Below are 131,886 nucleotides of genomic sequence, written 5' to 3'. Positions count from 1 at the left end.
TACATGGCTAATAAAAGATTTTCCTTTTTTAGTTTTTATGTAGCTGTGCAAAATAGGATTTTTTCAAAGTTTTCCACCGGTGGCAGACTTTGACCCATGCAAACATAGCCTCCCTATTTCATTCCTTCAACCCCCTTCTTGAAAAGGTTGGTGTACGATGTTTGCACATATCCCAAAACCTGTTGATATCCAAGTCTTTCATAATGTTTAAAAGTAGGTGTATGTTTCTCCTTCCTACCAGAGATGTGGGCTTTTCTTTTGGCCGTGCATCTCTCCGGAACCACCATAGCAACACACAGAGCTGACTGCACGCCATTAACAGGCACGAGGCAATAAACAAACTCAAACAAACTGCGCTAAAAACCCTGATTGAGACGCCTAGTGCCAAATGCACTGTATACATGTCCAAAGAATGCCTCTAAAACCCGAATAATACCGGCATATCATACATGCTAAAATACTAAATTCGGAAAGAGGCTTTATTAGGTAAATCCAAACGGAACATGACCCGTAGCAAATTCACAACATTGTATATATTCGGATTAATACCAAGGCAACGGTGTGAACCACCCCACTGCTGTTACAGCATCCAGCAGGAAAATAGATTCTGATGTAATAGTGATGGGCCCACAATGACAGTACCATAACATTGTTTTAAACAGGAATCTGCCATAAATGTATCATCGGTGTGTGGAACATTAGTGTGCATGTAAACATACTCATTGACAGGTGAAAAGAAGTAGCTGGAGACTAGTTTATCTTAACATAGTTGTGTGGCTTTGATTCACACATATATATTTAGCATGTTTGGACTAAAAGCAGCTCATTACATTTGTTATGCCTAATAAAATTCCAAAAAGGAAAAAAAAGTGTTTATTTCTTACATATTTTCACACGGGGCTTTTGGGAAAAGGAGGAGAATACATCTTGCGAGGGAGATATATTTTAGACTTCTAATATGCTTCTAAAGAGCGATATATTTGATGAGAGAGCATGAATCCATATGGTGCCCTTATGGATGTGATGGTTAACTGATGATGCAGTGCAAGGGAAGTGGGTCAGTTCTCTCTTATACTCTACGCTATCCAGAACCATTTCAAATTTGAAACAGCTGTGCAAAGCAGCGCCTCTGAACTTGTCAGCACATCCAAGTGATGAGCACTTTGGTTTAACCCTCCTGTTGTTCTCGGGTCAAAATTGACCCGTTTTCAAACTTTCTACATCTGAAATTTGGGTTTCTTTCAACGAAATTGCCCAAACATAACATGGATGGTTCCATACAACGTTCTCCGCAGGTGAAATTAATGATTACTTTCATGGAATTTTGGTTGTTTTATTAAATTTTATAGCATTGAAAAAAATTTTTTTTAAATGGTTTCAAAACAGTATCCTGACTAAACTCTGACATGTACTAGTGATTATCCACTCGACATCCTCTGAGCTTTTTTTAAACTCAAAATTTAGATATAATTTAATATAAATGTGGTTTATTGACCATGAATTTCAAAAATAAGTGTAAAACTAGTGGTAATAAGTTGGTGTTAGCGGTGTATATACTGGGGGAATTGGGGGAAAAAAACTTGCCAAAAACGTTGAAAAAAGTGACTAAAACGTGAAAAAAGCAACACAAACGTGAAAAAAAAAAATCAAAAACGTGGAAAAAAAATTCACAATAGTGTTCATTTTCAACTTTCACAAGTAAAGACAACAAAAGGGTTAATTCACAAAAAAAAATTATTTTAGCTTACCGCATTTGAGGATTTGTTTTTAGCTAAAAGTGGCCCTCTGGCTGGAATCATTCTTACCATTTTCACAGTTTTGAGTGAATTCAGTTGATATAAGGACATGCGTTGGCACATTTAAGCAACAAATTATGATATGATTCAATTACCACCCTTCATTTGTCTCTGTCGATAAACATTCTCCACATGACATCCCATTCTTGCATCACTGCAGTATTATATTCCCACATTGTTTTATATGTAGAAAATACAATGATGTGCTAACAGAGCAGCTTGCTACTGTTTAGGCCACCTATTATGTATTTATGGCAGATTCCTGTTTAAAACAATGCAATGGTACTGTCATTGTAGGCCCATCACTATTACATCAGAATCTATTTTCCTGCTGGGTGCTGTAACTGCAGCAGGGTGGTTCCCACCGTTGCCTTGGTAATGAAGTAATCTGGCTGGTGGAAAATGGAGTCATCCATTTTACAGGCACCAGAGGGTGACAGAGCTCTGCAGCCACTTCAGTTTAGAAACACATGTGGAGACAGTACAAGCTGAAGTGGCAGCAGCGTGACATTGCTGACTTTTTAAGACGGGAAGAAAAATAAACTGGTGTGAAACATGTACTTTCTGTTCATTTAAAATGTACTGTTATAGATAGATAGATAGATAGATAGATAGATAGATAGATAGATAGATAGATAGATAGATAGATAGATAGATAGCCAGAAGACACATTTTGTTTCAAGAATTAACCATGGTTATAGTTTATATATATATATATATATATATATATATATATATATATATTTTTTTTATATTTTATATTTTTATGTTATGTTGGCCATGCATTGACAAAGAAAAAAATAAACTTAATGTTGACTCTATTTTTTTTTATTTTTGATGGTTCCCTAAGAAAATAGATTAATTTGCGTGAAATACTGAAAAAAGTACAACCACACTGCACAGTACATTTATTTTATTACTTTGAATTGTGATAATAACACAGCACTGACCACAGTGATGAGATACGATGGATGAGGCAAGAGAAAAAGTGCTCAAATCAAATGTGATTGATGTCTTGCTAATGCACTCCCTCATTTCACTCTAATAAGACATTCGGGAGGAGCCGCTCTTCGAAGACAATTTATTCCTTTTTTGCATGCATGTCTCTCCCTCTCTCCACTAATGCAGACACATGCATTAGTCATCCTGCAGGAGAGTGACAGACAGTTACACCTTTATTCTCTGAGCACCATTAAATCATCTGGCTCTTCTTCCTCTCCACGTGACGATCGTGACCGCAGGTGAAGGTAAATGTTTGTTATGTTACATGAAAAGCCGCGTAGTGAACACTGTCTTACTGTCTTTTCTTTAGTGGAGACACGCCAAGTACATGAGTGAGAGTGACAGACGGGCAAGTTGTTCACAGAGAACCATTAAATCGACATTGTCTTTGAAGAAATGGCTGACCCTCGCTGACCCGTACATCGCGTCCATCACACGGGAGAGTCATAACTGTCATACCGTGCCATCGCTGGAAAGCTGGCGTTTTTACACCTCTGACCCCCTGCTGCACGGGGACTGGTGTCTTGAAAAAAGAAAAAGATACTTGGAACAGCTCACTGTTGACCTCAGGGACCCCCTGCACCTTGGGGATTCCGGGGGGGGGGGGGCTGTGGTGTGTAAAATGCGTGTTTGCAAGTGGAGACACAGTGGAAACTAAAGAAAGCAACAAGTCCTCCAAACAGTACGACTGTATAGGCCCTTTATTGCTAACCTCCAATGCAATCCCGTTGGAGCGTTTCTTATGAATTAGCGCCCCCCCGAGCGGTGGCAGGAAATACGATCCACGGGAGCGTTTTCCATCCTCTTATATAATCATTAACGTTGTGAAATTGTTGCAGTTTGGCCATGTTTTTAGGCCCCAAAACTACTTTTTTAGAAAAGTTTAGAAAAGGAGGATCTTGGGTTGGGTTAAAATCAGGCGTTACTTCAGAATCGGAATCAGAGTCAGCAAAGGTTTGATTGCCACAATAAGTAACACTTATGTGGAATTTGCCTTGGTGAAAGGTGCATACATAAACAAATAAACATGAAAGTGCTCATATTATGCTTTTTGGCTTTTCCCCTTTCCTTTATTGTGTTATATATCTTTTTTGTGCACGTTATAGGTTTACAAAGTGAAAAAGCCCAAAGTCCACCCCAAAGGGACTTACCATCTCCAACAGAAAACCCTGTTCACAAACTGCTCCAAACAGCTCTATTGTAGTCCAGCCTTTACTTCAGAGACAAAGGTGGGTCACTTTCTAACACATGTTATCAGGGCCTGAAGTTAACTTTTTTGACCACCAGTCACTGTGGTAGGTGGATTTAAAAATCCAAAAAGTCACACACACACACAGTGCTAATTCAACAGCTATAGACCTACCGCAGCTCGTATGTAAACAAATCCCACGCGTCTGTGTTCATGGCTGATTTAGTCACGTAGACAGGTCCTGGCAGCTTTTAGTTACAGCGTTCAGGAACAGTTAAGCAGAACTAAATTAATATTATTATTACTGGTAAAGTTACCGGGTACACGCCAGTGTTGTATAAAGTACTAGAAAGCAATACTTGAGTAAAAGTACAAGTATCATACTAGAAAAAGACTTTGGTAGAAGTGAAAGTTACCTAGAATATTACTTAAGTAAAAGTCTTAAAGTATCTGATATATACTGTACTTAAGTATCAAAAGTAATTTTCTGATATTTAATGTACTTAAGTATTTGAAGTAAAAGTAAAAGTTTTTTTTTTTTTTTTAAAGCAAGTGGTTAGAACTTTTATTGTGGCTTTCTTATAGTAAAGCATATTCAGGGTTCCCATATCTTCTTAATCTCACTCATCAAATCAAAATCACATTCTTTTCTAGGACTTTTCAGGCACAATTCTCTTAAGTTCAAAGAACAAACAGCATATTTTTAGAGCTGACATCAATGTACAGAAACATTTCTTGCAACACGGGTGTATGACGTTATCTTCACCACTACCCTGTTCACCAAGTTCACCACTATCGTCGGGGTGGTCGCAGGGCTCAACATAAAAAATTTTTTTTTAAGCAGACACTCCAGGGGCCGGACTTTCAAATAAAGAAAAAAAAATTATACCTAATACAATCATCTTGTTTGATATTTTCACTTTCTTACTAAATTAATGCTATATTTTTTAGATTAGTATGCAAACCCCTAAAAACATGGAAAATCCATAATGATAACGAGATAGGCTACTTAACTAGAAAATGATCTCAGATTAGTCCTGTATGCCTAATTTGAAATAAATAAGACAATTCTGTTGCTAAATAATACCACCGGTAACATCGTCAAGAATGAAGAACGTGTCATTCACGTGCATATTAAGTAGCCACATGTATTTGTTTTGGTCTTAAAATACATCCATAGGTTTACCACTCCAGCTGAGAGGATAGCTCGTTTAGACAGCAGCTACGTTTACAAGAGTTTGTCCAAAGTTCAAGATTGGTTGCAAATTAAGACAAACAGTTTATTATATTTCATTTTAGCTCGTTTGTAAAGTCGCTATTTGCAGAGTAGAGAGCTGTGTTGCGTGGATGTTAGGCGTGGACAGCGCAGACTGAGATATGGGTTTCTACGTGTTTCTGCCTGTAGAACAGGTAGGTGGGTTATTGATAAGTATTGACTCTTTAATCATGGAGGTTTTATTGTAGGCTACCTACTTACAGTAACGAGTGTAGCGTTAGTTCATCTGCGCCATCGGCGGTAAATAATCCTCTGTAACGTTTCCAGTCAGTACATGTGCTGCGTGAAGTAACGCACACACCAGTGACTGTGGCTGCAACCAGCCCGACATATGTTTTTACTGGCCCCGGGCCATCGGGCCATTGCTTATGTCGAGCCTGGTGGTCTACGATAACGGGAGGTCCTCCAGTAGGTGCTCGTGCTTCCATGGCGGTTTCTGTTGTGCGTCCTCCTCCTCCTTTAGCAACAAACAAGCGCTGAAATAGGGCGTGCGGAGCGTGCGTAATGCAATCTAGGAGCAGTGATTCGCCAAACCTCCCTTATTGCAGTCGCACACATTTCTTCTAATTTTATTTTTTAGTAACGAGTAACGAAGATGCTTAGTGGAAATATAACGGAGTAAAAGTTTACATTTTATCTAGGAAATGTAGTGGAGTAAAAGTGAAAGTTGACATAAACTTAAATAGCGAAGTAAAGTACAGATACGTGAAATTTCTACTTAAGTACAGCAACGAAGTATTTGTACTCCGTTACATTACAATACTGGTACACGCGCACCCATCTGTGCAACTGTCATTGCACTGTAGCCGACGTCAGCGTTGCATTATCTCATCCCATTTCACTAAACTAACAGTTTAATAGCCTACTTACTCGCACATCCAACGTAGTCAGAGAAGGGCCTCATATTCTTTCCGATTGCGTGAACGTTCCAAAACAGCAGTCGCATCCTCTGAAACTGCGCTGCTTTCATGGACGTCAGTGCCTTGACCGTAGCAGTCTCCTCCGGAAGTGCAGTCTTTGATAGTTTACAACTTATCGTGTGTACGTGGCTTTTTGATGACTCGTGGTCCTTAATTGCTTCTAATTTTAAGTTTTTAGTCCCGATTACAAAAGGATTTGACTTCGCTTATAAAAAATCAGCCACTCGCGAACCTTGCCGTTGTCGCCAATTGTCCACTTTGTATTAAAACGTCTTCTTTTACGTTTCTTTGACTCATCCTCATCTTTTTGTTGGTCGTTCGTTTCAGCTGGCCTCTTTACCCAGTAATGTGCCGCCACATTTTTAGCTAAAATCCAACGAAATGGCAGACTTCGTTGAAATGTTAAAGAACAACAGTTGCAAAAAACACCAATGAATCACTCAATTATCATTGGCTACCTGCCAATGTGGTAGGTAGATTGACAGTGTTAGCCGCCAATTGCAAAATTCACCCGCATTCAGCGCGTGGTCGGGTGTTAATTTCAGGCCCTGCGCGTTATAATGCTCGCCTAGCTGCTAGCCTGGCATGCCCTCATACTCTGCTTCTTAATGGCTAGTAGTCCTTACCTAGCTACTGAGCATGTGCGACTCCCAACAAAGATTGAACAGAAGTGAGATGCCTCACTCTCTAGCTAAAACAGAGAGCTCCACACACAGGGTGAAAAGAGGAGCTGCAGCAATGTGCAGTGCAACAAAAATATATAAACTTAGCACAAAAAGTAAGGAAATCTGTGTTTGGTAGATTATGTCTCTGTGGTAACAATGCTTTTTGGCAATAATCAGGCACCTGATTGGCAGCACCTTGGGGTACCAGACGCTCAAAACAAGTGTCAATAGCGACAGCAAAATAACCTGTTTGGCATTGGCAGAGAAGATTTGGCATATTTTTCATGGGCGCAACCCACATACTCAGCGCTGCTGCTCATCCCACAAATGCATGTTCCTTACAAATGGGGCACCATTTGTAAGGGAACTAAACAGGCTTTCCAACGGTATAAGATTTATTACCACAGAAAAGCATTGTTACCACAGAGAAATAATCTACCAAACACAAATTTCCTTACTTTTTGTGCTGAGTTTATTTATATCTAACTAACATTATATAGGGAATAGTGAGTGAGTGAATGAGGGAACGGTTTCGAACACAGCTTTTGTCTGCCTTCCCGCCATGTGTAATTACCTGTTCCTCTCTAATGTGTTCCACCTGTGTCCAATTGTCTCCCCTGCCCAAGCGTATAAATACTACCTCTTTTTCAGTTTTGTCAGTTGCCAGATCATCTTGTCCTCCGTGCCAGTGTTCCAGCCTTGTTTTCTAGTGAGTGTTTCCCAGTGTTAGTTTAGACATTTTGCTATACCCCTGACATAGAGCTCTGCCTAGTGATTTTGACATCTTCACCCGCATTTGAACTATGTTCAAACAAACTACTGAACTGTTACTCTGCCCGTGAGTCGTGCATTTGGAGTCCACCTTCCAAGTATGAAGTCTTGCTGGAATGCACGCTTGAATCAAACAATTAAATGGTATTGCTTGCCCAGAACACAATTGCAGTGTTAGACACTGGTGGGGAATTGAACCCAACAACGTTCTATCATTTACAGATACTTGGCTGCCTTTGTAAAACCTCATGTAACACATAAGCCATGTCAAAACAATTTTAAATTGCTGAATTACAAAATATTTTCAGACCACCACTCTCATACACACAAATGGACGCTTTCCCTGGCATGCAATGACTTCTTTCTTACACTGCGCTTGTCATTTCCTTGTTCCCATGGTAACAGACTGTTCCAGACAGGCTGTCCTTTGACAAGCATGCAGTAGCTGAAGTCTGCAGATTAAATGAGGTCAAAGACAACTTAACATTATTGTTGCAATGGCAAAAAAAAAAAGTCTGTCGTGAGACCAGTTATTCTTTTAAAAAAATATGTTTCTGGTGGACATTGGGTTGCATCTACATGAACTAAACATGGTGATTATGCCCTATATTTAAAACTTGCCATTGTTTCTCATTATTCTGTCGATGTAGCATTAATGCAGACCGAATTTTGCAGTTGCTAAATGGACCTACTGTACATGCGTTATCCCAGTTTTAGCTCAGCTAAGCACTATCGGAGCCAAACTCTTATAGATCAGGGGGAATGGGATCACTCTGGACTTTCTGAAGAAGTGGGTGTACTTGCTTTGTGTCCCCTTGATAGCAGACCCTGGCTGTCAAAATCAATGCTAGTAAAAGCCCTTCAACTTCAATCAAGATCACACTGCAGAGCATTTTACCAGTAATCTAATTGTCTTACAGCGGACACCTGCACGAGCACAGACATGTACACACTGGCACCTTCCGCTCGCATATTCACAAAACTTATTCACAATCCGTTTTGCGCACACACACGCACGCACGCACACACAAACACACATACACACACACACTTAGGGTAGAGTGAGTAAGGCTAGTAGTTAGATGGAATGATCTCATCCTGGGACACTTAGAGATGATGTCAGACTTTAGATCAGGACTCTCATGCTGCAGCTACGCTACTGTAACTGTTTATGTTTTACAGGCCACGAGAGCTTGCAGTGTAGAGTGGAGAGGGCATGTGCAAGTGTGTGGGTTTGTATGTGCGTGTGTGTGTGTGTGCGCGTGTGTGTGTGTGCGTGTGCGTGTGTGCGTGTGCACTTTATTCGGATCCCCATTAGCTGCTAAGAACATAGCAGCTCCTCTTGCTGGGTGTCCACATACAGCAACAACAACATATACATAAAAACACCAAACATACAATTTTACATACATTTAAAACAAGACATATAGTGCAAGTAAAAGAATACCACTGTGTGCACGTTTCGTAAATTAGTGTCAAATAGAATAACATCACATTCCGACAACTATAGTCCATCAAATAGGTAAATTAAATATTGTTTAGTTATTGTTTAAGTGTTTTCTAAGTAGTCTTTTGAAACTGTATAGTCCTTTAAAACTGGCCTTACTGAGAGCCTCCGTGGTAGTTGGCAAGCTATTCCACACTGTGATGGCTCTGAACAATACAGATCTGCACTTGAGTGCTTTAAGCACATGCCTTCTGATTGAGCATGCTAAAAGAGTTTTATTTGCATCTTGTGATTTCCAACAATCCCAGAATACTAAAAATGTATCTGGGCATTTAACATATTTTCTGAATGTGATAATGCAGTGGCCTGGGTTCGATTCTGACCCGCGGCCCTTTGCTGCATGTCAAATCTTTCAATTTGATTATAAGGAAGACAATCTAACCAGTGCTGCAGCTAATCTGCATCTGTTTCCTTTTTATTCACATCTGTGTATCTAAATCTATTCTTTCCTCGGTTGTTTGGGTCAGCGGAGATTTCTCATGTATTCCTTCTAGGCAGAGGGGAGCAGATTTGTTCATTTCTCTTCCTCATCTCACCATTCAGCTGCATTCATGTTCTGTAAAATGTGTGATTCTTCATTCTCCATCCCAAGAGCATTTTCTTTTACCAACCGTCTCCTCCCAACTTCTCCCATGGGTGCTCCCGGTATGCCCCGCCCTGTTTCCCTTGGTCTTCCCTTATTATTTCTCTGCACTGGTCCTCCCTCTTATCTTTGTTCTCCCAGAATCCCTGAAATAATCTGTTTGATCTTATTTCCTCCTCCTTCTCTTCCTCACCCCCTTTTCTCACTCGCTTGCCCTTCTTTTTTATCCTCTCTCTCTCTCTCTCTCTCTCTCTCTCTCTCTCTCTCTCTCTACCTTTTTCGCTCTCCCTGGTGATCTCATTTCCAGGATGTGTGTGATGCCTAATGTCACAAGCATGGTCACAAGGGGCGTTTACCATCAGTGATGGCTGGTGAGAGGAAAGGGGAGGGGAGTGGGGGAGGAGAGGAGCAGGGAGAGGAGAGGTGAGAAGCGGGGGTAGGAGAGAAGAGAAGAGAAGAGAAGAGAAGAGAAGAGAAGAGAAGAGGAGAGAAGAGGAGAGGAGAGGAGAGGTTTGGTTTTCAAAGTCCCTTTATTGGACCATTTTCAGAGAAGATTCACAATCACAGAAATAAAAATAAAAAATCAAGACAAAGAAAAAACTAAACAAAATAAAAAAAACACACAAAACCTATCAAACAACTATGTGCTTTTCTTAATCAAAAACTAACCACCAACTCCCCCATCCTCCCCCACAGAGCATAACACCCCCCCTACAGCCCACAAACGACTGGAATCCAGCAAATTGTCCATCATCTGGTACTAGGAATGTTCCACCCTCAATCGGGCCTTGACTAGACTACTGGCTCTACACTACCAGCTCCCTGACCCCGGTTCCTGCGTGTTAGCCAGATTTAACACCTACACACGCAGAATTACTCTCTCCTGGCGCAGAAAGCTGCTGCTGTCTCTCCACGTTACCTTTTTCACATTGCGAAACCGCTGCGCCGTATCTGCAACGCCAAAATCTGCCGTCGCACCCCCAGCAACAGTTGCTCCAGCTAAATTGGACCCGTCTCGGCTGATGTCGCGCCCCGGGCCGCCAAGCCCCACAGCCCGGGCCCGGGCAGCGGCTGGTGTGTTCCAGGCCCCGGCATCAGTCGGCACCTGCTGTCTGTGGGGACATGCAAAGCACTTGTGTCCCACATCTCCACGCTCAAAACATTTCATCTGTCCAGAGCTTGCATACACCACATAAGAACCGTCACCATGCTTCACTCTGAATGACCCCTCCAAGCGTCTGTGTAGGCGACTCCAGGAACGTGAACACCTGCTGCCTCAGAGGCTGGACATGTCGCAGTTTGGGATCTTTACATCCCAAAGTCACAGTTTTAAACCCACTGGCAAAACTTACCAAACCTTCGAAGCTCATTCTCCAACAACTCGCCGGGGACACCAGATACGGCGATTTGCGTGGAGGGAACAGATAAGGGGGAAACCTGCACAAAGCTGTCTCTGATAAACACGCCGCCCTCAATCAGCTGATCAACAAGCGGCTCGTCCTTCATAAACACGACCGCTGCTCGGTTCGTTCTGGACGCAAAAGATAGTTTGCCATAGCCTATACCTGTTCACCGACCGCCAACAGAACCTCCTCGAAGAGTCGGAGGTGGCGTCTCAAAGGACGCCATTCGTCCGGAAAAAAAAAAACCTGGTCATGCACAAAAGACAGATTGAAGATACCGTTGGAAAATCCAAAAAACAGGGACAGAACAGGGTTTGAAACTCCGCGCCACTCGCACCACCACTCACGCTCACACTCACCAGAAACGGAGAGGAGAGGAGAGGAGAGGAGAGGAGAGGAGAGAGAGGAGGAGAGAGAGAGAGGAGAGGAGAAGAGAGGAGAGTGGGGAGAGGGGAAAGAGCGAGAGGAGAGGAGGGGAGAGCAGAAGAGAGAAAAAAAAAAAAAAGAAAAAAAGAGTGGAGGGAGCAACAACGGCCACACCCCAATGTGACCTCATGCGTCTCCCTCTCTCTCGGGGGTGTTGTGAGCTTGTTGGTCTCGCGTGGCCGGATAGGTGACATCATGTCGGTCGTGTGAGCTGAATACCAGATCAAAGGGCGGCAACAACACACACATCCCGTCACCTTTCCTCAGTGTGTGTCCTCTGTCCTTCAGCCAATTTCTCTTTTAGTCAAATCAAAATCTCAACAGATTTAGGAAAGTTTCATCAGTAGCGGTATATTAATGGCAGTGTCACTATCACCAGCAGCAGTCATGGCCCAACGCACGCCGGTTGGATTTGTGTCCGAACTTGATCCCGACCAGCTCTGACGTCACGCACACGTGGGCAACGGTAACCTCACGGGATCAAGGCAGCTGCAGGTTTTGAGAGGCAGGCGGCGCAGTGGCTTTCCACCGACTGCAAAACCCAAGCAGACCCAGGGCATGATGGGAAATGCCTGGCTCTCAGCTGAACAAATAGCTGATTGGTTCCGAATCGACTGAATTGGAGGGATTTGTCTGACGTGAAGGCTTATTCTGGGTTTATCAGTGTTTTAAGCCCCCAACGCACTTGGATTAGGCAATGGTTATGGTTAGGGTTAGGTTTGGGTTAAAACACAGCGCCCAGGATGGGTGCTGCGAGGGGCACGGGCACAAGGGGACCACTGGTGTGAATAAAACACTTAAAGAACTCCTTAAAAAGCCGAGTTCGGTCATATAAAAGCTGTTTAAAAGACGGCCAGATATTAAAAGCAGGTTAAAAGAACCACTGGACAGGACAGACAGCGGGAGATTAAAACATTTATTTAAATAAAAGGTTACCTCCACAACTACCGTGGTGTCTCTCCTAGAGACATTACAAAATAAATACATAAAATAAATCTAATATATATATATATATATATATATATATATATATATATATTAGAGTTATGTAAATAAATAGCCCGGCGTCACAATACAAAATAAATTCTATCCCAATATTAAAAACATCTTATTTAAACTCAAAAATTGTAATAAAAACATTTAAAAGGTCATGAATACTGTCTGAATTACTTGCCCTTGAGGTTATACCATTAAAAATTAGTAATAAGTTCTGTGTTTAAAAGTGCTTTAAACTAACCCTTAGGGTTAGGGTTAGGGTTAGGTGCCTTGAAGTCAATGGTCGCAGCGCTGCCTGGAAGGCACTAGGATTAGGCAATGGTTATGGTTAAGGTTAAGGTTAGGGTTAGGGTTAAGGTTAGGTGCCTTGAAGTCAATGGTCGCAGTGCTGCCTGGAAGGAGACGTTGGGGGCTTAAAACACCATCAAGCTCATTCTGGATTGTGTGGTTTATGGTGATGTTTAGAAGTCAGAGATCCTAAATCTTCTAAAATGTACTTCTTTAAAGTAGATTTTCTTCGGGGCTAAATTACTTGGTATCGGATCGATAAACTTGAGTACTTGCCGATACTGATAACAGCATTTTAGGCAGTATCGGAGGCTTTTTTAATACTGGTATCGGTATCAGAACATCTCTAGTTTCGATTAAAACACCACTGGGACACGAACACGCGTTTCCTGAGTGAAAGTCATATTTTTCCCAACAGGGACGCAAACTCCGCTCCCTGGCTTGAAAGCCCCTGTTCTGGTCCCCACCCATCCATCCTCTCCCTAATTGGTCCACAGCGTTCCTATACAGCAGCAGTCACTGTGGTGCATACGACAAAAAATATGTAGAATACATACGAAAACTAGTGCTTTACTATGTTCATGAGAACAGCGAGTAATATTAGTAGTTGGAGTTGTAAAGTAGCTGTAAAAGTTCCACATTAGTACAAGTACCAGTATTTGTAGTCCTAACATTAGTAACAAATATTGATAATGATGAACTGCGTGCTTCACACTACAGAAAGGTTTTACTTATTCTTGTATATACACTTAGAATCTAAATAATTTAGTGTCCTGCGTGCCTTCTAGCTGGGCCCCCTGCTGAGCTGCCTGCGCGCACGCGCATACACACACACACACACACACACACACACACACACACACACACACACACACACACACACACACACACACACACACACACACACACACACAAAACACACACACACACACACACACACACTCCTGCGCCACAATAAAACAGTGATTCCACCGCCCACCCTGCAGTACAACACAAAGAGCCGACGGCCCTCCCCCCCAATCCTTCCTCTCCGCTCCCATTGGCTCAGAGGCTTGGATGCTGGCAGTGTCTCAGACCAATAAGACATCTCCAAGGTGATGTCATGGAGGCAGCAATGATGCTGTTGCCCGGCGCCTGTATCCTTGTAGCCAGACGGGGGTAATCGTAGTCACCGGTCCATCAGCAGCAGCAGCAGCAGCAGAGAAGACGGAGACAGAGGGGGGTAAGTCTGCATCACAACACACACACACACACACACACACACACACACATTTGCACACAACTGCATTTCATTTTGGGTTCCCCCACGTTATGTTTTATGGGATAACTGAAGGTTGCCTCTGTTTCTGTGTGTGTGTGTGTGTGTGTGTGTGTGTGTGTGTGTGTGTGTGTGTGTGTGTGTGTGTGTGTGTGGTTGGGCGTAATGGGGCGAGGGTGAGGATAGTGATGGTGCAGTGGTTGCAGGAGAGGGAGGACAAGTGAGGAAAAGGGAGCGAGAGGTGCGAGAGAGAACTCGGTGTACCCGAAAACTGTATGGCGTGTAACCCATGTGTGTCATTTATTATTGATCCTCCATATGTGCAGACACAGCTTTGTGTCTGCTGGAGTGGGAGAGAAAAACACGTACGGGGGATATTCTCGGGATGCATCGGGAGAATTTATGGGAAGTGTGGCGTGAAGTTGGAGTCTGTTATAACTGCTCCTTTTATGAGAAATCAAAGCATTCGCTCAGAATATTATAAATAATCAGAGTTAATCCGAGTGTGTTAACAGCATTAGATGGTGTTCAGGATTCCTAGGAGAATATCAAAACGGATATCAAATAACGTGCCCATGCAAATTTTTTTTTTCATTTTGACTTGTTGGACACTCCATATACAGTACATTGCAGAACTGTAATGTATATGAAAATTGTAATGGAGACAACCACTTTCAGAAACCTAGCTATCTGTTCAAGTAAAATGACTGTATGGAAGTAAACAATGTTGAAGTTTGACTTATTCAGACTTTTTTTTTTTTTTACTGCCAACTCAGATGAGTCACCTGAAGTGTAATTACCTTTACAAAATTGTATAGTTTTCCCGGAAATTATGCCCTTAGACCAAAAAAAGAGGCTGTCACAACGCCGCACGATAACTTGCCGCTTCGGTGAGGGTATGGTGGCAGACGGGAAGCCGTTTTGAGCATGGCGGTAGGTGTATGAAGCGGTTGACTGAGTACCCAGGGCCCTCATGTGAGGAGGGGCCCAAAAAGATGCTAGAATGAATAGCTGTGGATGCAGGGAGGGGCCCATAGAAAATGCCTTTCTACAGGGCCCAGAATTTGTTTTGCTACGCGCCTGCTTCTGCCATTAACCGCTCACCGGTAGGAAACGCTTTTAAAAATGCTTTGCTTTTTGGGAAACGTTCTTGCAGGTAGGCAGGTTGTCAGTTTTATTTTTATTTTATTTTTTTTATTTTTTGCCACATGGAGGTGTGAAACTAGGGGCAGGTTCAGCCCGGACAAAAAAAGTTTGTCTGCTTGACAATCTCATTTTGCAGCAATACAATTGAAGTGAGATGAACAAACAGAGAAATGTATCTTTTTAGATAAAACAGATGTTGACAAAGTTTCCTTTTGGGGACGTCATTTGAAATTGGGAAAAATTTGAAGTTGGAAAAAAGGTATCTTTAAAATCGCAATAATATTGTATCGTGACATAAGTATTGTGATGATATCGTATCGTGAGGCCTGTGGTGATTCCCACCCCTACCAAAAATGTGTCCAAATGTGTTACCTTTGGACAGAGGCAGGCTAGCTGTTTCCTCTTGTTTCCAGACTTTATGCTATGCTATGCTAACCGACTGCCGGATATGGCCTAAAGACACCAGAGAGTGGTCTTCTCATCTGACTCTTGGCAAGAAAGCGAATAGGCATATTTCCTTAAATGTTGAACTTTAGCTTCACTCATTCAAAGGCAACATTCAAGGATTAACAAAATAGACACGAGTATGCAAGAAGGACAAATCATTCACTAGGCTTTTTAGTATTTTAATATGCAATTGTTTCCTGTTCTGAAAACCATTATTAATCACAATGTATTAACCCAATGTTTAGATCTTAAATGATAAATATTACCTTCAGTAGACATAAAAACTTCACTATGATCTGTCAGCAAATGTCATCAACATGACCTACATGGAGCTGTCTAGCTCCTGCAGGAAGCAGTGCATTGATCTGCACCCTGGGTGGTTTCGTGGGAGGAGAAGCAGCTGTGTGCATGCGTGTGTGCATTCCAACCGTAGACTTTAAAAAAGGATTCCAGAAGTGTAGCAAAGCAGTACATGTACTGCCTGATTTGTATGTGGGCGCACAACTGTGTATTTCAAGGTATCTGTCCATGTATGGTACATGTGTCTATATATATATATATATATATATATGCAAACGTGGTGTCCTTGAGTGTCCCACTGGGAGCTGGGTCAGGGGGGTTAGGTGAGCCTGTGCTCTGCATTGTAATGACTCGTCTCTCCTTCTCTGTCAGGTTGTCTCATTAGTCCCACTCTCTGGAGCTCCCTGCTCTTCAGGGACAGACAGACAGACAGACAGACAGACAGACAGACAGATGGACAAACAGAGAGACAGACGGACAGGTGGACAAACAGACAGACTGATGGGCAGACGGACAAACAGACAGACAGACAGATGGACGGACGGACGGACGGACGGACGGACAGACAGACAGACAGACAGATGGACAGACGGACAGACAGACAGACAGACAGATGGACAGACAGACGGACGGACAGACAGACAGACAGACAGACAGATGGACAGACAGATGGACAGACAGACGGACGGACAGACAGACAGACAGACAGACAGACGGAGATGAACAGACAGACAGACAGACAGATGGATAGACAGACAGACAGAGAGAAAACAAAATGTTAACAGCAAAGACAAATTGGCTTATTTTAAAAAAAAAAAAAAAGATTATTTACACATTAAAGATAAGTTTACTATAGGTAACTATGGTAGCCATACAGTTAAGCTTTAGGAGTCACCGCCTTCCAGATGTGTGATTAACAATAAAACATGATGCATAAATAATATCCATTTCTTTTCATCCATTCTGCACCGTTTAATATGCAACTCAATTTTATACAATATATGCAGTAGGGGGTCCCTACTCAGTCTCTATTTCAGCTAAGCGGTCCCTGGCCTAAATGACTTTGAAGACCCCAGCTTTAAACCAATCACAATCGTCTTGGGCGGCGCTAAGTGCCGGACGGAGCAACGGTGCCACTGCAAAATTGCCTCTGGAAGGAACTTGTTTTGGTGGTGCTTTCAAATAGCGTAGCTACTTAAAAAACATGCAACATTTCCAGGAGTGAGTTATTTTTTTTCGGGAAGTAGTGGGGTAGCGCAATGGAGCTGGAACCAGGGGGTGTTTAACTTAGCTTAGCATAAGGACTGGAAGCAAGGGGAAACAGTTGGCAGCTGGCTCTCTAAAAACACACCTACAACCAACCAAGCTGCAACCTCCGGGGCTGAAAAATTAAGCCAATGCGGAGGTGCCAGAAACTTGCAGATCATCGAGTGGCCACTTAAGGTTGGCTCCAAAACAGACTCAATCCCCATAGGCCCCTATGTTAAAATGCCCAACTTTAAAGCAGTATTAAACATGTTTACAGCCTGGTACAAAAAACTATTTGGGTCGCTATTGCTAATTTCCTCATTCATGACAACCATTTTTAAGGTTTAAAGTTGGGCTAGGGACGTGTCACTTTGAGTAACGGGACAAGCTTAGACTGGTGACGGCCGGAGCTACCGGGGGCCGCACACTTCACTTCAGAAACCTATGGGGTATGTCACAGAGACTACGTCCATATGTTACACAGTCCATGCTACCAACACATCATCTAAAGCTCAGTAATTAACATGTTGTATCTTGTTTATTTAATCGATGTGAAAACTGTAGAACATGTTCATTTGTGGATTTATTAGGAATTAAATGCTGTTACTTTTTCTTGGTGAACAGCCAGGAGAGAGAGAGAGACATAGAGAGAGAGAGATAGAGTTTTTTCTTTTTCTTTTTGTTTTTTTTCAAAATTTTTATATTTTAGTTTACTCAATGAATTGTATGTATGTATTTTTCCTCATCTTATTAATATTGAATTATGTTATCCTTGATGCTTTGGCAATATTGTTTTTCTGACATCCATGCCAAAAACGCAATTTGAATTTGAGAGAGAGAGAGAGAGAGAGAGAGAGAGAGAGAGACAGAGAGAGAGAGAGAGAGAGAGAGGGAAAGAGAGAGAGAGAGAGAGAGAGAGATACAGATACAGATACATTACAAGATACATTAAATGCACACATTTTTCTTTTTCTTTGACCAGTTTTTGCCATTACGTTATATACATATACAGTATATATTTCTATATGTTGGACAACAATGCAATCAAACAATACATAAAAAAAGTGATTTTATTTTTTGCACAGAGTGCATTCAGTGTACAGTATATTCCTGTATGACTGTCACTGTTTGGATGATCATCTATGTAGAACCCTGTCTTAGAAGATGAAGGGGAAGTAGCTGAGAGGAGGTAGAACATTTCTGGCAGACACGTCCCATCCCAGATGTTTAATCAAATTAGGCCCAAATCAGGAACCAATGGGATGTCCTCATCCTGTGGTGGCAATCTGTTTTACGAAGCGCAATCCTTCATTTGCCCTCCATTATTACTCCTCAGCCTGTTTTGCTTAAACACCAGATTCTCTTGGGTGTCCACATGATGGGTGTCCCTATGATACCAAATACCGCAATACCTGCGAAACGTAATTGGCATGTGCACTCGGCTGTGAAAAGGCAGACGAACTGTGCAGGGCACTCACATGATAAAATTCTCCAATTGGCAGACGAAAGATATTCAAGTTAGACCTTCAAATGTTTGTTGATATCAATCATCCCGAAAAACGCTCCCAGATGTACAAGCAGCAATTACAATCAATATTCACCTTTTTTAGTGGCGGCGTCCTCTTGTGGCTGTAGTAATTATGACGGGAGGAGAGTAGGGAGTAATGTAGTCTATATCCACGACGATTGCGCCGTTGCCGCAGGAAATTCCGCCGGATGCATGTCTTTTCGCCAATGTCCGTCACCTTCCGCTTCCTTTGTGTTGGCATTTTAAACTCCGGTGGATTTCTGAGGACTCTGGTTAACTGCTCCTCAGATCTCTGCAGGGTAAATCCAGACAGCTAGCTAGACTATCTCTCCAATCTGAGTTTTTTCTCAAACGACTAAAACAACTTTTGAACGTACACACGTTCCACCGAAACAAGTTCCTATTTTGCAGCAGCTCCGTGTGGAGCCTAGCCAAGACGATTGTGATTGGTTTAAAGAAATGCCAATAAACCACAGCACGTTTTTCACCCATCCCGGAATGCTGTGTGGACTAGCCAGACCCTCCTCCGCAGCGTGTGGACGGTCTGGCAGAGCGAGACTAGGAATAATGCGACAACATATAAGAGCGCCAAATTTCCACGATTGGGTCAAACAAACACAGAATTTTCACCCAGGAGAGCGGCATTCAAGTCCCGTTTGAAAATAAAAGTAAACAGCGAGTTTTTTTTTTTTTTTATTAACTGACTTCGCGTTCAGCATCACGTGCGTAACCTTCAGGAAGTGAAGTAATGTGTGATTTTAACCAAACCACGATCTTTTTCTCAACTTAAAGAAGTAGCTTTTCTGCCTAACATAACCAAAACTGCCACTGTAGAGATTTTTTTATTTTTACTTAAAACGTCACGTTCAGGGTCACGTGTGACTGAAAGTGAAGTAACGTCAGATTTGAACCCAAACCACAACCTTTTTTCTAAACTTAACTTAGTCGTTTTGGTACCCTAAACATAACCAAAGTGCAACCATTTCACAACGTTTAAAATCGCGACTTTTACGTTCAAAACCATGACCGATGTTTAGATATGAGGTTGTTATTTCTGCTATTTTATAATACGCTGCAGTGGGTCATATGAGAGGGTAGGGAACAAACGACTCATATCGTGGTATAGATTGGAGGACTTGTTGGAATAACCCTGAACAGCAATAATGCAGGAATTTCTGTCCATCTTTTAATAACTTGATCTAGCTAAATATTTACAAAGTATTTGCTATAATGGTAGAAGTCCTATTCATTGAACTAAATAGAAATAGGGAATCAAGGGTGGGGGGAATTACCTTTGCTCTGTCTCACAAAATATCCATCTCTTTCACTAGTTTGTTTGCTCGACCGACATATACAGCATCCCTCAGATGTCCATCAATTCAGTGTTTATGAGACCATCTGACAGACAGAGTGATAGTGGGTGGTGGCTGAGCTAGTTAGACAGTTTGCTACTTTGCATCGTCTATCTCTCTCTCAGTGCAATTTACTTCACTGCTCAAATCTGAATTGAATTAATCTTGAATTTCGTTCCCTACCCATTCAAATATTATGAGTATACATAGTTTGATACGCTTAACAGGCCACAGTCCGTATCACAGAGACATATTTTCAATCACAACACACAGGTTTGAAGTACATTTTCAGCAGATGGTGAGACAGGCTGTTGCCGTGGTTGATGCCTCGCTTTGTTATTTATACACCGTTCCTCTTGCTTTCTTGCATCTGCTCAGCAATTTACTGCTTCTTCTCCCACTTGTGTCACATCTGTGATTCACTGCAACGCAGAAGGCTGGCAAGAAGGTGTGTGCATATGAGAGTTTTTAATGCATTTTCAATGTGTGCATTAAAAAAACCTAAGTGCAAACCATAGACTGTAAAAACTAATGGACAGAGCTTCCGTGTCTGAAAAGTAAAGTCATTGCGGAAATTCCTTAATCTTGCATCCTATCCAATTTACAGCAGGGGGCGACTCCACTGGCTCCAAAAACAAAGGTCTGTTTCTACAGAAGTCTATGAGAAAATAACTCTACTCACTTGATTTATTACCTTAATAAAGGTAATAATAAAGGTTATTAATGAGTTTATGGTCTCAATTGCTAGTTTCAAGTCTTATTCAATGCAGCAGGATGTTCATTTTGTAAATCATGGTCCCATTTTATTTTAAAATAGACAATAAAGCAGGGGATGTTTTAAGAGCAACCTGTCAATCATGGTAGAGGCTTAGCGATGCTAACCATGGCACTGTGTACATTAAAATAGCCGTCAACTTGTTCTGTTGTGTTGTCCGTGTTTTCATCTTAAACTTTGACCCTCTCACTGTGTGTTTTCACTTCATCAAAGTTAATTGGAACATTTTGGTCACCAAAAAAATGTCTTGTTCAGCATTTGGGAGTACCTTGCCAACCAAGGCTAGCTAGCTAGCTCTAGCGCTCGCATTATCAGTTAACTTAAGGGAAAGTCTGCAGATTTTCAACCAGCTCAGTGTGCTGCTATGCAGATGAATGGCAACAATACCCAGAGATCTGCGTTTGCCCGCTAGAAAATCTCTGCCGGATGACTCGCTTCAGCAGGTTTCCCTCTTTGTTGTTTAGTTTAGCGCAGCGTTGTTAGCAGGCTTCAAAATTAACTTTTTCGTCTACCAGCCAAATGGCTAGTGAATGTTCAGATATTACCAGCCACTCAATAGATTACCATTGGGGTTTTTTGGCTGGTGAGTGATGCAAATCTACCAGCCACTTGCATATTTCCTCAGCATTTGGCTGGTAAACAGTGCTAATTTTGAACCCTGGTTGTTAGCCGCAGCATCCTCCGCAGCTCCACCCTCTCATCCAAAAATCGTCAGTTTCTAAAAACCAAGATGTCGCCAGCAAAATTCCAAAACTATGTATGACAAAATTATGTTTCCACTATATTTTCTGCATGGTTTTCATTTGTTTGAGGTTTAGGCTAATGCTCTTTTAACTTTGTCATCTTGTGTGCACTCTTGTTTTCTGCAGTAGTTCTATGGCACCCGACTGGAGAATTAATGCCACCTACTGTTTAGCTTGAATAATCAACTCCTAATATTCACATATTAACATTAGTGGATAGAAAATGCACATTCATTCCGAAATTTGCACAAAATTTAGGTGGAAACTTGGCCATTGGAGAAATCTTTTGTGTGTAGGAGTTAGACTTTGGAAATGAACAATATTTGCATTTATATTCTAGATTTTTTAATAAGGGACAAGGAAAAGATTCATTTTTGGGGGGTTTTGTGTAAAAACTACAGTACATCAGACACAAAATTTATGTTTTTATAAGTCTTTAAACATGCCTGATGGGGGTCTTTGAGCCTGTTCTCTAAGAGTTGTCCAGTGGCATTTTGGGAAACACAGGAAATCACTGATATGGACATGGACATGGCATCACAGATCACTGATATATAACAGTATGGACATTTTTCACAGCAGACATGTTGACTTGTCATAGTAGGAAAAGCACAGCTGAAATTGATAACCTTAATGATGGCTCAATTCCAGTAAGCTATTTCAGTGAGTCAGCATGCACAATACCAGGACCTCTCCTAAGTGGAATGCAGCCATCATTAATGGTTTTGAATACACCTGTGCTTTTCTTACTATGACATGCCAACATGTCTGCCATGAAAAAGGTCAATTAACAAGAATGCAATGTTCTTCTGAAGAAGCTTCAAGCACTTGTGTGTCAACTTTGTTTGAACTCGCCTATCAAAGGATTCACGGGCTACTTTTTGTTCACATGTTAACAAGACTATGGTGTCTGATGAAATATTGATGAAATGTTACATGATATTAAGTTTTTGATGATGTCTTTTTATTCATTAGTTCTTGTTTACTTCTCTGGTTTGGTTTTCCCAGCATGTGGACGTATTGCGACTGACAAACTGTCCTTGCCATGATTTACCCTCTGTTTTAGCCCACATTTATTTTTGTGGCGCAGCACTGTTCTCTCATTGGTTGAATTGAACCTTAATGGGAGGTGCTTACACAAGTGCTCTGCAGCCTGCGGCCATAAATTCTCTGCTTAACACCCCCCCACCCCCCCACCCCTGTCTCTGCATGTGTCTCACAGACAGACTGAGAAGGATCTTCAGCATCCCTGGGGAGTAACATACGCAGTGAGAAGATGACTCTGGCAGGTAAATACACAGCCACAGCAGAAAGTCATGCACACCTCAGCTCCCTATTCCTTTACTCTGTATACTGCTTATGATGCCATTGTTGGGAATGATAACAAGATAAAAGTGCACTTTTGTTACCTGAGCCATGTATGTTGTCATTTTTTATGACTCCATTAATAACAATGAAATTGACATAGTCACTGTCACTGAAAAGGAGAATTACACCATCATTTCGTTAGTCAACACTGTCAGCATGACAAAACGTGTGTGTGTGTGTGTGTGTGTGTGTGTGTGTGTGTGTGTGTGTGTGTGTGTGTGTGTGTGTGTGTGTGCGTGCGTGTGTCCTCAGCCTACAAAGAGAAGGTGAAAGAGCTCCCCCTGGTGTCTCTGTTCTGTGCCTGCCTGAACCCGCAGACTGCAGACAAACCTACATACAAGGCAGAAGGTAAAAAATATATGACTGGGGGGATATGCAGTATTATAACCAATATAGACACTAGTCATTTTGGGTAAATGTAGGAATTAGTTTTTCTAAAGCAGAGACATGTAGAAGGGCAGACTGTTCTCATGAACCATTCGTACAGTTACTGTAATTTGTAATTTCGTAGGATATCATACAAATTGGAAGTTTTCATACAATATCATACGAACCTGTTCATGAGAATGCATTAAAGAAGGGATCTCGGATTAACCACTAACCAAACGATACCTCACAAATCCCATATGGAGTCCCTGTATTAAAGATTTACTGTATGGTGAATGAATAATCTAAATATGGCCACAATCCAACACCACAGATGCGGTGGACCTGGGCTGGTGCGTTATCAAAGACGTGGAAGTCATTGAGCTGAACAAGCGGACATCTGGCCAGGCCTTCGAGGTCATCCTCAAGCCCCCGTCCTTCGACGGAGTGCCAGAGCTCAACACCTCCATGCCGCAGCGCCGCGACCCGTCCCTGGAGGAGATCCAGAAGAAGCTGGAGGCTGCCGAGGAGAGGCGAAAGGTGAGAGGAGGGAAGAGAAGGGGCGGGGCGGGTTTCTGTGTCTTCATAAAGTGGGATCTGGCAGAAAATTCCAGCCTCAAATGTATCGTTTTAAATGTCCTTACTACTTTGAAGTCTCTAGCCACTCCAGCACTTCAAGAAAACTCATTTTAAAAGCTGGTTTGCCTGTTACTCTCAGTATTTTATTTAAAACAGTGGTGAAGAACACACGAAAAAAATGTGCTCTGGTTTATTGGCATTTCTTTAAACCAATCACAATCGTCTTTCGACAGAAAACCCAAGAAATATACTAGAAATAAGAAATAAGAAATAAAATAAGATAACATGAAATAAAATAGCAAAATAATAAAATAAATAAAATGCCAGAACTGATGAAAAAAATATACTTAGAGGAATGAAAAGAATGTATATACAAGTGTAGAATAAAACGTACAACCGACATACATATGTAAAATAAAATAAAATATGTATGATATCGAATATTGTATAAGGGACCAGTGTGCAAGTAGCATAACAGTGCAGTATTGTAATGTGAGAGGTAATGAGAGAGTTATCTCACACACAGCTGTGAATTGTTGTACAGATTTATAGGATGTGCCAGAAATGATTTTTCTGGTAGCGTTACGTCGAAGCTGTCGGCAGCTAACCCTAACCTTAACCCTAAACATAACCATTGCCGCGCTGCCTGGAAGGCGCCGTTGGGGGGCAAAAAACACCAAACACAGAGCCTCTTAGAGAAAGTGCTCCGCTGGCGATGATGCATGAAACTGAATGAAATTGAAGGCCCGCTATAACCCCTGATCGTACCCACGAGAATCCAACTGGACAGGCCCTAACCCTTGAAACTGTAACCCTAAACCTCTCTGTTTAGTAGCTCGTTCAGGCGTTGTTATACATCTGACAACGCTCTTTGTGGCTAGCGTGATTTATCAACCCAGGAGTGTGTGGGGGTGAAGGGTGGAAACGGATGAAGGGAAAGAGGGAGGGAATGTTGGAGTTGATGGAAAGGAAAGGGAGGAAACACAAGCAGAGGGAGGGTGGGAAGATGAAACGGGGGACATGAAAGTACAAGGGCAATCATGAAATCATGAAAGGACACACTCACAATGGCTCATATTCATCAAGCAGTGGGGATGGCGGAGAGAGAGAGAGAGAGAGAGAGAGAGAGGCAGGAAGGGAGAGGGGGGAGGTGAGGACAGAGGAATTATCGCTGGCACAGAGAAATGTGTCCTGCAGCAGAGCGGTCACACCACACCTGCAACATCAGATGTTTCAATTCATTTGTTCATTAAGGCCCTGAAAAGGTGTTTTCCCCAACCAGCTTCTTACTAGAAGTAATGGGATTGAGATGAGATGTCTGTCACGAGTGACAGAAATTTGTCTTTGACAGGGCAGGCTCAAATGACATAAAATACATATAAAAACATAAAGATATGTATAGAAACAGTGTAAAAAAACAGTAACCATACAAACGTGTGCAAATTGCTAAAACAGTGCAAGAAGAAGCCTGAATGGAGCTGTTTGATGCTGTCTAAGGATGGCTGTTGGTTCAGTGTGGTGATGGCAGAGGGGATGACGGATGTTTTGTAAATGTTTTTCCCTGCAAATGGGACTCTGTAGCGTCGACCTGATGGAGGTAACTAAAGGACAGAGGTGGAAAAAGTACTAAAAATATTGTACTGAAGTAAAAGTACCAATACTTTGATGAAAAATTACTCCAGTAAAAGTAATAAGTAGTTCATTTAAAATGTACTTTAAATAAAAGTTACTTAGTTACTTTAAAAAAAAATTTTTTAAAACAGGGCGGGGGGATCTCTCCCATGTAGTGAAAATAGGACAATTCAGTTCAATTTTATTTATAGTATCAAATCATAACAAGAGTTATCTCAAGACACTTTACAGATAGAGTAGGTCTAGACCACACTCTATAATTTATAAAGACCCAACAATTCCAGTAATTCCCCCACAAGGGGTCATAACCATCCAAAACTATTACACACCTAAGTAGCCCGTATGAGCTAATTAGATGTATGTGAATTAATTTAGCCAGTGTCCTACATACCATGTCCTATGGGATGCTAGTGCTAAAAAAAAATTAGCAAAGCCACGAAACATGTTGTTTTGCTAATTGGCAATTTGCTATTAGTCATGATAACTTCGCTTGAAGTACCAATGCACAAATACTTACCAAAACATGCTTCCGCAGATTAAATGTGGAGTTATTGAATGCTGCCAGTTCAGTCACCTTTGGCAGGCACATCTGGCATTGCATGATGATGATAATATTGGCCCTCTTGAATTTAAATGTAATTTCTTCTTCAAATGTCGGCCAAGGATTTTCGTCGTTTTGAGCAGCATGCCCGATGTTTCAGCTAGCATTTCTACTGAAACCGTCTCTGATCCCTGATCCACCTCCTTCTCATTCTCAATCTCCCACAGAAAGACTTGGCGCCTGATAGGCAGCCTAGAGATGCTGGTCATTCGTCACTGTAGTGGTTCTGGGCGAGATTTTATTTATTTTTTCTTTGTTTTGGTTTTCGTTAGTCAAAGTTTTAGTTTTTTTTACTCAGTAACGGATGGGATTTGTAATGTAATGTAGCGAAATACAATACTTCACTCAAAACGTAATCAAGTACATTTTAAAGGACAGAGTTTAAAAACTACTTGAAAAATACAAAATATACAACAAAACTACTCAATACAGTAATGTGAGTAAATGTATTTCTTTACTTTCCACCTCGGCTAAAGGATGGGTGAAGGGGATGGTGGGTGGGATCCTGTGTGATTATATGCATAGCTACCGTCACGGTAGCGATGCGCTACCTAGTTAATCTCTCAAAGACTGAGTGTAAAGGTTGCCTGTGTATGTTTTGTTAGCGTGTCAATATGCTCTGTTACTTATCATACTGGTTTCAAATCATCTGTTAAACTAGCCATGCTGCACATTATCTGAGTTAGTCAGTAATTAATACCTAAAGACGTTTCATATTCTGTTCTTTGATTCTGCCTACTTTTACATTACATTTCATTTAGCTGATGCTTTTATCCAAAGCGACTTCCAATAAGTGCATTCAACCATGAAGTTACAAACTCAGAACAGCAAGTACATTAGCTTTAAAGAAGCCAAACTACAAGGTGCCACATGTAAGTGTAATTTGATTATTTTTTTGTATTGTTTATAACAGGGATCTTCAACAGGGGGGGTCTTTAGATTCAATGCAGCAGGACAACCAAATTATTATTTTAAGTCTTAACATTAATCCAACATATTATTAGCAAATATAAATCCCCTCTAAGGATATACTGCTGCGCAAAGGCAAAAGGCCGTAACTTCATCTTTGGTCAAAAATGAATTATTGTCATTTTTGGGATATTCAAGACCTTCTTTATCATGTGGAGAAATATCTTGAGTCAATTTGGTTGGTTTTATTTTTTTCCGAAAAACCTGGTGAACATTGATTAATGAAATAGGCTAGCATATTGGTCAAATAAAAAGTTTTTGGACCTTATATTATTTCCGATGGATATTGAATATCGATAAAATATCATTATTTTTATTATCATTATAATGATTTTCTCTATTCATTTCAGTTCCTACAGTAACTACAGTATATTGATTATTATGGAAGAGCCTTGGGCATGGATCTTTATTTGTTGGCAGATAATGCAGAGGGTATACATAAGGCAGAGTACAGTCACTTCCAAATAAGGGTCAAAGGTCAAGTTTGAAAGTCATTTTTCTCAGTTTCATACTCTGGCGAGTTAAGGTCTTTTGGAGGGCAGTATAGATGTAGCCATCCACAGATACAGTTCATCCCAAAGGATCCCCAGTGCCACATGTATGTTTTAAAATGAAAACAGGATTTATAAAACCATGGCAACAATTATAAGGCTATTTTAAAAGCTTAGTATTCTATGCAAAAAAGGTATGTATAAATTTATGACTTGATAAAAATAATATGTCCCCATATTTACATGAAGTTAACTGTACCACCTGAACACTACACAAAAAACTAGTCAGCGAGCAAGGGCAGAAGTTTAAACAGGGAGCAAAAAGTAATGAACGGTAGAAATAAATAGCTAAAAGTAATGGCTAAACAGTTCAAAGGATTAGGTATAAGTGCTGGATAAGTGGTTGCTAAAAGTAACGTTAATAAATAAATGATCAAATATTCAGCTTCATTCCAAGTAGTAGTAGCCTAGGAGGCTAATATTAGTACGATTGCTGACCAAACAAACCTTAATATTGACAGTTTAATTGCATAAATAATATCCACTTTTATATAATAAATATTGTTATACATGAGTGAGTTCTTCCAACAGAGCTGTGGGGTGGGGGGCTCAGACTAAAAATGTTGGCAGCCACTGCTTTAAAGGACCATACAGTCATGGCTGCTTTTTGCATTTGTTGTAATTCAAACAGTCAGCAGTCATGTAAATGACTTATTTCCTGAGGCAGTGGTTACAGCTACTGCAAATCAGACAAATGGCCCACGCCCTAGTAAACACTAACATAACTTACATAACATAAAAACAAACACGAACACAGAGAGGCACCGACACGCTATCTGTGCCTCTCAGAGAAGGAACACTGGATTTCCTTTACATGCTAACAGACAGTACATTTGGCATGTATTTTAAATCTTTGCAACACACTTTCTGAGGTGACATGTGTTTGCATATCTTATATAGAGAGGGTTTTGTCTGCAGGTCACAGACTCAATCACAGACAGTAAACTAAAGCCAGAGCTCTTCAACGGGGGTTCTGGGACCCCTAGGGGGTCCTCAGAGTTACTGCAGGGGGGCCAACAAATAATACATACACACATACATACAGTATATGCACACATACATACCATAAGAACTTTTTTTTTTTTTTAGGATTATTTTTTGGGCATTTTTAGGCCTTTATTGACAGGACAGCTGAAGGAATGAAAGGGGTGAAAGAGGGGGAAATGACATGCAGCAAAGGGCCACAGGTCGGAGTCGAACCCCGGTCCGCTGCGTCGAGGAGTAAACCTCCATATATGGGCACCTGCTCTACCAACTGAACTATCCAGGCGCATGAATTGTAGTGCAGAATGTACAAAAATGTAGAGGGAAATGCAAAAGTTCAGGATATATAGAATGTGCAGGGGACAGGATGTAGGAATGATGATAGGCTTACTGGCATATAGGTAAGCTAGCCTATTTGTAAAGGCATTTAGCTGCACTACACATTATTGTAGGCCCAGTTTAATATGCAACTCAATTTTATACAATATTAGTAGAGGGTCCCTGTTCCATCTTTTTTTCAGCTAATGGGTACTTAGCCTTAAAAAACGTTGAAGGCCTATACACAACCTTCTGTTAATTGTGCATGTGGTTGAGTGGGAGGGTTTTGTGGGAACTCTTGAGCATCATTCAAGTTCAGTTGTCTTTCTCCCTAATGCCTATTCAGCATCTTGTTAAGCAAAATTGTAGGCTTGCATTGCCATACCGTCCTCCACAGCGCTGCGGAGGAAGGTCTGGCTAGTCCACACAACATTCCTGTATGGGAGAAAAACGTGCTCTGGTTTAATGGCATTTCTTTAAACCAATCACAACGTCTTGGGCGGCGCTTAGCGCCTGACGGAGCAACGGTGCCGCTGCAAAATAGCCTCGGGAAGGAACTTGTTTTGGTGGAACGTGTACGTTTAAAAGTTGTTTTAGGCGTGCAACAGAAAACTCAGATTGGACAGATAGTCTAGCTAGCTGTCTGGATTTGCCCTGCACAGATCTGAGGTTCAGTTAACCATACTCCTCAGAAATCCACCGGAGTTTAGAATGCCAACACAAAGAAAGCGGAAGGTGACGAGCCTCCGCCTGAAAATTAGGGACATCCAGCTGAATTTCCGGGGAGCACCTGAACAATCCCGGAAATGAAACGTCATTGATATAGGCTAGCAAACTTGCCTGTTGATTTACCTTCATTGCTCTCTATCCCCCTGTAGTGCCAGGAGGCGGAGCTGCTGAAGCACCTGGCGGAGAAGAGAGAGCACGAGCGTGAAGTGATCCAGAAGGCCTTTGAGGAGAACAACAACTTCATCAAGAATGCCAAGGAGAAGCTTGAGCAAAAGATGGAGGCCAACAAGGAGAACAGGGAGGCCCTGCTGGCTGCCATGCTGGAGCGGCTCCAGGAGAAGGTACTGTCCAGTTGATAGGATTATTTCTAACCTTTTCTAGAAAGCTTGTAAGGGGGCTTTTGTTCTCAAACTTAAGGTCTAGCACTTAACCCTTTCATGCATGTATTATGATACAGTCACGATTTGATCTGTTTTTATTCTTTATCGGGCATAAAAAGAATTTGAACTTCATTTTCTTTAAACATGCATTTTTCACATGTCCACTCAGGTGGACTGCATGTGTTTTGAGTTATTGAAATGACAGTGTATGGAATGACAGACTAGTGTCCCCTGTGGTGGCTGGTGTGTAATTATACCATCAAAACCAATTCATGTGCATTAAATAGCTGTCCACTGTAGTGACGACTATGCGTGAAAGGGTTAGGAAAAAATCCATCCTAACACACTAAAAAACAATATTGCAATGTACCATTTTGTTGTTTCGTATTTCTTATTCTCATGCATAACTATACAAATGGTGATGGATTTTAAAATTCATCATGTATTCTTAATAATTTATCATTTATTGTCTAAAATTTTAAATTGTCATGTTTTGAAAACACTCCCTCAGAAGAGCAGAGATACCAGAGCTACTGAAGAAATTGACCATGGAGACAAATCTGATCGGTTGAGCACTAGCAGTGTAATCGATGTACTATTAAAGGAATAGCTCAACATTTTTGATAAATATGCTTATTAGTGGTATCTGAAGACAGATGAGATGATAAATACCACTTTTATGTCTGTGCGATAAATATGGAGCTAGGCTAGGAGACTATTACCTCAGCTAAGCATAATTTTTACATTTCAGTTTTCATGCGGATTAAACAAACACAACTCAAAGTGTTAATTAGTCAGTTTTAGAGGTGTAGGTGTGCATATTTTTTTTACTTTGAGAGCCAGCCTGGCTACCTGTTTCCCCTGTTTCCAGTCTTTATGCTAAGCTTATTGCCTCACATCTCCAGCTACATAGTTAGCACACAGACATGAGAGTGAAAGAAAACTCTTGGAAAGAATGCGCATAAGAGAATTTATTTAGAAAACCTTCCATTCTTTTTTTACAGTCTATGGTCAAAAGGTTAAGGAAATCCGCCCACCAGCACCTCTGAAGCTCATATATTAGGAAATGATGTCTTGCGTAAATGATGTCTTGCGTATAAGTGTGTTTTCCAAAAAATCCAGTTTTCTTGAGAGCAAATGAGGCAAGCCTTCAGTATCATCAACTGGGCTTGCATTTCTATTTTCTATTACAAGCTGGATCAGCAGGCATGAATATTATATGAGATGAAAAAGAGTTTTTAGTTCTCCCCGCTCTGTTTCATTCCCCTGTTCAAATCTTTATGAACAGTTGCTGAGCTGTTGCCTTGTTCTGCTGGCACCTCTCTCATTAATGCTAATATATGCATGAATGCAAACGACTTTGACGTTGCCATGTCTCTGTGTTTGTCTGGCAGGACAAACACGCTGAAGAAGTGAGGAAGAACAAGGAGATGAAGGAGGAAGCCTGTCGGTAGATGAGTGGAGAAGAAGAAGAAAGAGAATGAGCAGGACTGGGAGATTTTAGAGTCGGTTAAAAAAACAAAACAGTGCAAGAAAGAAAAAGAACTCAAAAGCAACTCGAACAAAAGGAAAAGCCAAGTTTTCATAATTGATGTATGCTGTAACGATTATGAACAAGCTGTACAAAGTTTAGCCAACTCTTGATGTTGAAATTCAAAAAGAAATCTGTCTCTTTTTTCTAAAAGAAAGTGGGTGGGGGGATCGGGTGGCATCAAAACAAACATTTCACATTTTTAATAGGGGGGCGGCATTGGTTGTTTGGTGAGAATGAAAGCTGCATCAAAGCAGGAGGAGGTAACAATTTAAATCATAGCTCCCATTCCTGCAGTTTTTTAAGTCAGAAAGCAGGAAAAGAATAGGACCAAGGATTGAACCCTGGGGTACACCACACGTCAGCTGAGCAGATTAACTTCAGCATCATTAACTAAGATATGTTTTTCTTAATGATGCCTTATATTAGAAATTGTAACTGAATGCTGCCTATTTGGCAGCAACACTACTAATTACAGGGTTTTTATCCAATTAGACTGTAACTATGAAGTAGGGAGTTGTAATCTAAATTGTTACCAAGTAAAAGATGAAAAATGTGTTATGTGCTTAAACAAAACTGGACACAGATGTAGTTTAGGAGCCCTAGTCAGTCACAACCAGTACAAGTCAGTCCCAGGCTTCTTCAGTCTTTGATTTACAGCATACTTACCAGTCAATATAAACAGAACATACTGTAACACTAACTTTTGCGGTTTCCAAATTAAAAATAAAAATTGATTTCCCAAGGTCAACCGCTCTCGTGCGTATTCTTAGCATGCACCATTTTTGGAATTGTTGGGTCTGTCTGGGGACATCTGCGTGAGCTGAACTCAGTGAATCTCACAATATTGTTTATGAATATAAAAATGAAGAATCAGGCTCTTGTTTCTTTCTACAGTGCTCCAGGGGAGTAAAAAAAAAAAGAAGAAAAAAAAGCTTGAAAAAGGAGGAAGCTCTGCTGTATTTTGCCATTTTCAGGCTCTTTGTCTTTAAATGTAGTGTACGTAGTTGTAGATTAGTGACATGCATTTGAGTCTTAGATTTAGAGCACTGATTGCACTCTTTGTTTATTAAGCACAACTCAAAAGCACATATGCACACATGAAGGACAGTTGATATATACAGTATACACAACAATAACATCACAAGGAGGCAAAGTATTGAGTGACAGTAGTTCTAAACTTGGACAAATTTGTTTTTGAAAGGAAGAGTTTTGGGGGTTTCTGGCTAACCTTGCTTTGGCATGTGTCACTGTGCTCTGATGTCAGTCTATGATTTTCAAGGGAATGTAAACCTAAAAGAGTAAATGAAAAAGATGAAATTTGTTTGAGTTGTTGAGTCATACTGACTTGATTGAAATGTCTAAAATGTTTGCACTGTAAGCGGGGAGTCGTTACATGGGGTTTGTACTTGCTGTAACTGTGTGTCGCTGTCTATCTTCAAGGCTGGAGTGATTGTATCTATTTGGCATGGTCAGTAAAAACAGCTGAAAACTCACACTTTGCTCTTGTTATCATTCGTATATTGATAATGCAATGTGTTGCGTGCACTTGTATACACACACACACGCACACACACACACAGGTATGGAAGAGAATTAGGGCCAATGTGAAAATGTGTTCTGAGTTTAAAGTCAGAAATTCAGAATTCTGACTTTGAACTCAGAATTTTGAGAATAAAGTCAGAACGCAGAATTTTGACTTTAATCTTACAATTCTGACTAAAATCAGTAGCTGCGTTTGAAACCGTTCCCTTAATCACTCACTCACTATTCCCTATACAGTGCTTGTTAAATAGTGAACTATACAAGTAATGAACAAACAATAAATACTTCTAATACATCCCTGAAACAAACCGGAACTCAGGAGAATAGTAAAAGGTTGTAAATATATTGCATGTTACATTTCCACCGTTTAGAAACGAATGCCTGCTCCATCTTTCCTTTTCAGTTTCACGGGCCCTTCTGCTTCTTCTTCTCCTCCAGGTAAACACGACAGTGTTGCATTGTGGGATATGTGAATAAAATGTAGGGTACTTCGTATGCACACTCAAATTAGCTGTGCATTGTGGGTATTTTATATTGGACTTTAAAGTGAATGAAATTTATCGCAGAAAATTCGAACACCACTACAAAAAGGCAAACACACTTTATAGTGCACTATTTCCGTGATAGGGAACGATTTCGAACACACGTAGTGACTGTATTCTCAGAATTCTGACTTTAAATTCCGCATTAAAATAAATGTTTCACATGTGGCCCTAGTCCTCTTCCGTACTAAGGCCTAGTTTCCCCTGTTTTATTTTTTACCCTGGGTCTTGGCTCCCAGGCTGCCCTACTTTATTGCTTGAAATTGTTGGGACAGTATATACCCTGCAAATAATACCTGCACAAACTACTCAGGGCTGTAAAAAAAAAAAAAAAAAAGATCTGAAAACTATGTTTTTCAGATTAAAAAGATAATTTTATTTACATCTAATATTTTCCTAAAATATTCTAGAATTGAACATCAGTCAATAGCTATCAGAGAGTATCAGAGGTAAGAAAACTAAAAATGAAGAAGTTCCTTATATGAGATTACTACTCTTTGCTAAATCACTCACATCCATGGAGAATTATAATAGGAAAATAATACATTCCATAAATATGTATTAGCATGGTATGAAGTTGGACACATGTGAATTCCTAGTGTGAACATTTACAGGAAGAAAATGATTTATTATAGGGTATATCATCAATCACTGTCCAATGTCCAAGTTGTCCAACATAAATAATCTTTAAAAAAAGAATTGACATGTTACACGTGTCCTATACAACAAAATATACAAAAGATATAAAAGTTGGGGAAAAACCTTTAATAAAGCATTTTGATATTGTTTACATTAAAATAAGAACATACTTATTATAAAATGTGAGTTTTAAAACAACCATGCAACATAAGAGAAATACAAAAACATTACCCACCACAAATATGTATAGAAATAAATATTTCCAACAACACCCCTTTCATGACACATAAGAAAATGACATACATTAAATGTGTTTGCCAGACATTGTACACTCAGGTTAAAGCTGCATTGAGCATTTTTTTCACCACTAGGGGGCAGAAAGAAACACAGCTCTTTGCAGTTCATTGTATGAAGTTCGATTGGCTAACACAAAGACCCGGTCTCAGACATACATAGAGAGTGGCACAGAGATATTCATGTATGCGTCTTTGTGAAATACATTGCACAGTCACATGATTCCGTGATAACTTAAAAAATATTGCTTAATACAAGTTTAAGTTAGAAAGTGATATAAAATGTACAATATGCTGAAGGAGTTGCCAACATGAGAAGTCTCTAGTGCTGTGGTACGACGCTGGGCCTCACACAGGTACAGCCCACCGAGATCACCTCCGTCCCCAGTCTGAAGTCGTATTGGTTCATCCTCATCCTCCCTGCTTTCTTACTGTACCTTTTCCTTGGGACTCTGGAGTGGGATGGGGGAATTAGAGAGGGCTGAATATACAGTACCAGTCGAAGACGCTCTTGCAAATGCAAAATCTGTTAAAGCTGTAGTGCGTAGTTTCTGCCGCCCTCACGAGGAATTCTAAGTAATGACAATGAAAATTTACAAAGTGCATGACCGCTAGTAGCCCAGGAGGACACGGAGGATGAAAAAAACATGATGGACTCTTCAGAATAGGTAATTATCTTCACTGCGCGGGAAAATTGCTGGATGATACAATCTTCTGAACCGCCAGACGACACAATCTTCTGAACATAGCCATACTGAGAAATCCAGAGAGAGTGGTGTGGAGCTGATGGTCTTAATTAGCTTTGTAGCAACTCATTTGGCAACGGCTTAAATGTAACGATGTTCGTTAATATCAAAAAGTTACGCACCAAAGCTTTAAAATGCCAAACCCTATGTATTCAGTGATAGGAAGGAAGAAAACTGCCAGCACTTGTCTTTGAAATAAATATTTTTTTTAGTTTCAATTTTCAGTTTGAAGTATGAGGCAGTGCAGAGGCTAACCTCAGTGTTTGGCATTGGATGATAAACACCAGATTACTTTTGGTTTTCAAATTCCTACCACTTCAAAACACAATGAAATGGACGTTTTACAACTGATTTATCATTTATTTGCATCTCATTATGTACACTTACTCATTAATATATGCCAGAAAAATAATAGTTTACATATTTTCTCTGTTCTACACTGTATGTGTATATAAAATCCCATTTGGAGTGCCTTGGCAGCTGAGCGGTTACAGCGTATGCAATATAACCGAAAGTACAAATCCCCCATTTCTAAACTGGAAAAATGCCAAAAATAAAAAATCCCACTTACCTCCAGGAAAACAGTGTACAAATACCTACTTTTGTACGTGTAATACACACCCAGAATAAAAACAGATTTCTTTTTTTTTTTTTGTGCCTAACTTCAATTTAGAATAGCTTCTGCCCAGCAGCTTGTTTCAACAGGAAATGCATCAGATTAAGAGAGAAAATGCTCTCCAAATTACATTTCACTTTAATTGCCCACACGTGAACTTACTGCGCTTACAAGAACGATTGTAGCATGTATAACTTGCACTAGAAACAAAAGGCCAAAACTGCATCATTAGGTGCTTTTACAAAGACTGCCGTGTTTTACCTGTGGAGGACCAGGACCTGGTAGTAGATAGGTTTGGCCTCCAGGCCTGCATCCTCTCCCCCCCCCTGCAGGCTCAGACAGCCAGAGGTCAGACACTTAGCATGAGAGATCCGCCGAGGCAACCGAGATTCCTCACAGGAGTCTCTAGAGACAGACCAAAGACACATTTATAATTAGGATTCCAGGCTTTAAAAGTTCTAAAACTGATAACTTAATCACCAAACACGTCAAAATTGTGGTTTTTGGGCACCAACTGGTATAAAGCGATGAAGGAAAACATTAAAGGGCCCTCAGACTTAGAACTCTTAGAGCCTCGGCTCAGGATTTTTTAACCCTCTGAGAACAAAAACGAGGTTTGACAAAACTCAAAAAGCGATATTACCAAATTTCATTGCAGACATTTCTCTATTTTTTATCATATATTACAGTACTTTGTGAACCTAAAGACTTTGGTAAACTCATTTCAAGCACCGAAACAATTTGTACAACACGTCATAAGTTCAAGTTTGTTTTCAAAAGAGATTTAAGGAATTTCAAAAAGCGAACATCAACGTTTCAGCTTTAGCGCCAAATGATCTCTTTACACATTGCTCTAGAATTTTTTTTGGCATCACTACAGGGAAAGCTGAGTTTGTTCTGAACATGTTGATATGAAACACATGGGGATATGCAAATACCCTCAAAAGGTCAATTTAAGAAGATATGTCAAAATGCCCTCAGACCTCAGAGGGTTAATAAGTTGGTGTTAGAGGTGTGTATACTGGTAGTAGTGGACAAAAAAGCGCCTAAAACGTCCCAAAAAGCGACAAAACTTGGGAAAAAGTGGCAAAGCGTTGAAAAAAAAAAAGAAAACATAAAACAAAAGGCATTGATAAAAGAGACAAAGAAGCATTTAAAAAAGTGACAAAAGCAGGTGAAAAAAAATCATTAATTTGGGACAACAGGACAACACAAGGGTTAAAAAGCAGCTAAAACCCCCATTGTTCGGACAGGCATTCAGGTAGCATGTGTGTTAAACTTGTGTCGTATATCTGTTCTCTTTGTATATTTGTATCTGGCGTTTTAAAGAGCCCCTATTATACTCCTTTTCAGCATCATATATGTACTCTTGGGGTCTACTATAACAGGTTTACATGCTTTGATGTTAAAAAAAATCACATTATGTTTCTCATACTGCCCATTGCTGCAGCGCCTCTGTCTGAAACGCTCTGTCCGAGCTCTTGGTCCCGCCTTCCTGAAAAGCCCAGTCTGCTCTGATTGGTCAGCTGGCCCACTCTTTTGCGATTGGTCAACCAAATTCAAACAATTTACCTGACTGTATTAGATTTGAGTTCTTTGACTGCGAAGGCCTTTGTAACTGATGTCTGTGGAAGGTGCTATGTTATGAGAGGCCGTATAGGCGATAATTCATACTTGGTCTCACATACAACACCATAACCTCACATATACACCATTACACTCTTGCACATAAACTGGCATACTCTTTTACATGCATAGTCATTATCTAACACACATTATTGTCTGGGCCATAACTCATAATCAAACACACACACAGCTGTACTTTCTTATAAACACTATCATTCTCACTTACAGACACTGAGACCAAGTATGAATTATCGCCTATACGGCCTCTCATACTATATGAATACACTTTGCTCGATGCCTGACCTGTACGTCCACGGTGACAGAGACATGTTGGCGATGGTCGAGGCCGACGTGCTGGCAATCTGAGGCTGCATCGACGGATCCAGGACCAGCCTCACCGTCTGGCCCTTCAGTCTGCTTCCGTGACCCAACTTCAGGGACACCGCATTGCCTTTCCTGGTGGCATGCAACAGCGTGACCAGACCCAGCACCAACAAAGCTCTCAAACCCTGAACAGGAGAACACCAGGAAGGGCTGTTATTGCCTATAAGACATTAACTACTGTACTAACAGCAGCTGGAGAGGCTGGATTCCCATTCAATTGATCAATATGTGAATTAGGGATGTCCCGATCGGATCGGAAAGTATCGGATTGGAGCCAATATGGGCATTTTTTAACTGATCCGTAATCCTCACTCTGATCATTTACATCAGTCGATTCTACACCATTCTAAGTAGAAGTTGGTTTTACAAAAAATGCTACAGTATCCTAGAGCGCCATGTGGAGCGGTGCTAACGTTAGATAAAACAAAGCGGTGGAGCGAGCTAGAGAAAGAACAGAGGAAGGGAACGGTGCTACTAACGTTGCATAAAACAAAGCGAGTTCTCTGAACATGGAGCGCCCGGTCGGTCATATCATATAACTCGTTGTACTCCGACTCCATTTTTTCTTGTTAAAACTAAATCCTTCATCAAAATAACTAAATAAATAGAAGAAAACAATCTCTTGAAATAACTAAGAAGACATAGTGGCGTCTGAAGTCAAACCAATGAAATCTGAAGTAGATTACGCCCTAGGCAATTCATTCGTTATCTCAACAGGTTGTAATCTTTACACATTTATAGCGATGTCTACCCGATTCACGATGCATCGTTACATCCCTGTCATCGATTTTAGAACACTCACACACTTCGGAAGGACAAACACGTTTCAGCGATCTTTCATTTGCTTCACAATGTTAACCCTTGTGTGGTGTTCATATTTTTGTTACACAAGCCAATGTTCCCGGGTCTGGTGGAGCCACCACATTATTAGGCTTTCTAAATCAATTACAGCCATAACAATTCATGTACAAATACTTAACAGATGTTTACTTTAGCTCAATTACCAATGATATATACATCATTTATGGTTACATATTTTCCCTTTACCCCTGTGAGATCACATTTATGATCATATGATCGTTTTCATTTTTTGGGAGAAAACAAGGAAATTCAATTATAAAAAAATTCAATAAATAGAAATCATTATTGGTGCTTATTTCTTAGAACTCAATCAGAACAGGTGAAAGTGCTTGAAATGTAACACTTTTGTAACTTTGTGTGGGAATAGCAGGTGCAGAAAGAGTACATAGTTTCATAGCACCTACAATTAAATACACTTGGGTCCAGTAGACCCGAACACCTCATATGTAATAGTTATGTGTACCGTGTGCAGTCATTGAAAATAAGTTATTTTTTATGTTCTTCACAGAAAATGAGCCTTCCCTTAAATTTCCCTTAATACTTTTCTTTTTTTCATTCAGAACAAAAGACAAAATAAGAGCTTACTCGCAAAAGACACTGTGCAAAAAGAATTTCTCTTGGTTGCATTATTTTTGTGATTGATTCAAAATTCAATTAATTGCACAGCCCTAACATACATTAACACAGTCACTTCTCATATCATCTGCTTAACATCCTTTTCAGTACATGTCCCATTATGTCATATAAAGCTTAAAGTGAGTAATGTCATGGTCGTGGAAGAGATTAAAGAACTCACCAGCAGCATGGTTGTCGCCTACAGAGAACAGCTCTGCCAGTGAAGTGCTCCTCTGCTGTCTGTTGTGTTATCTCCACATTCTCCCTGTGTTTATATGCAGGCAAGCTTTTGTTGTGTGTTGGCAAGATCAGCGCAGTGTTTCCGCTCTGACTGTAACTGATTTTAAAGATGCACACACGTTGATATGTTGATAAGATAATGCTTTGTCTCTTTGTGGTCAACATTTTTTTTGGCCCATTTACATCACCATCACTTTTTTACCTATGTATGCAGTTTGTTCTAGTAACAGTATATGCCAACTGGCTGTCTCTATGTTAGTCCTATGTCACCTGCCTAGGGACTGCAGATGAAAAGTAGTTATTTTTGCAAATTCTGGCATATTTACAACAATGTTCATAAATATGCATGGTCCCTATCAAATAAACCAATACAATTAAATAAAATGAAATAAACATACATTTCAATCAGTGTCCAAAATTAGTACCATTTACTAGCCAAATGCTGGTAAAAAAAAATAAAAAATGCAAGTGGCTGGTAGATTTGCTTCACTCACCAGCCCAAAAACAATGGTAATCTAGTGAGTGGCCGGTGAAATTTGGACATTCACTAGCCGTTTATGCTGGTGGACAAAAAATTTCATTTTGGACCCTGATTTCAATATATAATATATAGAAAAAGAACACACACCAAGGGTTGTGGTGAGGTGCTGATCACTGGAGGTAGACTTGGAAATAAGAAAAAAAAGTGGGTAACACTTAGGTATCTACATAAGAGTGACATGACACTGTCATAAACATTATAAACAAGTCATAAACGTTTATTCGTTTTTGTCATGACAAGTTAGGGTTAGTGTTAGGGTTCATGGGTCATGACTGTGTCATGACAGTTTCATGTCACTCTTATGTAGATACCTTAGTAAAGTGTTACCAAAAAGTGTTGCTCACTCCATACGCTCCATATGCATATCTCAGAATAAATAGAGATATGTATATGGAGCCAGAGTGTGCGACGCTTGCTTTTCCATTTTTCAAACATAGATTTCAAACATGCAAAGAGAAGGCCGTTATTTATTTTTTACAGTAAATGATAACAGCTTATGCTTCTCGTCTTCTACTTTTTAGCATTATTGACCCCAGTTTGAACTGTCACGATGAAGTCTCCGTGCATGCAGAAAGCAATAAACCGCCGTGTGTGAAATGTCAAAGTGTGATGAGCCAGGTGACACCTTCGTAGGGCTGACCTGTTGCATCCTGTCAAAAAGGTGTGAAAACGTTCCTTCACCTGTGGACCTTTTTGATGTGGCTGTGAGAAGAAGCAAAAAAAAAAGAAAAAAAGAAAGCTACTTCTTACATTTAGAGCAAAAAAACAGAAATATTTGTTTTTCAGCCAAAAGACCGAAAGAAGAAAGAAGAAAAAAGCACTGATGTGAAGATCTGCAAAAACAAGCAGGAGCATTTTCTTTCAGGAACCAAACCAGAGGGGGTTTTGTCAAGCCAAACCAAAGTAGAACAAACAATCAAATGGTCATTTATCCATTACATGGTACCTGCTCAACTCTACTCTACTCGGCTCGACTTGGCTGCGGTGCCCCGTCCTCCATTTTCCATTGCAGATTTAGTACCGCCTCACGCCTGAGGCGAGTGTGCCTGGAAACTGCCATGACCTAACGCCACACACACACACACAGAACGTCGAAGGTGTGCTGTTTTTGATTCTCGGCATGTGGCTGTTGCCACAGCCAGAAGACACATTTTGTTTCAAAAGAAGCTGGAGGCAGCAAAAACTGGCTAAACTATTTAAAAATGGCGTGTTTGTTCAGGACACCCCCGTCTGTCGCTACCAATGATGACGCAGTGATTAGTGACGATTCTCCCCGACCAATCAGTAGTCTGCAGGTTTTCACGTCACCTTTTGATATCGCCTCAACTCGCTTGGAACCTCAACGGAGGTGGTACTAAAAAAACTACCTGGCAGGTACCAGGGACTTTTTTTAATTAAAGAGGCGAGTAGAGTCGAGTCGAGCAGGTACCATGTAATAGACATAGACATTGCAATTATAGATCACTGGGGTTGCCAACCAACACCAGGCAAAAACAGAAAACATATCCCACTGGAAACAAGTTGTCATTTATTTACTATTTTAATCATATATAACCTAAGCTTTTGGTAAATTAATTTCAAGCACCTAAACAATTCAAACACACGACAAAAAGTTAAAGGTGCACTATGAGTTCCTGCATGGTCACTTCTGTTGACGTTCAAAGTAAATACCAAACAAAACAGAGCAAGCTCGCCCCTTCCCCCATGTTTCCGTAACTGTCATGACTAACTGACTAACTGTCACTAACCCCCACCCCCTCCCCCAACCATCTTGTCAGTGATTGGCTGGAACGTGGTTTACACAATGCTCTAGGACAGAGTTGCGGAGAGAGAAAGCTGAGTTTGTTCTGAACATTTTGATATGAAACACATGGGGATCAGTTAAGAAGATATGTGAAAATGCCTCAGGAAAGACCTCAGAGGGTTCAAATTAAATCCTTAATATATGTCCCCTAGGTCCAGGGTGGGCGGCGACGGGAGGAGGGGGGGAGGGGCAGGGGGGGTATGTTTTTTATGTGTTTTGTTTCATTGTTTTCTCATGTAGTTGATCGCTAGTTTTATATGCATGTACATTTGTGAACATACTTTACAAGCGATCCATCAATGTGTAATCAAACCTTATATAAGTTATGTAGAAATAGAAGGAAAAAAAATGATCACACTTTTTTTTTTGTGATGTCTTTTCAAAACATGTGGCTCAGATGTCAGTTTGAAAGAGGCCTGCAGGTGGGACCTCTGACCTATTATAGGTAGGCTGTCCCTTTAAGAAATCAACAGAGACTCATCATTGTGAAAAGCCTGAACCTTGATTTATTTATCCGAGTCATTTAGTCACTAGTAGCTACTCCTACACACTGCCAACCCGGTTTAAACAATGTAGGTCAAGGGACTGCTGATGACAGTTCTGGGAATGAATCAGCATAAAGTACCGATAACATCGGAGGAATGGTTTCAGAGCGAGACGCTCAAACACCTTGAGACCATTGAGCCCTACTGAAAATTGTACTGAAATATGTTTCTGCCTAAAAAGCAAGTTTTTCCTCGCCACTGTTGCACTAAATGCTTGCTCTCGGGGGAATTGTTGGGTCTTTGTAAATTATAGAGTGTGGTCTAGACTTGCTCTATCTGTAAAGTGTCCTGAGATGACTCTTGTTGTGATTTGACACTTTAAATAAAATTGAATTGAATTGAATTGAATTGAATTGAAATTAATTGAATTGAATTGAATTGAATTGAATTGAATGATTGCTCTGATGAGCAGGTGGCACCCTGTATGGCAGTCGACCAGTGTATGAATGTGTGTGAATGTGTGTGTTAATGCTGCCTATAGGACTATGTCAGAGTTGTTAAGACTAGAAAAGCGCTGTATAAATGCAGTCCATTTACATCCTCACCCTACAACAGCACCTTATGGGAACGATGCACTGACACTTTATAACTCCTCAGACTGCACTGACTTATAATAATAAATAATAAGTTAAGAGTATTGTTACTCTAATTTTTACTTTTCGAACTCATGTATCTCTTTAATTTGGTTATAATGGTATGCCTATGTGAATATGTGGGGGAGGCGGGAAGGTGGGGGTTGTGTCTATGTGTGTTTTAATGGTATTGACTGTCCTGTTATGAATGCTGTCTGTTTTTTTGTAATGAGCACACTGCACCAAATTCCTAGCAACTTACTTGCATAGCGATAGAGTATTGCATCTTGAATCTTGAATGTGATTTGATCTTCCTGATGTCTCACAGCAGACAGGACATGCATTTGAGATGGAACAAATAACTTTTTTTTTGGATAAAAGTGTATGGACTTTTCTGAGGAAAGAATTGAAATAGTTTCATATTTGTGTTGGTTACAGTGATCATTTTTTGTTCCTTTATTCGGCTCCCCATTAGCTGCTAACAATATAGCAGCTACTCTTCCTGGGGTCCACGTATTTATAAAAATACCAAACATACAAATTATATACAATTAAAACAATAGATTTAGTGCAAGTAAAAGAATATCACTCTGTATATATACATGTGTTGTTCATTAGTGTCAAATAAAATAACATCACACTCAGACAATTACAGTCCGTCATAGTTAGATTACAATAATTTTTCGTTATTGTGGAAGTGTTTTCTAAGTAGTCTTTTAAAACTGCCCTTACTGTGAGCCTCCACTATGATAGTTGGCAAGCTATTCCACAATGTGATGGCTCTGAACATTACTGACCTGCACACTGCATCAGTCCATTTTTTTGTTTGTTGCTTGACTAGATCACCCCTAGCAGCCTGTCGTGTCTCATAACTGTGTGTATAATTGTATAGCTGTTTGCCCTGATTGCCAAGACTATACATATAACAATGTATGCATTCATGTGGCATCCCTGCAGCATAGATATGCTGATAGCCCGGGTTGTCCTGAAAAAAATGTCTATAACTTCATTGTGCATAACAGGGTTGAGGTTATACAAGCAGTTATTACACAAGGAGACTAGGCAAACTGAAGATTGGAAAAAAATGGCTTGGACAAGAGATCTTTAAAGTGACTATATGTATTTAATGTTTCTGAAGCTCTGCCATTTTTCATACAATGGTCTTAAATGACCTGTAACAGCAAACGAGACTAACAGTGGAAAGAACGCTATTTTCATATAGTTTTTATTAATGCCTCTGCCCGGGTCCGATTTTTCCCGCAGATTTCTTTGTTACACCGGAAAGGCTGTGTTAGCATATCCAGCCAGCGTAGCCAGGTAAAAGGAAGCATGAGATATCTTTATATAGGCCTAATTGTATTTGAATGTTATTTTAGAAGTTATCTGCTGTAGTTATGGCTGATTCTGGGGCACGGCCATCACAGAACAACTCAAAGCTAAAAGGGAAAGGGAAAGACGACAGGCGATAACGTGGGTCACACTCGGTCAGGCTTTCAACAGATAGAGACAATTACAGGATTGGAAATGATTCAATCCCCCACCTGAATTGGCCCTCTATATGTAATATGTCTATTTCATTAATAAAATAACTTTACAATGAGCGATGTGGTTGGATGTCAGTAAGCGATGTCACGCATTTTTTAGGCTACAACATTTTTTGTCACATACAGCAAACTCTCCTCACTATCCGCTAGCTGGCTGTCCCCTTAACACACTGTAAAAAAAAAAAAAACGCGCTCTCTGTAGACAGCCCAGGCTCCACAAACGGCAACCAAAACAAACTGCGCCAACCTGCACCACCAAACATAACAAACAGTGTTCCAGCGTTCCAGCCAATAACCGACAAAAGGAGTGCACGGAAGCACGGAAGGGAGGGGACGGGATGAGGATGAGGGAGGGGCGAGCTAGCCTCCGTTTTGTTTGAAAATACTTTGAACGTCAACAAGAAGTGCCGTCACCCAACATCGCTTAGAGCACCTTTAAATTACGTAAGACCTCCCGGTAACGCTAACTCTGTAATACTGTGGGAAATACAGCACCATAAAGATAAGACCTTTAGGACAGGTGTGGTAAAAACACTACCACTTTTGTCCAAAGCGGACGCTAGAATCAACACAAACTGAAAGTTATAAATAACCACATTAACAGGGAGTCCTCAGAGTTACTGCAGGGGGGCCGCCAAATTATTGTTAATTTTTTTTAAGTTTTTCCAAAATTAAAATGTCTTAACGCGAATCCAACATATTATTAGCAAACATAACTCAGCCTATTTGTGAAAAATACATTGATGATAGTCTTACTGGCCTATAGATAAGGTAGTCACTAAGAGCCATACACAGTTACAGTAACCCTAAAGATTCACTGAGCCACATGTTTAACATTAAAACATGATTTAAAAAATCATGCCAACAATTAGCCTTTCGCCAAGCCCCGCCCCCCTTAGTTACTGTTGCTACGTCCGACAAACAAATGGTCAAACACGACCAGCGCGACAGATTGCCATGACGGGAGGAGGTATACCCGTGCGTGTCAGTGACCTTTTTTGGAGCAATACCTCCGCGATATCCTCCAGATCGAGGCAAAAGGGGTTACAGTATGCAGTGGAGGGATGTATTCAAATGTTCGACTTTGTTGTAAACTGACGAAAAATAAAGTTGGGGAGCTCAAAGACCCAACACAACAACAGCTAATGTAGCTAGCATTAGCTAACATGTTAACTAATGTTGGCTAAAGCTAAAGGGCTCGTTAAACTTAGCTTAGAGAGTAGGTTAACTTTGGTCCAATTTTGTGTTCTTGCCTCTAGTTAGTAGATCTAGACAACACGGTAACTAGTTAGCTGTTAGCCTTACCTTTGAGCAGACGTATTTATGCTTCGTAATGTTCAACACATTTGTCCACACGGTTTTATCCATTGTAGGCACCGCTCACGTTGGCCCTCATTTATGAAACGTTTTCTCTTGAACGTGGAACGATTTATTTGTACCATTGACCGAGTTATTTCGGCTTGTTTTTCCAGCCCCTCTGCTGTCAGGAGACCGGGTCCAGCGCGAGGACACGGAGACGGTCTCCCGCAGCTGTTGCCTCGTTCTGACTCATGAAAAAAACGAGTAAAATAAAAGACACTGCATAAACTCAGCTACTGTGTGTTTATTTAAATATAAGTACACCTACATGTAGGCCTAAGAGATTGCAATATAAGCCTGTATATTACTATTAGGAATATAGAATACATGTGTCAAGAATGTAGGCTATAAACTTCAGCTGGAGTCCGATTTACTACGGCAACACTGTTGACCGCATGATCTCTTTTCATTCCGCATTCTTTCTACAGCCTTTAATACCAGTTTTCAGGCTGCCAAATAGTAAACACGTTAGTGCAAATGAATCCTCCAGACAATCTCTCGGGGTATCTAGTGTCCGATTTACAAACGCCGTGGGCGCACCGCTTCACCATCTTGCTTGTTTGTCGGACCTGCTCACATAGTAACGGTTGCTATGATGTGTGATTGGACAATGGCCGTTTTGGGGGAGGGGCCGGCGAGAGGTCAATTATGTTCTTATGTCCTTTATGTCCTTATGCTTTTTTTCCCCCAGCGTATTTCCTTGGAGAACGTTGGCACCAAGACCCTGGTTGCAGCTGTCGCCGTGGTCCTGCTGCACTCCCTGCTGAGCTCAGCGATGCCCTGCAATGTCATGCTGCGTCCTGCTGAACCCTGCAGCTTCCCGCTACATCCAGTCACTGTTCCATTATTAATGTGACTACTATCGCCACTGTTCATCACACCCCCAACCGCGCTCGCGAACCGCCTACCAAGAGCCTGGGTCTGTCCGAGGTTTCTTCCCAAGAGGGAGTTTTTCCTCGCCACTGTCGCACTGCTTGCTCTTGAGGGAATTACTGGAATTGTTGGAATTGTTGGGGCTTTGTAAATTATAGAGTGTGGTCTAGACCTACTCTATCTGTAAAGTGTCTCGAGATAACTTATGTTATGATTTGATACTATAAATAAAATTGAATTGAATTGAATTGAATTGAATTAATAGCTTAGTATTCTATGTACTTAAAGGGTATGTAAAAAGGCTTAATGCTGCGTTGCAGACACAATTTTTAGCCCGTAAGTTACGACTTCAAGTCACGACTTGGTAGCGTTCCAGGCAAAGTCACAACAAACCCTTCTAGCTAGCGTTAGCGTTAGCATTAGCGTTAGCATTAGCGTTAGCATTAGCGTTAGCATTAGCGTTAGCATTAGCGTTAGCTAGCGGCTACCTACCATTGACGTTAGCTAGCGCTAGTTGATACTGGCAATTTCTAGTCGGCGACATATTTTGGGCTTCATTTAATAAACATAACCTGTAGTAGTACACAATGGTATGTGTATTGTTTTGATTACAATGTGCGGAATTACTTTACGTTGCCTATTTATATATATTTATTTCTCACTGTTAATCACCAGCATCTGTACAGCATCAACAGGGGTCGCCATTGTTGTTTATGTGTGTGTGAGACGTCAAAAACTGTAACTGGGAGTACAGCGATCTGGTACCAGTTCACGGGTTGTAAGTTACGGGTTTGAGTGGCGTTCCAGGGCACTTTCACAGGTAGAAGGTTGTGAAAACACGGGTTACGGGTTGCCTGGAACGCAGCATTAGCCCGCCCTACACGTTATTTTAGGCCCAGTTTAATATCCCTTGTGTTGTCCTTCGGGTCACTGGGACCCGAAGGACAACACAAGGATTATGTACTTCCGTTTACTTTGTTGAGAATTGCTCTCTAAACAAGGGTTAATACAGCACCTTAGTTCTTGTTTGTACAGCATTTTGGTCAACTTAAACTGTGTTTAAATGTGTTCTAGAAATAAACTTTACTTACTTACTTTACAAGAAACAAGATTTAGAGAGCAATTCTCAACAAAGTAAACGGAAGTACATAATCCTTGTGTTGTCCTTCGGGTCACTGGGACCCGAAGGACAACACAAGGGATATGCAACTGAATACGCAGTAACCCTGCTCCATCTCTCTCAGTTAAGGGCTCCTTGGCTTAAAAAACGTTGAAGACCGCCTGGCATACACTACAGAGCGTTAACTTATGAAGACACATGAATGAGTGGAAAAACAAAAGGTAACATTTAAAAATATATTCCAGTGGCACAATTTGGAGGTAGGCCGTTTATTTACTTATTTTTGCGGTTTGATCCCGTAGCACTATATTCTCCCTTCATGTTTATGCTTCTGTGTAATGGACAGTTTGTCCAATATTTTTGGGCATGATGTTTCAGGCCTATAATAAAAGTTTACCTCTTAGTAGCGTGTGACGTGTGTGTGTTTGCGTGTGTAGCAGAGACAGCGCGCATCAGAGAGCACGCGTCAGAGAGAGAGAGAGCGCATCAAAGAGCGCGCGTCAGAGAGAGAGAGCGCATCAAAGAGCGCGCGTCAGAGAGAGAGAGAGCGCATCAAAGAGCGTGCGTCAGAGAGAGAGAGCGCATCAAATAGCGCGCGTCAGAGAGAGAGAGCGCATCAAAGAGCGTGCGCGTCAGAGAGAGCTTAAAAGTGATTGATGTTGGTCTCGGGTCGGGTTCGGGCTGAAAAAATTGCAGGCGTTGTCGGGCTGGGGTCGGGTAGGGCTTGAACACCACGGGCCAGGGCCGGGTTAGGGCTGGAGTTTTTGGCCCGTACAGGGCTCTATCACGGACTAGCGCTGAAAGCTACTCGACTATGCGTGGTCAAAGCCCCGGCTGTGAACGGTTTCATTTCCTGTAAGTTCTTCACAATAAAAGTCCTCCGTTATTTTGGTATTTGAATGTTTTTATTATGAAGCAGCAAAATCCGGAAATGTTGGGGATTCATTAGCAGTAACGTAACACAACTCCTATAAGCATTGTGCATTGTTACTTAGCAACAGCATTCTTTGACAAAAACTGTCCAATCCGTTACAAGGAATGTTTTACAATCCACCCGCCACTGTGGCTGGTATACAAGGCAAAGTCACCCGCCACTTTGAAAAAATACCCGCCATTGGCTGGTGGCGGGTGCTAATTTCCCACCCTGAAGGAGAACCAGCAAATGAGAAGGGGGAAACTTAACGCTACCAAGCCACGGCCGAGAGACGTGTAGGTAAATTATTCGAAAGGTGCAAGTCAGCCTACGGCGTAGGGTCTGGCGTAGGGTCCGTGTCTCCACGTACCTACGTATGTAGCCACGGCGTCGATTTAACGCAGAAGCATAAATCTTGCTTCACTCCCAGCTAAGTTCTCAGTCAGCTCTACAGTCTTACATAACAGTGAGCCGCCTCATTTCCCAAAGGTGAAGTTTGACTCGATACCAAGTGACACAGTCAAGCTCAAGATCATTTATTTATATGCCCGCTCAAGCATGGTGCAAAATACTTTCATCTAAATGATCAATAATCAATCGGGGGACACAGTGATAATGTTGCATAATGCAAGAAATGCATCAAGTCAGAGAGAGATCACAGCCCAATGCAGAGCCACCGATGTTAGATCCTCGGAGAAGACAAATAAAATGTAAAATGTGATGGAAATATCGGTGGTGCAGTGATTGGTTCAGAGATTCATACATGATAAAGCTTTATTTATGAGTCATTTGGCACAGATGGATGAGAGTGTTTCAAGTTTCATTTTGTTATGTGAGCCAAGTCGCTTTGCCAAAAGGTTAATAGACTATAACCATTTAGCTTAGCCTTATTTGACTGCTACAAAATAACGTAAATAAACTGACAGCGGGACAGAAAAACACTTCCACCGCACCGTGTTCTTCCTTTCTTTCGTTCTCAGATGCATATCTATAAGTGAAACGATGAGTTGGCAACGATTTGCTAACCAACCTTACAATAAAGTTCCCCTTTGAAGGAAATGCATCGGAGGATCAAACGTCAACCACAATTTTTCAGGGCACAACCTCAATGGCAGTTTCTGTGGAAGTAGTAGTACGATACGTTGTGAGCTGCCTCTGATGGACAGTTCTCTCTTCACTAATTTGAATAATGATTTTGTAATTCGGGGTCCCAGGACAAATATTAGTTAGGTATTTACCTGTGGCTCATACAAGTATGACTAAATGCAATGTAAACAGTGCTTCTAGGAACTACTGTCATTTTCTCATTCAGAAGCCAAGTGGAATGTGTGTTTGGATTTTGCGAATCCATTTTCAGTTGGGAGTTTAGAGAGACAATTTCAAAGCAGAAGTTGCATGTACGGAAGACGATTAGGGCCATGCGAAAACATGTATTTGAGTTTAAAGTGAAAAAATACTAATTTTTTAGGCTATGTTTACATTGCTACGTTTTGGCGTTTCAGAGGCGAAAGCCAGGCTGTATTCCTGTTTCAGGCCTTGTGCTAAGCTAAGCTAACCAGCTGCTTTCCGTAGCCTTGCATATGCCAGCTAAACAAATATGAAAGTGCAATCTTTCTTTAAAACTATACCAGCAAGCAAATTGTAAAGAATGTACTGTATGTTTCCTAAAATGCTGAACCCTTGCTTTAAGACAAAGACAAGACAAAATGACCTAAATGCTAGCTAACAGCTAACAGTTAGTATCCTCCTGAAACACCAGGTTTGAAAGAAAAACTAAAAGTAAACTTGGCCTTAGCTGACGCGGTGGATGCAAGGAAGGTGCAGGCTGCAGCCTTTGATACCATATGTGATATGAGTCACCCGTGGGTGTCGAGAGTTCGAGGCCTGTGGCCTGGATGATGGTGGCAGCGGTTGCTTGCTTCACGTCAGGCATGACATGAGCCATTCTGGGTCTTATCTTCTGACTGATCACAGCTGCAGTTAAGTTACGGAGCCAAAGTCAGATACTGTATGGCAGCGACGTGTGGGTGCAATGCTGTGTAACCCCCTGCACCTGAAATATAATCCGACTCGCTATATACCTGATGGAAGTAGAGAGTAAAGAAGGGTGAGGGACGGTGGGAGCTGAACAGTGAGGAGCGGTATGAACTTAGTGGCACCTGCTTCCCACACTAAGCGATAGTTCTTGTAAACACACTCGGCTCTTCTGGGAAATCCCAAAGTTCCCCAGCATCTCGGACCACTTTCCCACCAAAATTAACTCACACAAAAGAAAACAGAGCCAGGGTCGGTCGCCTGCCAAACAAGCATACATTTACCGGCATTAGGCAGTGGGGGAACAAGTATTTAAATTGTTTACTTCAAAGTACTAATTCCACACTGTAAAAAATACTCTGTTATAAGTAAAAGTCCTGCATTGAAAATGTTACTTAAGTAAAAGTATGTAAGTATCAACAGGAAAATGCACTCAAAGTATTAAAAGTAAAAGTACTCAATGCAGAAAAATCCTCACATTTTTTAATGGTCTAATCGTTTGGATGGGTTATTATTCGGTTTGATGTAGATAGAAGGAAAAAAGGTAGATGGAAAAGAAAAACGTGTATATGTATGTGTATATCTATGTGTATATGTGCATAGGAGCATCAAATTGTTTGTAATGTAATTTTGTTAAGTATAAAAAAATAGAAAAAGGGGGTAGGACCAGAAAAGTTTTTTTTTTCCAACTTCTTCCTTCTCCTTGAACATGGGAATTCCTTATTTGAATAATTTTACAATAATTTTGGTAGATTGTGCTAAAATGTACATGTTCTTATTCATCTGCTATTTTATTAATTTTTTACCATGTTCACAATGAAATAAACTGATTTCAGCTGTACTTGTAGGCCGATATATTGTTGGGCAGTTTAATTTATAACAACACATTGGATTTTAAGCACAAACTATGACTATTAATAGTACATTGAGGTTAATGCAATATAACTGGCTCATGAGAACATATATAACTCCAGAAAAACTCCATAAGTTTAACCCTAACATTCTGGACACTTGTATAAAATGTATGACAGAGAAAGGAACTTTGTTTCATTGTATCTGGACTTATAAACATTCAAATATTTTGGAATGGCATAATGGAGATTATTTCCCACGTCATTCACAAAGAAATTCCTGTACGCCCAGAAATCTGTATCTTTGGCATTATCCCTTAGAACAGTGGTTCTCAAAAGATTTTCAATAATGTAACCCTTTTGTATCATTTCTTTAAGCCAAGTACCCCCAGACCAGCACTAATCATTTTCGGTAGAAAGTGTATATAAACAGGAACAGTACAGCGCTGTCAGCGATAGATTTACTAAACTGAAAAAAAAAACATTTAAATGCTAATGAGAAAAAGAGAAAAAAGCTGTAAAAAAGACAAGCACCTGGAAAAAGATGGTAGAAAGGAACTAAGGCAAGACTAGGTCAAAACTGTATCAAAAACCGTGACATAAGAAAAAAAAAGAGAAACTTGTAAAAAGTAGGACAGTAGAAGGAAGGAAGGCATGAATAGGTCCAAAGAAGGCGACAAATGTTAAATTTTTGGTAGAAAAAATAAATTATTCTACATAAAGAGGAACAATGTTGTGGTCAACAGCCTTGTAACTATTAAACATTTTGTTAAATATCTCATGTACCCCCATTTGAGAAACACTGCCTTAGAACATATGAAAACAAACTTGTCAGCATCTGCTTGCTACACGCAAAACGTCTTATTGCTAGACAGTGGACAAGTGGTTGTCCACCTGTGACCCTATGGATCAATCAACTAGCCTCGTGTAATAGCGATTGAAAGGCTTACATATGCCATTAAACAGAAAAAGCCATATTTTCCATAAAATATGGGATTCATTCATTACAGTTTTTGGAATCAAGACCTAGTAACCTATGTCCTTAAAGATCACGATAACGAGTGAGACTGTAATCGAATCAAATTCAACCTCAGTAATTTTAGATACATTTGCCATCAAAGGTCCACACAGGCAGCAAAAATGTACATGCACTCTATGATCTTGTCACATATCACTTACCGTTTACCCATTTGGTCACAAGCTAGTGTAACATCTCTGAAACCTCTGCAATCACTTCACAATCAAACTGTTAAAATCCTGGACAAAAAAAACAAAGCATTTCTCATTGTCCAATATTACAAAAATACAGATTACTTAACTGGGAAAATATGGTTAAATATTCAAAATTATGTTTTGTCTATAAAATTATTCACGGTTTATCAATTCCTCCTCTCCACCAGTTTGTCAACATCCGAACATCTGACAACAGCAGAACCAGAGGTGCAAGGGGAGATTGTATCATTCCATTTAGGAAAAGTGTATTTGGCCATACTTCTTTCTCTGTTTGAGCTGCTACAGAGTGGAAGCTTACCCCCATAACCATCAGAAATCTAAACACTTACAGCACATTCAAGATCCGGCACCTTGATAATCAGAACTGTCAACATTACCATTAACTCCTTGACCTCGCTGCCCCCTGTTGGCTTCTTGCCGTGTGTGTGTGTGTGTGTGTGTGTGTGTGTGTGTGTGTGTGTGTGTGTGTGTGTGTGTGTGTGTGTGTGTGTGTGTGTTGTGTGTGTGTGTGTGTGTGTGTGTGTGTGTGTGTGTGTGTGTGTGTGTGTGTGTGTGTGTGTGTGTGTGTGTGTGTGTGTGTGTGTGTGTGTGTGTGTGTGATATTCATGTCTTGGTCTAATGTTTGTCTGATTGTGGTCTGTTGTGCTCCTATTGTACTTTTTTGCCTTAATAGTACCTTTCACCAAATGTATTTTAAATGTTATATTGTTATGTAAATGTGTAATTTTATATTCTTTTAGGGTGACTTTTTTTTTACCATCGGTCTAGAGACTGCAGATGAAAAATAGCCTTCTGGCTAACTGGCATATGACAGAAATGTTTATTAATATGCACTGTCTCTAATAAAATAAAGAAAAAAAAAAGTTGTTTCCCATTACAGTTTATTTTTTAATACACAGCTACAGTCAATTTCAAAACTTCTCTTCAACTATATACAAACCCAGACATCAGGAGCGTTGGTAAACCTAACATAATCATGTCCTTATTACAGGGGAGCAATGCGCCGGAGCTTTCGTTGCTAAACGGAACAATCCGCAGCACAGTGGATCCAAATCAACGAGCAGGAACAACTCGAGTAATTATTGGTGCCTCGTGTGTGAAATTGCAGATTAGAGCTCAGGTGGCAACATTAGAGATGAAACAGAGGGTGTTCTACAAACAGGAGAAAATGTCAATATTTATCAGGCACGCACCGAATCCAGGATTCGGCTTTGGATTGGACCGAATATTGGGCTTTTTTGACGAGATTCGATGTCCTTAGAAATTATTATTTATATATATATTTTTTTTTTTAACGAACCGAATCCTACTCTTGCACTACGCGCGATACGCTGGTCGAAGTAATGACTGCGCCGTTGATTACGGGAAGGTGTTTACGTAGGTGGAGTGTTCAATGCAGCAGGCTGTGAGAAAGGGAAAATGGAACTCGTGAGCAGAACAAGTGTTTGGCAGAACTTTCAGCCAAAAGAAGGCCATTCAAGTCCAGCTACATGTTCAATTTGCAATGCAGATTGGTCTCGTGAGGGCGAGGACCCTAAACAATACACAACTTCTGCGTAGGAAATATCCCTAAGACTGAAAAATTGTGCATGAAGGAATCTACAGACAGCAGCCAAAATGCAGCAACTTCAGGTACGGTAAAGGAAGGACAGCCACAGCTACAGACAGTGCTGTGGACGTTGTTTACTTCATTAATGTGTACTGGACTGAGGATGGGGAGGAGGATTCGGTATTCGTTTTCGGCAGAATCTTAACCAGTGGATTCGGTATTCGGCCGAACCCCAAAAATCTGGATTCGGTGCATCCCTACCATTTATCACTCTTTCAACAGTCCATGTAATCCATTTCAGCCAGCGTCATCGTCCCCTGCCCCCTCCCACTCCCTCAGATGAGGAAGATGATGTCATCGGCCACCATGACCTGGTTGTCGTCCTGCATGCGAGCCAGCGCGGCGCGGACCTCGGGCTCGGCGAAGCGCTTCTCGCGCTCCTTGTTGATGTCGTCCATCAGCGTCTTCATCTTGACCGACTGAGCGTGAGCCGACTGGAACACGGCGAACAGCGACGACTTGAACTCCTTCAGCCTGGCGGATATGGGGGGGGGGAAAAAATCTCATTACATTTGGCAGCAACTTCTGGCGGGGACGTTAACACAGACTTGACATCGCATTCCAGTGGCGCCGGCAGGATTTTATTTTATAGTACGCACACAAACCAGCTGGAGCGGTTTACAGTGCCAGAATTTAGCGGTTCTTATATTTAATGTGTATGAGAGTGTGCTCCTAGCCTTCTTTTATCATATCATGACCAGATCATGAAAATATTTTACCGAAGCATTTAGTAAGAGAGTGAGAGCAAGAGTGCGTGAATGAGTGAGAGAGTGAGTGTGAGTGAGAGAGGGAGTGAAAGGAGTGAGTGTGTGAATGAGAGTGAGGGAGTGAGAGTGTAAGAGAGTGAGTGAGAGAGGGAGTGAGTGAGAGAGTGCGAGAGAGTAAATGAGAGCGAGTAAGAGAGTGACCGAGCAACACTTCCTGCTTTCAAAAGTAGCACAAACTGACTTCAGAACTCATTTCGTTACCAAAATTGTATCATATAATCATATTTTGATACACTGACCAGACAAAAATGCAACATCTACTTGGAGAAAATGGTGCGAGCGCTGTAGAAGCGGCGAGATATGTGAGGGCATGTCACAGCCTGAGAGACAACCAGCACAACAACACGTAATGTCTGTAGTTAGTCTTCAGCTTTTGTCTTCTTTCTTAGATACATTATCCTTGATGCTTTGGCAATATTGTCATTTCTGACATTCATGCCAATAAAGCTGTTTGAATTGAGAGAAAGTGAGCGAGAGAGTGAGCGATAGAGTGAGAGAGTGAGCGAAAGAGGGAGAGTGTGAGTAAGATGCGCTCAGAGCAGACAGCTGTCGGCGAGCCTGTACGGAGATCTGAATAACCTGATTTGTGTGCCATGTAAACATCATATTCCAAATATGATCTAAAACGGGATAAGCCTCAAGCCAACGGCAATATTCACGCTCCTATTCAACAACACTCATAAATCAACAACATGCTGGCTCCGCCCGTGGGTTTAGCGGTACTCCGCGACCATGGCAACCAGTTTATCTGCCCATCGAGTCCGTTTAACAGCGCGTGTGCTGTTGGTGAAATAGCGTACAGTATAAATTAATGAGAAAAGTAGTACTGGGAACAGAGCAGAGAACAGCGCTCGCTGCACATTTAGGTATTATCGTTGGGTGCGATTCATGTCCCACAGAAAAACAAATGTGCGCACGGTGCGCGTACAGGATTACAGCTGCCGGCGCTACTGGAGCAGGAAGTAGCAGTGGGAAAAGAAATCTCTTAATATGTTGAGCACTTTCACTTCCGACTATTTCAAGCAGTGTGAATCCATGGCCCACCTCTCTGCAGAGAGCTCCGAGTCTTTGGCCTGGGAAGTGGCCTCCATGGGCTCCTCGTCGTCCCGCAGGGGCTTGGCTGGTTTCGGGGTGCCGGCCTGAACTACAGAGCAGAGAGAGACCAACGTGAGAACTCCACACAGAAACTAAAGCTGCACGCTAGCAAAACTAGGGCTGCACAACATATGTTTTTGACATATTAACTGGCGCAATATACACACACATCGTGAAAGGCTGCGACATATATCGCAAAAGACACTCCGATTTTTTTTGTTTAGTTGAAAGAAAATTTGAGTAGAAAACTATAATGCAAGTTGTCACTTTTTTTATTTAGTTGTGCCTTTTATATTCAATGTTTAATTTGTTCCATAAAAGAACGTTAAAATGATTTTTAAGTTTTAAATTCAACAAGCAGTTGTATTTTAGCAGAATACTGTACGCAGCAGAAATGATACACTCAAATAATCGACACACACACCTAAGCCTGCAATCAAAATATTACTCAAGGGTACAAAAGTATCAGCCAATTTTACATAAAGCATTAAATATTAATTATTATAGGACTATCATCACTGATGTGTAGACATGCAGAAGACTTACATCTGGCTGAGGTCCAACTCATTTTAATTATTATACCGTTATACTGTCAATTTATTATGTTCTATAAACGGGCATGCTTTGTTATTTAAAATCTTTATATGCACACGTAACCAGTAACTAAAAGCGGTCAAAGTCATGTGGTAGAGCTGGGCAATATATCGATATTATATTGATAACGTGATATGAGACTAGATATCTTCTTAGATTTTGGATATTGTAATATCCTAATATGGCATAAGTGGTGTCTTTTCCTGGTTTTAAAGGCTGCATTACAGTGAAGTGATGTCATTTTCTGAAATTACCCGACTGTTTCTAGCTCTTCTATTTTTACCTTTACCCACTTAGTCATTATATCCACATGGCCAATAATTGGTTCTACGAGAGTTTGAATGAAAATTCTATAAACAAAGTTGAGTTTTTTTTTTTTTTTTTGGCCTGCTGCATGCAGATTTAAGTATGTGTAGGTATGGATAGAGCAGAAAGTCAGTGCTCCAGGGACATAGAAGCCATGCTGACCGGACATACCGAGTCTTAGGAATCACATTTTAAAAATGTGATTCTAGTACAAACTGATTTAGTCAGTCTCAGTTATGTTTACGCTACGTCACATGCCATCATTTCACGGTTTATCCTTCAGAAGGCTGAAAAAAAAAAAAAAAAGGGACAACAACATCTGGCGGAAAAAGCAGATGTCCTAAAGTGAGCCTGAGAGTCTGGAGTGAGTCATTGAGAAAGTGAAAGCAGACGGCAGCAGTGTGGGAAGGGAATTTAAAAGTGATGCTTACTGTCGGGGACGTTCTGCTCCTCGCTGAAGTCATACGGGCTGTAGGGATCGCTGCCCTGAGAGCCCCGGCGCCCCCTGCAGGACACACACAGGTTAGTGCCGGTCGGTCACCATGGCAACGAGAGCTTTTCGTTTTTAATTAACATGCATCAGCAGTGGTGGAAGAAGCATTCAGATCCTTGACTTACGTAAGAGTGCTAATACCACGCTGGAAAAATACAGTTACAAGTAAAAGTCCCGCATTGAAAAGGTTACTTAAGCAAAAGTATCTAAGTATCATCAGTAAAATTTACTGAAAAGTATTAAAAGTAAAAGTATTCAATGCAGAAAAATAACATTTCAGAATATGGAAACGATCCTAACTGTTCTGTGTTTAGTCGGCTAATCATTTCAGCTGGACTGGTAGGTCTATACATTGTTGGATAGTTTAACTTATAATAAAATAATCTGATTTCACAATCTACATCCGTTTTGTACATAGAGGATTAGGGCCAAACGGGAAATTTTTTTTATTTGAGTTCTGAGTTTAAAGAAAAAAAGTCACAAATTGGACATTTAAGTCAAAAAAAGAATTCTGAGAAGCCCAGAATTCTGCCGCTTTTTTTTTTGAATAAATCTGACTTTAATCTCTCAACTCAATACATTTTTTCACAAGGCCCTAATCCTCTTCCGTGGTTTTGCGTTAAAAAAAAAAATCTTAAATAGTGAAGTAACTAAAGCTCAGTCAGGTGAATGTAGTGGAGTAACAAGTCCAATATTTCTCTCTGAAATATAGCGGAGTAGAAGTAGAACGTGGCATGAAAAGAAAAGTACAAGTTCCTGAAATTTGTACTCGAGTACAGTACTTAGGTAAATTTACTTAGTTACATTCCACCACTGTGGATCAGAAGTGTGTATCTGTGTGTGCCACTAGGTGCTTACCTCTTCTTGGTGGTTTTCTGGGAACGCTGAGTGGCCGACTCCTCCTCCTCTTCCTCCTCTGAAGCAGAGTCGCGCTGCTGTCGAGACCGTTTCTTCTCTTTCTCCAGAACCTGCAGAGGAAACCAGAAGAGCCATGTGTGAGCTTCTTCCACATCGTTACCACGGGGTCGCTTTACCCAAAAAAAACATCCTTCCGTTCTTCAGCGGCCACAGACCTTTTTAAAGTAGGCGAACTGGACGAGCTCCACGGCCACCTCCGAGTCCTCCAGCTCCACGGCTTTGCTCATGCGGGCCTTGGCGTGCGCGGTGGACAGGCGGATCAGCGTCTCCAGCGTACGGGCCGTCACTGGAGAGGTCTGGGGGAGGGAGGGAGGGACAGGGTCAGAGCACGCTAAAGACGTACAGTACAACGCATCTCCACTTTCTCCCACTGTACAAAAGTGACGCCCAAATCTCCCGGATATGGGTGTTGCCGTCTTGTGATTTAGGAGTCTCAGGCTGCGCAGTATTGATCAGGCCGTGGTTTGGAAGTCCCGCCCATACACCCAACCTGACCGATCACAGCTGTCAATCATGACTTTTCACCCCGTTTTTATAGCATCCAATAACTAATGAAAACCAAACTGATCAGAAAAAAAAATAAAAAATACACACTTGAAGAAACATCAGCGTGATCACAATGACCTAAAGAAACCAACCACACACACCACCTTTTGAAAAAAAAAAATAAATAAATAAATAGGCTTTGACGTGTACTTATTTTACTGCAGCCAGCCACCAGGGGGAGATTAGGATGTTTCAGCTTCACTTACTACAGTGTAAGCATCAAGCCCTGCAACACCAGCAGCTGTGTAAATTATAGAGTGTGGTCTAGACCTACTCTATCTGTAAAGTGTCTCGAGATAACTTATGTTATGATTTGATACTATAAATAAAATTGAATTGAATTGAATTGAATTGTGTATCAAGGTCATTTGTGTGACTTTACATGATAAACACAGGTGTAAATAATGCAATTAATGATGGATGAATTCCATTTGGCTGCTCCAGTTCCAGGGTCCTGGCATTGTGCATGCTGAGCTTTAATAGAGTGAGTGAGTGAGTGAGTGAGTGAGTGAGTGAGTGAGTGAGTGAGTGAGCGAGCACATTGGGGTATGTGTGGATGTTGGGTGTGTGTGTGTTGGGGTATGTGTGTTAGCGTAGGTGTATGTGTGTGTGTTAGCGTAGGGGTATGTGTGTTAGCGTAGGTGTGTGTGTGTTAGCGTAGGGGTATGTGTGTTAGCGTAGGGGTATGTGTGTTAGCGTAGGTGTGTGTGTGTTAGCGTAGGTGTGTGTTAGCGTAGGTGTGTGTGTGTGTTAGCGTAGGTGTGTGTGTGTGTGAGAGAGAGATGGGGGTGTGTGTGCGCACGTTGGGGTATGTGTGTGTTGGGTGTGTGATGGGGTGTGTGTTAGCGTAGGTAGGTGTGTGAGAGAGAGATATTGTGTGTGTGTGTGTGTGTGTGTGTGTGTGTGTGTGTGTGGCGCTCTCCTGCTCACCCGGGCGATGTCAGCGCCCATCTGCTCCTGGCTCCTGAGCCGCGAGTACTCCTCTGCGATGTGATTGGCTGCCTCCTCGGTCAGCACGGGGGTCACAGCCTTGGCGATGTGGATGTACTTCCTCATGAACTCCTTGCTCACAATCTTATCCCTGAAACAAAAAGGGGAACACCGTTTGTACCCGTCGGCTCTACCCTTAAACCGGGCGCCCAGATGTGCGGTTTTCAGTCCCTGCCGAGGCGGGCGCTGGGCTCTGTGCTGCATGTTTTTTGTCCCCCCCCCCCCCCCCCCCTCTCCCTCCGCAGCTATCACGTATAGGTTCTTGTAACAGATGTGCCGCCCCCCCTAGACGCCATCGCCATGGCTGGAAACAAACCCAGGGAATATACAAGTTTAGATCTCTTTAAACTAATTAGGGCTGCGACTGATATTATGGGCCTTCAGCTGGTTTTAAAGTGCCTTTGTGTAAAGCACTATATAAATAAAAATTATTATTAACAATTATTTTCATTGTCCATTAATCTAAAGTTGATTATTTTCTCGATTAAATGATTAGTTGTGTGGTCTATGAAATGCCAGAAAATGGGGATGAGTGTTTCCCAAAGTCCAAGAGGACGCCCTGAAAACGTCTCGTTTTGTCCACAATAGGGGTGGGGACAAAAATTTAAAATTGTATGCATCGTCATGTTTTCCACGACAATTTTTTAAATAGATTATTTTCCCTAGAACCGATATTTATTTATTTTTACCAAGGATTCACCTAAATATTTTCTGTTTGTACGGTATAGATGACTACATCGTATCCATTTTCTGACCGGAGGCAGAATATCCATGTTATGTACTTCTTTTTATTTTTTATTAATGTCTCTAGAAGTGTATTATTCAACTTCTGTTTTTGCTGAAGGAGGAAAAAAATAAAAATCGCAATACTCAATACTATCGAATCTCAATACTTCCAGAATCCCAATAAAAGTGTGTAATTTTGTGGGTTTTTTTTTCCCCTCAACGAAAATGAGAATAATGATACAAAAATAATCATTCCCTCCAATATCGTGAATCCTATCACAATATCAGTCAAAAATAATCTCAATTAGATATTTTCCTAATACCGTGCAGCCCTAAGCTGCAATCAGAGAAGATGGACTTCTTTTCATAAAAAAATAAATATAAAAAGATTTCATCGAATATCAAAGCAGTTGGCGGTTTAATTTTGTGGTTGACAACTAATGGATGAACGTTTGCAGCTCTAAAACACATACTGACTTATCACACAGAACCCAGTGAGCCGGTACCTGCTCCCTCCTGCTCGCGGGGGTCCCGGTAGCGGTGCATCCGCAGCACGTGATCGGCGATCTCGCGGTCGTGCTCGGCGTCCATCTGGTCCAGCACGATGAACAGGAGGTCGAAACGGGACAGCAGGGAGTCCTGGAGGCCGATGTTCTCCATGGGGGTCTTATACTGGTCGTACTGCAAAAAGAGAGAGAGAAGTTTTTTTTGAAAGAGTAGGGGGCATTTTTGTACGCGTTAAAGCTTTAAGTGAAACCCGTTAACTGGAGCCATAACCGGATCAGGTCCTCACCCTGCCGTAGACGGGGTTGGCGGCCGCCAGCACAGAGCAGCGGGCGTTGAGGCGGGCGTGGATGCCAGCCTTGGCGATGGTGACGCGGCCCTGCTCCATCACCTCGTGGATGGCCGTGCGGTCCATGTCGGACATTTTGTCGAACTCGTCGATGCACACCACGCCGCGGTCGGCCAGCACCATGGCCCCCGCCTCCAGACGCCGCTCACCTTTGGGGGAGAAAGATTTATTTTTTTTAAGTTTTCCCGCGTGAGCTGCAGTACATAGCAGAAATGTTTGTGCGTGCGCAGATTATGTTCCCGTGCGCGGCGGATGTGTTGGTGTGCCGTACCGGTCTCCTGGTCAGTGGTGACTGCGGCGGTCAGACCCACGCCGGAGGAGCCGCGGCCGGTGGTGGCGATGGCCCGGGGCGCTGTGTGGAGCACGTAGCGCAGCAGCTGGGACTTTGCCACCGATGGATCACCTGGGAAACAGATTGGCTGACATTAACCACTATTAGAGCTGCAAAGACTGATCGATTAATTAATTGACTTAAATCATTTGCCAACTATTTTAAATAATCAATTCATCGTTTTGAGTTATATATATATATATATATATATATATATATATATATATATAAAATCAGTTGCAGCCTTAACCATTTTCTCCCAAACAAATCTTAGATATTACAGCAGACAGCTAGCTCATTAGTACTGGATGGGGGACATTTGTTTTAAATTAGCAGGAAAAAAAAGGCTGCGTACGTACCGATGAGCAGGATGTTGATGTCTCCTCTGATGCGCGAACCGTTGTCCAGCACCTTCTCGGCGCCGCCCAGCAACATGCACAGGATGGCCTTCTTGATGTACTCGTGGCCGTGGATGCTGGGAGCCAGGGAGCGCGACAGCTGATCAAACACGTCCTGGCGAGTCTGGCTGAAGTTTCGGATTTTGGCTATATCGTCCGCCGAGAAGTTGGGGGACACTTCCTTGCTCATCTGCTTGATGTGGCAGGCTATCATGATGGTCCTGCGAACAAGAAGAAGTAGGGTGTACATTTATTAATAAAAAGGACGAGGGTGAAGTCAGCCGCTCGAAAACACACTACTGGTGCTTCTCCCCTGTCGCTTAAATCGCCTCCACTTGCCTCCCTTCCTCGCGTCTTAGTCCCTCCCACCGAGGAGGCACGGGAGAGATGCGAAAGATGCAGCTCGAGTATCCCGGTGTATTCCAAATGGGGGTACGCATACACCCTAGGGGTACTTTTGAGTACTGCAGGGGGTACGGGAGATTATTTTAAATGTTAAAGCTATAGCGCATAGTTTCTGTTGCCCCCATGAGGAATTCTAAGTAATGACAACAACACTGTCGGCGCATCTACATGATACAAGCCTTACGTGATCGCGCACCCGCTCCCACGCCCCCTTCACCCAGTTGCTAGTAGCCAAGGAGGACACGGAGGATTAATAAAACATGGACTCTTCAGAAGAGGTTCCCATCTTCACTCGAGTTTCTGTACAGGAAAGTCACCAGACAATTTTCTGAACATAGTCATTAGAGCTGGGCAATATATCGATATTATATCGGTATCGTGATATGAGACTAGATATCGTCTTAGATTTTGGAAATCGTAATATCGTAAATGGCTTAAGTGTTGTCTTTTCCTGGTTTTAAAGGCTGCATTACAGTAAAGTGATGTCATTTTCTGAACTTACCAGACTGTAGTAACTGTTATATTATTTGCTTTTACCAACTTAGTCATTATATACACATAACTGATGATTATTTATCAAAAATCTCAATGTAAATATGTCGTGAAAGCACCAATAGTCAACACTACAATATCGTTGCGGTATCTATAGAGGTATTTGGTCAAAAATATCGTGATATTTGATTTTCGCCTTGCCCTAATAGTCATACAGAGAGAGTTGTGTGGAGCTGGTATTCTTAATTAGCTTTGTAGCAACTCATTTGGCAACGGCTTGAATGTAACGGACGTTCATTAATATCAAAAAGTTACGCACTAAAAGTTTAATTAAAAAAAATTAAAAAATAAAGTCATGCATAATTCCTAAAATAATTACACTATAATAATGAATACATTCATTGATTCCAAACATTTGAAATGTAGAATTTAAGTTAGGGATGTCCTGATCGGCAAGTATTGTATATAGTTTTTTAACTGATGGGGGATCTGCAGTGATCACCTCACTCCTATCATGAACGGCAGTATATTCTACACCATTTAAAAAAAAAAAAGGAGAAGTTGATTTAATATGAGTTTTACAAAAAAAAAAAATGCTAGCTTTACTACATTAAAATGTATTAAGCTGAAGACATCTTTTAGATACTTTGTAACTTTTGTAACAAGAAAACAGTGCACTGCTCTATTATCTTATGTATTGACAGATATTCAATATAAAAAAAAAAAAAAAAAAAATGGGATCAGAGACAAAAAAAGCTGATCGGGACATCCCTAGTTGTTATTTTAGTTAATGTCTTTACTTCTTATCCTTAGTTACGCAAGTCTGCCTGTCTGTTTGTTTTACTTTAATGTATTTATAGGACTGTTTGCTTTAATCATCCGCTTTTAAGCATCTAGGTTGCTGCCCCAGTCATTTGTCTTTCTATGTGGCTGCTGGTCCATGTTTGCTTTACGGTTAGTTTTTAAAATCATATGTGACTGCCTGTTTGTCCGCTTCAAATTGTTCAGTTTGCATGTCTATTTTATAGTGTCATTTCTAAAAGCCTAACCAGGGACAAGGACCGCAAATAAGCCTATGGCTAGAAGTCCCACATACATTGCATCGGCCGCACTTTGGATGGAACAGTGCCTATATGTATTGTCCCTGACAAATAAACTGATAAAATAATTCAAGTTACATCTTTGTTGTTTAGTAAATCAGACACTGATGGCGCAGCGCCGTGTTGTGCTTATTTGCGTGTGCGCTGGCCAGAAGGTACTTGGATGAAAAACAATATCTCAAAAAAGGGGGTACATTCTTGGGAGAAAAGCAAAAGTTTGAGAGTTTATCCCGTCGGACCTGAATGTGCCAGAGGTGAAGCCTCCCTTCTTGCCGGGCAGGCAGCGGTACGTGCCGATGACCTGCACCCGGTCCCCCGGTTTGACCACGTCCACCAGGTCGTTGTCCAGGATGATGTCCACCGAGCGGGGCAGCTGGCCGGCGGGCGCCTTCTCCGGCATCTCCTGCACCGTGATGGTCTGGTGGTCCTTGTAGACGGAGAGACCAAACTCCGTCTCCAGAGGGTTGTTCTCCTCGTCCTGGCGAAGAGAGGCACAAACAGAAGGCCTAAGGGGATATTTTGTGGATTTTCTTAGGCCCATTTGTCGAATCAAAGAACCCTCAGGGAGACCGGATGGTGCAATGATAAGTAAATAGATACATTTTCTGAAAGCACCAATAGTCAACACTACAATATCGCCGCAATATCGATAGAGGTATTTGGTCAAAAAGGATCTGAGAATTTGAGCCTGTCAGCGGCTTTTACTTCCTTTTTTTTTTTTTTTTTTTTTTTTTTTAAAAGGTGCCCTGCCACACATATTTCATTCCTTTGTGGTAATGTCTGAAATTCTACCATGGACTAACATTTTTTGTGGAAAAAATGCCTTGGTTACCTTGTTTCAAGCCAGTCTAGCGTGGTATAGAAAGCCTGCAGGAAGACTCGGCTCGATTTGTGCCAGTTCTCATTAATATTCAACAAGCTAAGCTGCTTGACTCTGATTGGCTAACAGCTAGCCAATGAGAGCCTGGCTATCAGCATCCTTTACCCAGCGCAACTGGGCGAGCTCATGAATAGTAATGAGCTCAGGCAATATGATGTCAGACTGACCAGCTTTTGTACTGGGCTTGATTTTTCCGCTCATTTCTTTTCAGTGGCTAGAGCTGACAAAGGAGGTAGCAGTTCATTTTCACATTCACACGATAACACAAACACATATGGACGTAACATATTTCAAAAAACGCAAGTAAAAAACGGTTTTGTGCGGTAGGGCATCTTTAACGGTTTAACAGATTATTACAAACAGTCAAAATACTTATCGGCCATTAAACAGTGACTAAAACATGAACCACAGACTGCTCAAGCTAAATGGCTAAGCACACACATTGTGAGCTGTAAAGCATCTCTTGAGAAGGGACATCACGGTTAGTCTAGGTTATAGAGCTATTCAAGAACCTGAAATGGCTAAATCAAACATCTGGGCTGCTCTAAGCGTAGTTACCTTGGTGGGGTAGATGGCACTGGAAGGGAAGGCATCCAGCGAGGTCATGTCCGTGTACTTCCTTTCCATGGTTTTCTTGGTGGCCGGGCAGTAGTGGACGCTGCGCACCACTTTAGGACGCACAAGGGAACCTGAAGAAGAATGGGAAGCGGGTAATCAGGGGGGTTTCCTGCATGGAGAAAGTTTGGCGCCCACCCTCCCAAGGAGGTTTTTAGCTCCGGTCAAAAGGAAAATCACGGGCGCCAAAATGTAACATTTGCAGCATTGAGGCTCCCGCTGTAAAACTGTAACTTAACTGTATGACAAACACTATGATGTGACACTATCTGCGGTAGGGGTGGTTGGTTACACTACAAAAGCCCCTTTACTGCATTATATTCCATTACATTTTTAGATGTAATGTAACTTGCCACCAGAATTTTGTGTTTTCCTTGGCATAAATGAAGTAGTTTTCACCATAAATTGGTGCCTAAAAATGAATCAGAAAGCAGGACATGAAAGTTCCTTGGGTAGGACCCCCAGCTCCCCCTACTTAAAGTGTGTCCCACCAAAAGGCCCATTCTGAGCCATAAAAAAAACAACAACTTGTAATCATATACATGTTCTTATTACCTGGAAAGGGAAACATTTTGAAACAAAGATTACATCAACTGCAAAAAGCAGTCAAAGAAGAACCCCCAAGATAGGGGAGGTAAACAATGACTCACACTTTGTGATGATGCCCTCTACGCACACCATGCTGCCCAGCAGGCGGGCGGTCAGGGTGCGGGGGGTGACGTGCTTGGTGCCGAAGCTGCCCTCCAGGGCGATGAAGAACTCCTCGTACTGCTTGGCGTAGGTGGCGTCCACTGAGGCCACCAGGTCCTTCAGAGCCCGCTGGAACGCCAGCAGCTCCTCAAACGCATTGCTCATCAGTCTGCCAGAGGCAATCAAAACATCCGAGTCATGGTAGGCAGGGTTCAGCGTTAGCACAATTTACCCAGCCAAATTCTGGTAAATTATATATGCAAGTGGCTGGTAGCAGGGGAAAAAAACAATGGTAAGCGTTTGAGTGGCTTGGTAAAATGTGAACATTCACTGGCCATTTGGATGGCAGACGAAAAAAAGTTAATTTTGAACCGTGATGGTAGGGCTGTGCAATTACCATTTTCTCATTGCGATTTTGGCTCCAACAATCACAAAAATAATGTAATCATGAATATCTATTATTTTGCACGTAATCTGTTATTTCGTCTTGTGTTCTAAAGGACACGTGCACCTTCGCCCCTTAACTAAGCGAAGGCTAAACTCACTTAGCCAACATTTGAATATATTTTTTAGGCATTGTTTAGCAGCAAAGGCCGCTGGAGTTAGTACTAGGGGTGTGAATCTTCACCGGTCTAGCGATTCAATTCGATATCACGATGCATCACCTCTTCCATATCATCATCATCATCATTATTATTATAATAATATTGCTTCGCATGGTTTCATCAACAAATTCAAGCAGTCAGATCTAGATAAACTCCCTTTTTAATTGTATCTGCTGTTGAAGAAGACTCTTCCTGAATGTAGCGGAGTCTGAACACCGCAGACAAAAACAAAAAAGCAGCGACCGGAAAATCAACAAGCAACCTCAGCAGGCAATAATCAATTATGGTCTGTCACTGCACCGATGCATAATCATCCATGTCCGCGTCGCAATGCACTGATTCAACGATACATTTCAACACCCCTAGTTAGTGCTGAGGCTAATGGTACACACCCCCTACCCAGTGAGCTACCTGGGCAACCCATTTGAATAAATTTTCTTAAATATGTGGCCAAATGATCCTAGTTCAGAGGATATGCCCCTTTATAGGGGGAGGGGGGATTGGGGTAGTTACATCCCCCAATAATCAAAACTGGGCTTAAGGTTTTTCACGTTATCAATGTTTTTGTCGCTTTTCCGACATTTGTTGCCTTTTGTCAAATCTTCGACAATTTTGTCGGCTGAGTTTTTTTCCAAAGTTTTGGCCTATTTTTCCAACATGTCGACCCTTTTGATGTTTAGTAGCTTTTGACAATTTTTTGGTTTTTTTTAAGCTTTTTCGAGTTTTCCATTCCTGACAATTTTGCTTATGTTTTTGTCGCTTTTTTTAATACCACCACCCCCCCCCCCCAAATGTTGAACCCAAAGTTACGCCCTTTGTCCCCCCCCTCCAATGTTGAAAGAAAACCTACACTCTTCTGGTTTAGCTCACTGTGCCTACCCCAAACAGTTTTGAGCAAGTTATACAATTTATAAGCCATGGAAATGACAATGCACACACACGAGCTCCCTTCCTTACTTTGCAGCCCGGGCCTCGTTGCGTCTCCTCAGGTCGTTGATGTTGACGGTGAGTCGAGCTTTATTCTCACTGATCATGTCCCGGACTTTGCTCTGGTAAACCCCCTGGTCTTGCTGCAGGAAACAGAGAGAAGAGCGATTGTTTTTTTTTCCATTCTAAGCCCAAAAACATTCGAGAAGGATTTCACTGGACTTAAGAGGAATGACGCACTATTTTAAGGCTAACTAACGTTAAACACAGTTGCTACGTTAGCTACACTTGAAACGGACTCAAATGTTGCACCAAGCTTCGTAGTAATGCGTAGCACTTGCAAAACTGATGTCAGTGAGCTGTCAGCAGCAATAGTTCTTGCAAACTAAGCAAATGAAGGGTAACGTTAACGTTTGTTCTTTTGTTGTGGCCGCATGGTTTCTCATTTCATCACACGTTCATTCATTTTCATTATTTAACCGGATAAAAGTCAGACTTACGTCGTCGTCCAGAAAGTCCAGGTAGTCCCTCTGAGCCTCTCTCATCGCCAGGTCATCTACGACGTCGGTTGCCATTATAAGCGCTTATTTGTTTCTACTTTAAAACCTTAAAATATTGCGCACAGAGTTTGGTACGGTGTGTGCTCTGCTGCCGTCAAACTACACACTGAAGGGTTTTCGCGCCACTGCGTGCCGGGTACAAGTGGAGCGTAAGACGCGATTGGTCATTTCGGTGAGTACGTTTTGCATTGTCGGCGGGTAAACGTACAGCTGTCCAATAGAATCCGCCGGGAAACCACATGACCCCGCCCCCTCGGGAACTCGCGCGAAAATGGAGCCGGAAGGGGCGGGCTGTTAAAAAGGAGGAAACGCTCACCAAGCATTTTGTCTATTTGTCCAGTAGATGGTGACATAAACCAACCAACCTAAATGAAATATAGAAATACATTTAATATAGGCTAGTAATACATAGTTTGTCAAGGTATAACAGTTAAACATGTTTTAAACATAAAAAGCAAACCTAACACATGTAATGTAAAAGCTTGAGTTGTCCGATAATGTTAGTTGTGCATTTGTCACAGACATTTTGTATATATGTAGGTATGATGATACAGTTCACAGTGTAGTATATAGTAGTACATATGACTACACTTAAATATAAACTCCTTTTTTAAGATTGTTTAATCCAAATAGATTTACAGCATGCGGTAGTGTCATTAATATATCTGAATCGTTTACCAAGTACAAAACCGACCATGCAGCAAAACATTCTCTGTGTGATTTATTTTACATATGAAATTAAACTAAACAATAAAAGCCAAATGCAGAACTGATGGGCCTTTCTGTGAATAAATATACTGGGCTGACAGAAATGGACACACACACACACACACACACACACACACACACAGCCATATATATTATATATATATATATATATATATATATATATATATATATAATATATATATATATATATATATATATATACTCACCTTAAAGATTATTAGGAACACCTGTAAGATTTCTTGTTATGCAATTATCTAATCAACCAATCACATGGCAGCAGCTTTAATTCAATTCAATTCAATTTTATTTATAGTATCAAATCATAACATAAGTTATCTCGAGACACTTTACAGATAGAGTAGGTCTAGACCACACTCTATAATTTACAAAGCCCCAACAATTCCAACAATTCCAGTAATTCCCTCAAGAGCAAGCAGTGCGACAGTGGGGGGGAGAAAACTCCCTCTTGGGAAGAAACCTCGGACAGACCCAGGCTCTTGGTAGGTGGTTGTCTGACGAGCCGGTTGGGGGTGTGATGAACAGTGGCGATAGTAGTCACATTAATAATGGAACAGTGACTGGATGTAGCGGGAAGCTGCAGGGTTCAGTAGGACGCAGCATGACATTGCAGGGCATCGCTGAGCTCAGCAGGGAGTGCAGCAGGACCACGGCGACAGCTGCAACCAGGGTCTTGGTGCAAACGTTCTCCAAGGAAATACGCTGGGGGAAAAAAAAGCATAAGGACTCCGGAGGTAAACTCCCCAGAAGCTAGGATTAGTAACAAGCATTTCTGGGACGGGCTGCACACAAATAGTAATAGTAATAGTAACAGTAATAGAAACAGTAATAGAAAGGGGAGAAGAGAGAGGCAGCTCAGTGTGTCAAAGGAAGGAAGTCCCCCGGCAGTCTAGGACTATAACAGCGTAACTATAACAGGTAACTAAGAGAGACAGGTCATAAGGAGAGGTAGCTTTTCGGGCTTAGAACTCTCCCCCTGCCGGATCTGGCTTGGCTGGCCTGCCTCCCTCTACTTTGTTATGTATTATTAATCTAACAATTATGAAGAGAAGCAGTTGGGCCAGTTAGGTGAACACTGCAACTCCTCACTCCCTAACTATAAGCTTTATCAAATAGGAGAGTTTTAAGTTCATTCTTGAATGAGGTGACAGTTTCTGCCCCCGAACCCAGATCGGGAGCTGGTTCCATAGGAGAGGAGCCTGATAACTGAAGGCTCTGGCTCCCATTCTACTTTTAGAGACTCTAGGTACCACCAGTAACTCTGCATTCTGGGGGCGCGCAGTGCTCTAGTAGGACAATAGGGTATTAGGAGCTCTTCTAGATATGATGGTGCTAGACCATTTAGAGCTTTGTAGGTCAAGAGAAGGACTTTAAACTCAATCCTGGATTCAACAGGAAGCCAATGCAGAGAAGCTAATACAGGAGAAATATGATCTCTTTTCTTAGTTCTTGTGAGAACCGCGCTGCAGCATTCTGGATCAGCTGGAGAGTCTTAAGAGACTTATTTGAGCAACCTGACAGTAGGGAATTACAATAGTCCAGCCTGGAAGTAACAAATGCATGGACTAGTTTTTCAGCCGTCGTTTTGAGACAGGATATTCCCTAATTTTGGCAATGTTACGAAGATGAAAAAAGGCTGTTCTTGAGGTTTGTTTTAGATTGGCATTAAAGGATATATCCTGTTCAAAGATAACTCCTAAATTTCTAACAGTGGTGCTGGAGGCCAGGGCAACACCATCCAGAGTAGCTATATCTCTAGATAATGAAGTTCGGAGGTGTTTAGGGCCCAGCACAATAACTTCAGTTTTGTTAGGGTTTAACATCAGAAAATTATAGGTCATCCAGGATTTTATATCCTTAATGCACTCTTGAAATTTTGCTAGCTGACTGGTTTCGTCTGGTTTGATTGACAAGTATAATTGGGTGTCATCCGCATAACAGTGAAAGTTAATTGAGTGTTTTCTAATAATATTGCCTAGAGGAAGCATATATAAGGAGAATAGAATTGGTCCAAGCACTGAGCCTTGAGGAACCCCATGGCTAACTTTAGCGTACTTGGAGGATTTATCATTAACATTCACAAATTGAGATCGATCAGAGAAATAGGACCTAAACCAACTCAGAGCAATTCCTTTAATGCCAACCAAGTGTTCCAATCTCTAATGCATTTAGCAGTGTGGTCCAGGTCTAGACAATCTCCTGATCTCCAAACTGAATGTCAGAATGGGAAAGAAAGGTGGTCTAAGCAACTTTGAGCGTGGCATGGTTGTTGGTGCCAGACGGGCTGGTCTGAGTATTTCCCAGTCTGCACAGTTACTGGGATTTTCATGCACAACCATTTCTAGGGTTTACAAAGAATGGTCTGAAAAAGGAAAAACATCCAGTATGCTGCAGTCCTGGGGGGCGAAAACGCCTTGTCGATGCTAGTGGTCAGAGTAGAATGGGCCGACTGATTCCAGCTGACAGAAGATCAACTTTGACTCAAATAACCACTCGTTACAACCGAGGTATGCAGCAAAGCATTTGTGAAGCCACATCACGCACAACCTTGAGGCGGATGGGCTACACCAGCGGGTACCACTAATGTCCACTAAAAATAGGAAAATGAGGCTACAATTTGCACAAGCTCACCAAAATTGGACAGTTGAAGACTGTAAAAATGTTGCCTGGTCTGAGGAGTCTCGATTTCTGTTGAGACCTTCAGATGGTAGAGTCAGAATTTGGCGTAAACAGAATGAGAACATGGATCCGTCATGCCTTGTTACCACTGTGCAGGCTGGTGGTGGTGGTGTAATGGTGTGGGGAATGTTTTCTTGGCACACTTTAGGCCCCTTAGTACCAATTGGGCATTGTTTAAATGCCACAGCCTACCTGAGCATTGTTTCTGACCTTGTCCATCCCTTTATGACCACCATGTACCCATCCTCTGATGGCTACTTCCAGCAGGATAATGCACCATGTCACAAAGCTTGAATCATTTCAAATTGGTTTCTTGAACATGACAATGAGCTCACTGTACTAAAATGGCCCCCACAGTCACCAGATCTCAACCCAAGAGAACAGCTTTGGGATGTGGTGGAACGGGAGCTTCGTAAACTTGGATGTGCATCCTACAAATCTCCATCAACTGCAAGATTCTAACCTATCATTATGGGCCAACATTTCTAAAGAATGCTTCCAGCACCTTGTTGAATCAATCCCACGAAGAATTAAGGCAGTTCTGAAAGCGAAAGGGGGTCAAACATGGTATTAGTATTGTGTTCCTATTAATCCTTTAGGTGAGTGTATATACCAACCCATATCAAGACTAAAAATTACTTCCATAACTGTGCAAGCCAATGCTTCCACAGTTATGGAAGTAATGGCCTTTACAATAGATACATGACAATTCATGTATCTATTGTCTATTATCTGGGTATCATCTGGAAAAGCTAGGTATGGCCCAGAGTTTGAACATAAGAAAAAGGCAAATGCCAGGTTTAAATATGCTGTACGGTTTATCAAGAGTAATGAGCAGATGATGAGGGCAAATTCTATGGCCAGAAAGTTTCAGCAGAATAATTTGTATGATTTCTGGAAGGAAGTAAAGGTCATCAATAATAGCAAGATGCCTTTGCCATCCACTGTTGATGGGATCTCTGGGGATGAAAATGTTGCGGAGTTGTGGGGGAAACATTTTAGAGAGATTTTTAACTGTGTTGAGAGTGCTGAATATCATGTTGATGATGTCATTAATAATGATGGCGTGGTTATTAGACCTGATAAAGTATGTCATGCTATTGAGAAATTGGCAGTGAACAAAGCGTGTGGTCTTTACCAAATAACAGCTGAACACCTGAAGTATGCAAGCCATAGAATCTCAGTGTTACTTGCTATATGTTTTTCTGGATTATTAGCGCATGGCATATTACCTGACTCTATGTTACCTGTACTATTAGTGCCAGTTATTAAGGACAAAACCTGTAAGGTATCTAGCATAGAAAACTACAGGCCAATCACCCTGGTGAGTATACTCTCTAAAGTATTAGAACAAATTTTATTTGATAGACTACAAGAATATATAACAACCACTGACAATCAATTTGGTTTTAAAAAGAAACATGGCACAGATTTGTGTATATATGCACTGAAAGAACTTGTTTCCAAGTACAAAAGCCATGGATCAACAATGTTTTTATGTTTCCTTGATGCATCCAAAGCTTTTGACCGTGTTAATCACGGTAAACTGTTTATTAAATTACGAGAGCGAGGGGTCCCCCCGTACCTAATACGTATCTTGCATTATTGGTACTCCCATCAAACAATGCAAGCTAGATGGGGCAAGATTACATCAGATCCTTTCCCAGTTACCAACGGGGTTAGACAAGGTGGAATATTGTCGCCTGTTCTTTTTAATTTGTATATCTATGATCTTTCTAGGACATTAGAAGTGTGTAAAACTGGTTGTATGGTGGGAGATAGGCGTATTAATCATATGATGTATGCAGATGATTTAATTATTATGTCTCCTTATAGTGTTGGCCTACAACAATTGCTTAGTGTCTGTTCAAGTTATGGACTACAGTATGACATCAAATTCAATGCAAAAAAGAGTGTTGTAATGATTGTCAGAACTAAGGAGGACAGGAAGCTATGCTTTCCGTCTTTTTATTTGACAGGGCAAGAGCTAAACGTAGTTACTAAAACAAAATACCTGGTCCACATTATCAGGGATGATTTTTGTGATGATGATGACATACAGCGCCAGTGTTGTAAATTATATGGACAGGCAAATATGTTGGCACGTAAATTTCATATGTGTACTGAAGAAGTTAAAACGTCTCTTTTTAGAGCGTACTGTACACCACTTTATACAGCTCACCTATGGTGCAGCTATAGTAAAGCAAAGATAAATAAGATAAAGGTGGCATACAATGATGCATTTAGAATTTTGTTGAAGTATCCAAGATGGACCAGTGCTAGTCATTTGTTTGTGACGAGTAATGTTCCCACCTTTCATGCTGTGCTGAGGAATTTTATGTACAAATTTAGGTGCCGATTAACAGAGTCAAAGAATGCAATTTTAACTGCCTTAACTAACCCTGCACTTAGTGATACCAGATTTACTTCCAAACTCTGGAAACACTGGCACACGCATTTGCATATGTTCTAAGTATTGTGTATAACTATCTTTGTGTCTGTGTGTGTATGTATGTATGTATGTAGGTATGTATGTTTTGTATTATGTGATAGACAGTATGTCTGTATGTTTTTGTGTTTTTTATGTTTTATGTTTGAGTGTACCCTTCTGTTTGTAATATGTTATTTGTACTTTTATATCTGGACCTTGAGTCTGTAAATAAAGTTATATATATATTGTAAAGGCCATTTGGTTTCAGAGGCATTTGTGCGTGTTTACATTTGGACACACAAAAACTGCTCATTTTCACTTACAGTAGCTTGCAATATAGTTGAGGAAAGGTAGCGGGGTATTGTGTGAGGATTATTAGATTTTCACTGAAGCATTGGATGAGATAACGTATGATTATGTTTCTATGTATGTTTATTGTGTCGCCATGCCCAAGATGAATTTCTCCTATAGGAGACAATAAAGGCTTATCTTATCTTTAGTTTCATTGCAATGTATATAACTGCTGACTGCCATTACTTGTTTAATTGCCCTTTATTCCAAACACAAGTATGTTCAATCATGTGCTTACTTGTACATAATCAATGTGCCAAGATGAAGGAGTGTGGCCCATACTGTAGATGTGGTTTTACTTTGAATATTTTGTCCTTGTTTGATCTGATACCCATTTGTCATGGTCAATGAGATTTTAATATAGGCTCCTGTAATTAGACAGAAAATAAAAAATCAGACAACAGAGTGCTGGTGTGTTCCTAATCTTTTAAATCACTATTCAAAGGAAGGCCATCAATAGACAGCTGCCAATTTGAGTTGATCTGCTTTATTCTCCGCTAATTTAATTAGTGGCCAAAGGACTATTTCCTAATGCTATATCACACTCCTCATGATATGTTAAACCCTCCTGTTGTCTTCCCGTCAACCATGCCCTTGTTGTCCTCCGGTTTGGTTTGCCTGTTTTTGAAGCATAAAGTAGCCTATAAATGATCACCTGATTCTGTGATACATCTTTTTAGCCAACTTCATAACTTATCAGCACTAGTTTTATACTTCTTTATGAGATTGATGTTGAATAAACATCACTTAAATTAAAATGATGCCTAATGTTTGAGTCAAATGAGCAGAAATTAGGAATTATCTTACGAATAGTTAAGGTCAGAGAAAGATATGTTTATGGATGATCACAGATTTTCACCCAGGTAGACCATTAAATTAGTGATCATCAGTAAGTGTACGGAACCATCCATGTTATTTTGGGGAATTTTGGCTGAAAAGAAAGCCATGTTTCTGGCATAGAAACTTTGAAAACGGGTCAAATTTGAACCGAGGACAACAGGACGGTTAACACTTTCAAATAATGTGTTTTCATTTTATAGGCCAGTGGTTCCCAAAGTAGGGTCCTTGAGGGGGATCCAGCACAAAGTGGAATACTTATTTCACTATAATTCCATCCATAAGCAACACAATGACAGAATGCATGACTATTTTGGTCATGGGTGTCATACACTTTCTGTAATAAACAGTCCTTCCAGAAAAATGCAGAGTTTTTTTGTGATTGTTGCGGGCAAAAATCCTTGATTATGCGGCACGTTTTCTTAAAAAATGCGATGGAATATGCGGGGTATTTATGCAATTTTATGCGATGAAATTGCGGGAACTTGCAAAAATTGCGGGAACTTGCAAAAACTGCAGTTTGATGAAAAAGAGAAAAAAAAGTGATTCCCCCAACACCCTGCTTTTCGCATTGACATATATATATAAGGCTTTTCGATGATGTTCACGTCGCTTAATTACGTCACTTCATAACGTTCCCATGGCAACGGGGGAAAATAGCTGCTCTTGTGTGAAGTAAACGCAACATTTTTCAACTTTCTGTTAAGATATATGTGACTTTTTTGCAACGAAAATGCGGGGATTATGAAATCATGCAAGCCCTGCATATTTTGTGCGGAAATCGACAATTTATGCGGTGAAAGTGCGGCGTATTTGAAAAAATGCGGCGCCCGCATAAATATGCGGTCTTTGGCTGATTATGCATTGAATTATGCAATCGCATAATCGCGTTTTTCTGGAGGGACTGGATAAAATATCTAAAAGCAAAAATCCTAGGATAAAAACGTATTAGACTCTGTGTCAGCTTAGGGGTCCTTGACGTGAAAACGTTTTGGAAACGCTGTGATAGGCTACAATAGGCATCAAATAAGATGCTACATGGTTTTAACATCAGGCCATTTACTTCTGGCAAATTCAAATTACAGGCTGATCACAATTGTACCGTAATATTTACAGGTAGAAATACTTCCCATAAATCTTTGCACTGTTGACTAGTATAAGTGCACTGCGCAAGAAAGTAAGACATGCACACATCAGCTCAGTGTTGAACATGAATGCAACATACAGTACCGGACAGTAGATGGAGACATGTTAAGAACTACCAAGAGATAGCATCCATACTTACATCTGCAATGGCTCACATTGATGACTGGCTCACTAAGTCATGTCTCTACTAAATACCAAAAAAACAGTATGTATGGCATCTTACCAAACAAAACATGAAGGTGTCACACTCTAATGCAGAGATCTTCAACAGGGGGTCCGTGTCCCCTAGGGGGTCCTCAGACTTAACGCAGGGGGTGACGCCAAATTATTGTTGGATACATTTTTTTTGTATTATTTAATTTACACAATGTTGAAGATAGGCTTAATATAGGTAAGGTACCCATCCATCCAGATACATTTAAGCTTCATTATTCACTGTGCCTTCCACATGTATGTTTAACATTAAAACATGATGTATCAATAATAAAGAATTATCCCTTCATTTTCTTCCATCCAGCCCACTTCAATGTAACTAAATTGTATACAATATATGTAGTAGGGGGTCCCTGCTCCGTCTCTCTTTTAGCTAAGGGGTCCTTGGCTTAAAAACTGTTGAAGACCCCTGTTCTAATGTGTTCCTTAGATGACAGGAGCTTGATATTGTTTATGAATTCAAGTATCTAGGAGTCATATATGACTCCACCCTAACATTAAAAAATCATGTAAAAAAGGTGGCCAATAAAGTTATATTCAATTTGCAGAAATTTAAACAAATTAGGTCATTTCTTGACACCAAAGCTGCATAGATCTTTTCACATATTGAGTAGCGTTTTACAAACTGGTCATTTACTAGCATAACTACTCTTAAAAGCATTGAATCTCTATTTAAGAAAGCCATAAAAACTTTTGATAAAAATGCATTTTCATTTCAACATTGCGATATCTTAGAGAGACATACATTTTTAAGCTTTGACAAATGTCAAACATTTCAAGTATGGTTGATTGGTATGTAAAGTGTTACATAATCACATTCTTTGGATTTTTCCAAAGACTTGACAGCGGAGGTAGTGCACGGGCCTCCGTAAAAATGGGACTGTGTGATACCATTTAGACGCACCACTTCTCAGTCCTTCCAGAAAAATGCAGAGTTTTTTTGTGATTGTTGCGGGCAAAAATCCTTGATTATGCGGCATGTTTTCTTAAAAAATGCGATGGAATATGCGGGATATTCATGCAATTTTATGCGATGAAATTGCGGGAACTTGCAAAAATTGCGGGAACTTGCAAAAACTACGGTTTGATGAAAAAGAGAAAAAAAAGTGATTCCCCCAACACCCTGCTTTTCGATGATGTTCACGTCGTTTAATTACGTCACTTCATAACGTTCCCATGGCAACAGGGGAAAATTGCTGCTCTTGTGTGAAGTAAACACAAAATTTTTCAACTTTCTGTTAAGATATATGTGACTTTTTTGCAACGAAAATGCGGGGATTATGAAATCATGCAAGCCCTGCATATTTTGTACGGAAATCGGCAATTTATGCGGTGAAAGTGCGGCTTATTTGAAAAAATGTGGCCCCCGCATAAATATGCAGTCTTTGGCTGATTATGCATTGAATTATGCGATCGCATAATCGCGTTTTTCTGGAGGGACTGACTTCTGGACAAAACGTATTGTCAATAATAGGAGGTAAACTATGGAATAGCTTGCCCCTCCCAATAAGAGAGTGTCCTACATTCAAACAATGGCTCCTAGAAAACCAGAGATGCACTCACTTTTAACTGTCACACATTTTATTACCCATACACTTTCACTGTTAAATTGAATGCAGTATAGAGGTGGAAGAATAATGTCTTTGTCATCATGCATCTTTGTTTTTTTGTTAATGTATATGTCACCATTATGTGTACCTTTTAACTTATAGTGAATGAGGTGCGGTATGACTGCTGGCTGTCTCTATGTTATGTCACCTGCCTAGGGACTGCAGATGAAAAAGTAGTTATTTTGACTAATTCTGGCATATTTGCATGTTTATATACAACAATGTTCATAAATATGCATGGTCCGTATCAAATTAACCGACAAAAAAAAACAACATACATGCAAAATGAAATTCTTTTCTTTTTTTTCCCCCCACTGTATCATCGTTATTATACTTTTACCAAAATGTCCTCTCTTTGGGACTTTTGGCAAAAATAATTAATAAAAGAATTATGGTCAATGCAACCAGTGACACAATTAACTTCTGCAAGTTTCCAATAAAAAAATATAGATGATATAAAGATTAAAACAAACATATTGAATGTTGCTGACACATTTCTACGCACCAATATATGTCTTTTATAAGAATATAGCTTAGACAGTGATCAACACTGCACTTTGCTGATCAGTTTAACCCCACCCATGCAGGGTTGTGTTTTTACCCTTTCCTCCCGGCAGGATGGTACACTGTAGGTGTGTGAACGTTCTTCGGAAGGAAAGCCTGCCGTAATACAGTTAGGCTCGTTTTTCTTCTTGCGGAGACTCCAGAGGGGAAACAGGTGTTGTGTCGATACAAGCAGGTGAGAGGATGGTTCTTCTTCTTAGATTCTACCACCAGAATAACCAGAATAACATTAGATTAGATTCAACTTTATTATTATTGTGCAGTGTACGAGTACAAAGACAACAAAAAGCAGTTTGCGTCCAACCAGAAGTGCAAAAAAAGGGAAAAGTGCAATGTGATATTCAAGTATAGACAGGTAGTGCATAGGTAGGACAAGAAATATATTGCAGTTATAAGAGTAATATGAACAGTGTATGAACAGCATGTACAGATATGTGCAATGTTGTAGCAGTGACATTATAATAGTAGTAAGAATAATATAAATATATGCAGTGTATTATGCCTTGCAGTGTTACTTTGGACAAATATCATTGCAAATCGAAGGTTTTATTTTTGCCAATTGTTTGTGTTGACATAAGGTGTGTGCAACGTGTTTTTGTGCATGGGGCTGTCTCCGCTGTAGCATATACATACAGTTTCTTTGCCACAAAATCAAGGGAGATGAAAGGAAAATAGCATTTCATTTCTCTTTATTATTTCTTTATGGGTTCAAATGTTCTGCTTTTCCAGTACTAACTTGCACAAGGGCTGCTTTCTATAAGGGCTTGAAAGACTTCAACGTGTTTGGCCATCAACTCAATTCAAAACTCCCATTATAACTTTTAAGATGTTAATATATGCAGGCAGTGACAAGGACAATAAAAAGGGTAATGGTCAGGGATACAGTAGCTTGTTTTCAGCAGTAGTCTATCCTCAGACAGGTGGCTTTTTGTCTTGTGTCCTTTATGTGCTTATTTACCTTGGTGACAGGAGTGGTTCACATTCCTCTCTTTGTCTCTGGGTATGTGTTAAAGGTTTGACTAAATGTCTGCTTTTCCAGTTTATGAGTTATGGAGAAGAATGTCTGCCTTTTCTAATGCTCTCGTGTAAGTACATTAAGCTTGTAATTCCAATGTGCCAAGAGGCTGCAGGTGAAAATGAGGTATAAAAGTGACTGCTGTTATGTTTTACAGGAGAACTGTGCCAACAAGTCCTTCAAACCATTTCGTTTATTCCTACCCTCTAATACGACCTGGGTCCAAAATTAGCACCATCTACTAGCCAAATGTTGGTAAAATATGGAAGTGGCTGGTAGATTTGAATATTCTCTAGCCCTGGCTGGTGGACAAAAAAAGTTAATTTGGGAACCCAAAGGAGCATTTCATAAATTAGCGTCCCTAGCAGTGGCAGGAAATTAGAGCCCCACCGATAAAGGATTTTTAAGGCCGATATCGATACAAATATTTGGTCATTAGTTATTTGTAGTTATTTATGAGTCCTCACTAAAATAATATGATAATACAGTTTAAAAATGAACTTGTTTGTTTTATTGTCACAACAGAACAGAGGAACATCAAAATATATTAACGTTCTGATAAATAAAATGTATAAAAACTTAAGATATGAAACTTAAAGGGTTAAACACGAGTGCTGACAACAGGGACGTTGTAGAGCGCCCTCTGGTGGACAAACTATGCAACGCCAACAGTCATAACATGGTTGAAGGGTGTTTCTTCCGTTTTTATTTTATTTTTTAAATATTCATTTATCGGCCATTATTAATGCCAATACCGATAGTTTGGACTATTATAGCCTATTATCAGCCCCCTGATATATCAGTCTGGCTCTACAGGAAATAGCACCTTATATCTAAACCAGAGAACATATTGGTCACGGTTTTAAACACTTCGTTAATGTTGGGAAACGGCCGCAGTTTGGTTAGGTTTAGGCACCAACACCAATTAGTTAGGTTTTGAAAATGATTGTGGTTTGTTTTAACAAACGGTTACGCCCGTGATGCAGAACGTGACATAGTTTCCGTAAAGATAAAAGAAACTGTTAGAATATACACTCACCTAAAGGATTATTAGGAACACCTGTAAGATTTCTAATTAATGCAATTATCTAATCAACCAATCACATGGCAGCAGCTTCAATGCATACTCCAATCTGAATGTTAGAATGGGAAAGAAAGGTGATATAAGCAACTTTGAGAGTGGTATGGTTGTTGGTGCCAGACGGGCTGGTCTGAGTATTTCACAATCTGCTCAGTTACTGGGATTTTCACGCACAACCATTTCTATAGTTTACAAAGAATGGTCTGAAAAAGGAAAAACATCCAGTATGCGGCAGTCCTGGGGGGCGAAAATGCCTTGTTGATGCTAGAGGTCAGAGGAGAATGGGCCGACTGATTCCAGCTGATAGAAGATCCACTTTGACTCAAATAACCACTCGTTACAACCGAGGTATGCAGCAAAGCATTTGTGAAGCCACAACATGCACAACCTTGAGGCGGATGGGCTACACCAGCAGAAGACCCCACCGGGTACCACTCATCTCCACTAAAAATATGGAAAATGAGGCTACAATTTGCACAAGCTCACCAAAATTGGACAGTTGAAGACTGTAAAAATGTTGCCTGGTCTGATGAGTTTCGATTTCTGTTGAGACATTCCGATTGTATAGTCAGAATTTGGCGTAAACAGAATGAGAACATGGATCCGTCACGCCTTGTTACCACTGTGCAGGCTGGTGGTGGTGGTGTAATGGTGTGGGGAATGTTTTCTTGGCACACTTTAGGCCCCTTAGTACCAAGTGGGCATCATTTAAATGCCACAGCCTACCTGAGCATTGTTTTTGACCTTGTCCATCCCTTTATGACCACCATGTACCCATCCTCTGATGGCTACTTCCAGCAGGATAATGCACCATATCACAAAGCTCCAATCATTTCAAATTGTTTTTTTGAACATGACAATGAGTTCACTGTACTAAAATGGCCCCCACAGTCACCAGATCTCAACCCAATAGAACATCTTTGGGATGTTGTGGAACGGGAGCTTCGTGCCCTGGATGTGCATCCCACAAATCTCCATCAACTACCGGGTGCGGGGCTCTCCGTGTCCCGCTGGAGCTCCGACTGCAGGTCGAGGTCGGCAGCGAAGCTTTCTGGCAATAATAGCGATGTTGCTCCGCTGGCCGATACCCGCTGGTGACGGTCCGTCTGCGGCTGCAGGACCTGGAGCTCACCGCCAGTGTTTCAGTTTGACTGTTAAAAAGTGTTAAGATAATTAAAAGGTATTTATTTAGAATCAGGCTGGTTGGTTAGTTAGCTAACGCTAGCTTGCTATTCAACCAGGCTTCCATGCGACATAGCTAAATAAGCCGGACAGAGTTGTCCCTCATCTGGCGATAGAAACCCTGCTTTCCCCGTTCTGTTGGATCAGAGCTCCACAGCCTAAGTCCACAGGTACAAATTAGTTTTGCACCAAATGTATCGCAACAAGTGTTGCAAAAGTCAAGGCGCAGATTCGCCACTTTGTGATGCGAGAGAGCGCATACAGTGACAGATTCGAGAGGTTGTAATCACTGAGTTGTGGTTGTGATGGAAAATCAACCTGAGTAAAAAAAAAAAAGTACACGAGTAAATGTTGCATTACAAGTTTGCAGCTGTCATTGTGTTCATGCAAATATCAATCTACACATTTGTGAATATTTTTTCTACACGTGCAAATTTCAATTTACAAGTTCAGATTTTTTTTACAAGCTCTCATGTTTTTTTTCTTTTTGTGACTTCAAATGTGAATAATTTTTACAAGTGCAAATTTTTATTTTACAAGTGCAAATTTTTATTTTACAAGTGCACATTTTTATTTTACAAGTGCAAATTTTTATTTTACAAGTGCAAATTTTTATTTTACAAGTGCAAATTTTAACATACAAGTTCAATTTTTTTGTTCTGCAAGTTCTCACATTGTATTCTACAAGCTCTCACGTTTTGCACCATATTTACCTTCATACGAGGCAACAAGGTGCTTGTTTTGCAAGCACGTGATTTGTGACACAGAGTGTGGAAATGACCTCGGCTCTCATGAAAACTCCTTAAAGTTTGCAGGAGATTAAAAACACACAGGTCTTCAAATCCAACAATAGCGACTTGTCTTTTTGAGCTGAGAATGGAAGGAGTCGAGGTCATGTTTTCATACAGTGTGTTACATATCGTTAGCCGGCTGGAGCCAGAAGATCTGGACTATATCCAAACTGATGACAGCATCACCAGAGGATGACAGAATTGAATAAATAAGACAGTTCTTTAACTTAGCGGGACCAGATGCAGGGGGAATCTTTGTAGAAGGATAGACCTGTATCTGATCCGTATGCATACACTTTTGTATTTTGCAATATCATTCACTAAAGCTTGTTATTAACTTTAACTGAACGAATCCTGAGTTTTATTTCTCTGATCTACCAGTAAACGAACACTTGTCAGGGTGTAGTGACCATAGAATTGGAGTCAGATTAAGTCTGGCCTTTTTAGGGCCAGACTTAATCGGTCATCGGTCACATTTTAGAATAAAATCCTACAAAACCTCGCCATTTACTTTAATTTTCAAAAGGGACTCAAACCCCAGTCCCCTGGGAGAAAGTTCTGTTTGTTTGCTCTCGTCATTACTACTACGACCACTAGAAATGTAAATATAGGTCGTAATTGCTGCTTGAACGACTTATGTGGGCTAAACAACAAACAAACAAAAGCTGTGTGTATGAAGTCTAACTCTTTATCTTTGCCACGTATCTTAAAATTTGGCGAACTTAGCTGCTGGCTGAGTCGAATCAGCCCCTCCTCCCTCTTTCAGCGGAAAATCCACATGGCTAATTATTATGCATGTCGATGACGTCATTGGACCTCAGAAGAGGAATGAGGGCTGAGGACAGGATGAATGACTAATACTGACTGATGTGATGTCTGTGACAAATACAGTACAGGCCAAAAGTTTGGACACACCTTCTCATTCAATGCGTTTTTTTAATTTATTTTCATAACTATTTACATTGTAGATTCTCACTGAAGGCATCAAAACTATGAATGAACACATATGGAATTATGTACTTAACAAAAAAGTGTGAAATAACTGAAAACATGTCTTATATTTTAGATTCTTCAAAGTAGCCACCCTTTGCTTTTTTATTAATAAGGGAAAAAATTCCACTAATTAACCCTGACAAAGCACACCTGTGAAGTGAAAACCATTTCAGGTGACTACCTCATGAAGCTCATTGAGAGAACACCAAGGGTTTGCAGCGCTATCAAAAAAGCAAAGGGTAGCTACTTTGAGGAATCTAAAATATGACATGTTTTCAGTTATTTCACACTTTTTTGTTAAGTAAATAATTCCATATGTGTTAATTCATAGTTTTGATGCCTTCAGTGAGAATCTACAATGTAAATAGTCATGAAAATAAAGGAAATGCATTGAATGACAAGGTGTGTCCAAACTTTTGGCCTGTACTGTACATCTCTTGAAGCTTCATTCTTTCTAAACTTCACTCAGTATGAGTTTATATAGTGACTTTACTGTTGTAACACTGCTGTTGCTGCTCTACAAACAACATTCAGTTTCTGCTGGAAACTGTAGAGGGAAACTTAAGGCTCACTGGCAAAAATTGGTAGCGACCCCACAGGTTGAGAACCACTGCCCTAGATAGTGCTTGTCATAGCATATTGTTTCCTATTAGGCTTTGAGCCTTTATGATGTCTTTCTTGATAAATAACCTTGCAGTTTTCAAATATTCATTAAATTCCCAGTGGCACCCTCTTGCATAAAGTAAACTCTCATTAGTATCTTTTTTAGTTTTGTCTCCCACAGGGTGCTCTGTCCAGCAGTTTTCTGTCTGTATTTCATCTCCTCTTCCTCTCCTCCACTCATCACCCAGCCATGTCAGGCGATATTCTGCAGCGACTCAACACCTTGACCCTGAGCATCAAGCACTTCAGCCGGCTGCCCCACTTCTCGGACCTCATCCCATCCTCCTTTACTTCACCCAGCCCAACCATTGCCGCCTCTCAGGTCCCCATTCTGTTCCAAGAGCCCTACATCCTGTCGGGCTACCGCCCCATCCAACAGCACTGGCGCTGCTACCTGTTCAGCCTCTTCCAGAGACACAATGAATCCCTGAACGTGTGGACTCACTTGTTGGCAGGTCCTGTGCTGCTGCTCCGCTGGTGGGCCAACGTAGGCGCCCTGGGGTACACCATGGACTTAGCCTCCCTACCTCTGAGCCTCTTCCTGGTGTCTTCACTCACCTATCTGTTTTTCAGTGTGGCAGCTCACCTCTTGCAGTCTCACTCTGAACATGCACACTACTTCTTCTTCTTCATGGACTATGTGGGTGTAGCTGTGCATCAGTATGGTTGCGCACTTGGCCATTACTTCTACACATCAGAGCCAGTGTGGAGAGAAAGCTACATCGGGCTGCTGTATCTACCTGGAGCCGCCTTCTTTGGGTGGCTCTCCTGTGCAGGCTGCTGTTTTGCTAAGTCCAGGTATCAGCGGCCATATCCAATGCAGCGTAAAATCTGCCAGCTGATCCCGACCACCCTAGCATACATGCTGGTCATCTGCCCCGTAGTCCATCGCCTGTTAACCGTCTCCTGGACACAGGAGCCCTCCCTGCCCTTCCACGCCCTCCAGATTGCCTCTTTCCTTCTGTCCGCCCTCTTCTTCTCCTGTCCCATCCCTGAGCGCTTCTTCCCGGGACACTGTGACTTTGTGGGTCAGAGTCACCAGATCTTCCACATGCTTCTGTCCCTATGCACCATGTTCCAGCTGGAGGCTCTGTTCCAGGAATACGCCAGGCGCAGAGATACAGCACTGGAGGTATTTGGAGAGAGGCAGCTGTGGTGGGCTTGTGTAGCCTTCCCAGCCCTGTTCCTTGGTGGCATCCTAATAGCACTCATCACAATGAGGCACATGACCAAGCAACTGCAGGGCAAACAAGAGAAAGACAAGTGACAAGTGTTGGTAAAGAGAAGGGACAACAGCTCATATGGCAGCTAAATATGTATCTGCCTGCCACAGCCTGTTGGACTCACAACCACTATAGGATACTAAAATTACATATTTGTATAGTATTTTATAGTAATTATATTAAATTGTACAAAATTGAAGTGTATTATGTAATGTAATGTCTTGTACTGTAGTGTATTGTATTAGCAATCATCAGTACAGTATAGAACCTGCGTAACACGTACTAATTTAATATGTGATGTGTTTATGAATCTTCTGTAATCTTCTGTTTTATTTAGTTTGCTCTATTGTCATGCCAATAAAGCTAATTGAATTGAAATTGAGATTGGGTTTAAATGACTACCTAATTAATATAATAATACAATTATGTATCTTAAAATAAAAATACAGAAAGATACAGAAAACCAGCAACTCTGTGTTCAAAATTAATTGCTCGTCCAGTTTTGGACATACAGTACAGCTCCTCCGAACATGCTTCTCAAGCTTTACAATACTTGACATTCCTGTTTGCAACAAAGGCTCTCATGGTCAACCTTGAATGATGGCGTGAAAGAGCAAATCTGGATTATGGTGTTCACCAAAGTGGACTTGCCAGTGGGATTTAGGTGAACAAAGAGGCTAGTTTAATACTGAGGAAGGGGGATAGACAAATTGGCAGAAAATCCCTCAGCAGATCCAGTTATAGTGTGTGTGTGTGTGTGTGTGTGTGTGTGTGTGCGTGTGTGTGTGTGTGCGTGCATGTGTGGACAACACAGAACCACAGGTTCAGAAAGGCACACCTGCATGTTTTTTTTTTGTTTACTTGCCAAATCAAAATACCCTCAAGGATGTGGTGAAGGGTTGACTTACTAATGGCTTTTCTATGTCCTCCTCTGTCCTATTAGTATTTTTTTTATTCAAAAATGAAAATAAATAATCTTACGCACTACAGAACACCATGTAACATGTCGACATCGAAAGCATATCGCAAGATATGATAAAATATAGAGTATAATATAGAGTAAAATGGAAACATTTGCAAATCCCTGGCAAATACTGAATATTTAGAACAAGCTATGAATAAATCAATTGTGTTTGAACAATAGTATGTAAATATTAACAAGTCTATGGTTTAGACACTATGATGTTAAACACAAATATATTTTTGTTGACCCTGTTTGTCCATATGGGGGAACCAGGCTATTCTCAGTGTGTCTGGTTTTGCCTGTTCTTTGTTATTTGGTAAATATTGTATTTCACTTATGTTCAGCTGGTAGCCACACCTTTTGTTGGGAATATGTAAAGTAAATTCCCTCGGGAGGAGTGATACTGTTGGCCCAGTATGATTGTCTGAGTCAGAGCTCAGGAATCATTTTAAAGGAAAAGTTTTCCCAAAAACAATGAGATAAAATTAGATTGTAATTTCACCACTAGGCATCTCTCGCCAAGAGTTAAAGGAGAAGCTCATAAGAAAGAAGAAAGCCCCTGAAAGCCAGACTAGCTGACTCCCCTTTTTTCCAGAAAATTGACGATAAACTAGAGGATGCTTAAGGGCGTGGCTACACACTGACCTGTCAATCAGGACATAGGTTTAGCAATGCTAACCATGGCATGGTGTACATTGAAATAGCTGTGAACTGGTTTTGGGTGTTGTCCACGTTTTTGTCTTAAACGTCGACACCGTTCTCACCGTTTTCACTTCAAAGTTATTTGGAACAGCGTTCTGCCAACCAAGCTAAATAAATGCACGTTGGCCCACTTTCCTCTCCAGGATTAAACTCGCCTAGCGTCAGGAAGGTTATTATTTTTTCAATTTGCCCACAAATATAGATCTTTTGTTAGCAAGGTTCATTCCTGTATGAGTAAATTGTGCTTTCAGGGTTATGTTACAAATATTTGAAATTGGACATGGTTCTTGTAAGCTTCCTTTACCCCTGCTGTGAAAATGTGGCTATTGATTTGGCTTTGTGCCACTGAGCAAATCTCATACAGTTCTCAGAAAGGGAACAAATGAAAATTGCTGAGAGCTATAGATTGTCTGATCTGAAGAGGCTCGAGAAGATGATTATGACAGAATGGGGCTGTTAAACAAGTAATAGGCATGTCGGTGTAACTTGGTGTCAATGTCATTACTAACAATGAGGTGTGTGTGTGTGTTTGTGTGTGTGTGTGATCTTTGAAGGTCAAGGGTGGATATGCAGAACCTGGGAGATGGAGCCTGGTCAACCCTCAAAAAGAAATGGGAAAGGGCTCTGAGTATTACACTGGATGATGAGGAGTGGGACAGAATCTGCAGGAATATTAAAACTAAGTCAAGCGATTCAGTTCAAGATTATGCATTGCTTCTATTGGACTCCCTGTTGGAAATGTTAAACAGAGGACGGCCACTTTCTTCATGTCCTATGGTCCTGTGATAAGGTCTAGGAATTTTGGACTGGGATACACGATAACCTTTGTCGGATTGCAGGAATCCAGGTTCCCTTCAGCCCAACATTATTTCTTCTGGGACAGTGATTTTCAACAGGGGGTCCTCAAAGTTTGCGCAGGGGGGCCACCAAATGATGTATGCAACATTTTAATAGCAAAGATAAATTCCTTGTATGTGTAAAAAACGTACTTGGCAATAAAGCCCTTTCTGATTCTGAAATTGGCCTTTTTATGAAAAGACAATGATTTACACATTGAAGATGAGCTTATTATAGGTAATGGTAGCCATACTGTTAAAGTACCCATGACATGCTCTTTGGATGCTTTTATATAGACCTTAGTGGTCCCCTAATACTGTATCTGAAGTCTCTTTTATATAGATCTTAGTGGTCCCCTAATACTGTATCTGAAGTCTCTTTTATATAGACCTTAGTGGTCCCCTAATAGTGTATCTGAAGTCTCTTTTATATAGACCTTAGTGGTCCCCTAATACTGTATCTGAAGTCTCTTTTATATAGACCTTAGTGGTCCCCTAATACTGTATCTTAAGTCTCTTTTATATAGACCTTAGTGGTCCCCTAATACTGTATCTGAAGTCTCTTTTATATAGGCCTTAGTGGTCCCCTAATACTGTATCTGAAGTCTCTTTTATATAGACCTTAGTGGTCCCCTAATACTGTATCTGAAGTCTCTTTTATATAGGCCTTAGTGGTCCCCTAATACTGTATCTGAAGTCTCTTTTATATAGACCTTAGTGGTCCCCTAATACTGTATCTGAAGTCTCTTTTATATAGACCTTAGTGGTCCCCTAATACTGTATCTGAAGTCTCTTTTATATAGACCTTAGTGGTCCCCTAATACTGTATCTGAAGTCTCTTTTATATAGACCTTAGTGGTCCCCTAATACTGTATCTTAAGTCTCTTTTATATAGGCCTTAGTGGTCCCCTAATACTGTATCTGAAGTCTCTTTTATATAGACCTTAGTGGTCCCCTAATACTGTATCTGAAGTCTCTTTTATATAGACCTTAGTGGTCCCCTAATACTGTATCTGAAGTCTCTTTTATATAGACCTTAGTTGTCCCCTAATACTGTATCTGAAGTCTCTTTCCCATAATTTAGCCTTGGTGCAGAATTACAGCCACTAGCGCCAGTCCCACAATGAGCTTTCCTTAGGATGTGCCATTTCTGTGTCTGTAGCTATTGAGGAGGAGAGAGGGGGGGGCAAGGTGGATGTTGGAGGTGTGGCCTTGACCAACTGCCACTTTGCTCATTTGAAAGCCATGATGTCTCTCTCTCATGGGTGGGCCAAATTCTCTGGGCGGGCAAAGCAGAGAAAGGGGAGGTAACCTTGTTCCTTATGACCTCATAAGGAGAAGATTCCAGATCGGCCCATCTGAGCTTTCATTTTCTCAAAGGCAGAGCAGGATACCCAGGGCTCGGTTTACACCTATCACCATTTCTAGCCACTGGGGGACCATAGGCAGGCTGGGGGAAGTGAGATTTTCATGCCATGGGACCTTTAAGCTTAAGGAGTCACTGTGCCTTCCGGATGTACTGTATGTTTAACATTAAAACATAATGCATAACTAATATCCATTTCTTTTCATCCATTCTGCCCAATTTAATATGCAACTCAATGGTATACAATATATACTGTAGGGGGTCCCTACTCAGTCTCTCTTTCAGCTAAGGGGTTCCTGGCCGAAAAGACGTTGAAGACCCCTGATGGATCAATCCTAAGCGGGATGGATAAGCACATAAGAAGTTGGGTCCAAACTATAGTTTAATGATAGCCAGACAGATTCCTTTAAGAGAATGGAGGAATGAAGGGGTGCCGTCAATCCAGGAGTGGGCATTTGAAAAGATGTCATACAAACAATTTGCCAGATTTAATGTCTACGTTAGAAAATGGGGAAAGTACCTGAGCTCTCTGGAGGGCCCCTAAGAAGCCATGTACTGTGGCGAGGCGTATTCAATGTGCTTAGTGTTTTGTCACATATACATATTTTTATTTGGTTTACAGCTGTTTTTTGTTTGTTTTTGTTTTATTGTATTGTATTGAATAATTACAGTTGTTATGTTAGCTTGTCATCTTTTCAGCAAGTGGTGATGATGACTGGGGGTGTTCGGGGGGAGGGTATGTGTTCATGTTGTAAATGGTGTGTTTTGTATGCTGTTTCAAAAAAGAAAAATTGTTAATCGTAAAAAAAGTGGTGGGGTATATGAGTGTGGATGTGTGTGTGTGTGTGTGTGTGTGTAAGTGTGTGTGTGTATAAATCAATGTAGTTCTTCTAACTTACTGCATGTCTCTGCATCGACAAAACTTTATTTCATAGAAAATGATGTTATTAAAGGAATAGTTACATTTTGGGAAATTCGCTTATTCACCTTTGTGCAGAGAGTTACAAGTTACTACTATCTGTCCGTTAAATATGGAGCTGGAGCCAGGAAAGAGTTAGCTTAGCTTAACGTAAAGACTGAGTTAGCTTAGCTTAACATAAAGACTGAAAGCAAGGGCTGCGTCTAAAGCGTTTTCTGTATGGATTAAACAAATGAGACATAACATGTTTATTAGCTTTAGAGTTGCTGGTAGGTGGATTTTGTTTTACCAGACAGAGCCAGGATAGCTGTGGCTAAGCTAACGGTCTCCTGGCTAAAGTCGTAGCTCTACTGAAAACCCAACAGAAATCTATTTCATTCGATACAAATAATTTGGCCCACTTTTCTGAAAAATTTAAAAACACAGTTTCTTTAGGGGGGAAACATGTTTAATTATTTTATCATAGCGTGAATGCAGAGCAGCATAATTGGTCTGCCCCCATGGCAATTATGCTTTGGAAATGGATGTGGTAATTCCACTGACTAAGCAGTCCAAAAAAAGACTTCCGGGCTGATAGCAATATTATGCAGGAGTAGGAAACATGCACACAATTGACATTAACACACTGCAATTTTGCCCCACTCCTCCACCCACTCACAAAGCATATCCTAGTGTAGACAACGCTGGTATTTCTTTTTGTATTGGACTTTCCAGCGGTTCATATGCTCACCACTACAGGGGTTACTTTACCAGTAACATTATCACTTAGTTCCATGACTTAAGCCCTGACCTTTTCAAAGCGATCAGCTGAAATGTCCTCACTTCCATGTGCAGAACTCAAACTGCACTTCTGAAGCACGGTAATCCAGTTACACTGGCCCTAGTCTGTCTCCGAACCTTGCTCGGCATTAGAACAATGATCCTTTTTGTCTGTAATAACTCCCTTGTGAGTGTGTTTCAGAAGTTTCAGCCAGACAGCTCTTAGTAGGCCAAGAAGGAGAGACTAATGCCTACCATAAGACTCTGAAAAGACTGTGAAAAGACTAAAGTCTGACACCATCTCACATCTAAAGACAATCTGCCATAATGTCTTATATAAGAATTATAAGAATTTACTACCAAGACTTAAAACCTATACGATAATATCAAACAAGTTGGATTATGTCGAAACGTCAAGACGGGAAAAAGACAGACTTGTACTGAGTTTTATGACCACCTTACACCGAAACAACGATTGAGACTCTAGCGAGACTCTAATGATTTCATTCCGATTTGGAAATTTGTCTCCAAAAGTGAAATTGCTTGAAAAGTCGCCATAACGTGTATCGCAGCAGCAGTTGTTTTTCTAGTGTGGTTTACTGGGTTTCTACTAGTGTATTTCCAACAACTAGCCAATGTGCAAATAAAAATATAAACGCGACCATGGAGTCGTATACAGTAATAGCCTCCTTATTAGCAGAAATACAATGTAAAAAGTGTGTTTGAGAGAATGCGATAAAAAATTTACGATTCATAGCTCAGGAATACAATACAACAAAGATGGCTGCACGTTTAAATTGTTTAAAGATACGAGTATGAAATTGCTCTCTGCCTGCAATGAGCTGCCAATTTTCTGCAGTCATGTAAACTGCTGCTTGGGGGAGGTGTGTGTGTGTGTGTGTGTGTGTGTGTGTGTGTGTGTGTGTGTGTGTGTGTGTGTGTGTGTGTGTGTGTGTGTGTGTGCGTGTGCGTGCGTGCGTGTGCATGTGTGCTACACATGAATTAACATCAGTGGTTGGTTCAGCTCTCACATTTCCCCCACGAGTATTTTTAAGCACATTTTTGGAACGTGTCTTGTGTTGATTTATTAGGGGGGGAAACATGCATTCCTGCAACATCAGTGAAAGACCCAGACATCTAAGGTGCCAATGTGATTTAGTGATGCCCAAAGAAGACAATGGGTTGTTTCTGGGCTTGTGCCAGCACCTCCTTCATAACACACAGGACACCAATGAACGGAGTCCCTCCCTAAGTCACCTGCCTGCTGTGAGCCACATAAAGCAAAGGCAGTTGAATGACTGACAGCAGTTGGTGACAGAGCTACAGTGGAGTCAAGCAGCATACAATGTAAGTTAGGAAAACCCTGTATTATATTTGTTTGTTTGCTTGATTGTTTATCACTATGGTTCTTTGTGAACAATATGTTCATTTAAAAACATATATGCTGGACTTCAACATGTGAGATGCTGTATGTTGACTGGATATACATTGGATTGTACAGTATCTAATGGAGAAAAAAAATGGATTGTAAAGAAATTCACATTCAGCCTATATACCCGCTTTGTTTGGACATGAATTCTGCTTTTTCAACGTGTGTGTGCCCACTTTGTTGATCCTTTTGGTGCAGTTTTGCCTTTCTTTTACAGAACACTATAGGACAATGGCTCCAGTAGGGACGGTTGGCATGTTGGGTTGGGTTTCATCGACAGAGGTGGGTGTCATCTCCCTGGTCGTCTTCCTCGTCCTCAGCGTCGCTCTCCTCGCCCTTTGCACCATGTGTCAGAGGTGAGGGAAACGTCGCAATGAACAGTGGCATTCATTTGAGCATATTTGTGTCAAGTCATGCCTGTCTTCCTCAAGTATACTATAAAATAAAAGCTGCCTGTGACCAGTGGTGGAATATAACTAAGTTCTTAGTACATAGTATAATCGTACATATTCCTGATCATAAGTACAAACTTTTACTGTAACATTTTCAATGCCGGACTTTTACTTGTAACAGAGTATTTTTACAGTGTGGTATTAGTACTTTTTACTCAAGTGAAGGATATGAATACTTCTTCCACCACTGTCTGTCACCAAATGCTACCACCCAGTAAAGCAAGTCTTCTCCTCTCTGGAATAGCTGCTTACTATGCGTTGGCTAATACATTCTTTTCACAGTCAGTTTCACAGGGGAGGCTTTAATTGCTATTCATCACTTTTCAGCAGCATAGAACAGGGACTTGTTCAACTCGATAGGTGATTTTTGGGAAAGGGTGTTGCCTGTTTGATCAGGAGGAAATAAGAGAAGTGCAGTCAGGAATCATTTGAGTTGTGTGTGTGTGTGTGTGTGTGTGTGTCAGTTTCTTCACACAAATCTATGCGTGCATGTGTGTTTGCACGCCCTTTACTGCGGTTGTCATGCCAAACATACCAGTGACAGCGACACAGGAACTGCGAGTTAAAGCAACAGTCTTATCTCCCGCAGTCTGTTTCTTTACATTCCACTGCTTTTTTGTCACCCAGAGGAATGAAAACAGGAATGGGACTGCAGTGATAGATGGCAATTATAACTCATAAGATTCTTTGTATGTTTAAAGGAGGGGACGCACTGGTGCCAATGTCTCTTGATTGAGACAAGGACTGATAAGACAAAAGAGCAGATGTTGTGCAATGTTGCATCAAGGAGTACTTCAAGGCGTAATACAAGGAAGACATTAAGGGGAAAGTAGTCTGACTCACAAGTGTAACTGATAAGCGCTGAAAACTTTGTGTTTTATGTTTTCAGTTGCTGAGGGAGAGCTATTTTTATATACAGTAAGCCTAATTATTACTCCAGTGTATCATTTTTGGGGGGGAATGCGCAGGAGATGATTTTGAGTCTTAATCAAGTCCCGATCGAGACAAATCTTAGTCAAGTCACAAGTCTTACCAAAGCAGATTTCAAGTCAAGTCACAAGTCTTGGTAAAGCAAGTTCAAGTTACAGCTGAAGTCGTGGGAAAGAAAGTTGAAGGTACAACAGAAGTAGTGGTAAATTAAGTTCAAGTTACAACTGAAGTCGTGGGAAAGAAAGTTGAAGTTACAACTGAAGACGTGGGAAAGAAAGTTGAAGTTACAACTGAAGACGTGGGAAAGAAAGTTGAAGTTACAACTGAAGTCGTGGGAATGAAAGTTGTGGTAAAGAAAGTTGAAGTTATATCTAAAGTCGTGATAAAGACATTTCAAGTTACATCTGAAGTAGTAGTTCAAGTCATGTTTCAGGTCAAGATACAAGTCTTGTCAAAGCAAGTCCAAGACGAGTTATAAGTCCAGTCTAAGCAAATGTCAAGTAAAGCCCTTGAGAGCAAGTCCGAGTCAAGTCGCAAGTCAAGTCTAAGGTCTTGTCAAAGCAAGGTCTCAAGTCTAGTCTCAAGTCTTGTCCCAAATCAAGTATCCTGCCTTGGGAGAAAGCTCAAGTCAGGTCATGTCAAATATTTTTTATAAAGCCCTATACCACCAATCACAAATGTGCCTCAGGGGGCTTTGCAATCTGTACAGCATATGACACCCTCTGTCCTTACACCTTTGCTTTAGACAAGGAAAAACTCCCCCCCCCAAATGGCATTTAAATGACAGCTCTTTGAAGAACACAACATTATAAACTCACGGTTTGAAAACGTAACCGCAGTGAGCGAGTGGGCCTGTTGATGGCGTTTTTAGCATTCGGTTGGCACGTAACCAGAAGAAAACAAACACTAAGGGTGAATAAGAAGGGTCACATACACGAAGGTGCAAACAAAATTGTCTAACCGGATAGACGACAGCATTCAGGAGCGTCTGTCAGTAAGGGGCGACGCCAAAATACTTTAAAAGAAATTTAAGGACCAGTCGGCCTGGTTGTTTATGACCAAATCCCTATCCGGCTACGTAACTCTGGTGTAATACGCGTCATTTTCTGCCTCCTGCAAAATCTACCCAGGTGCCACCCCTCGTCTAAACCAAACTGAGTATTTCCAGGAAGTGAGTACGTGTCTTGACACCAACTGACAGACAATCTCCTGTTGTATGCTACGTGCGGGAAAAAGTAAGGGCAACTTGTCCCTCTTGATTTGTTGGACATTGTCCGGATTTTTTATGAGAAACCGCCTTAAAAAGGTGCAGTAAGCGATGCTGTGCAAAGATTGTTGATATTTGAACTCAACTGCCTAACAAATACAACACCCCCTTCAGAATTCAGAATTAACTGAATTGAATTTGACAAAAAGTTTATTGGATTAACATCAATTTCTATACCTTTAAGTTTAGGTTTGAACTGGATTATTGCATGGCGCAGTGCAGCAGGACAGGAGAGTGCTGGGGGCAGGATCAGGGGCGTCGGACTGGGTGGAAAAAGGGTACTGAGTAACCAGGGCCCTCATGTGAGGAGGGCCCAAAAAGATGCTAGAATGAATAGCTGTGAATGCCACAGGGGAGGGGCCCATAGAAAATGCCTTTCTACAGGGCCCAGAATGTTGTGCTACGCCCCTGGGCAGGATGATGGCCATTATGGACAGATAGGCTTTTGGACATAGCAGGGGACTGTGACCAGAGGGCCCGGTGTATCTGTGTGTGCATGATCCCGGATGATAAAGACAATAAGGATACAAACTCGGACAAGAGCCTGAGAGAAAACAACTAACAGACGGACAGCATTTTAAAAAGGTCTTGAGCCATAAATTAGACCTGTGTAAAAAGGACTTCATGCACCTTTGTCCCCGTACACACTGAGTACACACATATGGCATATAACAGTTGATAGGCTCTCATTTTCTTTTTTTGTCATCCACAGGAAAACTGCCAACGCGTATTCTGTGAACCAAACAACGGTATGAACCGCCTGTTTCTCATCTTCCTCTCTCTCTCTGTTTCTAGTTCTGTCCCTCCCTCTCTCTATCATTCATGTCATTAAATACCTCACTCCATTAATGCAGTAGCATCTTCAATATTTAAAAGTAGGGCTACAGCTAACTATTATTTTCATTGGTCGATAATGTTGTCGATTATTTTCCCGATTAATCGATTAGTTGTTTGGTCTATAAATTGTCCCAAAATGGTGAATAATGTCAGTCAGTGTTTTCCAAAGACGTCCTCAAATGTCTTGTTTTGTCCACAACTTAAAGATATTCAGTTTACTGGCTTAGAGGAACTAGAAAAACATACAGTATATAACTCAAACTAGGGGTGTAAGAAAAAATCGATACAATTGAGTATCGCAATATTTTATTTTGCAATACTGTATTGATTGTTTTTTAAACATTCAAAAATATTCATGTAAGACACTGGTTCACGTTTATGTTGTGTTTAAACCCCCTACCTGGCTAAGCTGAGACGCACCACTAGTGTCCTTGCCTAACAGTGCCTAACAGTGCCTAGCAATGCCTGACTTTTTGCTAGAAGCTAACAATGTAGCTATGGCTGAACTTTGGCCTACTTTAGCATATAAACATTAGCTCACTAAGAACCTGTGAACCACAATCCCAAACGGACAGTTTGATTTTCTGTGTACTGAATTGTTTACCTTAAGTTAACTTATTTGACTTTTATGAACATCATGTCTTTTTTTAAATATTAGTTTTTCTAAAATTATTCTCCCAATAAAATCCCAATACATCGCCATACGCACAGTATCAAAATATATTGAAATATATTGAATCGTGACCCATGTATCGTGATACGTATCGTATAGCCAGATTCTTGCCAATACACAGCCCTAACTTAAACCGATTAATCAATTAGCAAAGCATTTGGAGATTCATTTAATAGTTGATAATTAATCAATTCATCTTTGCAACTCTGTCTAAAAAGTAGTATCTTTTGCAGTTCAGTAGCTTCAAATAAGCATTAAGTGGCTGATTATCAGCAATCAGCAGGACGGTGGAGGCTATGATGTTGTTGCTGCTATTTGGCCTCATTAGATTCAAACCATGCAAACCCCTGGGACACATGAAAATAGATAAGGCCATCAATGAAAAGGTCTAATTATGTTCAATTTAGCTCAAAAAGTATTTCCAAGAATTATCAGGATGTTGTGACTGCATCATGACCATTATCTTCTGGATATGATTAATATCATCTTAAATGACAAACATTTTGGGTATGAGGTACAGAATCATCAGTCATAACAATTTCATATTGTAATTATAATACCTTGTATCAAAATCCAAGATATTAATAATAATAATGATGATAAGCAGCAGCATATTACACATCCTAGAGCAACGTATTCTTATAAACGGGTTTGTGTGATATCGTACGACATTAGGCGACCGCTGGCCCCGGTCACATGACAGTTAAATTTAGCCAAGAAAAGGTTACTGGGAGCTGGGTACCGGTCGCAGTGATGGGACAGTCCTTTCAGGGAGTGTTGCAGTTGAGTTTAGCTGACAAAAGGTAAGCGTTATGTGGCAAAGACAGTTAAGTTTAGGCACCAAAACGACTAGTTAAGATTAGAAAATGATTGTGGTTTAAAACACCGGTAGTGCTCCCAGGACACAAACACACGTTCCCTGGGTGAAAGTCTCGTGTTTTCCCATTAACTTCTTCTGGGCCACAAACTCCGCTGTCATCCACCTCGACCTCCTCCCTACGCAGACCAGAGTGCTCTTATACATAGGGTTGGGTACCGAAACCCGGTTCCACTATGGAACCGGTTCCTAAGCAACCAGTAGGAATCGGACCAAATTAGAACGCAAATTTTGGTTCCTCTCTCAGTTCCACTTAATGTGTCGACTGAAATATTTTCCTTCTGTCGCTCCGAAACGGACGTAAAAATATCACACTTTCGCTGTAGTCTACCGTTAGCTAGCTACTGTAAATGTAGGCTACTTTTAAAATGCCATATTTTCCCTCTGGGCTCACCAAAACGGACGTAAAAGTATATTAACCATTCACCGCACGTGATCGCTAGTAAACATATTACATCTTTGATGTAATTTTTCAGTTTTTCAAGAATCGGTTTAGGAATCGGAATTGTTTTAAAAGTACCGGTTCAGCATCGGAATCGTAAAAATCCAAACGATACCCAACCCTGCAGACAGATGGGGTGGAAACAGGTGTGGACAAAGTTACACCAGTCTGAACAAAGTAAAAGATAAAGACCTTTTAAACGTCAGCAGCAGATAACAGATTCAATATCAAATACTGTATTCAAAAAACTGCCCAGCACTGACCACACGTCTTCCAAATGTGATTTCAGAAATAACTAAAATTGTTACTGACTTGGGAGGGCTGAAAAGCTCTCTGATTTACAGTCATATAATTGTATAAAGTGTCTATCATGGGGCAGTTTGTATGCCTATCAACAACAAATTGTGGTCCCCTGTGTCCAGTACTGCACTGAGTCCTGGGAGGATAAAGATTGACCACTATGCTGCACTATTGGCTACTTTGTGAAGGGCATATGACCTGCAAATGTCTAATGGAATTAGGATGTTAACAATACAATATAGCAGCTGTAATGCACTTAGGAAATGGCACACAATGGGGTTTGATTCAAGGGTTGATTGATTCAGTAGATAGCAGTAGTGCAGAGACACTCACAAGCAATAAGACACAAAGGAAAACATCACCAAATCAGTTTAGTGTACTCCCACTCAGTAAGACAAAGTCCAGGCTTGACACCTGCAACTCTTTCTGATGTGCCGTCTACCTCAAACGGTTAAGGTAACACAACCATGATACCATCCACAGGCATGGAATGAGGAAACTGTGATCACAGCCAGTCTGCTATGGAAAAAAACATAGTTGGTTTCTAAAAGTTGTTTTGTTCCACTGTTGTGTTCACTTTTCCTGCGCTGTGGTCAAGAACCTTACTTTGAGAGTTTGATAGGCAGTGCCGCAGATCATGGATTAATAAGCAAGCTCCAAAACGTCCCAAATGTTCTTGATATCCTATCTTTAGTATAAAGCTCTCAGTATGCTTCGAGGTTACAAAATTTTGTAAGACCATAAGGTGCACTCGAGATATAGTGTGTCAACGCATTCTCATGAACAGGTCCTGTCACGGCTGGCTGAGTGCTGAGGCAAGGAAACGATTCTGGATCCAAAATGCACGACACGAAAGGACAGATGACGGTGTAGAATTTATTATAACAAAAAAAAAAAATCCAAAAACGAAATTCAAAAAACAATCACTGGACTCCAAAAAGGCATCCAAAGGCTCCAAAAGAAGGGGGTACACAGAGAACAGGAACAAGCAGGCACACTCAACAACGACGAGGACATGACAAGGACTAAACAGAACAGAGGAGATTAAATACAGGGGCAACGAGCGGGGAGGGATCAAACAGGGGAAAAGCATTAGGGATAAAATCAGACTCAACAGGAAACAAAGCTACACTAGGACACATGAAACCAAACACTACGAACTAATACAGGAAGTAAACCAAGCGAAAACATACAAGATGAGTACAGGAAAGAAACAGAACAAATAACAAGGGAACAGGAATCAGTCAAAACAGAGAGTTACCAAAATAAAACAGGAAACATGACAACAGAAACCCACAACCCTGACAGGTTCGTATGATATCCTATGAAAACGTGAGCGTTAGGTTTACCGGTCTTCACAGTTCAATTTCGCCGAGAAAAAGGTTACTTTGAGCCGGGTACAGGGCACTGTGAGGGTACGGTCGTTTAAGTGTATTTTGCTGTTAAGGTTAGCCGACAAAAGGTGACTTTGAGCCTGGTACAGAGCACCGTGAGGTCCTGGACGTTTAAGTGGCCGATGTCGTTAAGTGTAGCTGTCAAAAAGTGACTGTCCTGCGGCGACGACAGTTAAGTTTAGGTACCAAAACCGCTAGTTAAGAAAAAAGATTGTAGTTTGAGTTATAAAAGTACAACTCCCGGGACCTGAATACCAGTTTCCTGGGTCAAAGTCTTGTGTTTTCCCCTAAACTTCTTCCATGACACAAACTCCCCTCCCCCACTCGAAAAAGCCCCGTGTTTTATGACCTATCCATCCACCTCGAACCTCCTACCTACGCATTTTTTTCGCGCTCATATACATCGGCAGTCATTGTGGTGCATACAGTAATAAATACGTGGAATAAATATGTTTATTCGGTCTTTAGTCAATTCAATTCAATTTTATTTATAGTGTCAAATAATAACAGAAGTTATCTCAGGACACTTATCAGATAGAGTAGGTCTAGACCCCACTCTATAATTAACCCAATAATTCCCCCAACAGCAATTGCACTTAATGCACTTAATGCTAAGCTAACCGGCTGCTGGCTGTAGCTTCATATTTACCTTATAAGCTATATAGATATATTGGCCTACTGTATAGAGGGTGACACGGGAATCAATAGTCACTCGCATCCCATCCCGAACCCACGAAAATACTCCAGTCATATCCCAATCACGTGACTGCCCCCCCAAAAAAATCCTGTCACGTTCCCATTTCGTTCCCTATGTTGTCTAAAGTTATCAGATTCTGTTGCACCCCTGTAGCGGCTAGCAGACAGCAAGCATATTTAGTTATGTCTGCTTCTCTCTGCCGTTGTGGTTTTTCACATAGAACCAGGCTGGTTAAAGTTAACTTAACTGAGGTCATAGAGGTCCCCAAAAAACAAGCACTAAAGTTAACTAAATGTCAGCTATCGTAGCTAACGTTAGGCTGTGACAGCCAACGGCAGAGAGAAACAGACTTACTTTCTGATTGGGAGCTCCAGGTGAAGTCGTGAAAGCCGTTGCTGTAGATGTAACATTACGGTAAAGCCGTGCATGGAGATGAGGCGCTCTGTTTTTCTGTGCTGGTCAGCGTTCATCTTCTACTCCAGCATTTAGCGGCAGACTAGAACACTTGTAGGCCTATACTGCCACCCGTCAGGTCCGGAAGAATTGCATTCCCCGCCGGTACCTAAGCATATACTCACCGAATTACAGCGTCTTTTTTTTAATTTAATCTCCTTCTATGCTCTATTCCGTTCTTATCACGTTACCAACAGTGAAATTGTCACCCTCTACTACTGTACATACATTATGTCCTTAATATCCTTTAACCCTTTCTGTCTTTCTCTTTGACAGACTGATGGAAAGGGAAGAGCCAATGGGAACACTGACACAAGGATGGGAGGTGAGTTCTCTGTAAATTAAAACACATTTTCAATCAAAAGTTTACATTTCACTTACATTTTCTCATCGATATTTCCAGACTCAGGGACATCATGGAGAACCCACCAACTGCCTGCCAGCACACTGGAGAGAGCTACAGCATCAACCAACTAACCAGTCAGTTATGGTCCTGAACACTTAACTTCACAGCCACATAACACACCACAGAAAGCACAAGTACCCAATTTCTAAGAAAAGAAGCAGGAAAGAGGACAAATCACACTCATCTTCCCCATTGCACAGAACACCAGCTTTCCACACTTGACTTCGTCCCAAATGGACAGATGGACGGAAAAAAAGAGGAAGGGCAGGAGGGAACGTTGGCCCTGTCCTCTGCCAGCTCCACACCTTGTCTTCATCACATCAGTCTTCACTTCTATCTGGATAGAGTCCCTCAGTTCTGGATTCTGAATTAATCTAAACAAGAACTTTCTATCTACGTCTTTGAGTATTTTACAATATGCTTTTTTAAAGAGTTTGGATTCTGTTTTTATTCTTTTCCAGTTAGGAAATGAATACTCCCTACTGTTAAGTGAATCCGATAAAAAAAAAAAATGAAATTACCATAAAGAGTTCACCTGAGTAGAATAAACTTTTAGCTTGTTTGCTTCAAATAACATTTACTTATTAGTACGACATTTTGGGAAATATGCTTATTGGCTTTCTTGCGGAGAAGATCGGTACTATCACTCTCATGTGTCCGTTAAATATGATGCTACAGCTAGGAGAGTTATGGCGCGTTCCATTTCAACTGGGAAGTCTGAATTTAAGAGTTCCAAGTCAGAAATTTCAACTGGAAAGCCCCCCCCCTTGAAGTCAGATTTCCGACTTGAAAAGTCGGAGAACCTCACTATATTCCGACCAAAGCCAACCTCATAGCGGCATGTCGGAATAGAAGCACGTCGGAGTGGCGGCATGTCGGACTGGCAGCATGTAACCAGGCTAAGCTAACAGACTGCCGGCTGTACCTTCACATTTAACCAACAGATATAAAAGTGGTATCAATTTAATCATCTAACTCTTGGCAAGCAAGCGAATAACATAAAATATCCTTTAGTATTTTTGCCAGCCGTTTTCAAACTACTGCATACTATGAAGTTTAGATTATAGGATGATGTGTCCATCAGGCAGCCTACCATGTAAAAATAAATGCACAGATTCTGGAAACTGGCTTGAAGTTTGTAATCCATCGTAGTGAACATCAAGTCATGTCTGCTGACTAAGTTTCAAGCGACTTTGAGTTCTTGAAAAGTGCTATATAAATTCAATTTATTATTATTATTATTATTATTATTATTATTATTAAGTTTCATACTGTGGGGAAATAAATGGCTAGAACACAACTACACGCTTAGCAAAGTGGTTGCCAAAAATGTAAGGTATATAAGAAAGCATGCAAACACACTGGTATGGTCCTTTTTCATATACTATTAAATGACACTGTTGCACTGTTGTGCTGGATGGGAAAAGATCATGGAGGAGGAGACTTTTGGTTATTTAGCTAGGCTACTGTATGTGTCAACACTGATAAATTGTGATAAGAGGGGACTTTTCTAACTTGTTGACCTTTCACGATCAAGGAAGCGATGAACCTTCTGTTTGTGTTTGTTCTTTTCTATTCTTGTCTTTGTGTTCCATTTTCTCCCGGTGGGGCAGGTAAAGTCTATGCTGTAGTATTATCTTCATTGTAAACATGTATGGCATTCATGATACTTGTGGGTCTGTTTGTCCTGAAACAAAGACAAGAAAGACCAGAATGTTTATAAAAAAAATAAATAAATAAAAAAAAAAAGCCATCCTTATCTTCCCTGGTTGACTGTGATGAGATGGGAGTGGCACCCGGACTTACTGACACTTCAAAGTAAAAATTAAAAAAAGGTCACAAAAGCTCGAAGCAGGGTGGAGTTGTCGTTCTTGTAATGCCAGTTGTCATGCCGTGCGTTTGCCATGTTTTAGTCTGCTGAACTGTCCAAGTAAAACACACCCAAGTGACACACCCAAGTACTGTGTTTCCTTTAGGTTTATTTTTAGCAGTGGGGGCAGGTCTGTCCGAACAATAACCCCAACCCTCCCCCGTTTTTTGGTGGAGCTGTTAGTTAAAAGTCGACTCGGAAGAAAGCGAACGTTTTGACAATAAACTCCATCAACACAACAGTATGTGGAGTTTAACTGGGCAGGCCCAATAACCTCTGAATAGTTCTACTTGTTGTTAAATTGCAATGTGAGCAGCAGCCAACGGGGGGGGGGGGGGATGCATTTTGTCGGCAGGATCATTTAAAAGGCAACTGCGACTACATTTTTTGGTACAGCCCTATTTCTGATACCGTGGTGGCAGAAATTTTGCCATGGTGGGCCGCCACTACAAAATCAAAATAGAGGAAACACTGCAACTAACACTGATGTCACTAATTCTGCTTCTCTTTCCAGTGTACATTAAAGGCCATATACTGTATTTTTTGTGAGCAATGTGGCCCTACATGAACACAAAATGTTCTGCTTTGGTTATTTCACATTAGAGATTTCTATATTTTTATGGGTGGTGATTACTTGTTGGAAGTGGGCTGGGCAGTTAGAAAAAAATGACGGTTTTTACACCAATTGGGATTCTGCAGCATGTCAATCAAAACTTGATGACGGTCTATAAAATGTCCCAAAAAAAATGGTGAGAAATGTCGATCAAAGTTTTCCAAAACCCAAGATGATGTCCTCAAATGTCTTGTTTTGTCCACAACTCAAAGATGTTCCGTTTACTGTTATAAAGAAGTGGAAAAAAAACCTAGACACGCAGCAAAGGGCCGCAGGTCGGAGTCAAAGCCGATGCCGCTGCGTCGAAGACCAAGCCTCTATATATGGGCGCGCGCTCTACCAATTCAATTCAATTCAATTCAATTTTATTTATAGTATCAAATCATAACAGAGTTATCTCGAGACACTTTACAGATAGAGTAGGTCTAGACCACACTCTATAATTTACAAAGCCCCAACAATTACAGTAATTCCCTCAAGAGCAAGCATTAGCAGTAGCTATTGCGACAGTGGCAAGGAAAAACTCCCTTTAGGAAGAAACCTCGGCAGACCCAGACTCTTGGTAGGCGGTGTCTGACGGGGCCGGTTGGGGGTGTGATGAACAGTGGCGATAATAGTCACGTTAAAGATAATGGAACAGTGACTTCGAAGGTAGTCGTTGTAGTTCATGTCATAGCAGGGCACATCGTGTCATACTGAGTAGTGCAGTCTCCTATACCGGATCCTGACTACTCTGTGCGTATGAACATCATAGCTATGCTCTGCGAAGAAGAAACATAAGGACTCCGGGGAGTAAACTCCCCAGAGCTAGGTTAGTAACAAGCAGTTCTGGGACAGGATGCATACAAAAGGAAACAAATGAAAACATTGATGAGAGGCTGTACTGGCCTGCCTCCCTCTACTCTCACTATATTATTGATTATATGATAAACAAATCTGATGACTACGAAGAGAAGCAGGTGGGCCGGGTTAGGCGGACGCTGCAACTCCTCACTCCTTAACTATAAGCTTTATCAAAGAGGAGAGTTTTCAGTTTACTCTTAAATGTGGTGACCGAACCCAGACTGGGAGCTGGTTCTACAGGAAAGGAGCCTGGTAGCTGAAGGCTCTGGCTCCCATTCTACTTTTAGAGACTCTAGGAACCACAAGTAACTCTGCATTCTGGGAGCGCAGAAAATTAATAGGTGGAAAAAAAAATTAAATAGATGGATGCTTGACCATTTAGGGCTTTGTAGGTCAGGAGAAGGACTTTAAAGTCAATCCTGAATTTTACAGGAAGCCAATGCAGAGAAGCTAATACAGGAGAAATATGATCTCTTTTCTTAGTTCTCGTCAGAACACGCGCTGCAGCATTCTGGATCAGCTGGAGAGTCTCAAGGGACTTATTTGAGCAAACTGACAGTAGGGAATTACAATAGTCCAGCCTGGAAGTAACGAATGCATGCACTAGTTTTTCAGCATCGTTTTGAGACAGGATATTCCTAATTTTGGCAATGTTACGAAGATGAAAAAAGGCTGTTCTCGATGTTTGTTTTAGATGGGCGTTAAAGGATATATCCTGATCAAAAATAACTCCTAGATTTCTGACAGTAGTGCTGGAGGCCAGGACAACACCATCCAGAGTAGCTATATCTTTAGATAATGAAGTTCGGAGGTGTTTAGGGCCCAGCAAAATAACTTCAGTTTTGTTACAGTTTAACATCAGAAAATTATAGGTCATCCAGGATTTTATATCTTTAATACATGCTTGAAGTTTAGCTAACTGACTGGTTTCGTCTGGTTTGATTGATAAGTATAATTGGGTGTCGTCCGCATAGCAGTGATAGTTAATTGAGCATTTCCTAATAATATTACCAAGAGGAAGCATATATAAGGAGAATAGAATTGGTCCAAGCACTGAGCCTTGTGGAACGCCATGGTTAACTTTCGCGTACTTAGAGGATTTATCATTAACATTAACAAATTGAGATCGATAAGAGAAATAAGACTTATACCAGCTTAGTGCGATTCCTTTAATTCCGACTAAGTGTTCCAATCTCTGTAACAGGATTGTATGGTCAATAGTGTCAAAAGCAGCACTAAGATCTAGTAAAACAAGTATGGAGACAAGGCCGTTGTCTGCAGCAGTTAGAAGGTTGTTAGTAATTTTCACCAGTGTCGTCTCTGTGCTATGATTCTTTCTAAATCCTGATTGAAAGTCTTCAAATAAACTGTTGCTATGTAGAAAATCACATAACTGATTAGCAACTACCTTCTCAAGGATCTTGGAGAGAAAGGGAAGGTTAGATATAGGTCTATAGTTTGCTAAGACCTCAGGATCGAGGGTGGGTTTTTTCAGAAGAGGTTTTATCATAGCTACTTTAAATGACTGCGGTACATAACCTGTTAATAGAGACATATTGATCATATCTAGTAGTGAAGTGTTAACCACGGGTAATACTTCTTTGAGTAGCCTTGTTGGGATGGGGTCTAAGAGACAGGTAGATGGCTTAGCTTAAGATACCTTTACCATTAATTGTTGAAGGTCTATAGGACAAAAGCAGTCTAAGTATGTGTCAGGTCTAGTCGTTCTTTCTAGCAGTCCTGCGTTGAAAGGTGAACCGTTAGAAGTTGAGGGCAAAAGGTGATTAATTTTATCTCTAATTGTTATGATTTTATCATAAAAGAAGCTCATGAAGTCGTCACTACTCAGAGCTAGAGGAATCAATGGCTCAGTGGAGCTCTGACTCTCTGTCAGCCTGGCTACCAGGTGAGCTGCCCAGGCGCCTTGCTCCTCAGATCTCTGCAGGGTAAATCCAGACAGCTAGCTAGACCCTCTGTCCAATCTGAGTTTTCTGTTGCACGACTAAAACAACCTTTGAACGTACACACGTTCCACCAAAACAATTTCCTTCCCGAGGCTATTTTGCAGCGGCACTGTGGCTCCGTCCGACGCTTAGCTCCACCCATAATGGTTGTGATCGGTTTAAAGAAATGCCGATAAACCAGAGCAAGTTGTTCTCCCATTCCGGAACGCTGTGTGGACTAGCCAGAACCTTCCTTCGCAGCGCTGTGGAGGAAGGTCTGGCAATGTGAGAATAGGTTTACTTTGGTAATCCCCCGAAAACACTACCACCCATGTAATCTAACATTTGCCCTTCAAATCATTAATACCTATTGTACAATAGCACATTAATGTCTTAGTACTGCACACTGTTTACTCTGTAACTATGTATTTGATATCAATCTCAGTATGTCTAACCAGTCGAGGCAGTTGCCAGAAGGCTTGCCGAGCTTACATGGAGTCATTAATGAATGAAATAGGAAGAGAAGGAACTCTGTCTGGTTTAGGAATCAGATTGGGACTAGGATTGGGTTACTCTCTCTCTCTCTCTCTCTCTCTTTTTTTTTTTTTTTTCTCTGTCTGTGCTCAAAATCCCTGCTGACTGGATGTCTGGTGGAGAGGGTGCAGACAGCCGACACTAATCCGGCCTCTGAAACACACACACACACACACACACACACACACACACGCACACACACACACACACACACGCACACACACACACACACACACACACACACACAAACACAAACACACAGGCTCTGCAACACACATTGGAAACACACATGCAGGTTGTGTTTGAACGATGGACTGTAAATATTAATATTTACAGTCTGTGGTTTGAACTCTATGCAGGCAACTTATCATGTGATGTTGGGGTTTGAAATGTATGCCATGGTGTCATCGGTTTGATTAGTGTTGAGCGTTCGGATTACAGTAAAACTGTTAATGATGCTTGTAGGGCTTGGAACACTCATGTGTCCTTTTTTTTAAATAGATTTCATATTACAGTTCTTTAGCAGCACCACATTGCACATACTAGCCATATCCCTCAATAAATAGGCCTATACCAATGTTTTGATATTTCTATCGGCACTTCTAATAATAGTGATGTCTGAGTGACCTCATGGTCGGTTCTGGTATATTTGATTTATTATGGTATTATATATATATATATATATATATATATATATATATATATATATATATATATATATATATATTTTTATATATATATATATATATTGGATATTGGATATATTTGTATTGCTATTTGTAGCATCTTTAATAAAATGTAGGGAAAAAAACAATGCATTTATGGACAGAATCCAAACAATCTAGCCTACACCATTTCTAATGCTCATGTGATTGAGATGAACAAACAAATATGTGTGTGTGTGTGTGTGTGTGTGTGTGTGTGTGTGTGTGTGTGTGTGTGTGTGTGTGTGTGTGTGTGTGTGTGTGTGTGTGTGTGTGTGTGTGTGAGACAGACAGACAGACAGACAGCTAGAGGATGCTGCTGCTGCTCTGGTAACCCCTCACCTAGATCATCCTTTTGTGCACGGCGCGCTGGAGGTTGATATCTCTGCCCAGCTGCCGCTGCCGGCATTGGTTAGTCAAAAAGACACACGTAGCCTACGTAGGCGAGTATCCAACCGACCGACCAACCCCCTTCTCCCCCGCCCCCCCCGGTCGACTGGAGAACCGGCAAGCGGCGGGACGAGCGCTGCAGCTCCGACGGGACGGACAGGACGGAGGTCTCCACCGAACGAGTGAGTAGCACACTACACAATGTCATGTTTTCTCTAAGCAGGGAGGTTTTAGTGCTGCAGCGAGCACAGTAAAAAAATATATATATTGTTTTCCTTTTAGCGGGTGAGCCGGGGGAGGGAGGGAGGGGGGCTGTTTCTCTCCTGATCTCAATCTGCGTTGCCGGGTGGAGATCAGTGTTGTAGTTGAAGGATAATATAAACGATGACGTCTGATCAGTTGTTATCCCAAAGCCACCACTATAAACAATCTTAAGGTTATATTTGTTTGGAAAAGTGTCGATTATTTGCTTCATTTAAATCATCATGCGCAGCGAATTCAAATTCGAATTCAAATTCGCAGTAGCCTACTCATATGGAGTCAGGGATTTCACTGCTTCGTGTTAAAATGCGTGTAAGCTCTTGTCCAAAATAAGAGTTCATTTGCCTGGACTATAGCTGCACGAGTGGGGCGGGTGGTGGTGGGGTGTGACGTTATGTTTTTTTGTAGCAACACTGTTTACACACACTACATTTTCATCCTTCTGTTCAATCTTCTCCTTCTTTTTGCATGATGCGACGATGTCATATGTGTATGTGTATGTGTGTAATTTGACTTTACTGCGTTTTTTAGCACTCCTCTTTGCGTTCAAGCCCCCGGTTGTTTCCAGCGGTATTCCCCCCGTCCAGCGAGCCCAATCCCCCGGCGAAACTCGTGTCTGAACACGTTGTCAGAAAGGAGGTGTGTAACTGAAAATCAGAGCTCAGCCAATGAGCGGCGGCTCCCCGCCCATACTTGCACTTGTTTACTACTGAAGCCGGACGCTGATTGGTGCAAAGAAGGTGGAGGGGGAAATCGGGCTTTATGCTGCGTTCGGGTGCACAGAAAAGAATGGGAGAGTTGAGCTGTCTCGTTGAATAATACTGTTGGACGAATGTTTGGAAACGTTTAGTGTGGAAAACTTGCACTGCTACACCAGACCTCCACTATATATATATATATATATATATATAATATATATATATATTTTTGGTGTGGAAAAACTCTTAACTGCTACACCAGACCTCCAACTTAAATATATATATATATATATATATATATTTTTTATATTTTTTTTTTATTATTTTGTATAATAATGTCGATATTAATAACAAATAATACTCTACTATTATTTTTGTATTATTATACAAATGTATGTGTAAATAGATGTATAACCTATATGTAAATAGTATAGACTGTATAAAACTATGTAAATAATAAAAACAAGAAGATAATCATCATCATCATCATCATAACCATAATAAACATTGTTATTATTATTGTTTAGGGCTACAACAAACCCGACTAACAATTCTCTTGGTTACGTCTGCAAAATGTCAGGAAGTAGTGAAGAATACCCACACAATTTTCCAGAGTTCAAAGCGACATCTTTACATTGTTTTATCATAATTTACAACACCATATGCAGTCGTACTGTTTAAAATCCTTGAAAACCACAGACTGTTAATATTAATGGGCAAAGCATCCGGTTCGGCCAAGTGCTTCAAATGCGGAAGTGCCTTAAACCTGCATTCTATCTGAATTCCAGCAGGGGGCGACACGTGCGGTTGCAAAAGGAGTTCGGTTTCTGTAGAAGTCTATGAGAAAGTGACCCACTTCTCACTTGATTTATGACCTCAGTAAACATTCTCATAATGAGTCTCAATCGCTAGTTTTAAGTCTTCTGCAACACAGAATGATGTTCATTTTTTTTAATTATGGTCTCGTTGATTTTAAAATGCGGCGATAAAGCAGGGGGTGTTTTAGGGCGTGGCTATGATGTGATTGCCAGTGAAAGTGTGTAAGGGCTCCTCCCTCACTCGTCTAAAATCGTCACATCCGTAACCAGGATGGCTGCGCCCGTAACGGCAAACTGGACGACTCATAGCGGATCTCCACAAACCAACGGGTGACGTCACACATGCTCTGTCCACTAATTTGCAGTCTATGTTGAAAACACTTGAATTTTAATGTGGTGTTTTCAAGCTTTGACAAGTGCTTGGATTTAAATGTAATGCTTGAAACTGCTTGAAAATCAGGTTCAATAGGAGGCCAAGTGTATTACAAACAAGTGACACATTTTAAAACATGTTTTTCTTAATATGTCACCCTTCTGTAGAATCCTGTCACGAATCATAACTTTGGTTGTTTGTAGCACAATGGCATATAATTTACTGCAATTAAGAAGTGCAGTAATCACTGTACTGTATACTGTATGTACTGTATACAAATGTAATAACCACAGCAGTAAGGTGCTGGAAAAGCTTTTTAAAAAATGCACTTTGGAATGCTTGAAAAGTGTTCGAATTTGACTTTGGAAAATGTGTAGGAACCCTGAATATAAAACTGAGAAAAGCCTCACGTCTGAGAATCTGAAAACAAAAAAGACATTTTGGCATTTTCGTCGCTAATCAAGTAATTATTTCAGATCTATTTTTTGTTGTTATTGTGTTTATGTAACTGATCAATTTGTAATATGAGTTCATATGGGCTCACTTAGTTGATGACAATCATTTTGTGCATGTGATATGAAATTGGTATGAAATAGCTTTCAATCAGACTCTTGACTGGAAACTGGAGGAAACTCCAGTCATTGAGTTTGACAGCCATAGTACTTAAAAATAAAAGTATAAAATACAAGTATAAAAAATAGTAAATTAGAGATGGTGAATGCTGCAAAATGCTATGAGCCATTTCATCAGCATTTACTCCCACGTGCCCTAAATGCAGCATTACCCCATTTATGCCTCTATGGGCGACAGGCCACAGTGAATGCACCCAAACGTCAGATTATGTCTCTGGAAGGCGTTATCAGTCACATACTTTATTAGATTAGACAAATCTACAGCAAGCTTTTGCTCCAGCCACTATCTAAATCCACACAAGTCTGTGCTCACTTCAATTTCCTGCAATCATTTTCAAATCCCGTGTGGTGTTTTTGCTCTGCACTGTCAGGCTGGAAGATGGAATGTGTGCCAACACTCACTAGTCAGCAAAGCTGCCTTCTGTTTGGATCTACATATTTATTCATCAGAGAAAGCCTGGTATTTATCATTGGATGCCATGGTTCACTCTGAACATATTCTTCCTAGTTGGAAATAACCTTTAACCTTTATCACTTAAGGCTTTTAAAAAGAAGCAGCTGTTCAAATATTACAACAAAAGTTACTTAAAGAAATTTATGGGAAATATTTTATAATATAAAGGTGATTGAAACACAGTTTAAAAGGCACTCCACTGATTTTACACAGGAAGTTCAGTTTACTCGTCAGTAGAAGTAATCAGATCAGAATTAGAAAGGAGTTTATTGCCAATAAGTTTGAATGAAAGATGCTATGGAGTTGCATTGTGGGAAATGTAGGATCCAGTGTCTAAGTGACTGATGGGAGAATCATTTTTGAAATTGGTCCGGTACTAAGCAAGAAAGCTGCAATGTAACGTTAATGGACAATTGCGCACCTTCAATTTACTTCCACAAAAAGTTCTGTTTTTGCCACTGACAGGCTCAGATTATTATTATTCGAAGTGTCTGACAACATTATGGAAAGGATCCCTATCAAAGTCGGCCATTTTGTTAAAGAGTAAGATCTGGTGGGTTTGGTGATTTCAGAGCTGTTTCTGGTTAAACATATTCATACTTTTGGTTTATGTTATGTAGTCAGTCACACACTTGGATTAACATTCTGAGCCTGTCAGTGGCAAAAACAGCACTTGTAGTGGATGTAAATTGACGGTGCGCAATTCCTACGAGTGCTTACATTGCAGACTGCAGGCTAGTCAATACTGGACTCACTTAAAAAAATGTTGTTCCCAAAATTAGTCCCTTAGACACAAAAACATGGACAAATACGGTCCAGGTGGAAAAATACTAAAGTTACCCTTTTTGCTGAAGTATCCCTTTCATAAGCAATTTTATGCATATTTCATTGCTGTAGAAAGATTTGACAACGCAGTCAGATATTTTGATTGCTTTAAATCTCATGTTGCCCCCGGTGTCTTTTCTGCAGGGAGGTGTGTTACTGGGCTGAGTCCCCTCATTGTGTGCAGCAGCACCATGGCAGCTATGGGACCTGAGGACAGAGTTGGAGCAGGGCCAGGCGGGACGGCAGTCTGCCAGGTGGGACTACAGGCCTGCACCGCTACAACCACGCACAACAGCAACGGGCCTGACACGCAGCAGACTCTGGTGAGTAGACGCAGAGGGACGAGGCTCCCTTTCATGTGAACCGAGATGATTCATGTTTTGTCTAGTCAATCATCCAAGCCTCTATCTATTCATTCATTTGGTAAAGACATGTAAATATGGCCATCACCGGTCACCAGGATGCAATATTTACATTTTGATGAGCTACCGCAAATGGATCATTATTTGTCAGAGGTTGGCACCCACATCCTTTTTTTTTTTATACTGTTATACCAGCAAATCGTGCTGTCTGCAGGCTGGACGCCCCAGATGGACAGAAAATATTCTCTTAACTGCTTTATTCAATGGCAACAGCAAGACTCAGTTTTAGGGTATCCAAGACGCAAGGCCTAAACACTCTGGGTTACTCAGTCCATGTCAGTTCCCATTAATATACTGACCGGGAGTCAGTGATGGAGCACTCAAGTCCGAGACTAAGACTTGAGTCTGACTCGAGCCGCTATTCTCTGGACTCGACTTGAACTTGCGCACTAGTGACTTGGACTTAAGGGTTTATGAAATCGGACTTGAGCATTCGTGATATAGGACTCGGAAGTTGGATGAAGTTTCTGACTACTTTAACGTGTAATAGGCAGTGATGGAGTATTCGTCTCCTGGAGTCGGACTCGGGTCCGACTGGAGTTGCTATTCTCTGGACTTGTGACTCAACTATGACTAGAACTCTGGTAATGGTGACTTGACTCGTACCTTTCTTTGGGAACTCGGAGTTGGACTTCGATTCAACACTGTGGGATCGAGACTTGACTCGGACTCGACAGGTGACTCGACTACAACACTGCTGGGAGTGTAGTGTTAGCGCAAAAAAACCCTAACTGGAGTTCATTTTCCCATTACTTCTTTTAAAGGTGTGTACACAGAGGCGTGTCCAGGCTGGGAAAACATTCGTGGAGAGCAGACATCACGAGAACAAAACATCCGTTCCCCCGGCACAAAGGGAGGCTGAGCGAGGCTGGAAAAACCTGGCAGCTCCCTTGGAAACTATGGGACCCACAATGCACCTCACCAATGCACCAGCTACTAGAGAGGTGCCTTACAGGTGAGAGATAGGCAACAGCATGTGAGTGTGTGAGTGTGGACTGGGTTAAACTAAAGTCTAAGGATATTGATTGTATGCTGCGTCCAGTTTCCGCAGCCCAGAGTCAGTGGAGATGGACGAGATCATGGCCGCCATGGTTCTGACCAGTCTGTCCTGCAGCCCCGTGGTCCAGAGCCCTCCACACACAGATCCTGTACCAGGTCTGTCTTACCTCACCCAACACACTCTGTTTTCACTACCACTTTCTGATAAGGCATCTTTGATAAAAGGGCTTAGAAGTTGTAACTGGTGGTGCCAATGCTTAAAGGCAGGCTTGGTAATGTTGAAAAGCAAGCAAGATTTGAAAGTAGCATCTCCTCGGGGCTCCGCCACCCACACACACACACACACACACACACGTGCACGAAACATTTCCTTAAAACAACAAATCCCAGCAACCATGGCGTCACTTCTCTTGACAGAACCATGACTTTAAACTCCCTCAGCTGTCGCCATCACCGTCAGCTTCAGTCTTTCTATTGGTTGGAAGTAACTGCGGCAGTGGCAACGTTTGCTAAGTTTTCTCCCCCATTCTCCAGTAGACTTGCAGTAACTCCAGTGGCGACGACACTCATTGAGCTCAGGCTCGCACACGGGAGGGGTAAAGTAAGCGCAGCGGGGAGCGAGGAGGCATTTCATTGGTTCTTTCCAAGCGGACCGCAAGGCCGTGATTGGAGGGTGTTTTTACAGGATTACAGCAGCTACAGGTGACGAATATTTTTCAGAGCTCATAAGATATGTATTGCTGTTGGGGTGTAAAGACCAATTCGTACAATATATAAATAAGTGAATGATGGAAAATCTTACCAAACCTGCCTTTGATAGATCATTTATTTCTCATATTATCCAGCCATAATCAAGAACAAATGTTGCGTTCCTAGGGTGCGTAAAAACCCCGTTGGCGAGTTGTTATCCTTTCTATGTGATAAAAATATAGCGATAAATGTTGGTAATCCAGCAATAAATGCTCATGGGTTTCTCACTTTCTAATTAACCACCAGGTCTGCAGTTCTAACTGTTAATAAGTTATTAATAAAAGTGTCAACTTTTCCTGATTCACTTTGATTAAAGTAAAAAAAAAGATCACTTGCTATTTGATTTTGGGAAAAGTAAAAAAAACTAAATAGCGACTAACAGGCAACAAAGCAAAGAGGTAGTAAAGGGAAGCTGAAATGATGGTAAAACTTCCAGAAAACAGACACACGTCACAACCTTGGTCACCAGTGTGAGACACCTGCTGTTCTCTGCAGAACGGGCAGAGAGAAAAGCAGCACAGAGCAGTCGCAAATGCACACTGTCTATTTTAGTCATAAGGAAACAGAGCATGTTTAATATTTTATATCTAAAGCTATAAGGTGTATTTTAGCAGTGAACTATTTTAGTATCGGGCAAAAAAATAGAGTTGCAAAGATGAATCGATTAGTTGTCAACTATTAAATTAATCGCCAACTTTTCTGATAATCCATTAATCGGTTTAAGTCATTTTTTTATGGATAAAACAGTAGGTATTATCTGATTCCAGCCTGTTAAATGGGAATATTTTCTAGTTTCTCCTCTGTGACAGTGAACTGAATATCTTTGAGTTGTGGACAAAACAAGACATTTGAGGACGTCATCTTTGGGAAACACTGATCGACATTTTATAAACCAAAAAACGAATCGATTAATCGAAAAACCAATCAACAGATTATTCAACAATGAAAAATGACCATGGTGGCACCTTTACAGTATTTACATCTTTACAGTGTTGAGAGAAAATAGGCCATTTGGTAGGGTAAAAAGGAGAAGAGGTAGTTTTTGAAAAGTAACTTCCTGCTTTACAGCCGGCTCATCATCGTCAGCTGACATGGAGTGTGGTGGCGGCGAGCTCTCCGACAGCGGCAGCAGCGGCTACTGGAGCTGGGACCACGGCAACGTGAGCCCCGCCCCCTCGCCGTCCGTCACTGAGATGGACGGCAGCCTTGATGAAGGCCTACAAATGGAACTGGATCAGGGAGAGGAGCTAAATGCCAAAAAGCCAAAGGTACATAGCTGTATATATGTTCCCTTAAAAAGTTTCACTGCAAAAGGTTTAGCACCCTGTGGTGGAACTGGGTGCCTCAGAAGCCTCTAGAACAGGGGTGTCAAACTCAATTTCACTAAGGGCCACACTGAAAAAAAGAGAACCACATTGAGGGCAAGACATGTATAGTTTGTTGACATGCTTTTATTTCGTTGAAAAAAGTCAAATATCTTTGACTATTATTGTCTATTATGTCTCATATAGTCTTCTCGCTTACAGTTTGGTCCACATAAAGCCCTGAAAAAGTCAGCAACAAAGTTCCAAAACCATCCTTACTGTGACTATTATTGCCATTGTTCATCACACCCCCAACCGGGACCGTCAGACGCCGCCTACCAAGAGCCTGGGTCTGTCCCAGGTTTCTCCCTAAAAGGGAGTTTTTACCTCGCCACTAAATGCATGCTCTTGGGGGAATTACTGGAATTGTTGGGTCTTTGTAAATTATAGAGTGTGGTCTAGACCTACTCTATCTGTAAAGTGTCTTGAGATAACTTGTTATGATTTGATGAAATACATTTTTTTAAAGTAGGCTGCCCACACAGCCGACTCACAAACTCTGAGTCTGACAAGAGTCTCAAAGTCGGCAAATTTGCCAAATTCTGCCGTGAGTGTCGCGTAATGTTGCAAGTTGAAAAGCAATTTCCCATTTTTTTAAATTGGTGCACAACTAGGCGAGCCTAAATTGATATGCGGGGTGGAGCTGAATTTTTCGAGGGGGCCGGATTTGGCCCGCAGGCCTCGAGTTTGACACATGTGCTCTGGAATCAGCCAAGGAATATGTTATTAAAGACAGAGACTGTTTTCTCTATCGCTCTCTGTACTTTGTGTCTTTCTGTGCATTTCTCTTTATTTCCTGCCCCCCCCCTCTTCTGTACTTTACCTGTGCTGTGTTCTCTCCCACAGAGCTCTTTCAGAGGTGTGTATAAGTGTCTGTGGCCCGGTTGTGGCAAGGTGCTCACGTCTTCAGTCGGAATAAAAAGACACATCCGGGTGCTACATCTGGGGTGAGTTGGATTTACGTGTACAACCAGCTGCTTATTAGGGATGGATATAGCTTGAGATGTTTTAATATAGCTGGTGATGATGTTTTAATATGGTCTATAAATAACAATATCTAGAAGTATCTGATTATTTGGGGAGTCTGAACTTTTTCACTTTAATTTATTTTTATCAATTGAAGAAGTTAATTAATTTAACTTTAGGTCAAATAATAAAGTATTTTTATTCTTTTATTTAGAAGAACTACGAAATGGACTTCAAAATTAAAGGCTTTTTGGCTACCAACACCTCACATGAACCATGCCATGGCCACAGGAAAGCTTTTTTTTCTTCAATAAGACAAATTCTCCAATTATATATTTTTTTCTAAGCATTATATCTTTTAAGGGATGACTGAAATTAAATATATCGTATATCTGGGTCGGGAAAAAATGCTCGTTACCTGCTGGTAATTTTTGTACAGTCCCTTACTTTTACTTTTTCCACAAAACCCTTCTTTCCATTTGACAAAAGAAGCCACATTTCTCAGATGTTAATGAAACAAGCAACCATACAAGAATATAAAATAAAAGTGTAATATTGGCTAAGAATGAGAATCATCAAGAATACAAACTTACTATTTGACAGTTTCCGATACTGTGTGCTACAGACACATTTCAGTCTGTATCAAAAAAGTATTGACGATGTGTGTGATATCTATCACTTATACTTATATGTGGTGTTAATCACAAGATTGTTGTCTGTAGTTTCTAGAATATTAAGGAATTATCAAGGTGTATAGAAGTAGGAATATCATGGAATGTTATCCCTGTTGGACATTCTGTGTTGTCAGCTTTGGAGCTTCTCCTCCACTTTAGACTGACAGACACTTCAGACATTTAGAACATTCCTGAGCTGCAAAACAACATTAAAAAAACAAGAGGGAATCAAATTTTCAGGGTGTGGAAGAGCTGTGACTTAGTTGCGGGAAGTGATGAAACATTTTTGAGATTTTATATCTGGGCCACAGGGAGTGCCGCATTCAGTAATGGTCCAAACAAACAACTCACTCTTTTTATCCTGTGTATCCACTGGTCTGTCCCACCATCTGCCAAACACCCACACACACACACATTTACACACACACACATTTACACACACACATTTACACACACAGCAGTGGGTCAGATCAGTCCCAGAGAGAAGAGGACTTCTACTACACCAAGATCTCCTGTGAGACTGTGGATGCCTGCTCCGTTCCAGCTCCTTTAGTTCCTCCAGCTCCTTCCCAGCAGGCTCTGGGCCAGGCTTCATCCTCTCAACTCAGCTGGGCCTCCTGCGCTTCTACTGTGGCCTCGGGGCTCCAGATCCCCCCAGATCACAGACCCAGGTCCAACTCCAGCTCCGGGGCCGGCCCGAGCAGGCCCAGTCCACTCAGCCAGTCGGCCCCCAGCAGCTTCTGGCAGATCCACTCCGAACATCTCTATCAGGTGGGTACACTGCAGCAGGGACTACGTTTACATGCACATTCCGTTTTTTTTTAGTTGTTGTTTTTTTTCATATTCCGACTAAGCTGTTTACATGGCTAATGAAAGTGAATATTCCACTAATATTCCCGTTGACATGCAGCCGTGCAAAATAGGATTTTTTTCAAAGTTTAGCACCGGTGGCGGACTTGTTTGACCATGAAAACACAGCCTCCCTCTTTCATTCCTCCAACCACGTTCTTGAAAAGGTCGGTGTTGCGATGTTTGCGCATATCCAAAAACCCGTTGATATCCAAGTCTTTCATAATGTTTAAAAGTAGGTGTGTGTTTCTCCTTCTTTTCTTTTGAACATGTATCTCTACCACAGCCATTCAAACTGTTGGCCGGTCGGTTTGTGTCCAACAACCATAGCAACACACAGAGCTGGCCGCACGCCGTAAACAGGCAGGACGCCGTAAACTGTCACAAACTGCAGTAAAAACCCTAATTGAGACGCATATTCTGAATGCGCTGTATACATGTCCAAAGAGTGCTTCTGAAACCTGAATAATACCGGCATATCGCACATGTTTTATGAAAATACAAAATTCGGAAAAAGGCCTTATTCTGAATATCCAAACGGAATATACTGTTTACACGACCTGTATCAAATTTGAATATATAGTGGAATATTGGTGTGCATGTAAACATACTCAGTGTTTACGCCCAGTCCCAGAGGAGTTTTGGCCTGCTGACTGTGATGGCTGCCAAGTACTGGCAGGGAAAGTGTGTGCACAAGTGTCTTTAAGACTGGGGAAATAAATGAGTTCAGAGCCAATTCATGATCCTGATCTAGATCATTTGGAAAGTACACTGTTTCTAACAATATAGCAGCCAATAAAATTGAAATACCAAAATATAAAAAAAAAAAAATGTCACTGTGTTAGGAAACCCAATACCAAATTGAATGTGTTTAGTGTTTTTGATATTTATAAAAAGATCTAAAGAAAATGTTGGACATTTCAGAAAAATATGCTTTTTTGTTGAAGAGAGTTAGAGGAGAAGATTGGTACAACTCTTACATATGTACGCTACATATGAGACTACGGCCAGGAGATACTTAGCTTAGCTTAGCTTAGCTTAGCTCAGCATGAAGACTGAAAACGGGGAAAATCTAGCCTGGCTCTTTACAAAGGTAACAAAATCAATCTTAAGGCTCTGACACGCCAAACCGACGGCCGACCGTCAGCAGAAAAGGCAGTCGGACTGATCACTCGGCTCCCCGAGGTCCAAAAACTGCCTCGGAACACACCGTAGAGAGAACTTGATCGTACGTTCTGCGCGTGCGCCAGACGTAATACGTCTCCATAACAGCAGGCGGCACTAATCTGTATTGTCACCCAAAAAATGAAAACCAGAAATTGAATAAAGCTGCATTAATCTGAAATCCTCAGACTCTTCTGTGAAGTCTCCGTCCATCATCATTTCCAGATATCAGAAATGACGGAACATCCCTCTAGACCTAGTAAACCCAGAGCACGCTGTCGTCAGTCATTGTTTTCATCAGAGAGTGGTGACAGTAGTCAAGAAGGATCGCTGTTGTCATTACTCGCTGAACGGAAGAAAATACGATGGCTAGTAATAAGCAGATACGGCGTTGTCAGCTCCGGATTTCTCGTGCACTAATTCGCTGGTCAAGGGCTAGCACTCCACCAATCAGATTGGTCATTGAGTCCGACTGCCCACTGGCCGATTCAACAAGTCAAATCGGCCAAAAATGAACGCCGACGGCTCCTCCGACTGATGACAGAACGGAACGTACCAAACAGACTCGAGTCACCGACCTCGCCAGACTGTCCGACGGCCGATAATCAGGTTGGTGTGTCAGCGCCTTTAAAGTTCTAAACCCCTAAAGCTGGAGTCTTGTTGCCACCACGTGGTTGCCAGGCAACGTAGACACCGGGAAGTCTCCAGCACAGGAAATAGTCCCACACATTAACCTGCAAACCCACTACATGTGGTTTTTCAATTCATTTTCTACGCAGCCAGCAAGACATAACATATATGTTAGTAGGGTTGTAACAATACATTGATTGATATATTGATTCATTGAACAAAGATTCAATATCATTGATGCAAAGTGAAAATATGTAAACCTGGAATTACTCTCGCCCACCTAAAACAATGTAATTAGTCCCAATTGCAATAGACATTTTTTTACGTGTTGTTACTGTCTAAATCAAACTCAAGGGTCATATTGAAAAAAGAAAACCAGATCGTGGGCCAGACATGTCTAGTTTATTGACATGCTTTGATTTAATCGAAAAAGTCAAATATGCCAAGAATGTCGGAAAAAGTGTCAAAAACATTTTTAAAAAGCCCCTAAAAATGTCGGAAATAGCGGAATAAACCTCTGAAAAAGTGCAAATAATTGTCGGAAAAAGCCACAAAAAAACAGCAACATCAATCAATATCAAAAAATAGCGCAATTTTTTGAAAAAAAAATCCCAAAACATCTGGATGAAAACGGTCAAAAACTTTAAAAAGCCCCCAAAATGTCAGAAATAGCGGCAAATATGAAAAAAATGTAAACCATCAAAAATAGGAAAAATTTCAGAAAAAAAAAAAAAGCGCAAAGAATGTTGGGGCGCCAAAATTTGTTGTGAACCTAAACTGATGTGCGGGCCAGATCAAAGTTTGTGAGGGACCGGATTTGGCCCGCGGGCCTTGAGTTTGACAGGTGTGGTCTAAGTGCTGTTTGCAGGCTGAAATTTATTCTGAGAAGACACTCAGTCCGTCTAACATGAGAGAGTTGTTTAGGTCATGTTGAGTTTTAGCACAAAATACATGACTCTGCTTTTAAGATCCCTAATTTACAATAAATAGTTGTTTACTTCCCAGTATTTGAGTTCTTCCCTGCAAGTTTGAGAGCGATGAAAGGAGACAGTGAGCATGAATTATTAAATGTCAGGCGAAGACGTAGTGTTTGAAAGGAAGGAGTTCGAGCTCCAAACATCGCAGTTTCCTATTGCCCATATTCAGTCATCTTTTCTAAGAAATCCGTCTTTAAATGAAAGCAGAAACTAACTATGTATCTAAATTATTTTTTTTTCCTGCTAAATATCTCAAAGGACATTATCTACATTTTACTGGAGTTTCTGTGCAGGGGTTTCACGGCTGGTCTGCGGTGTTGTTTCATTAGGTCCTCCTTGCCCATGCAGATGCCCCCCCTCTAATGAGCCAATGAGCTACAACTTTGTGTATGCATGACAAAGCAGCACATTTCACTGGTGACCTGCATTTACCCTGTACCGCTGAGTCTGTAAATGGATGCTTTGTGACAGTGAGAGAGGAAGCAGTCGGCGCGCTCGCTCCCCCAAGGAGACTAGACTCTCAGCAGCCTGTAAAAGGCAACAAAAAAAACCACAACATGAATTCTTTCAGTGTAGTTGTACAGTGGTTAGAACCCGATGTACTCATATCCATACCCACTTTGGACTGATTCAACCTACAAACTTTCAGTAAAATGTCCCTAGCAAACTAAGCAATTCTTTTTCATTGTTCATATGATACAGATGTGAAACTGTGTCCATTTTGTACCACATTTGTCTTTAATTTCCTCATGCAACAGTGTGGGTTGCAGTGGTGGAATGTAGCTAAGTACATTTACTCAAGTACTGTACTTTTAAGTTGAGAGAATTTTCGTTTTATCGCGCATATATGAGTATTGTCGATAAGTAAAAAGCGAAGTGTATCAGTGCATATCAACGGACGCTGCGCAGCTAATGCCGAGAGTTCCCACTCAGCTAAAAAAACGGCAGTTTATGGGGGCATAAGATAAAGAGTGTCTTTGTGCCTCTTAACAGACACAAAATGCAATTAAAAATGTCTGTAAGAGGACGATAACCTCATGACAACAAAATGATCGTTTAGCAACTTAGCCATTGTTTAAATTCACCACCCTCTTAGCTGCTAGGGTCCGTCTGGGTTGAGTGAGTGTGTTCAGCCAGGCTCCGGTAATCATCATCACGCAGCAGTTCCATGTGTATTTGTAGCATATATATATATATATATATATATATATATCCATTTTGTGTGCTGTCGTTGGTGAATATGAGTCTCTGCAGTGGCGAATTGCGTGGTAGTTTCCTTAGCCAGGCTAGCAGCCCCGACCGGGAATCCTTCTACTTCCTCCCCGCCTCCCTTGCCTGCCGCTGCCGACAACAATCCACAGGCGCCCGCTGGTCTGGTGGATGTCCTCCAGAGGACAGTTCATGCTTTCACGGCGAAATTTTGAAGTTTATTCCCCCCTCATAAATAGGTAGCCTGGCTGAACACACTCACTCATCCCAGACGGCAGCTAGCAGCTAAGAGGGTAGGTGAATTTAAACAATGGCTAAGTTGCTAAACGCATCTTGTTGTCATGTAAGGGCCCTGTTCATGTTGCACAGACATTTTAATTGCATTTTGTGTCTGTTAAGAGGCACAAAGACACTCTTTATCTTATGCCCCCATAACTGCCATTTTAGCTGAGTGGGAGCTCTCGGCATTAGCTGCAGCAGCTCCGTGTTGCTAGCACCGATTCGGCTCGTTTTTTTGCTATTGACAGTACTCATATACATATAGCGATCAAGATTAACGTAAAAATTGCCCGGAGTTCTCCTTTAAGTGCCAGTTTTTGAGGTGCCACTTTCTACTTCTACTCCGCTACATTTCGGAGTGAAATATTGTACTATTTACTCCGCTACATTCATCTGACAGCTTTAGTTACTAGTTACTTTACAAATTACGATTTTTGCACACAAAACACATGTAGTTTATAAAATATGATGTTTTATTATAAATTAAGCCAACAAGTCCAGCAAAATGGTTAGCTGATTCGCACATAGCTGACTGACAGAAATGTTTGGATCGTTTCCAGTTTCTAAAATGTGAGGATTTTTCTGCATTGAGTGCTTTTACTTTTCAGTTAAGTGCTGCTGGTGGAGCAGTGTGTGTGTGTGTGTGCTGCTTGTGGCTTGAAAGGCCTGACCACAGGGCTGAACTCACTCTGGCACTTTTTTTTTTCCACACTCAATTTACCTCCAGTGACACTGGATACTCACCGTCATCACGCTTTCTTTTGTGCAATTAGTGCAATTTGCAGCAGCAGTAGTATGTTCTATGTGAGAGTTCAGGGATGCACAGGGAGGAGAAATAGGACAGAGGGAATGGGAACAACATCACAGGAAAAGATCTTTTATTTATTTTAAGATAATTTTTTGGACATTTCCAGCCTTTATTTTTTACAGGACAGCCGAAGACATGAAAGGGGAGAGAGAGGGGTGAATGACATGCCGCGAAGGGCCGCAGGTGGGAGTCGAACCTGGGCCCACTGCTGCGAGGAGTAAACCTCTATATATGGGTGCCCACTCTACCAACTGAGCTATCTGGGCGCCCTAAAAGATCATTTCATGTGTGGCATTTTGGACGTTGTTTGTTACAGCTACTGGATCGAATCAAAAGCCATTAATCGATTGGTTGTAACTTTTTGGCAGTTATGCTGACCCAAGAAGGACAACATCTATGTTTCAAGTTTAGGAATTTGTGTGTTGGAGTTGTCGTGTTTCTGGAACCCAAAAGGGAGCCAGTGTAAGGCAACATCTACCCTACTAGGTTCTGGTTTAAAAACAAATGTCTTTTGCTACGTTTACAGCTACTACCCTGGCGTTCAGAGCCCGTAAAACGGAGACATTTGGAAACACTGCTGACTCCGTTTAGGTTTGCTTTGTCGTCTGGACGGGCACAAACAGAGACCTTTGGAAAGGACGATCAGTCAGTCTTATCGGTTAGGTAGGCTTCCATCCCTTCCAGTAACGGTTCCACGTCGTCGTCGCTCCAAGCAAATAAATCCCTGCGCTTACTTTACGCCATTGTTGATTTTAACCGCAGAGTAACGTCAGACAATCTCCTTCTTGTTTACACCGGCACGTGCATGCCCACCGTATGCGAATAGTCATGTGATAAGCGTTGTCAGACGTGTTAATATGGGTGGAGATTAGTTCTGCTGCGGAGCTAAAATCGTGTGGACGGAGATTTTTTTGTCTAAAAAACGCCGCTTAAAAATGAAAACTTAGTAGCGCAGATGTAGCCAGAGTTGGCTAGCATGAGCATAATGTGTTCTTATCTCTTGGTGGTAGTTATCATTGCGTCAGTAGCCTCCTGTGCTGGTTTGAGCTGTTAACTAAGACTATTAAAATGAAACGGTAGGTTTCTGTCTGCTGGATGTGTAAATAAACCATACCAACTGTTCCTGCTGCCCCCAAGTGGCCAAAAAAATCTGTTTACGCCGTTTGAAATCATTCCCTCAACCTTTATTTATCCTCGAGAGAACATTGAGGGCCGACCCTCATTTTTAATGTCATTGAGTCAGATTACAGAGACAAATACAGAACGACAACACAGAAAGTACAATCATAAGAAATATAGAAAGACAACAAAACTTTCAGAATTTGGAAAATGATTTGATAAATACATTACGATAATAGGGATGCAAAACGAAATACAATTATGTAAAAGCAGTTACAAGTAAAAGGTTGCAGATTTAAAACCAGATTTCTTAAATTGTCCTAATGGCACAATTTAGTTGTAATAAAGTGCTCTAATTTATTCCAGGAGTCAGTTGCACTAAAACTAAAAGCAGTTTTTCCAAGTTCAGACCGAGCTGTTGGAACATAGTAAACATACAGTACAGGCCAAAAGTTTGGACACACCCTCTCATTCAATGTGTTTCTTTATTTTCATGACTATTTACATTGTAGATTCTCACTGAAGGCATCAAAACTATGAATGAACACATATGGAATTATGTACTTAACAACAAAGTGTGAAATAACTGAAAACATGTCTTATATTTTAGATTCCTCAAAGTAGCCACCCTTTGCTTTTTTGATAGTGCTGCAAACCCTTGGTGTTCTCTCAATGAGCTTCATGAGGTAGTCACCTGAAATGGTTTTCACTTCACAGGTGTGCTTTGTCAGGGTTAATTAGTGGCATTTTTTTCCCTTATTAATAAAAAAGCAAAGGGTGGCTACTTTGAAGAATCTAAAATATAAGACATGTTTTCAGTTATTTCACTTTGTTGTTAAGTACATAATTCCATATGTGTTCATTCATAGTTTTGATGCCTTCAGTGAGAATCTACAATGTAAATAGTCATGAAAATAAAAAGGAAACGCATTGAATGAGAAGGTGTGTCCAAACTTTTGGCCTGTACTGTATGTATAAGCCAGTCAGCAGAGCAAGTCTTATAATGTCCCTCTGAGTAACAACAGAGAAGTTCTGTAGGGTACATTGGTAGTTTTCCAGTAAGAGCCTTATAGATAAAGAGATACCAGTGAGTATCTCTTCTTTCTTGGAGAGAAGACCACCCGATACTTTCATATAAAATACAATGATGTGTACCATAGACATGATGGGTTATGAATCTCAAGGCAGAGAAATAGACCAAAGAGTCCAGAGATTTTAAGAGTTGAAGATGATGCATGTCTATAAATCACATCACCGTAGTCCGAGACAGACATGAAAACTGCCTCAACAACCCTTTTCCTACAAAACATAGGGCAAGATGCTTTTGTTACCAAACAATGTAACTAACTTACTTTTTTATATGGAACAGGTTGTGAGCCAGTTTCTACAGATTTGATGAATCGTGTGTTGCCTCCTCTCTCCTGCTCCATCCAGGCCTGTAGCCCCGTCCAGGTATCTGTGGCCTCCAAAAGCCCCGGCTGCCAGGGTTGGACCCCTTCCGCCTCCGTCTCTGGTCCCAGTAACACTCCGGTGGGTCTTCTGTCCTGTTCTGTCTTTATATATGTCTGTTTGTTTACCTGCCAGACAGCCTGTCTATCACTAAGTCTCGATCACATTTTAACATTCGAACCTGCTAGTAAACATGACTTGGCTGATCTATGGAACATAACCAACAATACAATTCTGATTTACTTATGCCAGTTTTTACACTGCATAGTACGGCTCGACTCGACTCTACCCGACTTTCTCTTTTTTGGTTTTTCAAAAACAAAACTTTGGACTAGTACCTGGCACCCTTTTTTGGTACTACCTCAGTCGAAGGTTCCAAGCGAGCGGAATCAATACTAGAATGTGGAGTTAAAACTCCATAGCCAAGCTACAGTCAATTTTCCATCCACTCAAACCAGATTTTAAAAATGGCAGCCAGCAAAATCTACACCGTACCCTGTGTACACCACGCCGTACAGTTGGCGTTCCTCCGTTTGGTTGATTAAAGGGTCGAGCGAGTGTCGCGTTGAAGATGATGTCTTGGCAGAATCCCGCCTACACCGAGGTGGTTACGATCCACAGTGAATGAGAAAAGTACTGGTACCAAAAAAGTGGAAACACAGTTGATTGTGTAGTAGTCTGCCATTGCAAGACCTTCCTCTGCAGCGCTGCGGAGGAGGTTCTGGCTAGTCCACACAACATTCCGGGACGGGAGAGAAACGTGCTCTGGTTTATTGGGATTTCTTTAAACCAATCACAATCGTCTTGGGCGGTGCTAAGCGCCGAGCGGAGCCACGGTGTCTCTGCAAAATAGCCTCGGGAAGGAACTTGTTTTGGTGGAACATGTGTACGTTCAAAAGTTGTTTTAGTCGTGCAACAGAAAACTCCGATTGGACAGATAGTCTAGCTAGCTGTCTGGATTTACCCTGCAGAGATCTGAGGAGCAGTAAACCATAGTCCTCAGAAATCCACCAGAGTTTAGAACGCCAACACAAAGAAAGCAGAAAGTAACGGACATCTGGCCGAAAAGAAGGACATATGGCGGAATTTCCGGCAGCAACGGCGCAATCCCGGAAGTGGAACATCGTGGATATAGATTAATTGTGGTTGCTAAACCATGCCTGCCACTGACAAATGAAATCCCCACATTTTCTGTCTCTTTCATGACTTCTTCTCCATTCTGCTTTCGTATTTGACGCGTGGTTGTGTGTCTCTTCAGGTGGTGAAAGCTCGCTGTCGGTCCGTCAGTGTCGGGGAACAGTGGCTCCAGCAGAACAGGCTGCAGCCTATGAGCGCGTCGCCTTCCCGCACTCACTGCTCCTTCAGGTGAGGCATTATCTTTATTGTGACTATTATGGCCACCGTTCATCACACCCTGACAGACCAAGAGCCTGGGTCTGTCCCAGGTTTCTCCCTAAAAGGAAGTTTTTCCTCACCACTGTCGCACTAAATGCATGCTCTTGGGGGAATTACTAGAATTGTTGGGTCTTTGTAAATTATAGAGTGTGGTCTAGACCTACTCTAATCTGTAAAGTGTCTTGAGATAACTCATGTTATGATTTGATACTATAAATAAAATTGAATTGAATTGAATTACCCACCTGGCTTTGTTCAATGTCCCATTTTTTTTTACATAAAAATGTATTTATACCTGCTATTAAAATTAAAACACGACATGCTAGTGGCTCTGTGAGGATTTTCTTGCACAGCAGTTGGTTAAGCACAGGGGTCTTCAACCTTTTTTAGGCCAAGGCCTACCTCTGATCATTTTGCTAAATAAATTAAAAATAAATTAAAAAACGGCTTAATGGAAAGAGTGTTTTAACAGTGTTACAGGCAGACAGTCATTTCCATTTGGAGATAAACATCAGTCATGTTAATGATTAGAGTAGATAATTGTTTGATTGTCCGTGCATCATAAGCGACTGGACAAATGACCCAACAGTATGGCCAGAGGTGTCGTTTCCCGACAATTCTTTGTTAACGTTAGCTACCTGATTGAGTCTCCTGGTAAGAGACAACTAACGTTAACCGTTAGCTAATCTTAGATGATTCAATCTGACTGTATTATTCAATTTCAATTTTATTTATAGTATCAAATCATAACAAGAGTTATCTCAAGACACTTTACAGATAGAGTAGGTCTAGACCACACTCTATAATTTACAAAGACCCAACAATTCCAGTAATTCCCCCCAGTATCGGTAACGTTATCCCAGGGTCATCAAACAGTCTATTGTTATCCTACGCTCATTAAAGCTATGACATTAAAGACTAGTAACGCTATATCTTAGCATGTTAAATGAATAAATTCCATGTAACTGTTACAGTTTGGACTGTAGCAGCGACGTTAGTGCTATTAACACCGGCTTTGTCTGTCTATTCGGCAGTATATAAAACTTGAAGGTATCTACATAAGTCATGAACCCATGACACTGTCATGACACATGAACCATAACCATAACCGTAACCGTAACCTGTCATGACAAAAACCAAATGACACTTACTGACAGAAGCGTTATGTCATAAACGTTTATGACTTGTTCATAATGTTTATGACCCGTTCATGACAGTGTCATGTCACTCTTATGTCGATACCTTCAAGTAAAGTGTAACCTAAAACTTAAGATCAGGATTTTCTTTTACTTATTAGATGCGTAGAATGCTACACGGCAACTTTTCGGCATTGCACCAAGCGTAAATATGACAAAGAGTAAAGATTAACCGCTTACAAGGTCTACGCTCATTCATAGACGGAAATGACGTTTTAGTGGGCGTTCCCAGTACTGCCGACCAAGTCTATACTGCCACAAACAATGCGTTTAGTGTAAGCATCTCCGTGCGTGCTCGTAGCGCACCATCTACGGCGGCCCATGATGAACATACCCGGCGATTCAGACCAGTTCGGTGGTGAGGGGACGCTGCTGTTAACTGTGCCTTTTAAGAAATTTGAGAGTTCAGATGTAGATGCAGAAAGGCGCCATCCATTTTAAACATTGAGTGTGACTAAAGCTTGATTGATCTGGGTCCACACATCTTATCTGCTGTTGTCTGTTTGATTCCAGTATCTGTCCGCTATCACTCACCTCCAGATTGTCATTTTATCGCCCACTTTGCTGCTTGTCTTTAAAATCACATTTCCCATGGCTTGGCCAGGAAAGATAAAAAAAAAAAAAAAAATGGATTCAATCTTCTCCTCATTTTGTTATCAGTCTGTTTCCCCTCAGTCTCACTGTTATAGAGATCGATCGCATCAAGCGTGTGCGGTAGGGGACCTTAACTTTCCTGCGCTCTCGCATCGTTTCTCATCCACACAATCGGTGTATTTGCATCCGCAGGAAGGGTCGCGGGGAGGCCAAAAAGTGCCGCAAGGTGTACGGAGTGGAGCGCAAGGACCAGTGGTGCACCGCCTGCCGCTGGAAAAAAGCCTGCCAGCGCTTCCCCGACTAAAGGCGGCAGCGCGAGCGAGAGACGGAAGACGTGGATGGACGGATGGATGGATAGATGGATGGATGGATGGATGGATGAGTGATAAAAAAAAACTTTTAACTTTTATCAAAAGAGAGGATATAAATAAGGGCCCGAGAGCCGTCAAGGAAAACAACAGTTCTGTTTTTTGTTTTTTGTCTTACTTTTCAACTCTTTTTGTTTCTTTCCTAAAAGAAATTGCAAATGGACTTTTCTGTATCTTTGTAACTTGATCCTGAAAACTGAAGTCTGCGATGGTGCTAACTGTTGACTGACTTTGAACATGTGATGTGCTAAGCCTACAATACTCTCCTACTTTATCCAAAGGTTCATCTTTACTGCTCCTGTAGCTCCACTGTATTAGACTGCTACTTGGCTGTTTTTCCTTCATTCTAACCCTATCTTCCAGTGGTTACACGGTGGTTATGATGTACATTATATTGTGTGCTTTGAGTTACGTACAAGTATTTTATACCTTGTTTTTTTTTTTTTTTAAATCGTCTCTTTCCGCCCGTGTATCGGGCAGATTATCTTTTTTGGAATTTACATGTTTTTTGGCACTTTGTTGAAATATGAACTCACAAGAATAAGCTACGTTTGGTTTCGACTCAACCAAGTACCTATTTCCTTCCTGCCCATGTGTTGGCATACAACCAGTGTTAATGGTTTAATCCGTGAAGCTATGGAGTCATGGCAATGAGACTAGCATTAGGGGAATGAGTTGGTAATAGCAATAAAAAAAAAATAAAAGAGGAAATATATTGTCAAACACAAATTAAAAAGCACTGAGAATTTGAAACTTATTTTTTTTTTGTTCTTTTTTTTCTTCCTTCTGCATGACAGTCCACAAAAGAAATAGCAAACAGTTTTATTGTAGTTTTTTCTCTATACACATTTTGTCTGAAGACTCGGAACAATGGTATCATGTTAGAAATGTAGTCTGAAATGTACACTGTATTCACAAGTTCCATTTTTTTGTGTTGGATTGACAGAGAAACGCACACACACACATGCATGTGCACAGTCACAATCACAGTTCAATCATCCACACACTCGTATGCATACATTATTACACCTCGTAATCAAACACGAATCAGCACAAAAACACTATTAAGATGCAAAATAATGGGACCTGCAAGTGGAGGGAAAATATCTTGACGGCAAAAACAAATGAACATTTTTATATTTTTTTTTCACCCAAGCAGGAACAGAATATTCTGTGACATGCACAGTTCATTTCATCCCTCTGCTCTTAAACAGTACATGAAGGGCTGGTGTCACTTAGACCTTCTTTCCCATCCCACAGTGGGATACACACACGTATTGGCCCTGCCAGTTTCCAGCTTCATGCACCAACGTACAATTGGACTAAAGTGACATGAACAGCTGTGCAAATAGGCCCAGGGTGGAGTAATGTTTGAGAACTGACCGGGGATTAGTTTCTCCTTACTCCTGAGTTCTGCATTCGCAAACACTTTAAATATATAGCTCCCTCATTTCTATAGGGTAA

At 41.1% G+C, this 131,886-nt stretch overlaps 5 protein-coding genes across 7 annotated transcripts; 3 read left to right on the top strand and 2 right to left on the bottom strand.

Annotated features, from left to right (window-relative positions):
- The first annotated feature begins 13,899 nt into the window (after positions 1-13,899).
- On the top strand, positions 13,900-33,123 carry stmn4 (stathmin-like 4). Its single transcript, XM_039782710.1, has 6 exons — positions 13,900-14,044; positions 22,842-22,908; positions 23,240-23,335; positions 23,688-23,893; positions 29,866-30,057; positions 31,491-33,123. Exons 2-6 carry the CDS (start codon positions 22,896-22,898, stop codon positions 31,548-31,550), a joined length of 567 nt encoding a protein of 188 aa, XP_039638644.1. The 5' UTR covers positions 13,900-14,044; positions 22,842-22,895; the 3' UTR covers positions 31,551-33,123.
- A 1,139-nt stretch (positions 33,124-34,262) lies between these two features.
- Positions 34,263-39,784, bottom strand: il17a/f3 (interleukin 17a/f3). The gene is made up of 4 exons (XM_039781120.1): positions 39,676-39,784; positions 37,938-38,143; positions 36,270-36,413; positions 34,263-35,098 (listed from the first exon to the last, which is right to left on the bottom strand). The coding sequence occupies exons 1-4, from the start codon at positions 39,682-39,684 to the stop codon at positions 34,969-34,971; spliced, it is 489 nt and encodes a 162-aa protein (XP_039637054.1). The 5' UTR covers positions 39,685-39,784; the 3' UTR covers positions 34,263-34,968.
- A 14,203-nt stretch (positions 39,785-53,987) lies between these two features.
- Positions 53,988-69,180, bottom strand: mcm3 (minichromosome maintenance complex component 3). The gene is made up of 15 exons (XM_039782255.1): positions 68,964-69,180; positions 68,494-68,606; positions 66,892-67,100; positions 66,185-66,315; positions 64,986-65,224; positions 62,711-62,970; positions 62,292-62,423; positions 61,961-62,169; positions 61,674-61,848; positions 60,382-60,674; positions 59,061-59,201; positions 58,846-58,955; positions 57,926-57,999; positions 56,544-56,643; positions 53,988-55,206 (listed from the first exon to the last, which is right to left on the bottom strand). Exons 1-15 carry the CDS (start codon positions 69,036-69,038, stop codon positions 55,008-55,010), a joined length of 2,460 nt encoding a protein of 819 aa, XP_039638189.1. The 5' UTR covers positions 69,039-69,180; the 3' UTR covers positions 53,988-55,007.
- A 10,501-nt stretch (positions 69,181-79,681) lies between these two features.
- paqr8 (progestin and adipoQ receptor family member VIII) lies at positions 79,682-86,607 on the top strand. Of its 2 annotated transcripts, none has more exons than XM_039782254.1 (2): positions 79,682-79,776; positions 85,515-86,607. In XM_039782254.1, exon 2 carries the CDS (start codon positions 85,517-85,519, stop codon positions 86,591-86,593), a length of 1,077 nt encoding a protein of 358 aa, XP_039638188.1. In that variant the 5' UTR covers positions 79,682-79,776; positions 85,515-85,516; the 3' UTR covers positions 86,594-86,607. The 2 variants fall into 2 exon arrangements, with proteins under 2 accessions (XP_039638188.1, XP_039638187.1); XM_039782253.1 differs by having other exon boundaries at positions 85,433-86,607.
- A 22,575-nt stretch (positions 86,608-109,182) lies between these two features.
- Positions 109,183-131,179, top strand: znf395b (zinc finger protein 395b). Of its 2 annotated transcripts, none has more exons than XM_039781901.1 (10): positions 109,183-109,331; positions 113,355-113,533; positions 114,397-114,587; positions 114,675-114,787; positions 116,450-116,649; positions 117,592-117,692; positions 118,847-119,156; positions 126,855-126,950; positions 128,128-128,234; positions 130,247-131,179. In XM_039781901.1, exons 2-10 carry the CDS (start codon positions 113,402-113,404, stop codon positions 130,356-130,358), a joined length of 1,362 nt encoding a protein of 453 aa, XP_039637835.1. In that variant the 5' UTR covers positions 109,183-109,331; positions 113,355-113,401; the 3' UTR covers positions 130,359-131,179. The 2 variants fall into 2 exon arrangements, with proteins under 2 accessions (XP_039637835.1, XP_039637833.1); XM_039781899.1 differs by having other exon boundaries at positions 118,844-119,156.
- Positions 131,180-131,886: the final 707 nt, after the last annotated feature.

The sequence above is a fragment of the Perca fluviatilis genome, chromosome 18, assembly GCF_010015445.1.
Source record: "Perca fluviatilis chromosome 18, GENO_Pfluv_1.0, whole genome shotgun sequence".
In the NCBI taxonomy this organism is placed as follows: Eukaryota; Metazoa; Chordata; class Actinopteri; order Perciformes; family Percidae; genus Perca; species Perca fluviatilis.
Note: the sequence above shows the minus strand (reverse complement) of the source record. Positions and strands in the feature narration are given on the sequence as shown.

What these genes read in the sequence shown, in the direction of transcription:
- mcm3 (XM_039782255.1), bottom strand. Translation starts at nt 69,038, where the DNA reads ATGGCAACCGACGTCGTAGATGACCTGGCGATGAGAGAGGCTCAGAGG. An exon ending in TGGACTTTCTGGACGACGAC is followed by an intron (nt 68,607 to 68,963) that starts GTAAGTCTGACT and finishes TGTTTCCTGCAG; the next exon opens with CAAGACCAGGGGGTTTACCA. An exon ending in AACGAGGCCCGGGCTGCAAA is followed by an intron (nt 67,101 to 68,493) that starts GTAAGGAAGGGA and finishes TGCCTCTGGCAG; the next exon opens with ACTGATGAGCAATGCGTTTG.
- paqr8 (XM_039782254.1), top strand. Translation starts at nt 85,517, where the DNA reads ATGTCAGGCGATATTCTGCAGCGACTCAACACCTTGACCCTGAGCATC.
- znf395b (XM_039781899.1), top strand. Translation starts at nt 113,402, where the DNA reads ATGGCAGCTATGGGACCTGAGGACAGAGTTGGAGCAGGGCCAGGCGGG. An exon ending in CTGACACGCAGCAGACTCTG is followed by an intron (nt 113,534 to 114,396) that starts GTGAGTAGACGC and finishes CTTCTTTTAAAG; the next exon opens with GTGTGTACACAGAGGCGTGT. An exon ending in ATCCGGGTGCTACATCTGGG is followed by an intron (nt 117,693 to 118,843) that starts GTGAGTTGGATT and finishes TTACACACACAG; the next exon opens with CAGTGGGTCAGATCAGTCCC.
- il17a/f3 (XM_039781120.1), bottom strand. An exon ending in CTGTCACCGTGGACGTACAG is followed by an intron (nt 36,414 to 37,937) that starts GTCAGGCATCGA and finishes GTCTGTCTCTAG; the next exon opens with AGACTCCTGTGAGGAATCTC. An exon ending in CAGGTCCTGGTCCTCCACAG is followed by an intron (nt 35,099 to 36,269) that starts GTAAAACACGGC and finishes ATCCCACTCCAG; the next exon opens with AGTCCCAAGGAAAAGGTACA.
- stmn4 (XM_039782710.1), top strand. An exon ending in CTGCCGAGGAGAGGCGAAAG is followed by an intron (nt 23,894 to 29,865) that starts GTGAGAGGAGGG and finishes ATCCCCCTGTAG; the next exon opens with TGCCAGGAGGCGGAGCTGCT. An exon ending in TGGAGCGGCTCCAGGAGAAG is followed by an intron (nt 30,058 to 31,490) that starts GTACTGTCCAGT and finishes TTTGTCTGGCAG; the next exon opens with GACAAACACGCTGAAGAAGT.